Raw genomic sequence first — 144179 nt, 5'->3', positions numbered from 1 at the left:
ATACCCAAGAAAAGTGCAAGACGGTTCCCATTTCTCCACATCCTCTCCAACATTTGTTGTTTCCTGCTTTGTTAATTTCCCCCATTCTCACTGGTGTGAGGTAGTATCTCATTGTGTTTTCAATTTATATTTCCCTGATGGCCAGTGATACGGAGCATTTTCTCATGTGCGTATTGGCCATGTCTATGTCTTCCTCTGTGAGATTTCTGTTCGTGTCTTTTGCCCATTTCATGATTGGATTGTTTGTTTTTGTTCTTGAGTTTAATAAGTTCTTTATAGATCTTGGAAACTAGCCCTTTATCTGATACATCATTTGCAAATACCTTCTCCCATTCTGTAGGTTGTCTTTCAGTTTTGTTGACTGTATCCTTTGCTGTATAAGAGCTTCTTATCTTGATGAAGTCCCAATAGTTTGCTTTTGTTTCTTTTGACTTCGTCAATGTATCTTGCAAGAAGTTACTGTGGCCCAGTTCAGAAAGGGTGTTACCTGTGTTTTCCTCTAGGACTTTGATGGAGTCTTCTCTCACATTAAAATCTTTCATCCGTTTTGAGTTTATCTTTGTGTATGTTGTAAGAGAATGGTTTAGTTTCATTCTTCGGCATGTGGATGTCTAATTTTCCCAGTACCATTTATTGAGGAGACTTTTTTCTACTGGATATTCTTTCCTCCTTTGTCGAATATTAGTTCACCATAAAATTAAGGGTCCAATTATGGATTCTGTATTCTGTTCCATTGATCTATGGGTCTTTTTTTGTGCCACTACCACACTCTCTTGATGTCCACAGCTTTGTAGTACAACCTGAAAAATGGCATTGTAATATCCCCAGATATGGTTTTCTTTTTTAAAATTCCCCTGGCTCTTCGGGGTCTTTTTTGATTACACACAAATCTTAAAATAATTTGTTCCATCTCTCTGAGGAAAGTCCATAGTATTTTGATAACGATTGCATTAAACGTGTAAATTGCCCTGGGTAACATTGACATTTTCAAAATATTAATTCTTCCAATCCATGAGAATGGAATATTTTTCCATTCTCTGTGTCTTCCTCAATTTCTTTCAGAACTATTCTGTAGTTTTTAGGGCATTGATATTTTACCAGTGTGGATAGGTTTCTTCCTTGGTATCTTATGCTTTTGGGTGTAATTGTAAATGAGATTGATTCCTTAATTTCCCTTTCTTCACTCTCATTGTTAGTGTATAGAAAAGCCACTGATATCTGGACATTTATTTTGTACCCTGACACAAGCTGCATTGCTGTATGAGTTCTAATACTTTTGGGGTGGAGTCTTTTGGGTTTTCTATGTAGTGTCATGTCATCTGCAAAGACGGAGAGTTTCACTTCTTCTTTTCCATTTGAATGCCTTTTATGTCTTTTTTCTTGTCTAATTCCTAAGGCTAGGACTCCTAGTATTATGTTGAATAACAGTGGTGAAAGTGGACATTCCTGTCTTGTTCCTGATCTTAGGGGAAAATATCCCAGTGTTTTCCCATTGAGAATGGTATTTGTTGTGGGCTTTTCGTAGATGGCTTTTAAGATGCTAAGGAATGTTCACTCTATCCCGACACTCTGAATAGGTTTAATCATGAATGGATGCTGTATTTTGTCAAAATATTTCTATGCATCTTTTGAGAGGATCATATGTTTCTTCTTTTTCTCTTGCTTTTATGATAAATCACATTGACTGTTTTACGAGTGTTGAGCCAGTCTTTCACCCAGAGGATAAATCCCACTCTGTCATGGTGAATAATCTTCTTAATGCATTGATTGATGCTATAGGCTAGTATCTTGTTGAGAATTTTTGGATCCATGTTCATCAGAGATATTGGTCTATAATTCTCCTTTTTGGTGGCATCTTTGTATGGTTTTGGAATTAAGGTGTTGCTGACATCAGAGAATCAGTTTGGAAGTATCCATCGCTTTGTACCTTTCCAAACAACTTTAGTAAAATAGGTATGGTTTCTTCTTTAAACGTTTGATAGAATTCTCCAGGGAATACACCTGGCCCTGGACTTTTGTGTCTTGGGAGGTTTTTGATGACTGCTTCAATTTCCTCCCTGGTTATTGGCCTGTTCACGTTTTCTATTTCTCCCTTGTCCAGTTTTGGTAGTTTGTGGTTTTCCAGAATTGTGTCCATTTCTTGTCGATTACCTAATTGATTGGCGTATAGCTGCTCATAATATGCTTTTAAAATCATTTGTATTTCCTTGATTGTGATCTCTCCTTTTCCATGCATGATTTAATAATTAGAGTCTTTTTTTCTTTTGGTTTTAATAAGGATGGCTAATGATTTATCAATGTCATTAATTCTTTCAAAGAACCAACTCCTGTTGTTGATAATATGTTTGACAGTTCTGGTCTCTGTTTCATTGATTTCTTCTCGAAACTTTGTTATCTCCTTCTGCTGGGTGTATGTTTTTTTGGGGGGTGTATGTTTTATTTGTTGTTCTTTCTGCAGTTCCTTTAGGTGCAAATTTAGCTTCTGTATTTCAGTTTCTTCAAACTTTTTGTGGGATACTTGTATTGCAGTGTATTTCCCGCTCAGGACAGCTTCTGCTGTATTCCATAGATTTTGAACGATTGTATTTTCATTCTCATTGAAATTCTGATTCATTTTCATACTCATTTTCCATCTCATTTCATTCTAAATTGTTTACATGAATATCTTAATTCTTCTTGAATTTCCTGGTTGACCCTTTCATCTTTTAGCAGGATGGTCTTTAACCTCCAAATTCTTGAATTTCTTCCAAATTTCTTCCTGTTATTGAGTTCAGGTATCAAGACATTATGGTCTGAAAATAACAGGGGACTATCCCAATCTTTTGATATCGGTTCAGACCTGATTTGTGACCCAGCATGTGGTCTATTCTGTGGAAATTTCCATGTGCAATTGAGAATAATGTGTATTTAGTTGCGTTTGGATGTAAACTTCTGTAAATATCTGTGAAATATATGTGTTCCAGTGTATTCTTTAAAGCTCTTGTTTCAAGAAATATTACTCAGCCATTAGAAGCGATAGATACCCACCATTGGCTTCGATATGGATGGAACTTGAAGGTATTATGCTGAGTGAAATAAGTCAATCAGAAAAGAACAAACATTATATGGTCTCATTTTTAGGGGGAATATAAAAATTAGTGAAAGGGAATAAAGGAGAAGGAGAAAAAAATAAGTGAAAATATCAGTGAGGATGACATAAAATGAGTGATCTAACTCTAGGCAATAAAAAATGGGTAGTGGATGGGGAGGATGGGGGGTTTTGGGGTGAATGGGTGATGGGCACTGAGGAGGCACTTGGTAGGATGAGCACTGGGTGCTATGCTATGCGTTTGCAAATTGAACTCCAACAAAAAAATAAAGCTCTTGTTGCTTGGAGATGGTGAGATCTGTCATTACCATAAACATTGTGTTAAAGTCTGCCAGTGTTAGTATATGATTATGTAAGTATGTTTTTATTTGTTTGCTAATTTATTGATATACTTGGCAGTTCCCACATCAGGGGCATGATTCTTAGGTCCTATGTTGGATAGACACTTTCAGTATGATGTAGTGTCCCTCTTCATCTCTTACTACAGTCTTTAGAATAAAATTTACTTTATCTGATGTGAGGATTGCTACCCTTGCTTTGTTATTAGGACCATTTTAATGGTGAATGGTTCTGCAACATTTTATTTTCAGGCTGTAGGTATCCTTGGGCCTCAAATGAGTCTCTTGTAGACAGCAAATACATGGGTTTTGCTTTTTTTCCAGTCTGAAATCCTGAGCCTTTTGATGGGGTCATTAAGCCCATTCATATTAAGAGTTACTTTTGAAAGATATGAATTTAGTGTCATCATAATACCTATTCAATCCCTGTTTTTGTAAATTGTTTCCTTGGACATTCTATTTCTTTTATAGAGTCCCCCTTAATATTTTTTGCAGAGCTGGTTTGGTGGTCATATATCTTACAGTTCCTGCCTATCTTGGAAGCTCTTGATCTCTTCTATTCTGAATGAGAGCCTTACTATATAAAGTGTTCTTGGCTGCATGGTCTTCTCATTTAGGACCCTGAATATATCCTGCCATCCCTTTCTGGCCTGCCTGGTCTCTGTGGAGAGTCTGCTGTTAATCTGATATTTCTTCACATAAAAGTTAGAGAGTTCTTGTCACTTTACACTTTAAGGATCTTCTCTTTACCTTTGGAATTTGCAAGTTTCACTATTAAGTATCAAGGTGTTGAGAAGTTTACATTGATTTTAGGGGGGATCTCAATGCCCTGGATCTGAATGTCTGTGTCTTTTCCCAAATTAGGGAAGTTCTCAGCTATGATTTGTTCAAATACATATTCTGGACCTTTGTCCTTTTTGGCATGGTGCCCTCAGGAAACCCAATTAAACATAGGTTTTTCTCCCTCAGGCTGTCATTTATTTCCCTTAATCTCTACTCATGGTCTTTTAATTGTTTGTCTCTTTTTTCCTCAGTTTCCCCAAATACACTTTCTGAACCTCTGTCCCTTTTGGCGCCCTCTAGAGCCCAATTAAACATAGATTTTTCCTTCTGAGTCTGTCATTTCTTTCCCTTAATGTATCCTCATGATCTTTTAATTGTTTTTCTGTTTTTTTCCTCAGTTTCCTTCCTTGTCATCAATGTGTGTTCTATGTCAGTCACTTGTTCTTCTCCCTCATTAACCCTCATCATTAGGACCTCCAGTTTGGATTACATCTCACTCAATTGATTTTTAATTCCATCCTGATTGTATCTAAATTCTGCAGTCATGAAATATCAAAATATTTATGCTTTTTTTTCTAGAGCCACCAGTATCTTTATAATTGTGCTTCTGAATTGACTTTCTGACATTGAATTGTAATAAAATTTTTGTAACTCTATGGGAGAGAATACTGTTCTTGATTCTTTCTTTTGTGGTGAGTTTTTCCTTCTAGTCATTTTGCTTAATGCAGAGTGGCCAAAAACAAGTTGTCCTGGAAAGGGGAGAAAAAGAGAGAGTAAAAAAATGGGGGAAGAGCAGAAAACAAAAAACAAGGAGGAGTATCCTCTAATTCTATATACTGTACATCCCTTGAATACCCCTGGAACTTTCCAGTGCTGCTTGTTCAATATCCTGCTTTTCCCTTGTCCTTCTAAGTGGTGGTCTGCTGGAGGTGCCTGTTGTGCTGATTTCCATGTGTGTGTAACTGACAGGGGACTTCCCAGCACCCTGCCAGGTGCGTGTCTCATAGGGAGCTTTTTATCCTGTGAGGCTCCTGTTCAATCCCTGGTACAAGGTGACACCAGGAAGAACAAGAGTCAGAGTAGCCAGCACTCCAACTCTGGATTCAGATCTCGCACCAATTACCCAAGCACCCAGTCTGCAGGGGCCTGGATACTCTGGGGGTGGGGTGTGCCTATCTGCACAGCTCGGGTTCACCCAGTGGAAGAGCATCCTTGCTGTCCTGTGTCTTCTCATCCTCTGCCTGTCCCTGGGGGGGAGCGCCGGATCTTGGGCTTTGTCCCCTGGGGCCCTGCACTCTGGGGACTGCACTGCTGGAATCGCGCTCCCAGGGCCATCGCATGAGCCACCATCCAAACAGTTCCCAGGGCCCTGAAGCCCTGTTCATGTAACCACCACCCAAGCTGCCACCTGAGCTGCTCCCTGGGCCACACATCCCCCTCCACATTGAGCCTCTATGGATCCTCTCCCTCTGCTGCTCGGGAGGCCCCACTGGGTGCATAAAGGGCTGATGCTTGGCCCTAGGTATGTGGTGTGCTCTGCCCCCACCCCAAGGTGCATTCCTCTGTCAGTGCCCTTGGGAGTCTGAGGGAATCTCAGCACCTCCTGGGATCCTGCTTGAGCTCCCTGTGAGTGCTGTTCCATCTGAGAAGATTGATAAAGCTCCTGCTTCTCTGGGGCTCTGGGGCTTGGTCTCCCTGTCCTGGGGGACTCACTACATGGTCTTAGCCTGGTTCCTCACAGTGGCCTGGTTCCTCCTACTTTGATGCTTTTTTTATTTCTTTATTTTTCCCCATCTTCCTACCTTGATAGAAGTGCAAACTCTTCTCACGGTAGCATTCTGGCTCTTCTCTGTTTAAATCTCAGAGAGAATTCATAGGTTTCCAGATGATTTGAAAATTATCTTTCAAAGGGGACAGGTGACTTGGGGACACTAAACTTCCACAATCTTGCCCCTCCTAATTCTGTGACTTTAATGAGTAATGAGGAGCCTGTCCCTGTCACACTATTTCACTGCTATCACTATTGGTAAATGGTATACTTCCAGTATTTAATTCTCTCCCTGATGGAATATTTCCATCAAATCCAAATAGCAATATACCTGGTGGTTCAGTGGTTGAGCCTCTTTCTTTTGCTCAGATCATGGTCTCATGGGCCTGAGATTGAGTCCCACATCAGGCTCCCCACACGGAGACTGCTTTACCCTCTGCCTATGTCTTGGCTTCTCTCTGTCTTTCATTAATAAATAAATAAAATCTTAAAAAGGGATCCCTGTGTGGCGCAGCAGTTTGGCGCCTGCCTTTGGCCCAGGGCACGATCCTGGAGAACCGGGATTGAATCCCACATCGGGCTTCCAGTGCAAGGAGCCTGCTTCTCCCTCTGCCTATGTCTCTGCCTCTCTCTCTTTCTCTCTCTGTGACTATCATAAATAAATAAATAAAATTTAAAAAAAACTTTAAAAAACATGATTAGTGAATAAATACAATGGACTACTAGACTAAATAGAAAAAAAGAATATTTGCTAGCACTGAATCAAACCTATGAAGATTATGGGTAAAATCAAGGGGAAAAAGTTACAGAAGACAGGAGAGTACCTGGTTATATATAGAGAGAAATTATTTTGCCAGTTGTCCAGGAGGTAGGAGCTTTTAGCTGGGTTTCACAACAAGCTATGTGAGCGATGGAATCTCATTGTTGGACTAGATGTGTAGATCAGTTCTATTCGTGCATTGAGTATGTCAGGCTTTTCGAGGTTGTCAATGACACTTTTGAAGATTTTATTTATTTATTTGAGAGAGCATAAGAAAAGAGAAGGGCAGAGTGTTAAGGAGAAGGACATTTTGAGCTGAGCAATGCCCCAACTACTGTATGGATTCCGACACTGGGACCTTGACCTGAGCTGAAGTCTTTCCCTCATGCACCAAGAAGGATAGCCCCCAGACCCTCATATGATGCTTATTTATCAATGACTACAATACAGTCTTGCCCTGTACTGATCTCTCAGTAATTCCTGAGCACCACACTCAATGCATTGACAGTTACTCTGTATCCTTCTAAATATCGCTAAATATGTGGTGCAGGAATTTTTCCACAAGAAGTCAATGAAGGAATCTCCAGTTTCTTCTATGGAATGCTTGCCCGTTTTCCTGAATTAGAAATGGGACCTTTTTGCTCTTTGGAGTGAATTCAGATATGACAAAGAACAGTGTATTTTTTTTAGTTAGAAGGACCATTTTCATGGGGTGCTGGAAGGGGAGGTTGTAAACAGTGTAGACAGGTAACTGTTTCTCATGTACATTTTTTCCATCTTGAATTAAGAATTTCAGGTTGCTCCTTAAGTGAACTGGAGAGACCAATCTCCCCAGTAGTAGCTCATTCCTTTTCAAAGGTGCAAACTGTGCTTCCCTTGGAGGTCTTTTGCTTTACTACTGTTGCTCATATGCTGTTGAATACTCATCAGGAGAACCAATGACAAAATACAAATATGACCTGTTACTCATGGTATCCTCTTTTTGTGTAAGTGCAGGTCATCTCAGAAACTAGCCAAAGTGGTTTGTATTCTGGAATCCATCTCTTGCTGATGAAAACCTCTAAATAATAAGGCAGATGGGGGCAACTTTGCTTTTCTCAGGACAGCCAACTTGTTCCATGTTCCCGGGGCTTGTCAGTGTATGAGATAGGCATATTTTTTAGGTCAGAATATATGTCCATGATTCTACAATACTAGGAAGTTATTATACTCACTCTGTGGTTTGGCTGTGAGTGCATGAAGCTTAGGGTTCAGAGACTCGTTTAACACTGCAGTGCAACAAAGTTATATATCCGTGGATGTGTGTGACATAGAGACAGTGAGTTGAGAGAATGAGATACAGATATAGACACAGAAATCCAGAGAACGGGAGGAGAGAGAAAGAATAAGAGACTTCTTCAGGACGTATGTCCCACTGACACTGCACAACGACCTCTCTCATCATTCTTAAAAACAAAAAATCCAGGCAGCCCCAGTGGCCCAGTGGTTTAGTGCTGCCTTCATCCGAGGTTGTGATCCTGGAGACCCGGGATGAAGTCCCATGTCAGGTTCCCTGCACGGGCCTGCGAATCTCTCTGCGCCCCCTCCATTCCTCTGTCTGTCATAAGTAAATAAATAATAAAATAAAAATAAAAATAAATAAAAATAAAAATAAAAAATACCATAGCACAGCATATTTCACAATCCTAACACCGTTAGTGGCCCAACAGTGGCAGTTCATCGCAAGCTTCATAAACAAAGCCATCATGTTCAGTAGCCCTCTATTCATAGTGATCCACCATCCGAGAATTATTTTTTTAGTTTATTAAAATTCTTCTTTATGTATCTGAGAGAAAGAGTGAGCAGGAGAAGTGAGAGGGGTAGTAGGATAGAGAAAGACAAACATGTTACTGATAAAGGAGACCCACGCTAGGCTAATTTCAGGTCCCAGACAGCCTGATCTGAATCAAAGGAAGACCCTTAACTGACTGACTCAGGCACCCCTGAGTTATTCCTGAGCAGGATGACCAGTGTGCTGATGGGTATACGTGTCGTGTTAGAAGCACCCTATGATCCCTTCTGAATTAGAGTGTTCATCTAGACCATCATAGAAAAAGATCAAATAAATATTGCCAAAATGAGCTTGAGTATCTTTGACAAAGGATCGAATGTTGCATACTTGTTTGCTTTCCACAAAAATTCTGATGAAAATCAGACACTTTCCATATGAGATGAAATACATAATCCTCCCTTGGAAAGAGGGCTGAGTCATTGTCTATCACCAAGCGTTACCTTATTTGAGAGTATGCTTACCATTGGAGACACTGAAGCTGGTGATAAAGTGTGTGATGGGGTATTTTCCCTCAACAACAGTTTGTCCTGCTTGTTTGAGAAATGTTTTAGTCCCCATCCTGCGTGTACTGAAGAGACACATCCTTCAGGAGAAACAACTTCCTCCAGGTATCCTTTCACTTACTTCAGTGCCATTATCTCAAACACTATGTTCCATTTGGCTTCTTAAATTCATTCAGAGTAATAAAGATCAGTTTTATTCTATGTAATACCATCTATTGATTAAAAACAATAAAAGACTTACATTTGCTAATATTTTACACTAGATTAATGTCCCAATATTAGATTCAAAATAAGTACCATTAATGATTATCACATTTGAGTTGTAGGGTGCTAATGGAAACCGTCACTTAACTGTCCACCCTGGGGATAGTGCATGATCCCTTGTTCAGGATTCAGCTTCATGTTGTTCTACCCTGTAATGGGTAATTAAGTTCTTTGTCTAAGTGTGTCCTGACTCATATTCTCTATTTCCACCCTTTTAACTTTCTCTCCAATAAATCATTTAAGTAATAAATCCTAAGTAAAAATGAATGAATCTAACTTTAAAGTGCATTTTGACTATTCTGATTGTAGAGTAATGTCTCACCAGGACATCTCAATTATTCACAGGCAAAACAAAAACAATGTGACTTAGTACTTTTCTCTTAAGAATGGGACAATGAGCAAACTAGAGTAATGATTTTTTTTTGAGCAACAAAGTGATATAGTGTGAGCACTGGAGGGGAGTGGAAAAGACGAAGAGATTCTTAGCAGATTCTATATGCAGCACAGAGCTACCCCCAAAGCTATGTGTCATGAGCATGAGAATATGATCTAGGGCAAAATCAAGAGTTGGACACTTACATGACTGAGTCAACCAGGTGTCCCTAGCATAGTTAAATTTAAATCCATGATTGAATTTCCATGGTAACTACAAATGAGCCATTTATTTCATGTCCTTTGTTTTTTCATGAGTTGGAATGTTCTGTCTCTCTTGAGGAGGCACACAGGTTTTCAATCCTTGCTATGTATTATTTTTGTAGGCTCTTGAAATTAGACCCTTCAGAATGTGCTTTCAGAAGACCATAAGGAGTGACTGATAACCTTTTCAGAGTTCAAAACTTTAATCCCATTCTTCATTGTTTGCCTAGAAGAGCCACCTGATTCAGAGGTTCTAATTCACTGGGGCTTTAAATAGGACATGTAATTGCTCTATACTTAAAAGACCCAAAAGAAAATGTAAAATGATGCAGTCACTATGACAAACAATACGGAGATCCCTCAAAAAAATTTAAAACTACAATATACAGGAGCATAATGACTTTCAGAAACACATCTCAAAAACTGAAAGCTGATCTTCAGAGAGATATCTGTGCATGTTCTGCACTAAACCCAACAGATAAGATTATAGAAACAATTTTATGTCTACTGATAAGCAAATGGATAAAGAAAATGGAGTCCATCCATTAAATGGGATATTACTCTACTTCGTGGAAGGAAATCTTAACATTGTTGACAACATGGATGTCCCTGGAAGCCATTATGTTAAGTGAAATGAGTCAGGATTTGTAAGACAAATACTGCATGATGTCACGTATACTTGGAATCTCAAAGACTCAAAGACAAAGAAGAATAAAGTAAAATAGTGGCTGGAAGAAAGGACAAAGGAGAAAAAGGAGGTGATAGGAAATAAATATATTCAGGAATGGCTATTTACAACACAGAACCATTGATTAAGCAAGTTGTATAACATTTGTGAAAGTTACTGCAATGATATTTCCAAAGGCAGGGCCTAAACTAACAAAAAAGATGAGCTCTAGCAGATACTGTGTGGGCAAATTTTTCTATACACACAAAGAGAATGAAGGAACAACACATTCTTTGGGAGCATGATGTTCGTGACTTGCCAAGAGCTATCAACCTGATAGGTGGTGGGTCCAGAAGAAAAATGGAGTTGCTTCGGTTTAGAGAAGTTTCTCTTAACATCTGAAATGTCCCTCAGGTACTTGGGTTCATGGAAAATACCCCTGAACCTAGATCTCTGTTAGTCTCCTCCTCAATTTTTCCTACATTGGGGGTGATACTACATACCCTGAGGGAGGTCCCTGAGCAAAGACTAAAGTGCAAATACAAATCAGCCTCCCAAAAAAAAAAAATAAAATAAAAAAATAAAAAAAATAAATAAAAATAAAAAAAAAACAACAAATCAGCCTCCCACCCTGACCTCAAACACAATGCACTTCCCTGGGATAGCCTCTTAGAATGGCTAGAGAAACCCAAATGTGGCCATCCTCTCCCACATTGACACCACCAGCTGTGTCACTTAGAGGTCTCCCAGATACCAGCTGACCACCCTCAGTGACCAGTGAGTGGTCTGCCTATCTCCCAAACTGACTCAGAATCCATGACATTCTAAACCACTGTCAAATGGCAACTCTGACTGAAGTTGGATTTCTGTCAGTTGAACAAACCTTGATGAGCACCTATTATGAATTCACAAGGAAAGTGGTTACTTAGGCATAGACAGTGGCTTAATGGATGACATCTAAGCCACACAAGGTTCCACTGACTGTTGGTCTCAGTAACATTATAATCAGCTAGGGATAAGGAATGACAGGCAGTGGCCTTGGCTGCACTAGCTCTATGTGGGCCCCTTTCCTTCTCCTTCCTTGTTCCCTCATATCCACTCTCTACAGACTACTCATCCTTCTGTAGCCCCTACTCTATCTACAAGGGTACTAAGTCCCATTCCTTTGTGCAGGACCCTTTCTGGAGGCTTGGGTGTCTCAGATAATTAAACATCTGACTCTGTCTCAGTACATCAACTCAGGGTCTGGGATCCAGTCCTGTATTGGACCCACACACAATTAGGAATATATGAGCCCCCTCATATTGGGACATGTTTAAGCAGAGGGAAAACCCAAGCAAAATATTCACTCTTGGCATCATCAAAAGACTAAATTAACCATGGCACTTAGAAAATGTACTCATTTGTCGGTCGGTATTTTAGGTGACCACAATACTTTCCTAAAACAAAAATAGGATCTTATATAAAGGAAGAAGAAGACATAGAGGATGGGGTAGAATTCATTATTACTCCCCATGATATTATAAAACCACCCTTTTTTTTTCTACCGATTGGGGTATCCTGAAAATGCCCTACCATTCAAGAAATAAATACAAAGCAAACTAATTAAATAATGCGGCAGTTAAAAGTTCCAGGAAGAGTAGGCAATGACTTTCCATTTCATTCATGGGTTGAAAGAAGTGCTGTTGGAATAGTAACTCTTTCATCTCCTGCTGTCAACCGAGTTAAACTCAAAACTGGAGACCTCCCTCACAAACATACATGAAAAGGGACATGAAGCCCTTATGTGTAACACAACACACCAGCAGGTCTTTTGCAAATGGCTTTACTACAAAAAGGAGATAAAAGAAGCAGATGGAGGGTCTGTAGGTGACACACCTTGGTGTAAAACACCCTAATCGAAGCACCCAGGACATCTGGAAACAGTGTGAACAAATCAACACGGTGGAAAAGATAGGTCTTCCTGGAAGAAAAAAAAGACTAAGACTTAGAAAAATGCTCCAGTTCAAAGACTGAAGGTATTTCAAGGAAAGAGGAAGCACTCAGATTCCTCTGTAGGATTTTGGATTCAATATGAATTATCTAGGTATATACAGACATTCTCATCAATTCCTGGTACACCCTGGTGCTCCTAGTGGTTTCTTAAATGCTACCGGTGTTGCTCCTGCTCATACTTGGAGATATAACCTGTATGCTGTATCAAATAGCACACATATTTTCCTTCACTCCCCACTTAATGGTCACCACCTGTGTCCCATTAACTGAAAACACTAGTTTTTGCTTCTGTGTGATTCCAGCTCTGCAGATTTACTTGGGAGAGAATTTGCAAATTTAATTGTACTATTGAATGTATACCGCAAGGACAATGACTTGAGGTGGACAAAATCTGGCACCACAGTCGTGGGAACATCTAGGAGGACAAAAAATATCAGTGCATTTTTAGCTGTGCTCCAGTATTTGTGAGATCAGTGTTTATATAGATACAGGGGAAGACTGGAAGCTAATGCCTGGGTAATAAGCATAAAAGGAGCTACTGCGAGGCCATCCTCTTTGGTGGATGAGGAAAAACCTTCAGCTCAGGCCAAGGGTCAAGAGCCTGGGTTCCATCTCCTCTTTGGGCAGTTTGCTCAGTGAGGTTAGGTTTCTCCACATTCCCTTTCCCTTTCCTTGCACACGTTCTCTCTTGCTGTCTTTCTCCCTCTCTCAAATAAATAAAAACTTTTAAAAAGGCATAAGCAACTTTATTTAACAGGAAATAATTAACATAAAATTGAACTGATGTACCCATCGAATCCAAAGATAGTTTCCTTTCTCTCATAGTGTTGTTGTAAAGCTGAGCTAAATGTTCCAACCTTCTCAACGTCTTCCAAAGCCATTTCTACCTTTGTAGATCAACATATGCTGTCAGCTGTTTTGTACAATTTTGCACTTGATTTCAACCATTTTTGAGGGCTTTTTCAATGTTAAGCAATCGTTATCATCTGTTTTATGTATTTATTTATTTGTTTATTTTAATTTTTATTTATTTATGATTGTCAGAGAGAGAGAGAAAGAGAGAGAGAGAGAGGCAAAGACATAGGCAGAGGGAAAAGCAGGCTCCATGCACCAGGAGCTCAACGTGGGATTCAATCCCGGGTCTTCAGGATTGTGCCCTGGGCCAAAGGCAGGTGTTAAACTGCTGCATCACCCAGGGATCCCTCATCATTTTATTTAGCCTATTAGTCGATTGTATTTATTCACAAAGCTGTTTTTATAAAAATCATCCATTATGGGAAGACATAAACACTGCGTATATACCATTTAAAAATAGCCATAATTGGGATCCCTGGGTGGCACAGCGGTTTGGCGCCTGCCTTTGGCCCAGGGCGCGATCCTGGAGACCCGGGATCGAATCCCACGTCGGGCTCCCGGTGCATGGAGCCTGATTCTCCCTCTGCCTGTGTCTCTGCCTCTCTCTCTCTCACTGTGTGCCTATCATAAATAAATAAAAAAACTTAAAAAAAATCCATCTCCTTAAAAATAAATAAATAAAAAATAAAAATAAAAATAGCCATAATTATGAGAGCAGAGTGGACAGGCTTCCACAGATTCATTTAAAAAGACAGGGTGTGAGGGGGGAGGAGCAAGATGGCGGGAAAGTAGGGTCTCCAAATCACCTGTCTCCACCAAACTACCTAGAAAACCTTCAAATTATCCTGAAAATCTATGAATTCGGCCTGAGATTTAAAGAGAGACCAGCTGGAATGCAACAGTGAGAAGAGTTCGCGCTTCTATCAAGGTAGGAAGACGGGGGAAAAAGAAATAAAGAAACAAAGGCCTCCAAGGGGGAGGGGCCCCGCGAGGAGCCGGGCTGAGGCCGGGGCGAGTGTCCCCAGGACAGGAGAGCCCCGTCCCGGAGACGCAGGAGCTGCACCGACCTTCGCGGGCGCAAAGGGGCTCGCAGGGAGTTGGAGCAGGACCCAGGAGGGAGGGGATGCCCTCGGGCTCCCCGGGACAGTAACAGCAACTCCGCGTCCAGGAGAGTGCGCCGAGCTCCCTAAGGGCTGCAGCGCGCACGGCGGGACCCGGCGGGACCCGGAGCAGCTCAGGGGGCTCGGGCGGTGGCTCCTCGGAGGGGGCTGCACGGCCCCGGGAGCAGCTCGGCCGGGCTCGGGCACAGGAAGAGGCTCCGTGCGGAGGGGCCTGCGCGGTTCCAGGAGCAGCTCGGAAGGGCTCGGGCGGCGGCTCCGCGGAGGGGGTTGCACAGCCCGGGAGCGCGAATCCACCAGCGCAGGCACCGGAGCACAGGGCGCGGGGACACAGCCCAGGATCCCGCCTCCCCCGGGACAGGCAGAGACCGGGAGGGTCCAGGACAGCAAGGACGCTCCTGCCCCGAGCTGAACAGATCAGCGGCCCCGCCCGGAGCCTCCAGGCCCTGCAGACGGAGTTCCTGCCGGAGCTGAATCCAGGTTTCCAGAGCTGCCCCGCCACTGGGGCTGTTCCTCCTGCGGCCTCACGGGGCAAACAACCCCCACTGAGCCCTGCACCAGGCAGGGGCACAGCAGCTCCCCCAACTGCTAACACCTGAAAATCAGCACAACAGGCCCCTCCCCCAGAACACCAGCTAGACGGACAACTTCCAGGAGAAGCCAAGGGACTTAAAGAACACAGAATCAGAAGATACTCCCCTGTGGTTCTTTTTTTGTTTGTTTGTTTTGTTTGTTTTGTTTTTTTGTTTTTTTGTTTTGGTTTGCTTTTCGATTTGTTTCCTCCCCCACCCCCCCCTTTTTTTCTCCTTTCTTTTTCTTTCCCTTTTTCTTCTTTTTTTTTCTTTCGTTTTTTTTCCTCTTCCCTTTTTTTTCTCTTTCTCTTTTCTTTCCTTCTTTCTTTCCTCTCTTTTTCTCTTTTTCCCAATACAACTGGCTTTTGGCCACTCTGCACTGAGCAAAATGACTAGAAGGAAAACCTCACCTCAAAAGAAAGAATCAGAAACATTCCTCTCTCCCACACAGTTACAAAATCTGGATTACAATTCAATGTCAGAAAGCCAATTCAGAAGCACTATTATACAGATCCTGGTGGCTCTAGAAAAAAGTATAAAGGACTCAAGAGACTTCATGACTGCAGAATTTAGAGCTAATCAGGCAGAAATTAAAAATCAATTGAATGAGATGCAATCCAAACTAGAAGTCCTAACGACGAGGGTTAACGAGGTGGAAGAACGAGTGAGTGACATAGAAGACAAATTGATAGCAAAGAGGGAAACTGAGGAAAAAAGAGACAAACAATTAAAAGACCATGAAGATAGATTAAGGGAAATAAACGACAGCCTGAGGAAGAAAAACCAACGTTTAATTGGGGTTCCCGAGGGCGCCGAAAGGGACAGAGGGCCAGAATATGTATTTGAACAAATTCTAGCTGAAAACTTTCCTAATCTGGGAAGGGAAACAGGCATTCAGATCCAGGAAATAGAGAGATCCCCCCCTAAAATCAATAAAAACCGTTCAACACCTCGACATTTAATTGTGAAGCTTGCAAATTCCAAAGATAAAGAGAAGATCCTTAAAGCAGCAAGAGACAAGAAATCCCTGACTTTTATGGGGAGGAGTATTAGGGTAACAGCAAACTTCTCCACAGAGACCTGGCAGGTCAGAAAGGGATGGCAGGATATATTCAGGGTCCTAAATGAGAAGAACATGCAACCAAGAATACTTTATCCAGCAAGGCTCTCATTCAAAATGGAAGGAGAGATAAAGAGCTTCCAAGACAGGCAGCAACTAAAAGAATATGTGACCTCCAAACCAGCTCTGCAAGAAATTTTAAGGGGGACTCTTAAAATTCCCCTTTAAGAAGAAGTTCAGTGGAACAGTCCACAAAAACAAAGACTGAATAGATATCATGATGACACTAAACTCATATCTCTCAATAGTAACTCTGAATGTGAACGGGCTTAATGACCCCATCAAAAGGCGCAGGGTTTCAGACTGGATAAAAAAGCAGGACCCATCTATTTGCTGTCTACAAGAGACTCATTTTAGACAGAAGGACACCTACAGCCTGAAAATAAAAGGTTGGAGAAACATTTACCATTCGAATGGTCCTCAAAGGAAGCAGGGGTAGCCATCCTTATATCAGATAAACTAAAATTTACCCCGCAGACTGTAGTGAGAGATGAAGAGGGACACTATATCATACTTAAAGGATCTATTCAACAAGAGGACTTAATCCTCAATATATATGCTCCGAATGTGGGAGCTGACAAATATATAAATCAATTATTAACCAAAGTGAAGAAATACTTAGATAATAATACACTTATACTTGGTGACTTCAATCTAGCTCTTTCTATACTCGATAGGTCTTCTAAGCACAACATCTCCAAATAAACGAGAGCTTTAAATGATACACTGGACCAGATGGATTTCACAGATATCTACAGAACTTTACATCCAAACTCAACTGAATACACATTCTTCTCAAGCGCACATGGAACTTTCTCCAGAATAGACCACATATTGGGACACAAATCGGGTCTGAACTGATACCAAAAGATTGGGATTGTCCCCTGCATATTCTCGGACCATAATGCCTTGAAATTAGAACTAAATCACAACAAGAAGTTTGGAAGGACCTCAAACACGTGGAGGTTAAGGACCATCCTGCTAAAAGATAAAAGGGTCAACCAGGAAATTAAGGAAGAATTAAAAAGATTCATGGAAACTAATGAGAATGAAGATACAACCGTTCAAAATCTTTGGGATGCAGCAAAAGCAGTCTTAAGGGGGAAATACATCGCAATACAAGCATCCATTCAAAAACTGGAAAGAACTCAAATACAAAAGCTAACCTTACACCTAAAGGAGCTAGAGAAAAAACAGCAAATAGATCCTACACCCAAGAGAAGAAGGGAGTTAATAAAGATTCGAGCAGAACTCAACGAAATCGAGACCAGAAAAACTGTGGAACAGATCAACAGAACCAGGAGTTGGTTCTTTGAAAGAATTAATAAGATACATAAACCATTAGCCAGCCTTATTAAAAAGAAGAGAGAGAAGACTCAAATTAATAAAATCATGAATGAGAAAGGAGAGATCACTACCAACACCAAGGAAATACAAACGATTTTAAAAACATATTATGAACGGCTATACGCCAATAAATTAGGCAATCTAGAAGAAATGGACGCATTCCTGGAAAGCCACAAACTACCAAAACTGGAACAGGAAGAAATAGAAAACCTGAACAGGCCAATAACCAGAGAGGAAATTGAAGCAGTCATCAAAAACCTCCCAAGACACAAGAGTCCAGGGCCAGATGGCTTCCCAGGGGAATTTTATCAAACGTTTAAAAAAGAAATCATACCTATTCTCCTAAAGCTGTTTGGAAAGATAGAAAGAGATGGAGTACTTCCAAATTCGTTCTATGAAGCCAGCATCACCTTAATTCCAAAGCCAGACAAAGACCCCACCAAAAAGGAGAATTACAGACGAATATCCCTGATGAACATGGATGCAAAAATTCTCAACAAGATACTGGCCAATAGGATCCAACAGTACATTAAGAAAATTATTCACCGTGACCAAGTAGGATTTATCTCTGAGACACAAGGCTGGTTCAACACCCGTAAAACAATCAATGTGATTCATCATATCAGCAAGAGAAAAACCAAGAACCATATGATCCTCTCATTGGATGCAGAGAAAGCATTTGACAAAATACAGCATCCATTCCTGATCAAAACTCTTCAGAGTGTAGGGATAGAGGGAACATTCCTCGACATCTTAAAAGCCATCTATGAAAAGCCCACAGCAAATATCATTCTCAATGGGGAAGCACTAGGAGCCTTTCCCCTAAGATCAGGAAGAAGACAGGGATGTCCACTCTCACCACTGCTGTTCAACATAGTACTGGAAGTCCTAGCCTCAGCAATCAGACAACAAAAAGACATTAAAGGCATTCAAATTGGCAAAGAAGAAGTCAAACTTTCCCTCTTTACCGATGACATAATACTCTACATAGAAAACCCAAAAGTCTCCACCCCAAGATTGCTAGAACTCATACAGCAATTCGGTAGCGTGGCAGGATACAAAATCAATGCCCAGAAGTCAGTGGCATTTCTATACACTAACAATGAGACTGAAGAAAGAGAAATTAAGGAGTCAGTCCCATTTACAATTGCACCCAAAAGCATAAGATACCTAGGAATAAACCTAACCAAAGATGTAAAGGATCTATACCCTCAAAACTATAGAACACTTCTGAAAGAAATTGAGGAAGACACAAAGAGATGGAAAAATATTCCATGCTCATGGATTGGCAGAATTAATATTGTGAAAATGTCAATGTTACCCAGGGCAATATACACGTTTAATGCAATCCCTATCAAAATATCATGGACTTTCTTCAGAGAGTTAGAACAAATTATTTTAAGATTTGTGTGGAATCAGAAAAGACCCCGAATAGCCAGGGGAATTTTAAAAAAGAAAACCATATCTGGGGGCATCACAATGCCAGATTTCAGGTTGTACTACAAAGCTGTGGTCATCAAGACAGCGTGGTACTGGCACAAAAACAGACACATAGATCAGTGGAACAGAATAGAGAATCCAGAAGTGGACCCTGAACTTTATGGGCAACTAATATTCGATAAAGGAGGAAAGACTATCCATTGGAAGAAAGACAGTCTCTTCAATAAATGGTGCTGGGAAAATTGGACATCCACATGCAGAAGAATGAAACTAGACCACTCTCTTTCACCATACACCAAGATAAACTCAAAATGGATGAAAGATCTAAATGTGAGACAAGATTCCATCAAAATCCTAGAGAAGAACACAGGCAACACCCTTTTTGAACTCGGCCATAGTAACTTCTTGCAAGATACATCCACGAAGGCAAAAGAAACAAAAGCAAAAATGAACTATTGGGACTTCATCAAGATAAGAAGCTTTTGCACAGCAAAGGATACAGTCAACAAAACTCAAAGACAACCTACAGAATGGGAGAAGATATTTGCCAATGACATATCAGATAAAGGGCTAGTTTCCAAGATCTATAAAGAACTTATTAAACTCAACACCAAAGAAACAAACAATCCAATCATGAAATGGGCAAAAGACATGAACAGAAATCTCACAGAGGAAGACATAGACATGGCCAACATGCATATGAGAAAATGTTCTGCATCACTTGCCATCAGGGAAATACAAATCAAAACTACAATGAGATACCACCTCACACCAGTGAGAATGGGGCAAATTAACAAGGCAGGAAACAACAAATGTTGGAGAGGATGCGGAGAAAAGGGAACACTCTTACACTGTTGGTGGGAATGTGAACTGGTGCAGCCACTCTGGAAAACTGTGTGGAGGTTCCTCAAACAGTTAAAAATATACCTGCCCTACGACCCAGCAATTGCACTGTTGGGGATTTACCCCAAAGATACAAATGCAATGAAACGCTGGGACACCTGCACCCCGATGTTTATAGCAGCAATGGCCACGATAGCCAAGCTGTGGAAGGAGCCTCGGTGTCCAAAGAAAGATGAATGGATAAAGAAGATGTGGTTTATGTATACAATGGAATATTACTCAGCCATTAGAAATGACAAATACCCACCATTTGCTTCAACGTGGATGGAACTGGAGGGTATTATGCTGAGTGAAGTAAGTCAGTCGGAGAAGGACAAGCATTATATGTTCTCATTCATTTGGGGAATATAAATAATAGTGAAGGGGAATATAAGGGAAGGGAGAAGAAATGTGTGGGAAATATCAGAAAGGGACAGAACGTAAAGACTGGTAACTCTGGGAAACGAACTAGGGGTGGTAGAAGGGGAGGAGGGCGGGGGGTGGGAGTGAATGGGTGACGGGCACTGGGTGTTATTCTGTATGTTAGTAAATTTAACACCAATAAAAAATAAATTAAAAAAATAATAAAAAATAAAAAATAAAAAGACAGGGTGAAAGGTACAGCATAGGGAATATGAACAATGGAATGGTAACAATTCTCTATGGGGTCACATGGTATCGACGCTCGGGGTAAGCGCAGTTTCAATAAACATAAGTGCCAATCATAGGTGATACACTTCAAACTAATGTATCATTGTGGGTCTTCTTCACCAAATTTAAATGCAGGAATAACTTGGTAACTAGAGTGGTTCCTTTGTTTAAGTATCTACCTTGACTCAGGCCCTGAACCCAGGTTCCTGTTTGATTATGCCAAACACACACTATTAAATAACACAGAGCATTCTTTAATATAAGTGCTCGATGTTAACAATAATAATATGTCTACATTGCTTCATAATTTGTGATGTGTTCCACACTGATATAGGTGTGAATGAATAATTGTGGAAATTATATGTCAAAAGATAGAGTGATAAGGAAATTTTTATATTATATGCTACATTGTGAAGTCAGCCTAATTCTCATGTCAGTAATAAGATCAAATTTATTAAAAAATAATAAGAATTTTATTTGCTGCAGATCAGTGGCCCCACCCCAGAGCATCCAGGCCCCTGCAGACTGAGAGCTCTCTAGATAGTGTGGAAGCTGAATCCAAGGATCCAGAGCTTGCCACCACGACTGTGGTTGTTCCTCCTGGGGCCTCACAGGGTAAAAAACACCAACTGAGCCTAGTGACCTCAGCGGATAAGCAGCTTAAACATCAGTCCCTGAGATCTGCACCAGTGAGGGGCTGAGCAGCTCCCAGAAGTGCTAACACCTGAAAATCAGCACAACAAGCCCTTCCCAGAAGACCAGCTAGACGGACAGGGGAAAAACAAATTATTGACCAAGCAGCACTAGAAAGTTCCAGGGGAAGTCAAGGGACTTGCAGTATGCAGAATCAGAGGATACTCCCTCTTGTTTTGGATTTTTTTATTTTTTTCTTTTTGATTTCTGTTTCCTTTCTCCCCTTTTTTCTTTCTTTTTTTCTCTTTTTCTCCCCTTCTTTTTTCATTTTTTCTCTTTTTTCTTCTTTTTTATTTTTTCTTTTTTTCTTTCCTTTTTCTTCTTTCTTTTCTCTCTTTTTCTCATTTCCCCAATACAACTGGTTTTTGGCCACTCTGCACTAAGCAAAAGGACTAGAAAGAAAACCTCACCTCAAAAGAAAGAATCAGAAAAGTCTTCTCTCCCAAAGAGTCACAAAATTTGGATTACAATTCAATGTCAGAAAGCCAATACAGAAGCACTATTATAAAGTTACTGTTGTATAAAGAGTTTATGCTCTTGAAAAAAGCATAAAGAACTCAAGAGACTTCATGACTGAGGAATTTAAATCTAATTAGCAGAATTTAAAAATCAATTGAATGTGATACAATCCAACCAAGAAGTCCTAACGACGAGGTGGAAGAACGGTGAGTGACATAGAAAACAAGTTGATGGCAAAGAGGGAAACAGGTAAAAATAGACAAACAATCAAAAGATCATGAGAATAGATTAAGGGGATTAAGTGACAGCCTGAGAAAGAAAAATCTACGTTTTTTGGGGGGGTTCCTGTGGGCGCCAAAGGGAACAGAGGTCCAGAATATGTATTTGAACAGATCATAGATGAAAAATGTCCTAATCTGAGAAGGAAAACAGGCTTTCAGATCCAGGAAATACAGAGATGCCCCACTAAAGTCAATAAAAACCTTTCAACACCTCGACATTTAATAGTTAAGCTTGCAAATTCCAAACATAAAGAGAAGGTCCTTAAAGTAGCAAGAGACAAGAAATCCATAACTTATATGGGGAGGAGTATTAGGTTAACAGAAGACCTCTCCACAGAGACCTGACAGGCCAGACTTGCAGGATATATTCAGGGTGTTTAATGAGAAGAACATGCAGCAAAGAATACTTTATCCAGCAAGGCTCTCATTAAGAATTTAATGAGAAATAAAGAGCTTCCAAGACAGGCAAGAACTGAAAGAATATGTGACCTCCAAGCCAGCTCTGCAAGAAATTTTAAGGGGGACTCTTAAAATTCCCCTTTAAGAAGAAGTACAATGGAACAATCCACAAAAACAGGGACTGAATAGATATCATGATGACAGTAAACTCATTTTTCAATAGTAATTCTGAACATGAATGGGCATAAAGACCCTATCAAAAGGTGCAGGGTGTCAGACTGGATAAAAAAGCAGGACCCATCTATTTTCTGTCTACAAGAGACTCATTTTAGACATAAGGACACCTACAGCCTGAAAATAAAAGGTTGGAGAAACATTTACCATTCAAATGGTCCCCAAAAGAAAGCTGGAGTAGCCATCCTTATATCAGATGAACTAAAATTTACCCCGAAGACTGTACTGAGAGAAAAAGATGGACACTATATCACACTTAAAGGATCTATTAAAAAGAGGACATAACAAACATCAATATATATGCACCAAATGTGGGAGCTGCCAAATATATCAATCAATTAAGAACCAAAATTAAGACATACTTAGATAATAATACACTTATACTTGGTGACTTCAATCTAGCACTTTCTACACTCGATATGTCTTCTAAGCACAAACTCTCCAGAGAAATGAGAGCTTTCAATGATACACCAGACCAGATGGATTTCACAGATACCTACAGAACTTTACATCCAGACTCAACTGAATACACATTCTTCTCAAGTGTGCATGGAAATTTCTCCAGAATAGACCACATACTGGATAATAAATCAGGTCTGAACCGATACCCACAGATTGGGATTGTTCCTTGCATATTCTAAAACCATAATGCCTTGAAATTACAACTAAATTACAACAAGAAGTTTGGAAGGACCTCAAACACGTGGAGGTTAAGGACCATCCTGCTAAAAGAAGAAAGCATCAACTATGTAATTAAGTAAGAATTTAAAAGATTCATGGAATCTAATGACAATAAAGATGCAGCTGTTCAAAATCTTGAGATACAGAAAAAACAGTCCTGAGGGGGAAATACATAGCAATGCAAGCATCCATCCAAAAGCTGGAAAGAACTCAAATACAAACGCTAGCCTTACACCTAAAGGAGCTAGAGAAAAACAGCAAATAGATGCTACACCCAGCAGAAGAGAGTTAATAAAGATTTGAGCAGAACTCAACGAAATGGAGAGCAGAAAACTGTGGAAGATCCACAAAACCAGGAGTTGGTTCTTTGAAAGAATTAATAAGATAGATAAACCATTAGCCAGCCTTATTAAAAGGAAGAGTGAAAAGACACAAATTAGTAAAATCATGAATGAGAAAGGAGAGATCACTACCAACACCAAGGAAATAAAAATGATTTTAAAAACATATTATGATCAGCTACATGCCAATAAATCTGGCCATCTAGAAGAAATGGATGCATTTCTGGAAAGCCACAAAGTACCAAAACTGGAACAGGAAGAAATAGAAAACCTGAACTGACCAATAACCAGGGAGGAAATTGAAGCAGTCATCAAAAACCTCCCAATACACAAAAGGCCACATGGCTTCCCTGGGGAATTCTATCAAAAAATTAAGGAAGACACCATACCTATTCTCCTAAAGCTGTTTGGAAAGATAGAAAGAGATGGTGTCCTTCCAAATTAATTCTATGAAGCCAGCATAACCTTAAATATAAAAGCAAAGTCCACACCAAAAAGGAGAATTATAAACCAATATCCCTGATGAACATGGATACAAAAATTCTCAACAAGATACTAGCCAGTAGGATCCAACAGTACATTAAGAAAATTATTCACTATGAGCAAGTAAGATTTATTCCCAGGACACAAGGTGGTTCAACACTCATAAAACAATCAATGTGATTCCTCATATCAGAAAGAGAAAAAAAAAGGACAGTATGATATTCTCAATAGATTCAGAGAAAGCATTTGACAAAATACACATCCATTCCTGATCAAAACTCTTCAGAGTGTAGGGATAGAGGGAATATTTCTCAACATCTTAAAGGCTATCTACGAAAAGCCCACAGCAAATGTCATTCTCTATGGGGAAGCACTGGAAGCATTTCCCCTAAGATAAGGAACAAGAAAGGGATGTCCACTCTCACCACTGCTATTCAACATAGTACTAGAAGTCCTAGTCTCAGCAATCAGACAACAAAAAGATATTAAAGGCATTCAAAATGGCAGAGAAGAAGTCAAACTCTCGCTCTTTGCTGACGACATGATACTCTACATAGAAATCCCAAAAGACTCCACCCCAAGATTGCTGGAACACATACAGCAAGTTTGTGGAAAGATATAAAATCAATGCCCAGAAGTCAGTGACATTTCTACACACTAACAATGAGACTGAAGAAAGAGAAATTAAGGAGTCAATTTCATTTATAATTGCACCCAAAAACATAAGATACCTAGGAATAATCTTAACCAAATAGGTAAACCAAAGAACACTTTTGAAAGAAATTGAGGAAGACACAAAGAGATGGTAAATATACCATGCTCATAAATTGGCAGAATTAATATTTTGAAAATGTCAATGTTACCCAGGGCAGTTTACACGTTTAATGCAATACCTATCAAAATACCATGGACTTTCTTTAGAGAGTTAGAATAAATAATTTTAAGATTTGTGTGGAATCAGAAAAGACCCTGAATAGCCAGGGGAATTTTTGAAAAGAAAACAGAGCTGGGGGCATCACAATGCCAGATTTCAGGTTGAACTACAAAGCTCTGTCATCAAGACAGTGTGGTACTGGCACAAAAAAACAGATACATAGATCAATGGAACAAAATAGAGAATGCAGAAGTGGACCCTCATCAACTTTATGGTCAACTAATATTCAATAAAAGAGGAAAGACTATCTACTGGAAAAAAGACAGTCTCTTTAATCAATGGTGCTGGGAAACTTGGAAATCCACATGCAGACGAAGGAAACTAGACCACTCTCTTGCACCATACACAAAGATAAACTCAAAATGGATGAAAGATCTAAATGTGAGACAGGATTCCATCAAAATCCAGAGGAGAACACAGGCAACACCCTTTTTGAACTTGGCCACAGTAACTTCTTGCAAGTTACATCCATGAAGGCAAAAGAAACAAAAGCAAAAATGAACTCTTGGGACTTCATCAAGATAAAAAGCTTTTGCACAGCAAAGGATACAGTCAACAAAATTAGAATACAACCTACAGAATGGGAGAAGAAATTTGCAAATGATGTATCAAATAAAGGGCTAGTTTCCAAGATCTATAACGAACTTATTCACCTCATCAGCAAAGAAACAAAGAATCCAATCATGAAATGGGCAAAGGACATGAAGAAACATCTCACAGAGGAAGACATCAACATGTCCATCAAGCACATGAGAAGGTTCTCCGCATCACTTACCATCAGGGAAATACAAATCAAAACCACAATGAGATACCACCTCACACCAGTGAGAATGGGGAAAATTTTTTTTAATTTTTATTTATTTATCATAGTTACAGAGAGAGAGAGAGAGAGGCAGAGACACAGCAGAGAGGGAGAAGCAGGCTCCATACCCGGGAGCCCGACGTGGGACTCAATCCCGGGTCTCTGGGATCACGCCCTGGGCCAAAGGCAGGCGGCAAACCGGTGCGCCACCCAGGGATCCCGAGAATGGGGAAAATTAACAAGGCAGTATCAAACAGTTGGAGAGGATGCAGAGAAAAGGGTACCCTCTTTCACTGTTGGTGGGTATGTGAAATGGTCCATCCACTCTGGAAAATTGTGTGGAGGTTCCTCAAATCGTTCAAAATACATCTGCTCTACGACCTGATAATTGCACTGCTGGGGATTTACCCCAAAGATACAGATGCAATGAAAAGCTGGGACACCTGCAACTCGATGTTTATAGCAGCAATGTCCAAAATAGCCAAACTATGGAAGCAGCCTCGGTGTCCATCAAAAGATGAATGGATAAAGAAGATGTTGTTTATGTATAGAATGTAATATTACTCAGCCATTATAAATGACAAGTACCCACCCTTTTTTTTGATGTGGATGGAACTGGAGGTAATTAGTCAATTACAGGACAAACATTATATGATCTCATTCATTTGGGAATATAAATATAGTGAAAAAGTATAGAGGGGAACGGAGGAGAAATGGGTAGGAAACATCAGAAAAGTAGACAGAACATGGAAGAGCCTTAACTCTTGGAAACAAACTAGGGGATTTTGAACGGGAGGAGGGCGGGGGTGGGTGTGACTGGGTGGTGGGCACTGAGTTGGTCACTTGATGGGATGAGCACAGGGTGTTATTCTGTATGTTGGCAAATGAACACCAATAAAAAATAAATTTATTCTTGCAAAAAAGAATTTTATTTGCTAATAGTAAACATGGACTAATATTTCCAAAAGTTAGCGTTTCAACCGCTACCATTTAATCAGACCAATTAAAAGTTCTCAATGCGTTTTACTATTTTGGGTATGAACTAATGACTGACCACTTAAATTCACATTTTTCACACATGAAACAGAATATGCGTTAGTGTGTTTAGTGTGTTTGTTTTTAGTATGGCACACTGAGCAAAATTTAATATTTTTTTGGAGAGAGAGAGAGAAAGAGCAAAAGAGAATGTGTAAGATGGAGATGGGCAGAAGGAAAGAAGAGACAATACCAAGCAGATTCCATGCTAAATATGGGTGAATCTGAGGACCTTGTGTTCATGACCAGAGTTGGAACAAGGAGCCAGAAACTTACCTGACAGAAATATTCAGTTACCCCCAGATCAATATTTCTTTTTTTTTAGATCAATATTTCTTGAGTGAATTTAATGAATGAATTTTCGTGTCACTTTCCATTGACTCCTTTGATGGGTGAATTCACACTTTCTGCAAATGTGAAATATTGTCACCCACTTTTCAGTCCAGGTGTTCCCAGTTGTTTTCATAAATAGTTTTTATTTTGGGTTTTTAACTGTAGATCCTGAGAAATGGATGACCATAGAAAGAGCTGTTGACATCTTGCTGTTAGAAGACCATCAAAAATAAGTGTTAACATTATCATGTCAAGTTCAAACTTTTTTTTTTATGATAGGCACACAGTGAGAGAGAGAGAGGCAGAGACACAGGCAGAGGGAGAAGCAGGCTCCATGCACCGGGAGCCTGACGTGGGATTCGATCCCGGATCTCCAGGATCGCGCCCTGGGCCAAAGGCAGGCGCTAAACCACTGCGCCACCCAGGGATCCCCAAACTTTTGATTCCATTACACATCACTTTGAGGCAGAGTGCGCTCAAGAAAGGTGATATTCTTAAAGTAGCAGTTGTGTATTCTTAATCTAGGCAGCAGAGAAAATAAACTGAAAAAGTCACAATGAAAAACAACTTGGAGTCCCCCATCCAATATTTAAAGACACCTTTCATATAGTCCAGCAATATGTTTTGGCAAAAAAAAAAATGTTGAAATCTGAATTTCACAGATATCTGTGCATGATCTACATCCACATTCAGAACACCCAAACAATAAGAAAGGACTTCACGTCATTGAAAAGGATAAAAAAAGTAGTCTATCTGTACAATGAAATATTATCCCACGTTAAGAGGAAGGATATCTCAATAATTATGATGACATTCATGCCTATGGAGGAGTTTATGTTAAGAGAAATTAGCAGGCAGTATAACAAATAATGCATGATGGCACTTTTATGGGGAACCTCAAATAGTCAATACACAACATCAGAGAATAAAGTAGGTGCTAGAAGGAGGAACAAAAGGGAAATGTTGCAAGTAGTGTTCCAGCTTCAATGATATGAATTCAGTATGTTCTGGAATTCTATCTGCAATCAAGGGTCTGTGATAAACAACACTGTATTATATGCTTGAAAATCATGAAGAGGGATCCCTGGGTAGTGCAGCGGTTTAGCGCCTGCGTTTGGCCCAGAGCGCGATCCTGGAGACCCAGGATCAAATCCCACGTTGGCATCCTGTAGCTAGTATAGCAAAGTCACACAGGAGTAGAGAACCTGGTCCTTTGGCCCAGAGCCCTCAGTCCTCAATGTTGTATTTAGGAAACCAGCTCTGTGGGAACATGAAATGGAGAGCCTGTGGCTACATAGCAGGGTCACACAGACCTCTAGAATTCCCAGGCCAGGGAGGATCTTGAGAGGCTAGATGTAGGTCTGTCTAGAAAGCAGAATATAAAGCTACTTCATACTTACCAGGATACAGTGTAGTGCAAATGTAAATCTATGCATTGGAAACAAAACAAAAACTCATTTGACCCACTGTATGGAGACATTTGATGTATTATGTTAGTCTTAACAGAACCTACCCACTCTCAGACATGTGTCTGTATCATAATACAGATGACCATGGATGGTCTTGATTCAAGATGTTATACTCTTGGCCTGACCTTAAAACCTTGGAATTGTTCCCCCTCTACCCTCATGTTGCCTGTTTTCTCTCTTTGGCATCCTTTTGCCTCTCTGTTTCTCCTGTCTTAATGTACAGCCCATGGCCTGAATTCCTTGGTCACCCATGGAATCCATGGGGGAACTGTCTCTGGACCCTAGGCCCTCACACTTGGTATCACTCATCAAAAACATTCACCCCTGGGCATGACATGTAGCTGCATCTGGGGCTGCACCTGCCACAACCCTCTGGCTAAGGGAGAGGATTCTTTCTCAGGCACTTTTAGTCAAAATGGTTTTGAAACAAGAGTAGGGGCAGGAGGGGAGCATCAGTGGAGAAATACCCCTTTCAATCTCAAGGAAATGATGTAGAAAGGATTCTGGGATCAATGTGGTCTCCAGTCTGCAGAGAGTCTCACATGTGGAGGATCAGAAACAAGAATTAGATGTGTTACTGATACTGGAATCCCACTGAGATTTAAAGAGAGATCAGCTGGAATGATACAGATAAGATTTTTTTTTGCTTCTAACAACTTAGGAAGGCAGAAAAAAGAGGAATCAAGCAGGGGAGGGACACTACCAAGAGCAGAGCTACAGCCTGATGGGAAATCCTCAGGGACATGAAGCCCAGCCCCAGAAAAACAGATATTTTATAAATCCTCCCTGGATTCTTCCCAGACACAATGGCACTGAGCAGTGAACTTGGGCAATATGGCAGGAGGGGCAGTGGAGCCTCCAGGGTCCCAGAGTCACTAACAGAGGAGGTGTGCCCAGGGGACAGTGCTATGCACACTGTGGGCTGACCTCGGCAAAGCACTGGAGTGTGCACCTGGCTGGGTCTCGGGGAGAAGCTGGTCAGTCAGGCATGGGGTCAAGACAAATGGGTCTGCACCCTGCTGCCTTTGGGAGCTGTGGCCCTAGAAGCATGATTTGAACAGCTCAGGCCCTGAATCCCACGGAACTGGGGACACAACCCAGGATCACCCACTTGCCCTGGGATAAGCAGAGGTGACGGGAAACAGGACTGCAAAGACACTCATGCCACCGGGTGCCCCCAGGCTGTACTGATCATGGCCATGGCCCACTGCCCTCCAGAGCAGGCTGTACTGATCATGGCCATGGCCCACTGCCCTCCAGAGCATCCAGGTCAATGTAGACTGGGAGACTGTCGCAGTTACTGCAGGGAGCTGACTGCAGACCTGGAGAGCTGCCTGCAGCCAGTCTTCTTGTCCCTCCTAGTGTCACCTTGTACCTGGGAGAGGCAGGGCCACCATGGACAGAGGCCTCACAGGACAAACAGATCCCACTGAGCCCTGCACCTGGTGGTGGTGGGCCATTTCCTCCAGGTACACACATCTGCGAATCAGCACAGCAGGCCCTCTTTCAGAATACCAGCTGATAGGACAGGGGAAGAGCAAGTTATGGACCAAGCAGTGCTGGAAAGCTCCAGGGGATTTCGAGGGATTTACAGTATATAGAACTAGAAGGTACCTCTTTTTTACCTTTTGCCATACAACTCTTTTTTATATCAGATTAAAATTTACTATTTTTTTCTCTTTCCCACCTTAACTACAATATTTTACTGCCTCTTCATTTTTAAATTTCTTTCTCATATTTCTAAAATCACATGTACTAGATAGATTATCCACTTCTAGATTCCCTTCAACATACTCAATTTAATTTTGGGAGATAAAGGAGATTTTTTTGGGGGGGTGTAATTTTTGCTTCCTCTGCTTCATTCTGTTATACAATAGAGGAAGTTAATACTTTCTAAAACATGACTAGCATGCACCCACAATCAAGTGGTGTACCATGCTGGTTCATTCTGTAAGATTATATTCTCTCTTCATTCTCATTCTGCTGCCCTCACTTATCTCGTTTAAGTTTTGGTGGTCAATGTTGTGGTTTCTTCAAGTATTGCTGGTGTATATAAATTTTGGAATGCGTGTCTTCTAACATACAGAACTAAATGCACTCAGAACCAAAAGGATCTAAGACTGTCTAGGACAACTTAGGTGGACCAGATTTCCCTCCACTACAATTTCTTCACCATCACCTTTCCCTGTCACCCTCCTGTTTTCCTTTCTTCTCCTTTTTTCTTTTTTTCTTTTTTACTTGTAACTTTAGCTTTTTCTCTTCATTTTTCTTCTTTCTTTCTTTTCATCTTCTTTGGGATCCTTAGCCTTGTATTATTTTACTACTTTGTATTAAATTAGTTTTTCACTTTAGTGGTCTCTTCGTTTTATTTTGTTCTGATCACTGCTTTCATTTTCTGGTCTCTGACCATGTCAGAGTCGCCTAGAGGTGAAATTTACTTAAGTCGTGGTTGATATTCTTGACTCACTGTTCTCAAACAGCAACTGCACACTGAGCAAAATGACTATAAAGAACACCTCACTAAAAAAGAATGAGTTAGAAACAGTAATCTTGAGCACAGTATTACAGAATTTGGATTACAATTGGATGTCAGAAAGCCAATTCAGAAGCCCAATTACATAGTTACTGGTAGCTCTGGAAAAATGCATAAAGGATTCAAGAGACTTCATGACTGCAGGATTTAGATCTAATGAGGCCAAAATTAAAAATCAATTAAATGACATGCAATCCTATCAAGGAGGTTTAAAGACATAGAAAATAATGAGTGACCTAGAAGACAATTTGATGCCAAGGAAGGAAGCTGAAGCAAAATGGAAAAATAATTTAAAGAACATGATGAAAGGTTAAGAGAAATAAGTAACAGCCTCAGGAGGAGTAATTTATGTTTAATTAGGGTTCTAGGGGGCACCAAGAGGGACAGAGGACCAGAAGCATACTTGAAAAAATCATAGCTCAGAACTTCCCTAATTTGGGGAGGGAAACAGGTTTTCAGATTCAGGAGATAGAGAAGTTCCTCAAAAAAAATGATCAAAAAAAAATGATCAACACCTCGACATTTCATAGTGAAACTTGCAAATTCCAAGAAAATCCTTAAAACAGAAATAGCCAAAAGATGCCTAACTTATATGGGGGGAAATATTATAATAACAGCAGACTTCTCTACAGAGCCCTGGCAGGCCAGAAAGGAATGGTTAGATATATTCAGGGTGCTTAATGAGAAGAACATAGAGCCAAGAATACTTTATTCAACAAGGCTCTCATTCAGAATAGAAGGAGATATCAAGAGCTTCCAAGATAGGCAGAAACTGAAAGAATATGTGACCACCAAACCAGCTCTGCAAGAAATATTAAGGAGGACTCTGTAAAAGAGAGAAAGTCCAAGGAAACAAACCAAAAAACAGGGACTGAATAGGTATTATGATGACACAAAATTCATATCTTTCAATAATAACTCTGAACATGAATGGGCTTAATGACCCCATTAAAAGGCACAGGGTTTAAGACTGGATAAAAAAGTAAGACCCATCTATTTGCTGTCTTCATGAGACTCATTCGAGACCTAAGGACACCAACAACCCAATGATAAAAGGTTGCAGAAAAATTTACCATTTAAATGGTCCTAATAGGGATCCCTGGGTGGCGCAGTGGTTTGGTGCCCGCCTTTGGCCTAGGGCACAATCCTGGAGACCCGGGATCAAATCCCATGTTGGGATCCCAGTGGATGGAGCCTGCTTCTCCTTCTGCCTGTGTCTCTGTCTCTCTCACTCTTTCTCTCTCTGTGAATATCATAAATAAATAAAAATTTAAAAATAAATAAATAAATAAATAAATAAATAGTCCTAATAATAAAGCAAGGGTAGCAATCCTCACATCAGATATATTAAAGTTTATCCCAAAGACTGTAGTAAGAGATGAAGAGGGACACTATATCATACTGAAAGTGTCTATCCAACAAGAATACCTAACAATCATGACTGTTTATGCCCCTAATGTGAGAGCTGTCAAGAATATCAACCAATTAGCAAACAAATAAACACACATTTAGATAATCATACACTAATACTGGGAGACTTCAACACGATGCTTACTGCAAGTGACAGATCTTCTAAGTACACCACCTCCAAGAAACAAGAGCTTTATCATTTTTATTTTTTTATTGGAGATCAATTTTCCAACACATTGCATAGCACCAGCGCTCTTCATACTAAGTACCCCCTCAGTGCCCATCATCCAGTCACCCCAACACCCGCCAACCTCACCTTCCCCTACCCCTTCTTCATTTCCCAGAGTTAGGTATCACTCATGTTTTGTCACCATCAAAAACCTCCCAAGACACAAAAGTCCAGGGCCAGATGGATTCCCATGGGAATTCTATGAAATGTTTAAAGAAGAAACCATACCTATTCTACTAAAACTGTTTGGAAAGATAGAAAGAGATCGAGTACTTCCAGATTCATTCTATGAGGTCAACATCACCTTAATTCCTAAACCAGACAAAGATCCCACCAAAAAGAATTATAGACCAATATTCCTGATGAACATGGATGCAAAAATTCTCAACAAGATACTAGCCAATAGGATCCAACAATACATTAAAAACATTATTCACCATGACGAAGTAGGATTTATCCTCGGAACACAAGGCTGGTTCAACACTCGTAAAACAATCAATGTGATTCATCATATCAGCAAGAAAAAAAAAACCAAGAACCATATGATCCTCTCATTAGATGCAGAGAAAAACATTTGACAAAATACACATCCATTTCTGAACAAAACTCTTCAGAGTGTAGGGATAGATGGAACATTCCTCAACATCTTAAAAGCCATCTATGAAAAGCCCACAGTAAATATCATTCTCAATGGGGAAGCACTGGGAGCCTTTCCCTTAAGATTACAAAAAGACAGAGATGTCCTCTTTCACCACTGCTATTCAACATAGTACTGGAAGTCCTAGCTTCAGCAATCAGACAAAAAAGATATTAAAAGCATTCAAATTGACAAAGAAGAAATTAAACTCTCCCTCTTCACAGATGACATGATACTCTACATAGAAAACCCAAAAGACACCACCCAAATATTGGTAGAACTCATACAGCAATTTGGCAGTGTGGTAGGATACAAAATTAATGCCCAGACGTCAGTGTCATTCCTATACACTAAAAATGAGAGCGAAGAAAGAGAAATTAAGGAGTCAGGCCCATTTACAATTGCACCCAAAAGTATAAGATACCTAGGAATAAACCTAACAAAAGATGTAAAGTATATATACCCTAAAGCTACAGAAAACTTCTGAAAGAAATTAAGGAATACACAAAGAGATGGAAAAATATTCCATGCTCATGGATTGGCAGAATAAATATTAAATAAATAAATAAAATGTCAATGTTACCCAGGGCAATTTACACGTTTAATGCAATCCCTATCAAAAAATCATGGACTTTCTTTGGAGAGATAGCAAATTATTTTAAGATTTGTGTGGAATCAGGAAAGACCCTGAATATCCAGGGGAATTTTAAGAAAATAAAACCGTGCTGGGGGCATCACAATGTCAGATTTCAGGTTGTACTACAAAGCTGTGGTCATCAAGACAGTGCGGTACTGTCACAAAAACAGACACATAGATCAATGGAACGGAATAGAGAATCCAGAAGTGGACCTTCAAGTTTCTGATCAACTAATATTTGATAAAGGAGGAAACAATATCCACAGGTTAAAAGACAGTCTCTTCAGCAAATGGTGCTGGGAAAATTGGACATCCACATGCAGAAGAATGAAACTAGACCACTCTCTTGCACCATACACAAAGATAAACTCAAAATGGATGGAAGATCTAAATGTGAGACAAGATTCCATCAAAATCCTAGAGGAGAACACAGGCAACACAGTTTTTTAACTCGGCCATAGGAACTTCTGATAAGATCCATCCACGAAGGCAAAAGAAACAAAAGCAAAAATGAACTATTGGGACTTCAAGAAGATAAGAAGCTTTTGCACGCAAAGGATACAGTCAACAAAACTAAAAGACAACCTACAGAATGGGAGAAAATATTTGCAAATGACGTATAGATAAAGGGCTAGTTACCAAGATCTATAATGAGCTTATTAAACTCAACACCAAAGAAACAAACAGTCCAGTCAGGAAATGGGCAAAAGACATGACCAGAAATCTCACAGAGGAAGACAGAAACATGGCCAACATGCACATGAGAAAATGCTCTGCATCACTTGCCATCAGGGAAATACAAATCAAAACCACAATGAGATACCACCACACACCAGTGAGAATGGGGAAAATTAACATGTCAGGAAACCACAAATGTTGGAGAGGATGCGGAGAAAAGGGAAACCTCTTGTATTGTTGGTGGGAATGTGAACTGGTGCAGCCACTCTGGAAAACTGTGTGGAGGTTCCTCAAAGAGTTAAAAATAGACCTGCACTATGACCCAGCAATTGCACTGCTGGGGATTTATCCCAAAGATGTAGATGCAATGAATCCCTGGGACACCTGCACCCCGATGTTTATAGCAGCAATGTCCACAATAGCCAAACTGTGGAAGGAGCCTCAGTGTCCATCGAAAGATGAATGGATAAAGATGATGTGGTTTATGTATACAATGGAATATTACTCAGTCATAAGTAATGACAAATACCATTTGCTTCAATATAGATGGAACTTGAGGGTATTATGCTGAGTGAAATAAGTCAATCGGAGAAGAACAAAAATTATATGGTCTCCTTCATTTAGGGAATAGAAATAATAGTGAAAGGGAATAGAAGGGAAGGAAGAAGAACTGGGTAGGAAATATCAGAAAGGGAGACAGAACATAAAGACACCTAACTCTGGCAGATGAACTAGGGGTGGTGGAAGGGGAGGTTGGTGGGGGGTGAATGTGTGATGGACATTGAGGCAGTCATTTGATGGGATGAGCACTGGGTGTTATTCTATTTTTTTGGGGTGTTATTCTATACGTTGGCAAATTGAACATCAATAAAAAATAAATTTATTATTTAAAAAAATCTCCCCATGTGTTGGCATCGACTTCACGGACTCAGATCGAGTGACTTTTCTCTCCCTAGAGACTTGATTATTACCTTCTGTAGCTTCCCGTTAGAAGTTTCACCACTTCTTCAGTCAATGAAGAATCCTACCCACTCACATGGGTATATACCAGGAATCCTACACAGTATGCCAGTAGATGCCCATCCTTACATGTGCACCAGAAGACATATCAGTGGAATTACCATGGCTCCCCTTTTGCAGATGTGAACCCAAGGCATGGATTTAGGCAAGGAAGTCCTTTCAGAGGGCCATGACTACAGAACAGAAATGAGGAGCACATCAGGAAGGACACCTGGGCTCACACGGATCCCCTAGAAGAAATGTTTTTCTCACTCATCCTCCACTTAAGCACACACCTGGAGCTCTGGACTCATGCCTTGAGACTTCCCTCCATCATTACTGGGAACAGCAATGGTCACAGAAGCACGTAACTTCTGCTCTCTGGCTGCAGGTCTTTGGAGCAGATGTGGTCATGTGACCCAGGGTAGCCTAAACTCATTGGCTGTGCTAGAGCATTTGAAATTGTGAGTTCTGCAACCTAGAGGCTCTAATTTTTGGAACATTTTCTAAGTTTTGGGAATGACGCCAAGTAACTAATTGTCCATCTCCTCCTTACAGCACCTTATATTGATCATTCTTGTCCCCATCTTATAGGTGACCAACAAGGCCAGGAAGGTTAAAGGTCGAGATGTATACAGCGAGGAAGTAGCAGGGATGAGGTTCAGTTATTTGTATGTTATACAAATAAAGGTCTTAACCTCCACATGGTGCTGCCTTTCTTAGTGGACCCCACATCTCCATAGGCCACCCCAGTACTCACATGTCAAAATTCAAGTTTTTTCTCAACAACAAGCAGTTCCGCAAATGCATCATGCTGGTGGTCGCCTCTGAGCTCCTCGTGTGTTCTTCCTCCTGCTTTTGTGTCCTCCCTGGCTTTGCGACCCCAGAGTGGTCTGTCCTTACTCCATATCATGGACCTCAGTTTCCTTCTTTGCAGAATGGGAAATATGCTGATTGTCATGCTTACCTCACAAGGTCCATGTTAGGCACAAGTGATTACTGTGAGAGCAGTTTGTAGACTTTCAAGTCTTGTAGCACATCAGAAAGTACAATATGAAAGTGGACAACTGAGTACCCATACAGGAAAGATAGAGAGGGATATTGTGTGGGGCAGTACTAATCTATAGTGTAGCTTCAGAACAAAGCTATACAGAGCAAGAGATGCCTGGGTTGCTCACAGTTTGAGTGTCTGACTCAGGGTGTGATCCTGGAGTCCAGGTATTGCCCACATCAGGCAATTGTTATCTTCTGTTCCATTTACTCTATTACTCTATTGTATTTAGTCTCTAATCTGTTGTTACAAAATCATCCAGTATGGGAGATATTTAAAAATGGAATATATACAATTTACAAATAGCCATGGTTGTAAGAAGAGCAGAGGGGATAGGCTTCTACATATCCATTATAAATGTCAGAGGGTTAAAGGTAAAGTGTAGAGAATATGATCAATAAAATGGTAATAGTGCTCTATGGGGACACATGATATCTAGGTTTTGGGTGAGTGCAGTTTTAATAAGCATAAGTGACAATCATAGGTGGTACACCTGAAACTAATGCAACCTTGTGGTTCATCTTGACCTGAATTAAAATCAGTAAAATGTGGTCACCAGTGTGGATCATTTGGATCAGCAACTCCCTTTGACTCAGGTTATGTTCCCAGATCCTGGGTTACATACTATTATGCATATGTCAAAACAATCCCTAAAGGAGATCAGTCCTTACTATGGTCAACGTCAATATTGATAAAATCTTTACGCCATTTTTTCTTTGTGATAAATGTTCCACACTGATGTAGGTGTGAATAATTGTGGAGATTGTATGTCAAGGTATACGGGGAAAGGAGAATTTTTATATTATGTCCTGCATTATGACATCAACCTAACTCCAATGTCAGTAACATGATCTATTTTTAAAAACATAGTAGGAGTTTTTTTTTCATAGTAGGAGTTTTATTTGCTAATATTAACATGGACTAATATGTCCAAATGTTAGCTTCACAATGCCTACCATTAAGTTTGACCAACATAGAGGTCTGAATGCTATTTTACTCTTTTGGGTATAAACTAATGCCTGACTATGTAAATTAAGATTTTCAAACATCAAATATAAAGGATATGGCTTAGTATATTTGACTTTGGAATGGAACCCTGAGCAAAATTGAATGGTTCTTTTTTTGTAGAGAGATCAAAAGAGAAAGTGTAAGGAGAAGAGGGGCAGAGGGAAAGGAAGAGAGAATACTAAGCTGGCTCCACGCTGAATACAAGTGAATCTGATGACCTTGAGATCATGACCAGAGCTGAAATCCAGATAGTAGAAACAGCTGACAGAAACACGCAGGTGCCCCTACAACATTATTTCTTGAGTCAATTTAAAGAATGAATTTTCATGTTACAGTCCATTGACTCCTTTGATAGGTGACTTTTTATGTTTCTGAAAAGTTAAAATATTTTCGCTCAATTTTCAGTCCAGGTGTACTCAGCTGGTTTCATAATTAGTTTTTGTTTTGAGATTTTGATTGAATATTCTGGGAAATGGATGACCATAGAAAGATATGTTGACATCTTTATGTTAGAAGACCATCCAAAATGAGTGATAAGATTATTAGAGTTCAAAATTTGATCCCATTAATGGTCATTTGCCTTGTAGAGAAACCTGAGCCAGAGTGTGGTGCAGAAAGGCCTTGGAGAAGCCATATTCATAAAGTACTCAACTGAAAATCTAAACTGATAAACATGGAATGGAAAACAACCTGCAGAGCCCCACCCTTAATATTTAAAAAGGTCTGTCATAAAATCTAGCAATCAGATTTTGGGCAAATAGGGCACAAGGAGTTGAAATCTGAATTTCACAGAGATATCTGCATGATCTGCAGCACCATTCTCAACACTCAAGAATAAAAGAAAGGACTTCACATCCATTGATGAACAAAAGGATAAAAACCTAGTCTATTTTACAATGAAATATTCCATGTAGAGGAAGGAAATCACAATAACAGTGATGACATGCATGGGCCTAGAGGCCCTTATGTTAAGAGAAATAGGCAGGCAGTGTACAAATACTGCATGATGATGCTTATGTGTGGAACGGAGAAAAATCAATACACAGCATCAGAGTATAGAATAGGAGAAGGGGGGACAAAGCAGGAAATGTTGCAGGTAGGGTACACAGTTTCTATGATACAATTCAATCTGTTCTGGAATTCTTTGTGCAGCCAAGGGCCTGTGATAAGCAACACTGTATTATATGTTTGAAAATCATGAAGAGATTATATAATATCAAATTTATTTACTGTCAGAGAACAAGAGAATAGCTAGCAGACACTTTGTGGGGACATACCTTTATTTAGGTGAGACAATATAGAAAGACAGAACAGGACATTGTGTTGATGACTTGCCAAGAGTTACAAAACTTATGAGGAAGGGAGGAAGAGGACTGAGACACAATCTGAGTTGGATCCCAGTGGCGAGAGGTCTGTGAACACCTGTGAAATGCATAAGGATCCAGAGATCATGCTCTGCACCCCTGAATCAAGGGATACCTCATGTCTTTCTTAAATTCTCCTGCCCTGTGTTCCCTGTGCATGACATTTCATAACCTGGAGACTGCCTGTACACATTTTATGTAAATCATCCAATCCTGGTTTCAATCCCTGACACAAAGCACAAAGCAGTTGCCCCCAAGTAAAGCGATGGTACGGCAATGGGAACCCCAACTGTGGTCAACATTCCCCAGGGTTCACACTGCCATCTGTCTCAAGTGGAGCCTTCCTGGGCACTGGACCAGCCTCAAATACAAGTGGACTGCTCCCAAGGTGATTCAGAACCCAGGATCTTCCAAGCATACAGTCCCATGAATGCCCTGCCAAGAAGTTGCTTCCCTTAAACTGACCAACCATGATGTACAGTTAATGTGAATTCATAACATTTAAGCATGTTTTAGGCCTCAGTATGAATGTGTATTCAGACATATCACCACATATGTCCAATACTATTTTTTTTTCTTAAGAAGTCTCTATGCCCAACATAGACTAGGGCACATGACTCTAGATCAAGAGTCGCATTCTCCATCAATAAGCTATCTGGGTACCAGCTGCTCTGCTTCCAATTAGTACTTTTGTGCCATGTCCTGAAGTCAGACCATGTTATGACACTGATTGGTCAGGCATTTATCACCTCTGTATCTCAGCTGTACAAGTGAATAGCAGTGGGGCATAGATACCAAGCTAATCATAAACTGGCCACGGTTTCTGATCTTTCATTGTCCCAGGGGTAGGTCACAGGATTTCAGCATTACTATCACTCACTGTAAAGACAAAGCCATCATGAAAGAAATGTCTAAAGTATGAAAAGATTGAGGTCACGTGCTGAGGAACAACTGAACACTGACAGACTTCAATCAGATTAGCCAATGGTGCCACTAAACCCTTAAAATCTACAAACCGACCACAACCATGGCTTGAACTGACCACTATCATAACTTTAAGCTGACCATACTTTGAATTAACCAGATCTAAGACTTAGGACTCCTCAGGCTTTTTGTCTGTTTCTATTAGTGACTATGACAAGATCCCTCCCACTAAGGCTCAAGAGCATCCCTGGTAATGTAACCACTTAGGTGACTTCATAGTGGTAGACAATGTTGGGACTTCCCTAGGCACAGGTCATTCCTGACACACAGAGAAGCTAAAGCTCCTTTATACAATAACCAATGATCCAATGCCTGAGTAATTACTGCAGCATAATTCAATATTAAGAGTATGAGATTTCAGACTCCAAGCTTGGATTCATATCATAACTCCTGAATTCAGAGTTCATGAGCCTCTTCGCTGTGCCTCTATTTCTCCACCTGAGGAGGATGGAGAGCCAATGAGCATTAAATGAATAAATGTATGAATAATGATCAGGGAGTTTAAGTAGAAGCAAAATATTGCATCTAAGATCTCACATTTCACAAGTTCTAGAGCTTGATTGAAACCTAGGAATATAGGGGACTGCATGGTCCCAGGAGCATCTCAGAAGTGGCTATGGTAGGGGCCCAACCCAGAGGGGGCTGTGCCCCCAGCAACGTGATTCCAACAGCACAGGCCTGGAGCACAGGGCACTGGGGACACAGCCCAAGATCTGGTGCTCACCCTGGGACAGGCATAGGCTGGGAGGGCACAGGACAGCAAAGACACTCCTGAGGATGGGTGGCCCCAAGCTGAGCATACCAGCAGCCAAGCACCTGGCGTATCCCGGCCCCTGAAGACAGAGAATTCCATAATTACTGTGGGAGCTGAATCCAGGGCTCCAGAGGTGGCCACCACCACTGTTGTTGTTCCTCCTGGGGCCTCACAGGATAAACAACCCCCAAAGAGAATCACAGTGGCCTCACAGGATAAACAGCTTAAACATCTTTCACTGAGCCCTGCACCAGGCAGGGGGCTGAGAAGCTCCTCCAAGTCCTAACACCAGAAATTCAGCACAACAGACCCCTCATACAGAAGATGTGCTAGACAGACAGGGAAAAACAAATTATTAACCAAGCAGCACTGGAAAGTTCCAGAGGAAGTCAAGGGATTTACAGTATACAGAATCACAGGATACTTCACCTTGTTCTTTGATTTCTGTTTGCTCCCCGCATTTCTTTTTTCTTTTCCTCTCTTTCTTTCCTATTTTTTCCTTTTTTCCTTTATTCTTTTTCTTTTCTTCTTTCTCTTCTCTCTTTTTCCTCTTTTCCCAATACAACTTGTTTTTGGCCACTCTGCATTGAGCAAAATGAGTAAAAGAAAAACTCACAGAGGGAGGGGCAAGATGGTGGAGGAGTAAGGTCCCCAAATCACCTGTCCCCACTAAATTACCTAGATAACCTTCAAATCATCCTGAAAATCTATGAATTTGGCCTGAGATTTAAAGAGAGAACAGCTGGAATGCTACAGTGAGAAGAGTTCACGCTTCTATCAAGGTAGGAAGATGGGGGAAAAAGAAATAAAGAAACAAAAGGCATACAAGGGGGAGGGGTCCCACGAGGAACTGGGCTAAAGCCAGGGCCAGTGTCCCCAGGACAGGAAAGCTCCGTCATGGAGAAGCAGGAGCTTCACCAATCTTCCTGGGCAGAAAGGCCTTGCAGGAAGTTAGAGCAGGATCCCAGGAGGGTGAGGATGCCCTCAGGCTCCCTGGGACACTAACAGACACCTGCATGCCCAGGAGAGCACGCCAAGCTCCCTAAACAGCTGCAGAGTGGAAGGCTGGACCAGGAACAGCTGGGAGGGGCTCAGGCAGCGGCTCTGCGTGGAGGGGGCTGCGAGGCCCCAGAAGCAGCTCGGAGGTGGCTCCTGCAGAGGAAGAGGCTCAGTACGGAGGGGGCTATGCAGCTCTAGGAGCAGCTCGGAGGGGCTCCGGCAGTAGCTCCGCGGAGGTGGCTGCCAGCCGGAGCACGAATCCAACAGCACAGGCCTGGGAGCCCAGGGTGCAGGGGACACAGCCCAGGATCCAGCCTCCCCCTGAGGCAGAGGGCCGGGAGGGCACAGGACAGCAAGGACGCTCTTGCCCTGAGCTAAGCAGAGCAGTGGCCCCACCCTCAGAATATCCAGGCCCCTCGGATGGAGATCTCTGTAGTTACTGCGGGAGCTGAAGCCAGGGCTCTAAAGCTGGCCCCGCCACTGCGGTTGTTCCTCCTGGGGCCTCAAGGGGTAAACCCCCACTGAGCCCTGCACCAGGCAGGGGGCAAAGCATCTCCCCCAAATGATAACACCTGAAAATCAGCACAACAGGCCCCTACCCAGAAGACCAGCAAGACGGACAAGTTGCAAGGGAAGACAAGGGACTTAAAGTATACAGAATCAGAAGATACATCCGGGTGTTTTTTTTTTTCTTTTAGATTTCTGTTTGCTTCCCCCACCGTTTTGACCTTTCTTTCTTTTTCTCTCTCTTTTTCTTCTCTTTTTTCTTCCTTTTTTCTTTTTTCTTTTTCTCTTTCTTTCCTTCTTTCTCTCATTTCTTTTTCTCCTTTTCCCAATACAACTTGTTTTTGACAACTCTGCACTGAGAGAATGACTAGAAGGAAAACCTCACCTCAAAAGAAAGAATCAGAAACAGTCCCCTCTCTCACAGAGTTACAAAATCTGGATTACAATTCAATGTCAGAAAGCCAATTCAGAAGCACTACTATAAAGCTACTGGTAGCTGTAGAAAAAAGCATAAAGGACTCAAGAGACTTCATAACTGCAGAATTTAGATCTAATCAGGCAGAAATTAAAAATCAATTGAATGAGAATCAATCCAAACTAGAAGTCCTAACGATGAGGGTTAACAAGGTGGAAGAATGAGTGAGTGACATAGAAGACAAGTAGATGGCAAAGAAAGAAACTGAGGAAAAAAGAGACAAACAATTAAAAGACCATGAGGATGGATTAAGGGAAATAAACGACAGCCTGAGACAGAAATACCTACGTTTAATAGGGGATCCTGAAGGCGCTGAAAGGGACAAAGGGCCAGAATAATTATTTGAACAAATCATAGCTGAAAACTATCCTAATCTGGGAAGGGAAACAGGCATTCAGATCCAGGAAATAGAGAGATCCCCCCTAAAATCAATAAAAGCCATTCAACACCTTGACATTTAACAGTGAAGCTTGTAAATTCCAAAGATAAAGAGAAGATCCTTAAAGCAGCAAGAGACAAGTAATCCCTGACTTTTATAGGGAGGAGTATGAGGGTAACAGCAGACCTCTCCACAGAGACCTGGCAGGTCAGAAAGGGATGGCAGGATATACTCAGGGTCCTAAATGAGAAAAAAAAATGCAACCCAGAATACTTTATCCAGCAAGGTTCTCATTCAAAATGGAAGGAGAGATAAAGAGCTTCCAAGACAGGCAGGAACTGAAAGAATATGTGACATCCAAACCAGCTCTGCAAGAAATTTTAAGGGGGACTCTTAATATTCCCCTTTAAGAAGTTCGGTGGAACAATCCACAAAAACAAGGACTGAAGAGATATCATGATGACACTAAAGTCATATCTTTCAATAGTAACTCTGAACATGAACGGGCTTAATGACCCCATCAAAAGGCGCAGGGTTTCAGACTGGACAAAAAAGCAGGACCCATCTATTTGCTGTCTACAAGAGACTGATTTGAGACAGAAGGACACCTACAGCCTGAAAATAAAAGGTTGGAGAAAAATTTACCACTCAAAGGGTCCTCAAAAGAAAGAGGGGTAGCCATCCTTATATCACATAAACTAAAATTTATCCCGCAGACTGTAGTGAGAGATGAAGAGGGACACTATATCACACTTAAAGGATCTATCCAAAAAGAGGACTTCACAATCCTCAATATATATGCCCCAAATATGGGAGCTCCCAAATATTTAAATAAATTAATAACCAAAGTGAAGAAGTACTTAGATAATAATAAACTTATTCTTGGTGACTTCAATATAGCTCTTTCTATACTAGAGAGGTCTTCTAAGCATAACATATCCAAAGAAACGAGAGCTTTAAATGATACACTGGACCAGATGGATTTCACAAATATCTACAGAACTTTACCTCCAAACTCAACTGAATACACATTCTTCTCAAGTGTACATGGAACTTTTTCCAGAATAGACAACATACTGGGCCACAATTCAGGTCTGAACTGATACCAAAAGATTGGAAACATCCCCTGCATATTCTCAGACCATAATGCCTTCAAATTAGAACTGAATCACAACAAGAAGTTTGGAAGGACCTCAAACAGGTGGAGGTTAAGGACCATCCTGCTAAAAGATGAAAGCATCAACCAGGAAATTAAGGAAGAATTAAAAAGATTCATGGAAACTAATGAGAATGAAGATACAACCGTTCAAAATCTTTGGGATGCAGCAAAAGCAGTCCTAAGGAGGAAATACATTGCAATACAAGCATCCATTCAGAAACTGGAAAGACCTCAAATACAAAAGCATACCTTACACATAAAGGAGCTAGAGACAAAAGAACAAAAAGATCCTCCACCCAGCAGAAGAGAGTTAATAAAGATGCGAGCAGAACTCAATGAGCAGAACTCAATGAAATCAAGACCAGAAGAACTGTGGAACAGAACACCAAAACCAGGAGTTGGTTCTTTGAAAGAATGAATAAGATAGATAAACCATTAGCCAGCCTTATTAAAAAGAAGAGAGAGAAGACTCAAATTAATAAAATCATGAATGAGAAAGGAGAGATCACTACCAACACCAAGGAAATACAAACGATTTTAAAAACATATTATTAACAGCTATATGCCAATAAATTAGGCAATCTAGAAGAAATGGATGCATTCATTGAAAGCCACAAACTACCAAAACTGGAACAAGAAGAAATAGAAAACCTGAACAGGCCAATAACCAGGGAGGATATTGAAGGAGTCATCAAAAAGCTCCCAAGACACAAAAGTCCAGGGCCAGATGGAATTCCCATGGGAATTCTATGAAATGTTTAAAGAAGATCCATACCTATTCTACTAAAGCTGTTTGGAGTGATAGAAAGAGATGGAGTACTTCCAAATTCGTTCTATGAGGCCAGCATCACCTTAATTCTGAAACCAGACAAAGACCCCACCATAAAGCAGTATTAGAGACCAATATCCCTGATGAACATGGATGCAGAGATTCTCAACAAGATACTAGCCAATAGGATCCAACAATACATTAAAAAAATTATTCACCATGACCAAGTAAGTTTTATCCCTAGGACACAAGGCTGGTTCAGCACTTGTAAAATAATCAATGTGATTCATCATATCAGCAAAAGAAAATCCAAGAACCATATGATCCTCTCGTTAGATGCAGAGAAAGTATTTGACAAAATACAGCATCCATTCCTGATCAAAACTCTTCAGAGTGTACGGATAGAGGGAACTTTCCTAGACATCTTAAAAGCCATCTACCAAAAGCCCACAGCAAATATCATTCTCAATGGGGAAGCACTGGGAGCCTTTCCCCTAAGATCAGGAACAAGACAGGGATGTTCACTCTCACCACTGCTATTCAACATAGTATTGGAAGTCCTAGCCTCAGCAATCAGACAAAAAAAATACATTAAAGGCATTCAACTTGGCAAAGAAGTCAAACTTTCCCTCTTTGCTGATGACATGATGCTCTACATAGAAAACCCAAAAGCCTTCAGCCCAAAATTGCTAGAACTCATACAGCAATTTGGTCATTTGGCAGGATACAAAAATCAATGCCCAGAAATCAATGCATTTCTATACACTAACAATGAGTCTGAAATAACAGCATTAAGGAGTCAATCCCATTTACAATTGCACCCAAAAGCATAAGGTACCTAGGAATCAACCTAATCAAAGAGATAAAAGATCTATACCCTAAAAACTATAGAACACTTCTGAACAAAATTGAAGAGGATAAAAAGAGATGGAAAAATATTCGATGCTCATGGAGTGGCAGAATTAATATTGTGAAAATGACAATGTTGCCCAGGGCAATTTACATGTTTAATGCAATCCCTATCAAAATTCCATGGACTTTTTTAGAGAGTTAGAACAAATTATTTTAACATTTGTGTGGCATCAGAAAAGACCCCGAATAGCCAGGGGAATTTGAAAAATGAAAACCTTAGCTGGGGGCATCACAATGCCAGATTTCAGGTTGTACTACAAAGCTGTGGTCATCAAGACAGTGTGGTACTAGCACAAAAACAGACACATAGATCAATGTAACAGAATAAAGAACCCAGAAATGGGCCCTGAACTTTATGGTCAACTAATATTCGATAGAGGAAAGACTATCCATGGAAGAAAGACAGTCCGTTCAATAACGGGTGCTGGTAAAATTGGACATCCACATGCTGAAGAATGAAGCTAGACACTCTCTTTCACCATGTACAAAGATAAACTCAAAATGGATGAAAGATCTAAATGTGAGAACAGATTCCATCAAAATCCTAGAGGAGAACACAGGCAACTCCCTTTTTGAACTCAGCCACAGTAACTTCTTGCAAGATATGAAGGCAAAAGAAACAAAAGAAAAATGAACTATTGGGACTTCAAGAAGATAAGAAGCTTTTGCACAGCAAAGGATACAGTCAACAAAACTAAAAGACAACCTACAGAATGGGAGATGATATTTACAAATGATGTATCAGATAAAGGGCTAGTTTCTAATATCTATAAAGAACTTATTAAACTCAACAGCAAAGAAACAAACAATCCAATCATGAAATGGGCAAGAGACATGAACAGAAATCTCATAGATGAACACATAGACATGGCCAACGTGCACATGAGAAAATGCTCTGCATCACTTGCCATCATGGAAATACAAATCAAAACCACAATGAGATACCACCTCACACCCGTGAGAATGGGGAAAATTAACAAGTCAGGAAACCACAAATGTTGGAGAGGATGCGGAGAAAAGGGAACCCTCTTACACTATTGGTGGAATGTGAACTGGTGCAGCCACTCTGGAAAACTGTGTAGAGGTTCCTCAAAGAGTTAAAAATAGACCTGCCCTATGACCCAGCAATTGCACCATTGGGGATTTACCTCAAAGATTCAGATGCAATGGAACGCCGGGACACCTGCCCCCTGATTTTTATAGCAGCAATGTCCACAATAGCCAAACTGTGGAAGGAGCCTCGGTGTCCATCAAAAGATGAATGGATACAGAAGATGTGGTTTATGTATACAATGGAATATTACTCAGCCATTAGAAATGACAAATAGGATCCCTGGGTGGCGCAGCGGTTTGGCGCCTGCCTTTGGCCCAGGACACGATCCTGGAGACCCGGGATCGAATCCCACATCAGGCTCCCGGTGCATGGAGCCTGCTTCTCCCTCTGCCTGTGTCTCTGCCTCTCTCTCTCTCTCTGTGACTATCATAAATAAATAAAAATTAAAAAAAAAAGATTAAAAAAAAAGAAATGACAAATACCCACTATTTGCTTCAACATGGATGGAACTGGAAGGTATTTTGCTGAGTGAAGTAAGTCAATCGGAGAAGGACAAACATTGTATGTTCTCCTTTTTTGGGGGAATATAAATAATAGTGAAAGGGAATATAAGGGAAGGGAGAAGAAATGTGTGGGAAATATCAGAAAGGTAGACAGAACATAAAGACTCCTAACTCTGGGAATGAACTAGGGGTGATGGAATGTTAGGAGGGCGGGGGTGGTGGTGAATGGGTGCAGGCACTGACTGGGGCACTTGATGGGATGAGCACTGGGTATTACTTTGTATGTTGGTAAATTGAACACCAATAAAAAATAAATTTATTATTAAAAAACTCACAAAAGGAAAGTATCAGAAACAGTCCTCTCTCCCTCAGAGTTACAAAATTTGTATTACAATTCAATGTCAAAGAGCCAAATCAGAAGGATGATTATAAAGCTACCGGCGATGCTACAAAAAAGCATAAAGGACTCAAAAGACCAGGACTGCAGAATTTACGTCTAATCAGGCAGAAATTAAAAATCAATTGAATGAGATGCAATCCAAACTAGAAGTCCTAATAATGAGGGTTAATGAGGTGGAAGAACAAGTGAGTGACAAAGAAGACTAGTTGATTGCAAAGAAATAAACAGAGGGGAAAAAAGACAAACAAATAAAAGATCATGAGGCTAGATTAAGAGAAATAAATGACAGCGAGGAAGAAAAAAATCTAATTTAATTGCGGGTCCTCAGGGTGCTGAAAGGGACGGATTTCCAGAATATGTATTTGAACAAATCTGTGCCAGGGAGTAGGAATATAGGGAAACTGTTTATACTACATGTTCAATTATTCTGAGGTATTCTAAATAATAAATTGTGTTCACAAGAAAGTAATGAGCTTCATTTTTGCTAAGATTTAAAAACAAACAAATACCCAAGTAGTGGCTGCAAATTATCTATTATGGAATTAGATCAAATTTGACCTAGAAATTAAATTTTACTATTGTGGTTCAAACTAATGTCTCATCAGAAAATTAAAATCTACACACATGAAACAAAAATAATATGCCTTTATTATGTTGTCCTTAGGTATGTCATACTGAGTAAACTATAATAATGATTCATTATATTATGTTTATGATAGGAAAAGAAAGCAGAAAGAGAGGAAGGGCAGAGGGAAAAAGAGTACACCTTGAGCATCCATAGCCAATGTGGAGCTCAACATGGTACTAGATTTCAGGACCCAGAAATCATGACCTAAGTAAAAATCAAGAGTTAGACACTGGGATCCCTGGGTGGCGCAGCGGTTTGGCGCCTGCCTTTGGCCCAGGGTGTGATCCTGGAGACCCAGGATCGAATCCCACATCGGGCTCCCAGTGCATGGAGCCTGCTTCTCTCTCTGCCTCTCTCTCTCTCTCTCTCTCTCTCTCTCTCTCTCTATATATATATATATATATATATATATATATATATATATATATATCTGTGACTATCATAAATAAATTAAAATTTAAGAAAAAAAAAGAGTTAGACACTTAACTGACAAAGCCACCCAAGTGTCGCTAGAATAATTATCTTCAGTCAACTCAGTGAATGAATCTCTATGGTATCTTCAATTGAATCATGTGTATTGTTTGTCCTTTGTTATCTTCAAGATACAGGGTTTGATGGCCCACATCCCAAAGGAGATAACAGATCTATTTGAACTTCAGGAATGTTTTTGTCCCCAAAAGTGGAGTTTCACTTATAATCTGTCCAATATCCTGGAGGGTCTTAAGTAGCTAATCTGTGAACAGAGCATGGTGCATGCCAAGTGCTTATTTTTTACCTTTTGGACTTTGTCACCATATTTCAAACATCTCTGGTAAATATTCGATTCTACATAAGTGGTCTGGAAAATTTGGGACTGAACAGATCACTTCTCTGTCTCATCCACACTAGTAGTCTAAATAGCAAAAGTGGTGGTTGACCTTCTTATCCTTCATCTCTTGCTCTCCCTCCCTTTTCTTCCACCATGCTCTCCAATTCCAACTCATCTATCTTATTAATGCCTTATCTTTTCAGGCCCTCTCCCCTGTATCATGGGAGGAAGGTGTCATCTCTCAGTTCCCTAGTGTAAAAATTCTTGTCCACCCTTCCTTCAGGACATCTTCTGTCATAGTTTGAGCTCTTTTAACTGGGAGAAGTTTGTTGCCAAGGTAGAACAATCAAGGAATGTTGCAGTGACAAATCATGCCCTGACTAGGACAATTATGAGAGGAGTAATTGGTTGCCTCTCTGGGATGCTTGCTCAAGATACTCTTCTGAATTTCTATAAATAGGAAACTCTAGAGTATCTATTGGTATGCTTGGTGGGTTACTTCACACTAGAGTCCAAGTTTATCTGTCATCAGTCCACTGCCAATTTGTATCTTCCATTCACACTCCCCGAATTTGGTCATTTTCTCACTTGTGAGGGAGTGACGCATTCAGAGAAAACTGGAGATCTCACGCTTTGCTGCTGCACATGTTCTAGTCATCTTCATATTCACCTGAAGTATAAGATCTTCTTGACCATTCACATCTTGAGAGAACATCTCTGTAGAAGCTGCTCTAGATAGAAGGCAAAGTACCAGGACTATGTCCACAATGAAAGCAAGCAAACAAACAATGAACAAGTTATGATTCAAGAAATTGTACCTCAAACTGAAGGAACCGCATTTAGCAAGCCCAGACCAAAACATCAATTCCTGGAAGTCATGAGATTCAACCTAAAAGCCAGACAAGTTCTTCCAAACAGCACCTCACATCCTGTTCTGCCCTTTGATTTTATTGGTCCCAGCACAGAAGGTGTTAACAATGATAGACGTGATACTACACCCACCCATTGAGAAATCTAGGGCAATGTGACAGTCGCTCACTGTTCATGACAATACGATTTGATGGATCCATATTCCATGTTGGACATACATTGTATCATCAGGAACATGTGACCAATTACCAAAATTGGAGGTCACTGTTATACCGGCTTCCTGATGTGCAATCTCCACTGAAGGGAATATTTTTCTAATCTTTGGCATAAAGTGTAATTCCTCCAAGTACTGTGCCTGAACAAACTAAAGCGGTCCTATTTGGGAACTCACATATAAGTTAGAAAGTCCAGCCTTGGTGATTCATTTCATTGGATGAAATCCACTTTTCCCTGAGGGTTTCCTATGAGCTTCATTAATGAATGGCATATCCAAAAATCAGAAAGACAGAGAGCCATGGCACCTGTTTGGCTATATTATGACCTAACAATGACTATAATTACTATAAAAAGCATAATAAGAAGAAAGGGGGTGAAAGGGGTCATTCTGGGTGAAGGGCAACAAGGGTTCTGTGGAAAGTAAAAATAATTATTTTTACTGACAGAAAATGGAGAAAGATTTCAATGAGAATCTTGGTCCATTATCTTGGGTGGAAGCTGCCCACTATCTATTATCATTTAACTATTTTATAACTTTTGTATCACCTACGTTTTCCTAAGACTGACTGCTTCCCAAAGACCTCTGAGGAGCCTGTCTGAGAGCCTTCTTATTTGTCAAATTCTGAATTTTTTAGAAAATGTAATTAAATGTTGTATTTCCTAGAATTTAATTGCGTTTTTTAAATAGGCATAAGTTCCCTTTCAGTGATGTGTCAGGGTAGTTTTTCATATTTGTCTCTTCCTTCGGAAACATCTCCTGTTGAAAGGCAGGAATAGGCTACTAGGACTATTTGCAGAACATTTGCCTTAACTTAGTGGTGAAAAACATGGGTAATATCCTAAGAGTTCTTTAAGATTATAACATATCTACATGTAGTAAGGTAGTGCCGTCTAGTCTGGGTGCTGAAATTACTAAACTTATGTATCTTCACCTCCTAATTTACAGTGAAAGAACCAGTATGTGGCAGCCCAGGTGGCTCAGCAGTTGAGCGCCGCCTTCATCCCAGGGCATAATCCTGGAGACCCGGGATCGACTCTCGCATTGGGCTCCATGAATGGAGCCTGCGTCTTTTACTGCCTGTGCCTCTGCCTCTCTCTCTTTCACTCTTCAACTCTCATAATTAAAAAAAAATAAATCTTAAAAAAAAACAATACGTACCGAAGGGAATTTAAGGAATAGCTATTCTTGCTAGTGTCTATTTGCACCAAGATAACTCTCAGTTATCTGAAAGTTTTGCCTATTTTAATGGGCCAATGAAAATAATTTCCCCTCCTAAATAATATCATGAATAATGAATTATTTAGCAAAATTGTAATTTCTTTTGAATGCCTATATTTCTTTCTGTGATGTTTGGGAGCAAATATGTGGATTCTTTTTACTTTTTTTTTCTTATTCTCTGTACAAATCTGTTGATCGTCCACTTATTACATATGAGAATTACAGGAACATCTGGGTGGTTCAATAGCTCAGTGGTTGATCATCTCCCCTTGGCTCAGTTCATGATCACAGATCCCACATCAGGCTCCCTACAGAGACCCAGCCTCTCCTTTTGCCTATGTTTATGTCTCTGTCTCTCTCATGGATAAATAAACAAAGCTTTTAGAAAATGAAAAGAACTGAATTACAAGGGAGCCTTAGATTATTTAAGCTTTGATTAGGCGGGGAAAGTCAAAGGGGAATTTGGTGAACTCCTATGGATGATTGTCCAGGAATACCAATGTACTCTTCTGGAGAGAGGGAAATGTATTAACCCTCTGATCTAGGGGCACACTGAGAAAGGAGACCAAATACTCAGTACAGCACAGGAAGTACCTTTGAAGAATTGACAACTTTTCAGCATCTGGGCGAGGTCCTACCTATCAGGAGGAAGAAAAATTTTTTTTTTGTTTTTTTGAGGTCTTGAACAAATCAGTATCTTTATTCATTTGGAGCTTTTCCTGGCAGTACAAGGATGGTACTACCACAAGTGGAAGGTATATGAAGACTTATTTAAAGGCTTTTAATACAGGTTTGATCCTTACTTTCCACCTCATGTTATTGGGAAGTTTAGGTAATGGTTTTGTTGGCTCCTCTTATCATTTCTAGGTTGTGCTTTGAGCTCTGATTCTTTTACCTATGTCCAGGTGATTTGTATCCTGGGAATGTCATGTACACAACCAAATCCTTGTAAAGGTATGTGTTCCATACAACAGAGGAGCCAAAATCCTATCCAGAGCAGATGTATATGTTATGAATAGAACCATGGGACCTCAAGTCATGTCCTTGTGGTGTACATTCAATACTACAATTAAATTTGCAAAGTCTCTCCCAAGTAATTCTGCAGGGCTGGAATCACACAGAAGCATAGAATAGTGGTTTCATTTAAGGGGTCACGGGTTGTGGTGATCTTTCGGTGGGGATTCAAGGAAAATCTGTGTGTCAATCTACTCCAAAGAAAAGCAGGAGCAACACAGGTAGCATTAAGAAACAACTAGGAGCACCAGGGTTCACCAATAATTGATGAGATTGACTTTGTATATTTTTAGATAATTCATCTTAAATCCATAAGCCAACAGAGAGATCTGAGTGCTTCCTCTTTTGTTGCAACACCTTCATTCCTTTGAACTGGAGGAATTTTCTACATCTTGTTCTTTTGCCAGGAAAACATATCTTTCCTTCAGTGTTGATTTTGTTTACAATGTTTACATATGTCCTGGGTGTTTCTATTAAGTTGTGGTACACCAAGGTATGTCAACTGTTTGCCCTCCCACTGCTCCTCTTGTCTCCTCTTTATATGAAAGCCCCTTGCAAATGTTCTACAAGTGTGTTTTTGTCCACGTAAGGGCTTCATTTCTGTTTTCATGTATATTTATGAGTAAGGTCTGCAGTTTTCAGTTTAGCTCAGTTGACTACAGGAGATGAAAGAATTACTATTTCAAAAGCAACTCCCTTTCCTCAGGAATGAAAGGGAAAGTCATTTCTTCGTATACCTAGAACTCTTATGCCTGGTGATTTAGTTAGTTTGCTTTGTAATTATTTCATATTGCATGACTGTATTATGATACTGCCTTTCTGTAGGGAGTGCATTTTCAGGATATCTCCACGTGTAAGTAAAAAGGTGGTTTTATAATTTAATGGTGGAGTTTATAACCAATTATTACCCCTTCTTCTATATCTTTTTCTTCCTTTATATGAGATCCTAATTTTGTTTTAGGAAAGCAATGTGGTTACCTAAAATACCGACCAACACATGAGTACATTTACTAATTGCCATGTTAGTTTAGTCTTTAGATGATGTAAATAGTGAATACTTTGTTTGGGTTTGCCCTCTGCTTAAACATGTCCCAATATGAGTGGGCAGTTCTATTCCTTTTTTTAAAGATTTTATTTATTTTTTCATGAGAGACACAGAGGGGGGAGAGAGAGAGAAAAAGAGAGAGAGAGAGAGAGAGGAAGAGACACAGGCAGAGGGAGTAGCAGGCTCCATGCAGGGTGCCCAACATGGGATTTGATCCCAGGTCTTTAGAATCAGGTCCTGGGCTGAAGGCGGCGCTAAATCGCTGTGCCACCGGGACTGCCCAGTACTTCTATTCCTAATTTTGTGTGGCTCCGATACAGGCCTGGATCACAGAACCTGAGTTGACGTATGAGACAGTGTTGGATGTTTAATTTACTGATACAACCAGGCCTCCAGAATAGGTCCTGTGCAAAAGAATGGGACTTAGTACCCTGCCACAGTAGGGTATACAGAAGGAGGGGAAGTCTGTAGATACTGGAATTGGGGAAACAAGGAAGGAGCAGGAAAGCGTCCCACTTAGAGCAAGGGCAGCCAATGCCCACTGCCTAGCAGACCTTATTCTCAGCTGCTCACACAGATACTGAGACCCGCAGTCTCAGTGTGCAGAACCTGTTTTGCTTAGATTTCATCCAATATGCTACCCGATATACAGCCCAAATAATCACTTTCCTAGTTAATTTATAATCAGTGCTCATCAAAGTTTGTCATTTGAAAGGAAGCCAACTGCAGGCAGAGCTGTCATGTGACAGACGGTTTGAAATGTCATGGATTCTGAGTCAGGCTGGGAGATGGGCAGACAACTCATGAGTCACTGAGAATGGTCAGCTGGTCCCTGTGACAGCTGTAAGGGAGACAGCTGGTAGTGAGAAACCTGGGGAGGCTGACCACATTTGGGCTTCTCTGGCCATTCTAACAGGCTTTACTTGGGGAAGTGCATTGTGGTTGGGTTCAGCATGGGACGTGGGAGCCTGAGTTAGATTTGCCCTTCGTTTTTGCTCAGGGACCTCCACCAGGGTATTGAATTTGTCCCGCAGTGAACCTAGTGCAGGAAGATTTGAGGGAGAGACTGACAGAGCTCAAGACTCAGGGGTAGTTAGTGTGAATTCAGGTGACTTAGAAACATCTGAGGTGTTAAGAATAACTTTAAAACCGATACACCTCCATTCTTCCTCTGGACCCACCACTCATCAGTTTGTTAACTCTTGGTAAGTCACCAACATCATGTTCTTAATGAATGTGTTGTTCCAGCATTCTCTATTGTGTCACCTAATAGAAGGATTTTCCCACACAGTCTCTGCTATAGCTCCACTTCTTCTTCAATTTAGGCACCACACCTTTGGAAATATTATCCCAATGACTTTCAGAAATAGTGTGAGCCCTTGTTTAATCAAGGGCAGAACATATTTAATATCCTATCATCAAATTGTTCTTTCCCTAAGGGATTATTTGACTTTCTCCTTCTTTGTCTTTGGCTATTTGAGATTCCAGGTATATGTGACATCATGCATTATTTGTCATAAAACTCCTGGTTTATTACACTTTACATAAAGGCTTCCAGGGCTACCCATTTTGTCAACGTTAAGATTTTCTTCTGGGACAGAATAATATCCCATGGATAGACTCCATTTTCTTTTTTTTCTTTTTTATTAGAATGTAAGTAAAAAATTTTAATCGAAGATACCTTTCTGCAAGATAAAATAGGAAAAATTCAACGTAGAGTTAATGTAGAGCTTTAAAGTGTTGTTAGATTATTACTAAAGAAATGTTAATTTTCCTTTAATCAATAATTGTATGGCACTTTAACATTTAACAATTGAGCATTTTAGCTTTTGCTTGGCAATTATTATTATTTATTTTATAAATGGGGATCCCTGGGTGGCTCAGCGGTTTGGCACCTGCCTTTGGCCCAGGGCGTGATCCTGGAGAGCCGGGATCAAATCCTACCTCGGGCTCCCTGCATGGAGTCTGCTTCTCCTCTGCCTGTGTCTCTGCCTCTCTCTCTCTCTCTCTCTCTCTCTCTCTCTCTCACTCCCTGTGTGTGTGTGACTATCATGAATAAATAAAATCTTAAAAAATATTTTGTATTGGTGTTCAATTTGCCAACCTATACAATAACTCCCAGTGCTCATCCCATCAAGTGATTCCCTCAGGGCCTGCAAAAAATTCATGCCACCACCCGCCAACCTCCCTTTCCAACACCCCTAATTCAATTCCCAGAGTTAGGAGTCTCTCATGTTCTGACTCCTTTTCTGATATTTCCCACTCATTTTTCTCCTTTCCCTTTTAATTCCTTTCACATTTTTATATTTCCTAAAGGAGTGAGACCATTTAATATTTGTCCTTCTCTGATTGACTTATTTCACTCAGCATAATAGCCAACAGTTTCATCCAAGTGGAAGGAAATGGTGGGTATTTGTCATTTCTAATGGCTAAGTAATAGTCCATTGTACACATCTACCACAGCTTCTTAATCCATTTATGTTTCAATAGACAACAAGGCTCCTTCCACAGTTTGGCTATTTTGGATATTGCTACTATAAACTTTGGGGTCCAGGTGTCCCAGTGTTTCACTGTATCTGTAAGTTTGGGATAAATTCCCAGCAGTGTAATTGCTGGGTCTTAGGGCAGATCGATTTTTAAATCTTTGAGGAACCTCCACAGTTTTCCAGAGTGGCTGCACTAGTTCACATTATGACCAACAGAGCAAGAAGGTTTCACTTTCTCCACATCCTCTCCAACATTTGTTGTTTCCTGCCTTGATAATTTTCCTCATTCTCCCTGGTGTGAAGTGATATCTCATTGTGGTTTTGATTTGTATTTCCCTGATGGCAAGGGATGTGGGGCATTTTCTCATGTGCTTTTTGGCCATGTCTGTGTCCTCCTCTGTGAGATTTCTGTTCATGTCCTTTGCACATTTCATACCTGGATTGTTTGTTTCCTTGCTGTTGAGTTTAATAGTACTTTATAGATCTTGGATACTACACCTTTATGTGATACATCATTTGCAAATATCTTCTCCCATTCTATAGGTTGTCTTTAGTTTGTTTACTGTTTCTTTTGCTGTGGAAAAGCTTCTTATCTTGACGATGTCCAATAGTTCATTTTTGCTTTTGTTTTCTTGCCTTCATGGCTGTATCTTGCAAGAAGTTACTGTGGCCAAGTTCAAAAAGTGTGTTGCCTGTGTTTTCCTCTAGGATTTTGATGGAATCTTGTCACACATTTAGATCTTTCATCCATTTTGAGTTTATCTTCGTGTATGGTGCAAGAGAGTGGTCTAGTTTCATTCTACTGCATGTGGATGTCCAATTTTCCTAGCACCATTTTTTCAAGAGATCGTCTTTTTTTTTCCAGTGGATTGTCTTTCCTGGTTGTCAAATATTAGTTGACCATAAAGTTGAGAGTTCACTTCTGGATTCTCTATTCTGTTCCATTGATCTATGTGTCTGTTTTTGTGCCAGTACCACACTGTCTTGATGACCACAGCTTTGTAGTACAACCTGAAATCTGGCATTGTGATGCCCCCAGATATGGTTTTCTTTTCTAAAATTCCCCTGGCTATTCGGGGTCTTTTCTGATTCCACACAAATCTTAAAATAATTAGGTCCAGCTATCTGAAGAAAGTCCCTGGTATTTTGATAGGGATTGCATTAAACGTGTAAATTGCCCTGGGTAACATTGACATTTTCACAATAACCACAATAATCATTCTTCCAATCCATGAGCATGGAATATTTTTCCATCTCTTTCTGTCTTCCTCAATTTCTTTCAGAAGTGCTTTCTGTAGTTTTTAGGATATAGATCCTTTACCTCTTTGCTGAGGTTTATTCCTAGGTATCTTAGGCTTTGGGATGCAGTTGTAAATGGGACTGACTCTAATTTCTCTTTCTTCAGACTCCTTGTTAGTGTATAGAAATACTAATGACTTCTGGGCATTGAATTTGTATCCTGCCACACCGATGAATTACTGTGTGAGTTCTAGCAATCTTGGGTTGGAGGCTTTTGGGTTTTCTATGTAGAGTATCATGTCATCTGTGAAAAGGGAGATTTTGACTTCTTTGCCAATTTGAATGCCTTTTATTTCTTTTTGTTACCTGATTGTTGAGGCTAGGATTTCTAATACTATGTTGTATACCAGTGGTGAAAGTGAACATTCCTGTCTTGTTCCTGATCTTAGGAGAAAGGCTCCCAGTTCTTCCCCATTGAGAATGATATTGGTTGTGGGCTTTTCATAGATGGCTTTTAAAATGTTGAGGAATGTTCCCTCTATCCCTACACTCTGAAGTGTTTTGATCAGGAATGGATGCTGTATTTTTTTCAAATGCTTTCTCTGCATCTATTGAGAGGATCATATAGTTCATGTTTTTTCTATTACTGATATGATGAATCACATTGATTTTTTTATGAGTGTTGAACAATTCTTCAATCCTGGACAAAATCTCACTTGGTCATGGTGAATAATCTTTTTTAAAGATTTTATTTATTTATGATAGACATAGAGAGAGGCAAAGACACAGGCAGAGGGAGAGGGAGAAGCAGGCTCCATGCCGGGAGTCCAACGTGAGACTCAATCCTGGGACTCCAGGATCGTGCCCTGGGCCAAAGGCAGGCGCCAAACCACTGAGCCACCCAGGGATCCCTGTTAATAATCTTTTTAATGTGTTGTTGTATCCTATTGGCTAGTAGTCTGTGGAGAATTTTTACATCCATGTTCATCAGGGATATTGTTGTATATTCCTTTGTGGTGGGGTCTTTGTCTGGTTTTGGAATTAAGGTGATGCTGGCTTCATTGAACAAGTTTGGAAGTACTCCATCTCTTTCTATCTTCTGAAAAGATTTCATAGAATAGGTATGGTTTCTTCTTTGAACGTTTGATAGAATTCCCCAGGGAAGCCATCTGGCCCTGGACTTTTGTGTCTTGGGAGTTTTTTGATGACTGCTTCAATTGCCTCCCTGGTTATTGGCCTTGTTCTGGTTTTTGATTTATTCCAAGGGCAGGTTTGGTAGTTTGTTGTTCTCCAGAAATATGTCGATTTCTTCTAGATTGCCTAAATTATTGGCGTGCAATTGCTCATAATATGTTTTTAAAATTGTTTGTATTTCCTTGGTGTTGGTAGTGATATCTCCTTTCTCATAAATGATTTTATTAATTTCAGTTTTTCTCTCTTCATTTCTTTTTTAAAAAATTTTTTTATTTATTTATGATAGTCACACACACACAGAGAGAGAGAGAGGCAGAGACATAGGCAGAGGGAGAAGCAGGCTCCATGCACCGGGAGCCCCATGTGGGATTCAATCCCGGGTCTCCAGGATCACGCCCTGGGCCAAAGGCAGGCGCCAAACCGCTGTGCCACCCAGGGATCCCTCTCTCTTCATTTCAATCAGGCTGGCTATTGGTTTATCTATCTTATTAATTCTTTCAAAGAACCAACTCCTGGTTTTGTTGATCTGTTTCACAGTTCTTCTGTTCTCTATTTCATTGAGTTCTACTCGAATTTTTATTAACTCTCTTCTTCTGCTGAGTGTAGGATGTATTTGATGTTTATTTCTCCACCTCTTTTAGGTTCAAAGTTACCTTTTGTATTTGAGTTCTTTCCAGTTTTTGAATGGATGCTTGTATTGTGATGTATTTCCCCCTCAGGACTGCTTTTGCTGTATCCCACAGAATTTGAATGGTTGTATCTTCATTCTCCTTAGTTTCCATAAATCTTTTTAATACTTCCTTAATTTCCTGATTGACCGTTTCATCTTTTAGCAGGATGGTCCTTAACCTCCACGTGTTTGAAATCCTTCCAAACTTCTTGTTGTGATTTAGTTCTAATTTGAAAGCATTATGGTCTGAGAATATGCAGGAGACCATCCCAATCTTTTGCTATCAGTTCAGACCTAATTTTTGACTCAGCATGTGGTCTATTCCTGAAGTAGTTCAATGTGCACTTGAGAAGAATGTCTATTCAGTTGCATTTGGATGTAAAGTTCTGTTGATATCTGTGAAATCTATCTGGTCCTTTGTATCATTTAAAGCTTTTGTTTCTTTGGAGATGTTGTAATTAAAAGACCTATCAGTTGTAGAAACACTACATCAAAATCACCAAGGACTAGTGTATTATTATCTAAGTAAATATTAAATTTGGTTATTAATTATTTGTTATACTTAGGAGCTCCCACATTCGTGGTATATATATTAATGACTGTTAAGTCCTCTTGCTGGATAGATTTTTAAGTATGTTTTAGGATCCCTCTTCATCTCTCACTACAGGCTTTGAGTTTAACATTAGTTTATCTAATCTGCCTCTGTGTGTGTGTGTGTGACTATCATATATAAATAAAATAAAAATTAAAAAAAATAAAGCTCTCGTTTCTTTGGAGATGTTGTGCTTAGAAGACCTATCTAGTGTAGAAATGCTAGATTGAAGTCACCAAGTATAAGTGTATTATTATCTAAGTATTTCTTCACTTTGGTTATTAATTGATTTAAATATTTGGGAGCTCCCACATTCAGGGCATATATATTGAGGACTGTTAAGTCCTCTTGTTGGATAGATCCTTTAAGTATGAGATAGTGTCCCTCTTCATCTCTCACTACAGCCTTCGGGGTAAATTTTAGTTGATCTGATATAAGGATGGCTACCCCTGCTTTCATTTGCGGACCATTTGAAGGGTACATGGTTCTCCAACATTTTATTTTCAGGCTGTAAGTGTCCTTGTGTTGAAAATGATTCTTGTATATAGCAAATAGATGGGTCCTGCTTTTTTATCCAATCTGAAACTCTGTGCCTTTCAATGGGTCCTTAAGCCCACTCACATTCAGAGTTACTATTGAAATATATGAGTTTAGTGTCATCATGATATCTATTAAGTCCCTGTTTTTGTGGATTGTTTCCTTGGACTTCCTCTTTCTTGTACAGGGTCCCCTTTAATATTTCTTGCAGAGCCATTTTGGTGGTCGTATATTCTTTCAGTTTCTGCCTATATTGGAAGATCTTTATCTCTCCTCTGTTCTGAATGAGAGCCTTGCTAGATAAAGTATTCGTGGTTGCATGTTCTTCTCATTTAGGACCCTGAATATATCCTGCCAGCCCTTTCTGGCCTGTCAGGTCTCTGTGGAGAGGTATGGTGCTAATCTAATATTTCTCCCCATAAATTTAGAGACTTCTTGTCTCTTGCTGCTTTAAGGATCCTCTTTACCTTTGGAATTTGCAAGCTTCACTATTAAATGTCAGGTTGTTGAGTGGGTTTTATTGATTTTAAGGTGGGAGGAATCTATTTCCTGGATCTGAATGCCTGTATCCTTTTCCAGATGAGGAAAGCTTTTAGCTATGATTTGTTGAAATACATATTCTGGACCTCTGTCCCTTTCGGTGTCCTCAGGAACCCCAATTAAATGTAGACTTTTCTTCCTCACGCTGTCATTTATTTCCCTTAATCTATCCTCATGATCTTTTAATTGTTCTTCTCTTTTTCCTTCAGTTTCCCTCTTTGCCATCAACTTGCCTTCTATGTCACTCACTCCTTCTTTTACCACATTAACCCTCTTCATTAGGATCTCCAGCTTGGATTGCATCTCATTTAATTGATTTTTAAAATCTTCCTGATTCAATCTAAATTCTGCAGTCATGAGGTCTCTTGAGTCCTTTATGTTTTTTTTCTAGATCCACCAGTAGCTTTATAATAGTGTTTCTGCATTGGCTTTCTGACATTGAATTGTAATCCAAATTTTGTGACTCTGTGGGAAAGAGGACAATTTCTGATTCTTTCTTTTGAGGTGAGTTTTTCCTTCTAGTCATTTTGCTCAGTGCAGAGTGGCCAAAAACAAATTGTTTTGGGAAAATAGGAAAAGATAGAAGAGAAAGAAGAAAAGGAAAAGGAAAAAGGAAAAAAGACAAGTAAAGAAAAAAGGGGGAAGCAAACAGAAAAAAAAAAAACTAGGGGGAGTATCCTCTAATTCTGTATACTGTAAATCCCTCACCTTCCCCTGGAACTTTCCAGTGCTGCTTGGTCAATAATTTGTTTTTCCTCTATCCCTCTAGCTGGTCTTCTGGGGGAGGGCCCTGCTCTGCTGATTCTCAGATGTCAACACTTGGGGGAGCTGCTCATTCCCCTGTCTGGTGCTCAGCCAGTGAAAGTTGTTAAACCTGAGGCCACTGTGAAGCTCAGTGGGGGTTGTTTATCTTGTGAGGCCCCAGGAGGAACAACAACAGTGGTAGCGACCAGCTCTCCAGCCCTGGAGTCAGCTACTGCAGTAACTACTGGAGCTCTCAATCTGCAGGGACCTGGATGCTCTGGGGGTGGGGGCTTTTTATCTGTACAACATGGGGCTGCCCCCCCCCCAGCAGGAGTGTCCTTTCTGTCCTCTGCCCTCTTGGCTTCTGCCTGTCCCAAGGGGAGAACCGCATCTTGGATTGTGACCCCAGCATTCTGTGCTCCCAGGCTTGTACTGTTGGCATCACGCTTCCCACCATGCAGCTCCCCAGCATGGAGCCTCTGCCAGAGCTGGCTCCAAGCTGCTCCTGGGTCCAGCCAGACACATGCTGCGGCCCTATAAGGAGCTCAGCCGTGGGGTGTGGTACACTCTACCTGGGACACAGGTGCTCTGCTAGTGTCCCAGGTAGCATGAGGGCATCCCCTCCTCTCCTGGGATCCTGCTCCAACTCCCTGTGAGTGCCTTTCCATCCGGGAAGATGGGTGATGGTCCTGCTTCTCCTGGATGGGGCTTTCCTGTCCTGGGGGCACTCGTCCCAGTCTTATCCTGGCTCCTCACAGGGCCCTCCCCCTTGGATGCGTTTTGTTTCTTTATTTCTTTTTCCTCCATTTTCCTACCTTGATAGAAGCATGAGCTCTTCTCACTGTACCATTCCAGCTATTCTCTCTTTAAATCCCAAGGTGAATCTGTAGGTTTTCAGGATGATTTGAAAGTTATCTATGTGATTTGGTGGGGACAGGTGACCTGCGAACCCTATTTTTCCACCATCTTGTCCCACCCTCCATGTCTAGGCTCCATTTTCTTTATCCATTTTATTTGGATAGACCTTAGTTTGTTTCTATAATCTTGACTTTTGTGATTAGTGCAGAAGAACATGCACAGATATCTGTCTGAAGTTCAGATTTCAAACTTTGAAATGTGTTTACCCAAAGTTATTATATTGATGTATATTGAAGTTCATTTTTTTTATTTTTTGAGGGAATCCCATATTGTTTGTCTTAGTGACTGTATCATTTTAAATTCTCTCCTGGGTCTTTTAAGTATAGAGCAATTCCATAATCTATGTAAAGCCCTAGTGAATCAAATTCCCTGAATCAGGTGGCTCTGCTAGGCAAACAATTAGGAATTGGATCAAAATTTTGAGCTCTGGAAAGTTACCAGTCATTCTTTTTGGGTTCTGTCAGTAAGATATCAACATATCATTGTATTTCAGTGCATTTCAAAATCTCTATATTCAAGAGCCTCCAAAAGAAACACATAGCATGGGCTATAAATCTGTGTACTTGCTCGAATGACCTAGACCATTTTATCTGGGGAAAGTACAAAGACATCATATAAATGGCCCAATTGAAGTTAGTATGGAAAATCATTCATGGATATAAATATCACTATTCTATTCTAGGGACACCTGGTTGACTGTGTCATGTAAGTGTCCAACTCTTTATTTTGCCCTAGGTCATATTCTAATGTTCATGAGAGTAGCTTTGGGTGTAGCTCTGTGTTATGTATGGAATCTCTTAAGATCTCTTCCTCTTCTCTCCTCCAGTTCTCACTCACTCTCTCTCTCTGTCACTCAGAAAAAAAGAAGCATTATTTTATTATAGGCAGTGTCTCTTTCTTAGGAGAAAAGTAGTACATCATACTCTTTTTGTTTTACATGTAAATAATTCAAATTACCTGGTGAGAGATTTTTCTATAACCAGAATAGTCAACTTGTTATCAAAGCTTAAATAAGGGGCAGCCTGGGAGGCTCAGCAGTTTAGCACCTCCTTCAACCAGGGCCTGATCCTGGGGACCCTGGATCGAATCCCACATAAGGCTCTCTGCATGGAGCCTGATTCTTCTCTGTCTGTATCTCTGCTTCTCTCTGTGTGTGTCTCCATGAATAAATAAATAAAATGTTTAAGAAAAGTTTTAGTCACTTTCTTTTTTTTAATAATAAATTTAGGGATCCCTGGGTGGTGCAGCAGTTTAGTGCCTGCCTTTGGCCCAGGGCACGATCCTGGAGACCTGGGATCGATCCCACGTCAGACTCCCAGTATATGGAGCCTGCTTCTCCCTCTGCTTGTGTCTCTGCCTTTCTCTCTCTCTCTGTGACTATCATAAATAAATAAATAATAATAATAATAATTAATAATAATGATTGATTGATTGATTTTGGTGTTCAATTTGTCCACATAGAGAATAACACCCAGTGTTCATCCCATCAAGTGTCCCACTCAGTGCCTGCCACCCAGTCACCCCCACCCCAGGCCTCCCTCCTCTTCCACCATCCCTAGTTCATTTCCCAGAGTTAGGAGTCTTCTATGTTCTGTCTCCCTTTCTGATATTTCCTACCCATTTTTCTCCTTTCCCCTCTATTCCCTTTCATTATTATTTCTATTCCCCAAATGAATGAGAACATACAATGTTTGTCCTTCTCTGTTTGACTTATTTCACTCAGCATAATACCCTCCAGTTCCATCCACGTTGAAGCAAATGGTGGGTATTTGTCATTTCTAATAGCTGAGTAATATTACATTGTATACATAAACCACATCTTTTTTTTAATTTTTATTTATTCATGATAGGCACACAGTGAGAGAGAGAGGCAGAGACACAGGCAGAGGGAGAAGCAGGCTCCATGCACCGGGAGCTTGACGTGGGATTCGATCCCAGATCTCCAGGATCGCGCCTGGGCCAAAGGCAGGCAACAAACCGCTGCGCCACCCAGGGATCCCAAACCACATCTTCTTTATCCATTCATCTTTCAATGGACACCGAGGCTCCTACCACAGTTTGGCTATAGTGGACATTGCTGTTATAAACATCAGGGTGCAGGTGTCCCGGCGTTTCACTGTATTTGTATCTTATGGGTAAATCACCAGCAGTGAAATTGCTGGGTCATAGGGCAGATCTATTTTGAACTCTTTGAGGAACCTCCACAGTTTTCCAGAGTGGCTGCACCATTTCACATTCCCACCAACTGTACGAAAGGGTTCCCCTTTCTCCACATCCCCTCCAAAATTTGTAGTTTCCTGCCTTGTATTTTCCCCATTCTCACTGGTGTGAGATGGTATCTCATTGTGGTTTTGATTTGTATTTCCCTGATGACAAGTGATGCAGAGCATTTTCTCATGTGCATGTTGGCCATGTCTATATCTTCCTCTGTGAGATTTCTGTTCATGTCTTTTGCCCATTTCATGATTGGATTGTTTGTTTCTTTGCTGTAGAGTTTAATAAGTTCTTTATAGATCTTGGAAACTAACCCTTTATCTAATTAGTCATTTGCAAATATCTTCTCCTATGCTATAGGTTTTCTTTTAGTTTTGTTGACTGTATCCTTTGCTGTGCAAAAACTTCTTATCTTGATGATGTCCCAATACTTCATTTTTGCTTTTGTTTCTCTTGCCTTCATGGATGTATTTTGCAAGTAGTGTGGCCAAGTTCAAAAAGGGTGTTACCTTTGATGTCCTCTAGGATTTTGATGGAATCTTGTCTCACATTAAGATCTTTCATCCATTTAGAGTTTATCTTTGTGTATGGTGTAAGAGAATGGTTCAGTTTCATTCTTCTGCATGTGAATGTCTAATTTTCCCTAAACCACTTATTGAACTGTCTTTTTTCCAGTGGATAGTCTTTCCTGGTTTATTATTAGTTGCCCATAAAGTTGAGGGTCCACTTCTGGATCCTCTATTCTGTTCCATTGATCTATGTGTTTGTTTTTGTGCCAGTACCACACTGTCCTGATGAGCTCAGCTTTGTAGTATAACCTGAAATCTGGCATGGTGATGCCTCCAGCTGTGGTTTTCTTTTTTTAATATTCCCCCAGGTCTTCAGGGTCTTTTTTGATTCCACACAAATTTAAGATGATTTGCTCTAACTCTCTGAAGAAAGTTCATGGAATTTTGATAGGGATTTTATTACATGTGTAAATTTCCCTGAGTAGAATTGACATTTTCACAATACTAATTCTTCAATCCAGGAGCATGGAATATTTTCTATCTCTTTGTGTCTTCCTCAATTTCTTTTCGAAGTTTTCCATAGTTTCTATTTTTTATTTTTAAAAAAATTTAAAAATTATTTATTTATTTATTTATTTATTTATTTATTTATTTATTTATTTATGACAGAGAGAGAGAGAGAGGCAGAGACACAGGAGGAGAAAGAAGCAGGCTCCATGTCAGGATCCCGATGTGGGACTCGATCCTGGGTCTCCAGTATTGTGCCCTGGGCCAAAGTCAGGCATTAAACCACTGAGCCACCCAGGGATCCCCCATTTCATAGTTTTTTTTTTAATTTTTATTTATTTACTTATGATAGTCACAGAGAGAGAGAGAGAGAGGCAGAGACACAGGCAGAGGGAGAAGCAGGCTCCATGCACCGGGAGCCCGACGTGGGATTCGATCCCGGGTCTCCAGGATCGCGCCCTGGGCCAAAGGCAGGCGCCAAACCGCTGCGCCACCCAGGGATCCCCATTTCATAGTTTTTAGAGTACATGTCCTTTACATCTTTGGTTTGATTTATTTCTAGGTGTCTTATGTTTTTGGGTGCAATTGAAAATGGGATTGACTCCTTTATTTCTCTTTCTTCAGTCTCATTGTTAGTGTATAGATATGTCACTGATTTCTGGGCATTTATTTTGTATCCTTCCACACTGCTGAAATGCGGTATGAGTTCTAGCAATCTTATGGTGGAGTCTTGGTTTTTGATGTACTGTATCATGTCATCTGCGAAGGGAGAGAGTCTGAATTCTTCTTTGTCAATTTGAATACTTTTTATTACTTATTGTTGTCTGATTGCTGAGGCTAGGATGTCTATTTCTATGTTGAATACCAGTGGTAGTAGTGGACATCCTTGTCTTGTTCCTGATCTTAGGGGGAAGGCTCCTAGTGTTTCTCCATTGAGAATGATATTGGCTGTGGGCTTTTGGAATATGGCTTTTAAGATGCTGAGGAATGTTCCCTCTATCCCTACACTCTGAAGAGTTTTGATCAGGAATGGATGCTGTATTTTGTCAAATGCTTTCTCTGCATCTATTGAGGATCATATGATTCTTGTTTTTTCTCTTGCCGATATGATCAATCATATATTCCTGATATATGATGGTATTCTATTCCTTGGATTTCTGGGGTGGACTTGGTAGACAGTATAGTACACTTAATTGTTTCACAACTTGATGAAATTTGACATATATGCCTGTAGTATAATGGGGATTCTTTTTTGTCTCTCCCTTTGGTTACTTACATACTGATTCAAAGCCTATTGGTCTCCTAAGTGATCAATCTGCTCATTTCATGCCAGCGAGTTGTCTGTTCCTGGGCCCCTACTAAGGCAAAAACCAAGTGTAGGAAGATATGCTTGTAACATGAGCCCAAATGACCTGTAGAGAGAAGAGGAGCTAGAAACCCTCTCAAGGCACACCTGCGTGTGTCTTTGTAATACAATTGACAGTGTAAATAGAGCACTTTCCTTATTTCTGGGCAATACTGAAATGGAGGACCTCGTGATTATATAGCCAACATGTCAGAGACTGGGGTGGCATCCCCACAACACATCTGGTGCTGGTTATAAGGACCATCTTTGGGGGCATTTGCCCTTCTCTTCTGGGGTCTCATTCTAACACAGTGTTCAGCATCAGAATATACTGGAGTATGCCAAGATGGGGAGAAACAACAGAATACTTCATGTCAGAAATTGGGGATGCTCGAGGACTGGCTCACTGACACATGTGGATTAGGAGAAGTAGGGATGAGACTATCAGTAGGAGATACCTTTGATTTCTGTGTGGTCTGAATGTCTTAAATGGTACTGTCAAGAGGTGGTGTCTCAGTCATTTGCATACATCCAAAGTTAAAATGAAAACTAGAGTAAAAGAATTTGTAAATGATGAGTCTAACTCATAGATAGGTGGGATAGGGGAAAGATGTAAGAAAGATTGAATAATAAGGAAATAATAAGTATGCAATCTGTTGCTCCTGATTATCACTAGTAGCTAAAATGACCCAGAGTGCTTAGTCAGATCTCAAGCTCAGACTTCCCTCATTCTCAAACCTTCCCCTCAAGGAAATAATGAACTTGGACAACAGGGATCAACTCTCAGACCCCTGGGCTGCGAAAGGAATTCCAGTTTGGGGGATGACCAAATTAAGAAATCACTGAAAGGAGGAGGTAGGGTGTGATGAAGATGTTGCATTTTAAACATGAGAATCATCAGGTCCCTGGAAACATTTATTAAAATGGATGTGAGAGTAAGTCATTTGGGGGCTGTGTCCTTAGCTTGGAAGGCTACAGAGTGGAAGGGAATGTTTGAGTCCATATATTACACACATCTCATTGCAGAACAATCATAGGTGGCTGTACAAGATCCATACACAGGTTACTCCTAAGTAAGCCATCCAGATTGGAGACTGGACAAAAGGCACTGTTGGTTTTGTGAACTCTGAGGAGATGGGTGCTGCTCTCAGGGCACCAGAGCAGAAAAATTGATCTATTTTCCCTTCCCTCTAAGAAATGTGGAAGCTGGAAGGGCTCAAAGCAGTGAAAGTTCTCCTGCTGCTAGGCACCCTTCAGTTTGAAAAATCATAGCCTCCACACTGGACACCAGAATATCTAAACCAGTATGCACTTGGAGCCTACAGTTCAGTACACATGCAGTGCACCTGGCTTGAGGGTTGGAAATGTGGCCACAGCTATTTTTTGCTTTTCTTTTTTTTTTTTTTTTTAAATTTTATTTATTTATGATAGTCACACACAGAGAGAGAGAGAGAGGCAGAGACTTAGGCAGAGGGAGAAGCAGGCTCCATGCACCGGGAGCCCGACGTGGGATTCGATCCCGGGTCTCCAGGATCGTGCCCTAGGCCAAAGGCAGGCACCAAACCGCTGCGCCACCCAGGGATCCCTATTTTTTGCTTTTCTACTCACATCTGGGAGAGTTGCAGCCTCTAGGAACAAAGGTGTCACAAAACAAACACCTCTATGTGGAACCTGCCACCTGGGAAAAGACTGGACATCTCCCCCCAGGCATGGACACATGAGAATCACTGCAACAGACCCCACCCCAAATAGACAGCTGGAAGAACAGGGGAACAGCAAGATTAGTGAGGAGCACTGGAAAACTCCAGGGCTGAGAGAAAATAGTATAGAGACCTCAAAAATTTCTACTTACAATTCAATTACCTGTCAGATTAAATCTTTCTAATATTGTTTATCTTTTACAACCTTAACTATAATATAATAACAAATATTTGTTTTAATATTTTCCTTTTTGTGTTTCATATTTCTACAAGTACCTCTCTTAGTTTTATTCTTCAGTTTCGAATTCCTTTCAATGTACCTAATTGATTTTTGTAGATATATGAGTAATGGGTTTGGGTGGGTTACCTTGTTTCATTTCATAATTGTGGAAGTTAGTAACTTCTACCATACATATTAAAATACACTCAGAGCCATGTGCAGCCCCGTGTTTGTTATTCTTCTGGTTTATCTTCTCTCTTCCTTTCGATTCCACCCTTCTTTTTTATCTTGGTTCTGCCTTTGTAGTTGCTGTTGTGTCTCTATGTATGTTTTGCTGATTAACATGTTTGCATTTAGCACCTACTGTAATACAGAACGACATACACTAAAAATGGAAAATATGGGAATACCAGCAGTCCTCTTTGCTTTTCTGAAGAGCCACCATTAGGTTTAACATTGTATACCTGAATTTTACCTCTAACATGTTACTGAAATAGATATTCATTAGGTTGTGGCAGAGAATTTTACTTCTGGTTCTTTCTGGTTTGGTCTATTATTTTTCTCTTCCTTTAGTGTAGTGCAGAATGGCTATATGAGTGATAAGGTCAAAAATATCAACCAGGACCTAAATAAAATACACCCAGATAATTCCAAAGTGTCTAGGACTGGAAAATAATGGAAAAAGAGAAACAAAACCAAATAAAACAGAAAGACCACAAAAGGGAAAAACAAATTTCAAGGATAGTATAAATAAAAAAAAAAAAAAAGGTGGGGAGGCTGTTCTATATTATAGCAGGTGCTAAATCCAAATTTAACACCTACTATAATACAGAAGAACATACACTGAAAATGGAAAATATCAACCTCTAGGTCCACTCTGTGAGATTATTTTCTCTCCCATGCACCACAGCCTCCCCACCCTTCCTTTTTTAATTTATACTATTCTTGAAATTTGTTTTTCCCTTTTGTGGTTTTTCCATTTTCTTTGGTTTTGTTTCTCTTTTTCCATTATTTTCCAGTCCTAAATATCCTTGGAATTATCTGTGTATATTTTACTTAGGTCCTGGTTGATATTTTTGACTCTGCTCACTCCTATAGCCATTCTGCACTACACAAAAGGAGGAGAAGAATTGACAAAAACAGAAAGAACCAGAAGTAAAACTCTGTGCCACAAACCTAAGGAATATGTATTTCAGTAATATGCCACTGGTAAAATTCAGAGATACTATGTTAAATCTAATGGTGGCTCTAGTAAAAAGCAGAGGACTCATGGTATTCCCATACTGCAGAATTGGGAAAATCAGGCTGAAATTAAAAGTACATCTGTGACTTACAGTTTAAACTGGATGCTACCACTTAGGCATAAAGAGGTAGCAGGGCCACTGAGTGATGTGGAAGACAACTTCATGGAAACAAAGGAAGCTGGAAGAAAGAGAAAGAAAATTCAGAATTAACAATGGCATATGGGATCCCTGGGTGGCGCAGCGGTTTGGCGCCTGCCTTTGGCCCAGGGCGCGATCCTGGAGACCCGGGATCGAATCCCACATCGGGCTCCCGGTGCATGGAGCCTGCTTCTCCCTCTGCCTATGTCTCTGCCTCTCTCTCTCTCTCTGTGTCTCTCATGAATAAATAAATGAAATCTTAAAAAAAAAAAAAAACAATGGCATATATCAGGATCTAAGTCATATTTGGAGAAGGAATAATATTCATCTTAGTAAGATTCCAGTAGTTTTAGAGCGAGAGATAGAGAAGAACATAAACCATATTGGAACGAACCATAGCTGAAAACTTTTCTGAACAGGTATTCATATCTAAGAGACAAAGAAGAATCCCCCCAAGTTACACAAATGTGATCAACACCTGACATAAAACATTGGAGCTTGAAATTTCAAAGATCAATAGAAAGCTCTAAAAAAAAGGTGGAGGGATCCCTGGGTGGCACAGCGGTTTGGCGCCTACCTTTGGCCCAGGGTGTGATCCTGGAGACCCGGGATAGAATCCCACATTGGGATCCCAGTGCATGGAGCCTGCTTCTCCCTCTGCCTATGTCTCTGCCTCTCTCTCTCTCTCTCTGACTATCATTAAAAAATAATAAAAAATAATAAATAAATAAATAAATAAAAAATAAATAAATAAATATGGAGACAAGTGATTATAAACTTCTATAGATAGAAATGTCGATTAAAAGCACATCTAATCAAAGGGACCTGGCTTCCCAGAAAAGGCCAGTGAGTTATATTTGGGTAGTAAATGAGAAAAACACGCAACCAGGAATCCTTTATCTCACAAGTCTGGAATTGGGCAGAAGACATGAACAGACGTTTCAGTGAACAAGACTTACTGTTAGCTGACAAACAAATGACAAAATTCTCCACAACCATTGCCATTAAATAGATACAAATATAAACCACAAGGACATACCAGCTCTCACCCCTGAGAATGGTATCATTCACAAGACAGGAAACCATGCTGGCGAGGATGCGGAGAAGGTGCAATATCATATATATATCTTCTATCCTATTTCAGTAACATGTTAGAGGTAAAATTCAGAGACGCAATGTTAAATCTAATGGTGGCTCTTCAAAAAAGGAAAGAGGACTGCTGGTATTCCCATCTTTTCCACTTTCAGTGTATGTCATTCTGTATTATAATAGGTGCTAAATGCAAAGCTATCTTAATCAGCAAAATGTACATAGAGACACAATAGCAACCACAAAGGCAGAACCAATATATATGCCACACACACATGGGGTTGAGATTGTGCATCGCTGAATGTAGGAGCTTCACTCCTAAAATGGAGAAAGCAGTGCCTTGTCCTTTCACCCAACACACCCTGTATGATCCAGCCTTCATTGTTTCTCAATAGATAGATAGATAGATAGATAGATAGATAGATAGATAGAGATATAGATATAGATTATATATAGATATAGATGATATAGATATAGATGATATATAGATATATAGATAGATAGATATATAAATAGATAGATAGATAGATAGATGATAGATAGATAGATGATAGATAGATATAGATATAGATATAGGTATAGATATAGATATAGATATAGATATAGATGATATAGGTATAGATATAGAAATAGAAATAGATATAGATAGATATATATCTATCTAGATATAGATAGATATAGATATAGATAGATGATGATAGATATAGATGATAGATATATATAGATGATATAGATATAGATATAGATGATATAGATATAGATATAGATGATATAGATATAGATAGATATAGATATGCCACACACACACTAACATCTTATTATTACTCAGGCCTCAGAAACTATGTATACCTGTCATATGCTTGACATTAAAGATGAGGAGAGTATTCTGCTGAGTGAAATAAGTCAATCAGAAAAAAGACAATCATTGTGGGGAGCCTGGCCTAGGACTCAATCCCCAGACATACAATCATGCCCTGTGGTGAGAAAATTCCTCAACTGCTGAGGCACCCAGATGTCCCAAAAAAGACAGAACATAAGTACTCTTTTATTCAGTTATGTCAGATTAGGGATTGGTGAAAATGACAGATAGAAATGGAAGGTACATCTGATATATTTATCCAGCTCAGACAGACAAAGAAATGGAATATGTAAATAAAGTAGTTAAACAACATGAAGCCTGAATTAGAAGGTTGAAAGATCTAACTTTGCTCCAAGAAGAAAACATGGAGAATGAAACAATTAAAGCATATCAAGACAGAAGAGTGGAATATTTCTTTTTTTTCACAACCATGTATGTTTTCTCAGGATTATGGGACATTTTTTGGATGAACATTTTGAAAACTTATACTAGGAAAAGCCTAGTGAATAAGAAACATGATCAAGGCATTTAAATATGTAGTAAGCCAGATATACATGGAGTCATAGGCCGTCTTCTGTCTTTAGAATTTCAATACCCTATAATAGTTTGTCTGCATAAAGGGAAGAATTCTAATTCTCACGTCCAAGAACAACTAGTTGCCTGGACTCAGACAAATCACTTGCCTTCTCTGGACGTTATTTTCTACATCTCTCACCGGGAATAATAACACCACCTATCACTTGGTATGGTGAAGCCCAAAGAGATTCAATATATGAAGTCCCCTAGCAATTCCACCATAATGATGGGATTGACATGAGATCTTCCCCTGATACTGGTCACCAGCACTTTACTCTGTGCCAGGAGGAAGTAGGTCCTCAGATTGCTGAAGGCAACAAATCCATTCCTATTGGGCTCTGGGTCCAGGGAGCTGAAGCATCTACCAGAAATCCAGCCCTATCTGGGCCAGCTATGGGGTGTTTATCCATTCCACTTCCTGAATAGGTGAAAATGGTGCCATGACCCTGTCATAGCCTCTGTACTGAGCCTCAAGGAGGTGGGCTAGTTACTGTTCTTCCTCCTCTCCAGAGAGACTAAAAAGGAAGTAGGGAAATTTGAGTAGGAGTGGAAGTACCTCAAGTGTGAAGACTGTTATTCAATGGAAGGAATCTACAGAGGGGAGATTGAGCTCAGGATAGCATCAGTATACCTTGGTTTGTGTTTGTGGACATGTCACTCCAACTCTCTGAGCAGTGGTTCCAGGACCAGGGGCTCTCTATTGTACTGGTGCCCATGAAATGGTTGAGAAGCAATGAAGGCTGGATCATACAGTGTGTTGGAGGAATAGACAAGGCACTGCTTTCTCCATTTTAGGAGTGAAGCTCCTACATTCAGCGATGCACAATCTCAGCCTCAAAGAGGTCATTGACATGTCCAAATTCTCACAGGATGTATCTTGCTGGATCCATGTGTGGCCTTAGCTATTCATGCTGCTCTGCACTGAAACAACCAGCAGGGCTGGGCTTCTGGGAAGACCAGGCAGGAGTCTCCTAGGCCTGAGGTGCAGCTTGGGAGGGGTGAGGATGAGCAATAGTTATAGGCCTTTACCCTGCCTTGTTTTCTTATTAAATCCTAAGAACACCAAGTGAGTGCTATTATCTCCCATTTAACAGCAAAGGGACCCTGGGCTCAGAAAGGTGACTCTCACTTACCAAGAATACAGTGGAGAAGGGAAATTCATATCCTCACCTCCAGCGGGCACTTTCCCACAGCCCCACATAAGTTTTTGGAAGCATGTAATGAGGGTACAATACAGAGACATACAGTGAGTTTTTGGCCTCAAGAGATCAGCGGGCCTTCCTCCATCTGGAGATGATAAGAGGTTAAAATGCCCACATCTCTTGGCCTGGGGAGTCCTTACAAGACTCAAAGCTCCAGAGGGGAAAGCCTCATGCCACCCACCCAACCAAGAACACTCTGGTTGACAGAAGCCTTCCGTGCCTTCATTCAGGTGGAGCACATTGGCTTCAGGATACCACAGGAGTTCCAGAGGCAGGTTTGTTTGCACAGCCTTTCTTACATCTGCTCTACAAGGCAGCACATACAACACCTGTCTTTCTCCAGGGCCCTACCAGGTGGGCTCCTACAATCCAAAGAGGGACCTAGAGCTTTAGAAGTCCATGTGGTCTTAGAGGGTCCTCTCCTCCCTTCCTGGAGGAGAGTTTGTCTCTCACTGGTGTCTCACAGTGGTGAGAGTGGACATCTATGTCTTGCTCCTGATCTTAGGGAAAGGCTCTCAGTGTTTCCCCATTGAGAATGATATTTACTTTTTGGGCTTTTTGTAGATGGCATTTAAGATGCTGAGGAATGTTCCCTCTATCCCTACACTCTGAAGAGTTTTGATCAGGGATTGTGATACTGTATTTTGTCAAATGCTTTCTCTGCATCTATTGAGATGATCATACGGTTCTTTTTTTTCTCTCTTGTTATGATCTATCACATTGTTTGCTTTACAGTGTTGAACCAGCCTTGCAACCTGGGGATAAATCCCACTTGGTCATTGTGAATAATCTTCTTAATGTTCTGTTGGATCATATTGGCTAGTATCTTGTTGAGAATATTTGCATCTGTGTTCAGCAGATAGATTGGTATATAATTTTTTTTGTTGGGGTCTTTGGTTTTGGAATTAAGGTGACACTGGCCTCATAAAACGAGTTTGTAAGTACTCCATTTCTTTCTATATTCTGAAAAGATTTAGTAGAATAGGTATTTTTTCTTTAAACGTTTGATAGAATTCCCCTGGAAAGCCATCTGACCTGGACTTTTGTATCTTGGAAGGTTTTTGATGATTCCTTCAATATCCACCTTGCTTATTGTTGTGTTCAGATTTTCTATTTCTTCCTGTTCCTGTTTTGGTGTTTTTGGTTTTCCAGAAATGGGCCCATTCCTTCTAGATTTCCTACTTTTTTTGGTGTATATGCTTATAATATGTTTTTAAAATCATTTGTTTTTCCTTGATTTTTATCTCTCATTTGCCATTTGTGATTTAATAATTAGAATCTTTTGTTTTTAATAAGGGTGGCTAATGGTGTATCAATCTTATTAATTCTTTCAAAGAACCAACTCCTGGTTTTGTTGATATGTTCGACAGTACTTCTGGTCTTTATTTCATAGAGTTATGCTTGAAAATTTATTAACTCTCTCTTTCTGCTGGGAGTAGGTTTTATTTGCTTTTCTTTCTCCAGCTCCCTTAGTTGCAATTTTAGCTTTGTGTATCTGAGTTTCTTCCAATTTTTTGAGGGATACTTGTATTGCAGGGTATTTCCATCTCAGGACTGCTTTTGCTGTACTCCAAAGATTTTGAATGATTGAATGATTGTATTTTCATTCTCACCATAATTCTCATTCATTTTCATTCTCAGTTCATTCTAATTTGTTTTTATGAATATTTTAATTCTTCTTGAATTCCCTGGTTGACCCTTTCATCTTTTTTCAGGATAGTCTTTAACCTCCAGATTTCTGAATTTCTTCCAAATTTTTTTGTGTGTGATTTTTCAGACATTGTCTGAAAATAGACAGGGACCATCCTAAACTTTTGATATTGTTTAAGACCTGATTTGTGACCCAGTATGTGTTTTATTCTGGGGAAATTCCATGTGCAATTGACAATATATGTATTCAGTTGCATTTGGATGTAAACTTCTGCAAATATCTGAGAAATCCATGTGGTCTAGTGTATCATTTAAAACTGTTGTTTCGTGGAGTTTTACTCAGCCATTGGAAACGGCAAATACCCAACATTGGCTTTGACAGGGATAGATTTGGAGGGTATTATGCTGAGTGAAATAAATTAATCGAAGAAGGACAAACATTATATGAACATTATATGGTCTCATTAATTTGGAGACTATAAGAAATAGTGAAAGGGAATAAAGGAGAAGGAGATAAAATAAGTTAAAATATCAGTGAGGGTGACATAACATGAGTGATACCTAACTCTGAGAAATGAAAAGGGGTTAATGGAAGGGGAGGTGGGCGGGGGGTTTGGGTGACTGGATGATGGGCACTGAGGGGGCACTTGGCGTGATGGGCACTGGGTGCTATACTATGTGTTGGCAAATTGAACTCAAAGAAAAAATTAAAGAAATAAAAATCTTGATTCTTGGAAACTGTGTACTTAGAATATCTGTCATTTGCAGTAAGCATCATGTTGATGTCTCCCAGTATTAGTGTACTATTATCAAAGTATGTCTTTCTTTGGTTGCTAATTGATTTATATACTTTGCAGCTCCCACATTAGGAGCATAAATATTCATGATTAAGTCCTCTTGTTGGATAGACCCTTTCAGTATGATATAGTGTCCCTCTTTATCACTTACTATAGTCTTTAAGATAAAATTTAATTTATCTGATGTGAGGATTGCTACCCTTCTTTGTTATTAGGATCATTTTAGGGCAACCCTGGTGGCACAGCTGTTTCATGCCACCTGCAGCTCAGGGTGAGATCCTGGAGACCTGGAATCGATTCCCACATCAGACTCCCTGCATGGGTCCTGCTTCTCCCTCAGCCTGTGTCTCTGCCTCTCTCTCTCGCTCTGTATTTCTCATGAATAACTAAAAAAAATTAAAAAAATCTAAAACAAACAAAAAAAACAGGACCATTTTAATGGCAAGTTGTTCTGCAACATTTTATTTTCAGGCTGTAGATGTCCCTGGGTCTCAAATGAGTCACTTTTAGACAGCAAATAGATGGGTCTTGCTTTTTTATCCAGTCTGAAGCCCTGAGCCTTTTGATGGGGTCATTAAGCCCATTCATGTTAAGAGTTACTTTTGAAAGACATGAATTTAGTGCCATCATAATATGTATTCAATCGCTGTTTTTGTAAATAGTTTCCTTGGCCTTCCTATTTCTTTTACAGAATCCCCCTTAATATTTCTTACAGAGCTGGTTTGGTGTCGCATATTCTTTCAGTTTCTACCTATCTTGGAAGCTCTTGTTCTCTCCTTCTATTCTGAATGAGAGCCTTGCTGTATAAGGTATTCTTGGCTGCATGTTATTCTCATTAAGCACCCTGAATATATCCTGCCAGCACTTTCTGGCCTGCCAGGGCTCTATAGAGAGGACTGCTGTTACTATAATATTTCCCCCCATATAAGTTAGGGATCAATTGTCTACCCCTGCATTAAGAATTTTCTCTTTATTTTTGGAATTTGCAAATTTCACTATGAAATGTTGAGGTGTTGAATAGTTATTTTTTATTTTTTTTATTTAGGGGAACCTATCTTCTGGATCTGAATGCCTGTTGTCCTCCCCAAATTAGGGAAATTCTCAGCTATGATTTGTTTAAGTATGCTTCCGGTTCTCTGTCCCCCTTGGTGCCCTCTAGAACCCTAAATAAACATAGATTTTTCCTTCTAAGGTTATTTACTTCCCTCAACCTTTTGTCATGGTCTTTAAATTTTTCCTCTTTTGCCTCAGTTTCTTTTTTGCCATCAACTTGTCTTCTATGTCACGCATTCTTTCTTCTACATTTTTAACCCTCATTGATAGGATTGCATCTCATTCAATTGATTTTTAAGTTTGGTCTGATTAGATCTAAATCCTGCAGTCATGAAGTCTCTTGACTCCTTTATGCTTTTTTCCAGAGCCACCACTAATTTTATAATTGTGCTTTTGAATTGGCTTTCTGACATCAAATTGTGATCCAAATTCTGTAATTCTGTGCTAGAGATTACTGTTTCCAACTCACTTTTTGTGGTTAGTTGTTCTTTCTACTCATTTTTCTCAGTGTAAAGTGGCTGTTTGAGCAGAGTGAATCGAGAAGGTCAACCACGACTTAAGTAAATTACACCTCTAGGCGACTCTGACATTGTCAGAGCCCAGAAAATGAAAACAGCGATCAGAACAAAATAAAACAAAAAGAACAGTAAAGTGGAAAACTAATTTTAATACAAAGCACTGAAAGAATACAAGGCCAAGGATCCCAAAGCATATGAAAGGAAAGTAAGAAGAAAAAGGAAGAGGAAAAAAAGCAAAAGTGAAGAGGAAAATAGAGAAAAGAAAAAAAAGGGAGAAAAAGGTAAAAGGGGGAGGGTGACAGGGAAAAGGTGGTGGTGAAGAATTTGTAGTGGAGGTAGAATCTAGTCCACTTAAGTTGTCCTAGATGGTGATCCTTTTTGTTCTGAGTGCTTTAAATTCTGTATGTAGGAAGATGCTCAGTCCCAAATTTATATAAACCAGAAACCCCAAACATTGACCATCATTTATCTCAAACATAAATGAGATAAGTGATGGGGGGCAGAATGAGAATGAAGAGAGAATATAATCCTACAGAATTATTCAGCATGGTATACCACTTGCTTGTGGGTGCATGGTGGTCATGTTTTAAAAAGTATTAACTTCCACCATTGTATAACAAAATGGAGAGGAAAGAAAAATCACAATGGTCCTCCCCATAAAATCTCATTTATCTCCCCAAATTAAATTGAGTGTGTTGAAGGAAATCTAGATTTGGATAATATATCTAGGACATGTGATTGTACAAATATGAGAGTCAAAAAGGAAGAAACTTAAAAATGAAAAGGTGGCAAAATATTGTGGTTAAGGTGAGAAAGAGAAAAAATTGGAAAATTTGAGTCTGATATAAAAAAGAGTTGCATGGCAAAAAAGGGAAGAAAAAGAGGATACCCTCTAGTTCTATATACTGTAAATACCTCAACTTGCCCTGGAGTTTTCCAGCACTGCTTGATCCATAACTTGATCTTCCCCTGTCCTTCCAGCTGGTCTTCTGGAGGAGAGGCTGCTGCGCTGATTTGCAAGTGTGTGTACCTGGGGAAGATGGCTCACTGCCACCAGGTGCAGGGCGCAGTGGGATCTGTTTGTCCTGTGAGGCTTATGTCCGTTGGTGGCTCTGCCTCTTCCAGGAACAGGGTGACACTAGGAAGGACAACAACACTGGTGGTGGCCAGCTCTCCATGTCTGAAGTTAGCTTCCTGCAGTAACTACCATAGTCTCCCAGTCCACACTGGCCTGGATGCTCTGGGGGCCATGGGCCCTGATTGGCACAGCCTGGGGGCATCCAGCAGCGGAAATGTCCTCACTGACCTGTTTCCCCTCGCCTCTGCCTATCCTGGGGCAAGTGGGTGATCTTGGGCTGTGTCACACCATGTCATGGGATCCAGGGCCAGAGCTGTTCAAATTGTGCTCTTGGGGCTGTGACTTCAAAGGCAGTATGGCGCAGACCCATCTATCCTGACCCCATGCCTGACTGACCAGCTTCTCCCTGTGGCCCCCAGGGTGCACACTCCAGCCCTTTACCAAGATCAGCCCGCAGTGTGCGTTGCACTCTCCCCTGGGCACACCTCCTCTGTTAGTGATTCTAGGGCCCTGGAGGCTCCACTGCCCCTCCTGCCATACTGATCAAGTTCACTGCTCAGTGCCATTGTGTCTGGGAAGAATCCAGAGTGGATTTATAAATTTCCATCTTCTCTGGGCTGAGCTTCATCTCCCTGAGGATTTACCACCAGGCTTTAGCACTGCTCTGGCTGTGTCTCTCCCCCTTACTTGATTCCTTTTCTTCCTGCCTTCCTACCTTGTTAGAAGCAAAAAATCTTCTCTATAGCATTCCAGCTGATCTCCCTTTAAATCTCAGGTGAAATTCCAGTATCAGTAATACTTTTAATTCTTGTTCCTGATCCTCCACATGTGAGACCTGCAGATGGGTGACCACATTGATCTCAGAATCCTTTCTACATCATTTTCATCATATTGAAAGGGATATTTCTCCATTGATGCTCCCCTCCTGCATCTCCTCTGTTCACAAACCCTTTTGATTATAGGTGCTTGAGAACGAATCTTCTCCCTTAGCCAGAGGGCTGTGGCAGGTACATCCCAGATGCAGCTATATGCCATGCCCAAGGGTGCTTTATGGGGACCCAGGCTGCATGTGATTGTTAAAATAAGTGATACCAAAGGTGAGGGCTCTAGGGTCCCGAGACAGGTCCCCGTGGATTCCATGGGTGACCAAGGAGTTCAGGGTCATGGGTTGAACCTTAAGAAATAGAGAGGCAAAAGGATGCCAAAGAGAGCAAGCAGGCCACATGAGGGTAGAGGATGAACAATTCAAGGGTTTTAAGGTCACCAAGTGTATAATATCTTCAATCAAGACCATCCATGGTCATCTGTATTATGATACAGGCACGTGTCTGAGAGTGTGTAGGTTCTGTTGAGACTAACATAATAAACCAAATGTCCCCATACAGTGGGTCAAATGAGTTTTGGGGTTTTTCCAGTGCATATAAGATTTACATTTGTACAACACTGTATCCTGTTGAGTATGAAATAGGTTAATATCCTGATTTCTAGACATACCTATGTATAGCCTCTCAAGATCCTCCCTGGGCTGGGAACTCTAGAGGCCCGTGTGACCCTGCTCAGGTAGTCAGTAGCTCTCCATATCATGTTACCACAGAGCTGGTTTCCTAAATCCCACATTGAGGACTGAAACTCTGGGATGAAGGGCCAGGTTCTCTACTCCTGTGTGATTTTTCCATACTAGCTACTGAGTGATAGGTCTGTTCTAAACATCAGGGTCATAGACTCATGCTGGGGTCTTTCTTCCACCTGTGAGGGTTATCTCCAATTCTTTCGATGCTGGGATCAAAGGCTGGAAGCCCTTAAGGGTAGGAAAAAGCCTCTGCATTTCTCTCATTTCATCTATAGACTGGGGACTTTGAACAAGATAGATTATTTCTAATGTCATAATCAACTCTTTACATGGCTAGAGTTGTCATAAGAAGGAAGTGGTGGGTTAAGCTCCTAGTCTCCCAGGACACTCAGGTGAGAGAATGGACAAGCTAGTTACAGATTGTGAAGAGATGTTTTCATTCTCCAAGGAATCTTGCAAACCATGAATTTGCCTCTGCATTGGGAAGAATTCCTTCATTAATTGATTGGTAAGAGACTGTGGTAACATACCCGGGACATGATATTGGAGAAAAACACTAATGTATAGGCCAACTCGAGGGATTTACAGTACACAGAATCAGAGGATAGTCCCCCTTGTTCTTTTTTATTTCTGGTTGCTCCCCCCCTTTTTTTCTTCTCTCTCTTTTTTCCTTTTTTTCTTTTTATTCTTTTTTCTTTTTTTAAAATCTTTCTCTTATCTCTTTTTCTCCTTTTCCCAATACAACCTGTTTTTGACCACTCTGCACTGGCAAAATGACTAAAACTAAAACCTCACCTCAAAAGAAAGAATCAGAAACGGTCCTCACAGAGTTACAAAATTGGGATTACAGTTCAATGTCACAAAATCAATTCAGAAGCTACTGGTGGCTCTAGAAAAAAACATAAAAAGACTCAAGAGACTTCATGATGGCAGAATTTAGATCTAATCTGGCAGAAATTAAAAATCAATTAAATGAGATGTAATCCAAACTAGAAGTCCTAACGACAATGTTTAATGAGGTAGAAGAATGAGTGTGTGGAATAGAAGACAAGTTGATGGCAAAGAGGGAAATTGAGGAAAAAAGAGACAAACAATTAAAAGATCATGAGGATAGATTAAGGGAAATAAATGACAGCATGAGGAAGAAAAGTCTATGCTTAATTGGGGTTCCAAAGGGCACTGAAATGGACAGAGGCCAGAATACAAATTTGAAAAAATCATAGCTGAAAACTTTCCTAATCTGAGTAGGGAAACAGGCATTGAGATCCAAGAAGTAGAGAGAACCCCCCTAAAATCAATAAAAACCTCTCAACACCTCGATATTTAATAGTGAAGCTTGGCAATTCCAAAGATAAAGAGAAGATCTTTAAAGCAGCAAGAAACAGGAAATCTCTAACTTTTATGGGGAGAAACATTAGATTAACAGCAGACCGCTCCACATAGACCTGTCAGGCCAGAAAGGGATGGCAGGATATATCCAGGGTCCTAAATGAGAAGAACATGCAGCCAAAAATACTTTATCCGGGAAGGCTCTCATTCAGAATAGGAGAGATAAAGAGCTTCCAAGATAGGCAGAAACTCAAAGAATATGAGACCACCAAAATGACTCTGCAAGAAATATTAAAAGGGATACTGTAAGAGAAAGAAGAAGTCCAAGAAAACAATGTACAAAAACAGGGACTAAATAGGTATCATGATGACACTAAATTCATATCTTCCAATTGCAGGTCTGAAAGTGAATGGGCTTAATCACCCTATCAAGAGGTGTAGGGTTTCAGACTGGATAAAAAAGCAGGACCTATCCATTTGCTGTCTACAAGAGACTCATTTTAGACATAAGGATACCTACAGCCTGAAAATAAAAAGTTGCAGAACTATGGACCATGCAAATAGTCCTTAAAAAGAAAGCAGGGATTGCCACCCTAAATATCAACTTAACTAAAGTTTATCCCAAAGTCTGTAGTGAGAGATGAAGAGGGACACTATATCATATTTAAGGGATCTATCCAACAAGAGGACTTAACAATCCCCAATATATATGCCCCGAATGTGGGAGCTGCCAAATATATCAATCAATGAATAACCAAAGTTAAGAGATACTTAGATAATAAAAAACTTATACTAGGTGACTTAAGTAGCTCTTTCTACACTCGATAGGTCTTCTAAGCACAACATCTCCAAAGAAAGAAGAGCTTTAAATGATACACTGGACCAGATGGATTTCATAGATATTTACAGAACTATACATCCAACCTTAATGGAAAACACATTCTTCTCAAGCGTACCTGGAATTTGCTCCAGAATAGACCACATACTTGTCACAAATCAGGTCTTAACCAATACCAAAAGATTGGGATGATCCCTTACAGATTTTTAGACCATAATGTCTTGAAATTAGAACTAAATCATAATAAGTTTGGAATGATTTCGAACACATTTAGAAAGGGTCAACCAGAAAATTAAGGAAGAATTAAAAAGATTTGTGGAAACTACTAAGAATGAAGGTACAACTATTCAAAATCTTTGGGATACAACGAAGGCAGTCATGATGGGGAAAAACTGCAAAACAAGCATCCATCCAAAAACTGGAAAGAATTCAAATACAAAAGCTCAACTTGCACCTAAGGAGCTGGAGAAAAAACAGCAAAAATAACAAACACCCAGCAGAAGAAGAAAGTTAATAAAGATTCAAGCAGAACTCCATGAAATAGAGACAAGAAGAACTGTAGAACAGATCAACCAAAACAGGGTTTATTTCTTTGATACAATTAATAAGATAGATAAACCATTAGCCAGCCTTATTAAAAAGAAGAGTGAAAAGACACAAATTAATAAAATCATGAATGAGAAAGGAGAGATCGCTACCAACACGAAGGAAATAAAAACGATTTTAACAACATTTTATTATTATTATTTTTTTTTAAGATTTTATTTATTCGTGAGAGATACAGAGCGAGCGCACGAGAGAGGCAGAGAGAGAAGCAGGCTCCATGCGGGGAGCCCGACATGGGACTCGATCCCAGGACGCCAGGATCACACCCCGGGCTGAAGGCGGCACTAAACCGCCAAGCCACCCGGGGTTGCCCTTTAACAACATTTTATGAGCAGCTATATGCCAATGAATTAGGACATCTAGAATAAATGGATGCATTTCTGGAAAACCAAAAAATACCAAACCTGGAACAGGATGAAATAGAAAACCTGAACAGGGCAATAACCAGGGAGGAAATTGAAGTAGTCATCAAAAATTCCCAAGATACAAAAGTCCAGGGACAGATGGCTTCCCTGGGGAATTCTATCAAATATTTAAAGAAGAAAACAAACGTTTTCTACTAAAGCTGTTTGGAAAGATAGAAAGATATGGATACTTCCAAACTCATCCTACGAGGCCAGCATCACCTTAATTCCAAAACCAGACAAAGACCCCACCAAAAAGAGGAATTATAGACCAATATCCCTGGTGAACATCGATGCAAAAATTCTCAACATGATACTAGCCAATAGGATGCTACACTACATTAAAAAGATTATTCCATGACCAACAGGGATTTATCCTCGGGATGCAAGGCTGGTTTAACACTCATAAAACAGTCAATGTGATTGATCATATAAACAAGAGTAAAAGAAGAACCATATGATCCTCTCAAAAGATGCATAGAAAACATTTGACAAAATACAGCATCCATTCATGATTAAAACTCTTCAGAATATAGGGAGAGAGGGAACATTCCTCAGCATCTTAAAAGCCACCTATGAGAAGCATACAGCAAATATCATTCTTAATGGGAAAACACTTGGAGCCTTTCCTTGAAGATCAGGAACAAGACAGGGATGTCCACTCTCACCACTGCTATTCAACATAGTACCAGGATTCCTAGCCTCAGGAATCACACAACAAAAAGAAATAAAAAGCATTCAAGTGGCAAATAAGATGACACTATATATAGAAAACCAAAAACACTCCACCCCAGTATTGCTAGAAGTCACACAGCAATTCGGCAGTGTAGCAGGATACAAAATAAATGTCCAGATATCAGTGGAATTTCTATACACTAATAATAAGACTGAATAAAGGGAAATTAAGGAGTCAATCCAATTTACAATTGCACCCAAAAGCATAAGATACCAAGGAAGAAATGTAACCAAAGAGGTAAAGGATCTATACCCTAAAAACTACAGAAAATTCTTGAAAGAAATTGAAGAAGACACAGAGATGGAAAAATGTCCCATGCTCATAGATTGGAAGAAATAATATTGAGAAAATGTCAATGTTACCCAGGGCAATTTACACGTTTAATGCAATCTCTATCAAAATACCATGGACCTTCTTCAGAAAGTTAGAACAAATAATTTTAAGATTTGTGTGGAATCAGAAAAGACCCCGAATAGCCAGGGGAATTTTAAAAAAGAAAGCCATAGCTGGGGGCATCACAATGCCAGATTTCAGGTTGGACTATAAAGCTGTGGTCATCAAGACTGTGTGGTACTGGCATAAAAAAAGAGACACATAGATAAATGGAACAGAATAGAGAATCCATAATTGGACCCTCAATTTTATGGTCAACTAATATTCAACAATGGAGAAAAGACTATCCATTGGAAAAAAGACAGTCTCTTCAATAAATGGTACTGGGAAAATTAGACATCCACATGCCGAAGAATGAAACTAAACCATTCTCTTACACACACACAAAGAAACTCAAAATGGATGAAAGATATTAATGTGAGACAAGATTCCATCAAAACCAGGCAGCCCTGGTGGTGCAGCGGTTTAGTGCCGCCCGCAGCCCAGGGTGTGATCCTGAAGACCCTGAATCGAGTCCTCATCAGGCTCTCTGTATGATGCCTGCTTCTCCCTCTGCCTGTGTCTCTATCTCTGTCTCTCTCTCTCCCTCTGTCTCTCCTTCTCTCTGAATAAATAAATAAAATCTTAAAAAAATAGATTCCCTCAATACCTAAAGGGAAACACAGGCAACACCTTTTTAGAATTGGCCATAGTAACTTCTTGCAAGATATATCCATGAAGGCAAGAGAAACAAATGCAAAAAAGAATTATTGGGACTTTCTCAAGATAAAAAGCCTTTGCACAGCAAAGAAACAGTCAACAAAACTAAAAGACAACATACAGAATGGTAGAAAATATTTGCAAATGACGTATCAGATAAAGGACAAGTATCCAAGATCTATAAAAACGTATTAAGCTCAGCAGCAAAGAGACAAACAATCCAATCATGAATGGTCAAAAACATGAACAGAAATATCACAGAAGACATAGTCATGGCCAACAAGCATGTGAGAAAATGCTCCTCATCACTGGCCTTCAGGAAAATATAAATCAAAACCACAATGAGATACCACCTCACACCAGTGAGAATGAGGAAAATTAAAAAGGCAGGAAACCACAAATGTTGGACAGGATGTGTAGAAATGGGAACCCTTTTGCACTTTTGGTGGAATGTGAACTAGTGCAGCCACTCTGGAAAACTGTGTGGAGCTTCTTCAAAGAGTTAAAAATACATCTGCCCTATGACCAGCAATTGGCAGGAGTTAGAAGGGGGGGTCGGTGGGGTGTTGGGGTGACTGGGTGATGGGCACTGAGGGGTGCACTTGACGCAATGAGCAGTGAGTGTTATTCTATATGTTGGCAAATTGAATACCTGTAAAAATAAATTAAAAAAATAAAGATGAATGGATAAAGAAGATGTGGTATATGTATACAATGGAATATTACTCAGCCATTAGAAACGATGATTATCGACACTTTGTTTCAACATGGATGGAACTGGAAGTTATTATGCTAAGTGAAGTAAGTCAATTGGAGAAAGACATACATTATATGGTTGAATTAATTTGGGGATTATAAAAATATTGAAAGGCAATAAAATGGAAAGAAGAGAAAATGAGTGGAAAATATAAGTGAGGTTGACAAAACAAGAGATACCTAACTCTGGGAATTGAAGAAGGGTTAGTGGTAAGGGGAGGTGGGCTAGGGCTTGGGGTCACTGGGTGATGGGCAGTAAGGAAGGCACTTGGTGGTATGAGCACTGGGTGTGATGCGATATGTTGGCAAATCGAACTTCAATTAAATATGTACAAAAAATAAACAAAAAAAATAAACAATTTTAAAAAAAAATCTAATACATGGTTTATTCTATGGAATGCCAATTTCTCAAACACTGCTTTTGTGGTACGTATATGTGCATGAGGAATAAATAATGCACAATGACATTGATTCACACATTTTAACACAAGATTTGATTCTAGTGATTCTACTTTCCTGCACATTACTATTCATCTCATTTGGTGTGCTGATCATGACTCAGGAATTAGAAGGTTGTACAGGACAGTCATGTATGTTTTTGATAAAAGGTCCCAAGAAAGATTTCAGGAAGTAAGCAATAGCTTTCTTTCTTTTTTTTTCTCTCTCTCTCTCTAGGCTCTTAAATCTGTCAATACTAAATTGTCTTACATAAAATACTTGTATTTAAGCAAACCTCTTTCATGTTAGAGTAAGGATCTGGGATTTCAGACTGCAACATTTCAATCCAGCTCTGGAACTTGTGAAATTGTGAGATCTCAGAAAAGATATTAGCTTTTTCTTAAGCTTCCTGATCACTATCCATACATTTATTCATTCAATGTCCATCAAACACATATGTGATGTTTTGTTGACTCTACCTCTTCCTCAGGTGAAGAAACAGAAGCAGGTAAATGAGGTTCAAGAATTCTGAATTAAGGATCTAAGATTGAAGCTTGTAGTTCCAAAGCTCATACTCTATTTAATTAAGTAAACTGCAGTGATTACTCAGGCATGGGATCATTGGTTACTGTGAAAAGGAGGTTTAGCGTCTGATTCTATATCAGAAACCACCTGTGCTAAGGGAAATCCCAACATTATCTACCATTATGAGATCATCTCACTGGTTACATAGCACACGGAAGCTCATAGTGGTACAGATCCTGCCATAGTCACTAAAAGGAAAAGGACATAGAAACATGGTCAATCCAGAGTCATACTTCTGGCCAGTTCAAACCATGATTATGTTCAGCTTAAAGCTGTAACAGTGGCCAATTCAAAGTCATGGTTGTGGTATATTTGCAGATTCTGAGGTTTTGGTGTCACCATTAGATAACCTGATCAAAGTCTGTCAGTGCTGAGCTGTTCCTCAGCACATTACCTCAATCTGCTCAGAATCAAGGAGTTTCTTTCATGGTATTTGATAGCTTTTTATGTATGATGAGTGCTAGTAATGCTGAAATCCTGTGATCCTACCCCTGGGACAAGGAAAGATCAGACTCAAGGGCCAGTTTATGGTTAGCTTGGTATCCACTACCCACATTGATTTCTCTTGTACAGTTGATATGCACAGCTGATCAAAGCCTGGTCTATCAGCGTCATGGTGTCGTCTGACTTCAGGACATAGCACAGATATAATAAGAATTGGAAGCAGAGTTGAATGTCCGGCTGGCTCATTAGTGGAGAATGCGACTCTTGATCTAGTCATGTGTATAGTGTCCACGTATGACATGGAGCCTTCATAAGGAAAAAAAAATTATGAAACACATGTGGTAGTATGTCTGATAACAGCATCACCCTGAGGCCTAAAATATGCTTGAATGTCATGAATTCACAATATATGTTCATCATTGTCAGGCAGTTAAAAGGAAGCTACTTATTGAAAGAACTGTCATGAGACAGTATTCTCGGAAGGTCCTGGGTTCTGAGTCAGCTTGGGAGCAGTACACTTGTAATTGAAGGTGGTCCACTGTTGCCAGGAAGACTCCATCTGAGGCACCTGGCTGTGTGAACCTTGGGGGAGGATAATCACCATTGGGTGACAGTCGCTATACTTGGGGGCAACTGCTTTGTGTTTTGGGTCAGGGATTGAAACCAGGAGGTGGATGATTGAACTAGCATGTAAACTTTACTCTTTGCTCAGGCTGTCCTCCAAGTTGTGAAATGTCTTGCACAGGGATCAGGGCAACATGATTTGAGAAAGAGTATGAGGCAGCCCAAGGTTCTGGAGTGCAGAGCATGAACTCTGGGAATCTAGACAGGTCTCAGATATTCAGGGATTTATCTCCACAGGGAACTAACTCCCAGCCTCTCCTGAAACCCTTCCTCATGATTTTGTAACTCTTGGCAATTCATCAACATCATGCTTTCAGCTTGTAAAGACATTGTTCTGTATTTCTATATTGCCTCACCTAAAGAAAGGTATGTCTCCACACAGTGTCAGCTAGCGATTTTCTTGTTGTTCTTTGACAGTAGGTGCATTTGACATCATGTAACCTATTCCTGATTTTCCAACGTATAATAAAGGGTTGTTTATCATAGGTCCTGGATACAGATAGAATTTCAGAAAACACTGAGTTTGTGTCATTGAAGTTTGTACCATACCTGAACTCTGATAATGTTATCACTCATTTGGATTATCTCCTAACATAAAGATGTCAACATTTCTTTCTATAATCATCCATTTCCCAGTATGTACAATGAAAAACCCAAAACAAATCTATTTAGTAAACCAACTTTGTACTCCTGGCTAGAAATTTGTGTGAAAATATTTCAGGTTACCAAAACAGAAAAATTCACCCATCAAAGGAGTCAATGGTAGGTACAATAAAAATTCATTAATTAAATTGACTCCAGAAATATTGTTCTCATGGCTACTGGATGTTTCTGTCAGCTAAGATTCTGCCTCCTGGTTTCAGGTCTGTTAGTGACCTCAAGGCCCTCAGATTCATCAATTTTCAGCATGGAGCCTGCTTAGTATTCTCACATCCTTTCCATCTGTCACTCTCCTCCTTTCACTTTGTCTTTTCCTCTCTCTGAAAAAAATCATTATTCAGTGAAAATATCAGGAAGGTGACAAAACTTGAGAGACACCTAACACTGGGAAATGAACAAGGGGTAGTGGAAAAGGAGGTGGGCAGGGGTTGGAGTGACTGGGTAACAAGCACTGAGGGGGGCACTTGACAGGATGAGCACTGTGTATTGTGCTACATGTTGGCAAATTGAACTCCAGTAAAAAAATTTTAAATATTTTAAAAATCATTATTCAATTTTGTTCAGGGTACCATTCTAAAGACAAATATATTAAGCCATATATACAAAGCCATATTACGTTCCATGTGTGAAAATCTTAATTTAAATGGCCAGGCATTAGTTTATATCCAAAATAGTAAAATGCACTGAGAAATCTAATATGGTCAAATTTGACCATATAAATATAAAAGGTCATATAAAAGGTCACTGTTGAGAAGCTAACATCTGGATATATTAGTTCATCTTAAATATTAGCAAATAAAACTCCAATTATGATTTAATAAATAGACCTTATTACTGATATTAGAGTTAGGCTGATGTCACAATGCAACATATAATATAAAATTTTCCTTATCACCCTATCCTTTGGCACACAATTTCCACAAATATTCACACCCACATCAGTTTGGAATATTCATCACAAAGAACCACCCAGTGTAGACATATTATTATCATTGTCATCAAACACTGCTATTAAGGACTGTTCTGTATTATGCATTAGTGTGTGTTTTGATGTATGCATAATATTATGTATCCCAGGATCCTGGGACCATGACTTGAGCCAAACGGAGATGCTCAACCAAATGAACCACTAAGGTGCCCATGTTATTACTGCTTTTACATTTGGGTCAAGATGATCCCAGTTTACATTAATTTAAGTGTACCACACATGTTTGACACTTAAATTTATTGAAACTGCTCTTACCCCAAGCATATATATCATGTGTCCCCATAGAGCACTATTACCATTCCATTTATCATATTCCTTATTCTGTACCTTTCACCCTGTGACTCAATGAATATGTGGAAGCCTCTCCCCTCCACTCCTTTTCACAACTATGGCTATTTGTAAATGATATGCATTCAGTATTAAATCTTTCCCATACTGGATGATTTTTATAACAACAGATTCACGAATAAATACAATAGAGTAAAAGACTCAAAGGAAGGAACAGAAGATAAAAATTGACTAACATTGTAAAGGCCCACCAAAGCTGTTTGAAATCAAGTGCAAAACTGACCAAAAGAGATGACAGCATATGTGGATCTACAGAAGTAGAAATGGTTTTGGAAGACATTAGAAACATTCAACTAGGATTCACAAAAATCTCTATGAGCAAAGGAAACCTATCTTTGGATTTGATGTGCACAACAGTTCTATTTTACATTGATTATTTCATGTTACTTAAGTTGCCATTACCTTTTATAAAGTTTTTGTTTATTTGAGATGAGAGAGACAGAGTGAAAGCAAGAGAGAGTATATGCTAGGTGAGGTAGAGAAAAGGTAGAAGCACAAACCCGCTGAGCTGAGTTCCCAAAGAGGAGAGGGATCACAGGTCCATGGACCTTGGCCTGAGCTGAAGGTTTTTCCTCATCCACCAATGATGATGGCCTAGCAGTGCTTCCATTATGCTTATTACCCAGTCATTACCATTCAGTCTTCTCCTGGATCCATATAAAGAGTGATCTCACAAATACCTGAGCAGCACCAACAATGAACTGATAGTTATTCTGTGCCCTCCTAGATGCTGCCAATGCTGTGGTGCTGGATATTTTCATCAAATCTAAGTGAATGATTCTCCATCCACTTGTATTATAAGCCTTCCCCATTTACCAGAATAAGAAAGGCTCCTCTCTTAGTTCTTCTCTTTATGAAGTGAATAAACCTATGATAAGGAACAATGTAGTTTTCAGAGTTAGGACCATTTTGGTGGGTTGTTGGAAGGGGAGCATGTTAACTATGCAGTAAGGGACATTTGCTCAGAAGCACTTTCTCCCCCCCCCTTGAATTCTGTATTTGGAATTGCTGCTTCAGTTACCTTGAGACATCTATCCCCCAGGAAACGCTCATGCTTTCTCCATGGGTGCAATCTGTCTTCCTTTGGGGGCCTTTGGCACTACTACTGTTACTCATTTCATGTCAATACTTCCCAGAGGAAACAATGACAAAGTACTCACATGAACTGACACCCATTTATCCGACTTTTGTAACTGCAGGTCATGTCCAAAATCATCCAAACTGATATGTATTCTGGAATCAGTCTGTTGCTTGGGAAAATAGTTAGGCAGATGATGCACCCTTGCTATACTGAGTCTGGACAGACACCCAGATTCCATCTTGCTGAAGCCTCAGAGTGTGTGAGATAGGGAGCATTCCCTCTTGAGAAAATATTCCATGGTTCTACACTCTTAGGAAACCAATGTATTCTCTTTCAGTGGAGTGGGTACGAGTGCAAAGGTTTGGGGAAGGTGACTTGTTGACTCTATGCTGTGTGTAAGAGTGTGATTGTGAGTGTGTATGTGTGTGTGAGAAAGAGAGAGAGAGAGAGACAAGGAGATTGAGGCATAGAGAGAAAATAAAGGCAGATAGAGACACAGAGAAATACAGGAAACGGAGAATGAAAAAGAAAGACAGAGGTACTGACACCACACGATAGCCTCAGTACACATTCTCAAAAACAAAACAAAACAAAACAAAAAACCTCATTACAGCACATTTCAGAGTCCTGAGACCATGGGTGGCCCAACAGTGCAGATCCGTATTCTTTGGCCCTCCATGAAAATGAGCAAAAGTCCCAAAATTTGTCCCTAATTTTCTTCAAGATCTAATTTATTATATGAGAGAAAGATAACAGAAGAGGTTGAGAAGGGCAGAAGGAGAGAGAAAAACACACCCTTTGCTGAGCAGGGAATCCAACACTAGGCTTGATTCAGGTCACAGAAAGCCTGACCTTTGCTGACAGCAGACTCTTAAATGCCTGAGCAACTCAGGCACTGGTACCTGACTTATTTTTGAGTGGCATGAAAATGTACTGATAGGTACTCTGTGTCCTTCTAGATGCACCCTATGAACCTTTGGTCATTACACTGTTCCAGATGATCAGAGTGGAAGTGAAAATTAATGTTTTCAAGGAGACCTTGAGTATCTTTTTTAAAATGATTTTTTAACTTTATTTATTCGTGTGTGTGTGAGAGAGAGAGAGAGAGATACAGAGAGAGAGAGGCAGAGAGAGAACCAGGCTCCACACTGGGATCCCGATACAGGACTCGATCCCAGGAATCCACAATCATGCCCTGGACCACAGGCAGAAGGCAAACCGCTGAGCCACCCAGGGATCCCTAACCTTGAGTATCTTTAACTGATGAATGAATGTTGCTTTCTTGGTTGCTTTCCACACCACTTCCGATGGAAATCACATAGTTTTCATTTGAGGTAAAATACAAAATCTTCCTTTTGGGAAGTGTGCTGAGTGGTTGCCTCTAGCCAAGCATTACATTTTTTTAGAGGATTTTTACGGTTGGTGATACCAAAGCTGGAAATGAACTGCATGATGGGGCACTTTCCCTCAAAAACAGTTTCTCCTGCTTGCTTCAGATTTGTTGTAGTCACGATTTTGAATGGGCTGGAGAGACACATCCTTCAGGAAGCAACTTCCTCCAGTCGTCCTGTGATTTTTTTGGGGCACCAGAATCTCAAAAATGATGTTCCATCTGGCTTCCTCAAGTCATTGAGAGCTTTTTTTTTTCATTGAGAGCTTTAAAATGAATGCAGACTGACAGTATAATGGGAGCTGAGCCAAATGTCCTCTTCTCTGTACCTGCAAGTGTCATAAGAAACTAGTGATAGTGGTACATATTCTGGAACCAGGCTCTTCCTATCTATAGTCAGGAGCAGCAACCTGAATCTGGGTTCTCACTGGAATTAGAATCAGAGCTGTAGAGGAAAATTTGAGTATGAAAAGTCACAGAGAATGACAAAATAAGAGACTCCTGTCATGGGAAACAAACAGAGGGTACTGAAGGGGAGTTTGGTGGTAGGATACGGTGTCTATGTGAAAGGCACTGAGGTTAGCACTTGATGGGATATGCACTTAGTGTTATACTATATGTTGGCAAATCAAACACCAATGAAAAATATACAAAAATTAACCACCAGAAAACAGGTCTTCGAGGTGAAGAGCCATGGTCATGCTTTCACAAGCAAACACATAGAATTCAGGTAAGGAGTTTGTGTCCATGGAGATAGGAGGAAGTGGACAGACATAGACTCTAGTGCTCAGTGAGTTCAGCTAAGGGATGGAGGCTGATTCCAGAGGTAACGTGCTCTGCGCAGCTCCATTTTATGGTCCACAGGATATCAATTTGAGGTTTTCCCTGATGATCTTAGGTTCCTCAGTCCCAAACTGTATCTGTGTATTCATAATAAAGGTCACAGGAGGACTGACCCCTGGTGGTCACTGCGAAGTGTTCAGCATAACCTCTCTCATTCCTTTTCCCCAAAGTATTTAGCCCTGAGAAGTCCCTGTTCTAAAACCCCTGGGTAGGGATCAAGCTCCAGGTTGGAAAGGATCCTGATCATCTTGTCTGAGGTCTTGGTCCCCAAACTCATATACATACACACCCATGCTCTAGCTTGCATCAGAAAGGAAAAAATGAGCTCCTGGAATGTGAGGTGTCCCCCCTCTGCCTCATTCAACTGACTATGAAACAACACATGTGTCTGTGGTCCTAGTCTCCTCTTCTGCCTACAAGAGGCCTCTGCTGGGATTCCTGTAAGACCTGAATGTGGACCTTCCTGTCTGAGCATTGCCAGGACCTCATGTAGTGCCTGCCTCATGGATAGGAGCACAGAGACCAACAGAAGTGTCAGGCCAACAGTCATGTCAGACCAGCAAATTCCACTGCAAGAATACCCAGGGCATGGAGGTCACAGCTTCCTCCTTTTTGGATCCTAGATCTGAGCTATCCAAGAAGGAAGCTGATACCCAGACATGCCTGCATATGTAGAAGTTACATAAAGTCAGTGAAGTTCCATTCTTCATCATATAACCACATTTCTGGTGGCCAGTAGAGTATTTTTAGAAAACAGATTTTTCCATTTTCACGAATGGCTCTCCTGGGCAGCTGCTCTCTGTCTGACACAGTGGCTCTCATGGACCCCCTCTAACCCGGTATGTGGGCATCATTCATCACAGGTGGATCTCAGGTGGATCCATGTCAAAATGAGAGCTATGGTGATCTTGTGGAAGTGGGGAAATGTCAGGTGAAGGGTGCCCTTTCTCTCAAGAAAAGTTTGCATCTGTGGCCAATGTCTTATTGAAGAGCTCTAACTCCCATAGCCCACAGAAGGTCTGAGGATCTCGAGGAAGAACAAATGTTCAGATGGCTTCCTGAAGAAGCCTTAGCTGGAGTAGCAGGAATATGGGGCTCCACTCTCTAATCACATCATCCTCATGCTTGTGTCTCTAAAGATTGGGCAGTGGAGAATACTGAGGGTGCAATTACTGAAGATGAAGAATCCTTAGGTATGGTACCAGAGTGAGGTGTGAATCAAAGGATAGGGTCCCTGGGAACAGTGGGATTATATCTGTTATTTGTAGAATGAGGGTGGGCAGGGTGATATCAAGAAGATGAAGTGTAGGAATACAATTGTTTCTCCCTTTGTTCTTTTATTACAATTAATTATGAGAGAGAGACAAAGAGAGTGAGAGAGACAGAAAGTGCTGAGGGATAGGGAGAGGGATATTCACAACCCACACTGAACAGGGAGCCTGATACAGGCCTACACTTAGGATCTTGTGATAATGATTCAAGCTGCAGTCAGATAGTCAGAAGATGTTCTCCTTTGGTCTATTCTATCATAAATATTTGGGGTACTTGGATTAATAGTAATAAACATTCAGACCTGGGATTGTGTTATGCAGTTGGTCATTTTTCTTTTTCATTATTATATATCATTCCTGAAGACCAGTTCCTGCTCCCTTTGCCACTGGGAAACACTAACATCCTTCCTTATATTTGGATAGAATCTCTTGATAAGAGAGCAGGAGAGGTTTTGTTTCAGGTTATTGCCTTTACTCATGGATGGAGCCAGTCTCATGAAATATAGGTCTGCCATGCACATCTGAACTTGCACAAAGAGTGCATATGTTGAAGTCAGGTGCTGGCACAGCCAGCGACCCACTTTCTCTGCACCTATATATCACACAGTACTAGTACTGGGCTACCCTTGTTCTCTCCGGGCGTGTAAGGGTGCTCTAGGATGGGCATCACAGAAATGGACCTTTGCAACATGTGCTTCTTGTTCCAGCAGAAGTGAGGCTGGAGGGATGGCCAGAAGCACAGTTCCCTCCTCCTCTTCTTTCATAATCTTCAGGTCTGGGAAAAGAATAAAACCTGTACTTCCCTGCCTGTGAGAGAGGCTCAAGTGCAGCCACCCTAGGCCTTGGCTGAATGCAGGGAGTCTAGAGGAACAGTGTGAAAGCTGCAGGGCTGGTGGCACACACTTGTGTTAAAGGTCCTGTAGAGCTAATCTCATGGTCTGACCAGGCCCAGGACACAGACCCTAAACAGGGTGGCCAGCGTGTTCCTGTCTTATGTCACTACTATAACTACAGAGTACAGGGCCTGCTCCCCATACCAGGGTCTGGGCCCAGCCTCAGACTTTCCCGCATGCTTACCTGGAGCCAATGGCCTAACCCTTCTTGGGACCAGACAAATTCTGGTTTGAGGTGATAATGATGATGCCTCACTGGCTTTATCAAACCTTTCACTCCAGATTTAGACTAAAAGAAATTGGGCAAGATTCCTTACCTCTAGCATCACATTCATCTCCTCTATGAGCTATGATATATATGGGATGTTCTAAAGATTCATTGTGTCCCAGATTTAGGAGTCTCTCATGGTTTGTGTCACTCTCTAATTTTTCCCACTCAATTCCACTCCTTTCCCTCACAATCCCATTCACTATTTCTCATATTACAGGAGAAGGGCATTTGATGGGAGGAACACTGGTTAGTACACTATATGTTGGCAAATTGAAATTACGTAACACTGAATAAATAAACATTTAAAAAATAAATAAAGGTTAAGTTTGTGTCAAAAACCTAAGAGAGGGATCCCTAGGTGGCGCAGCAGTTTGGCACCTGCCTTCGGCCTAGGGCGCGATCCTGGAGACCCGGGATCGAATCCCACATCGGGCTCCCGGTGCATGGAGCCTGCTTCTCCCTCTGCCTGTGTCTCTGCCTCTCTCTCTCTCTCTGTGACTATCATAAATAAATAAAAAATTAAAAAAAAAAACAAACCTAAGAGAACCCCAAGCACAAAGCACTCATGATAACTCAGGGGGATGTCACCTTCATAGGCACATGCAGCCCATCCCCTAAGCCTGCAGGCCCCTTGCAACTAATCCAGTGCTGCCTGGATTGGCTCCTTGATCAACTGATTAAGAAGGGTCACATAATAAGCTGATCATTCCCCGAGCATTCCCACACCATAGAATATAATGGTTGAGCAATTTTGAGCAAGTAATGTTTGGGAAATAGAAGAGAGAGTGAAGCAGGAGTGAGCAGAAAGAGGGAGCAAACCATGGGAAGAGAAAGGCATAGGCAATTTTGCAGCTTCTTTATTCAAAACATTTTATTTTTATATTAATGAGAGATACAAACACACACACACAGAGAGAGAGAGAGATAGAGAGAGGCAGAGACACATGCAGAGGGGAAGCAGGCTCCATGCAGAGAGCCTGATGTGAGACTAGACCTGTGTCTTCCATATCAGACCCCAGGCTGAAGGCGGCACTAAACCGCTGAGCCATCCTGGATGCCCATGGTCACTTCTTTGAAGGATGGAATGACAAGCCTTCTTTCCTGGTTGAAGATATGGAATCTGAGACTCTGGAGGCCATCCCTCACATAAAGTTGAAAGGATCGTCGAATCCAGGGTTGTATACGTGAGGAGACTAGAACAGAAGGCATTTAGTTCGGGGGGAGGGATATCAATCCTAGGAACTGTGACTAATATCCTCTTCCCTTAACTGTCCCCTCTTTTTTCCCCAGGCCACCCCAACCCCATTCCTATGCTGCTGCACAAGGAAGATGGTGACTGTGAAGACTCAGATCCTTAAATCAACATCATATGTAATTTATTTTCTCTCATGCGTTTTACACTATTTTGTTATTTATGTAGTTATTTATTATATTTTGAGAGAGAGAGAGACTCTGTTTGTGGGTGGAGGGGCAGAAGGTGAGAGAGAATCCCATGAAGATTGTCTGCATATCCTGCTATTGAGCTCAAACCAGCACCCTGAGTTCAGGACCTGTGCCAAAATCTTGAATAAGACACCCAACTTACTGAGTCACCAGGCAGCACTATACTCTCCCTTAATGATATGCTCCTTGGTAGTATCTTCATCGTGAAGCATTTGTTCTCATCCAACACTTGAAAACGTTGGATCTTCAACTGTATAATCTCTTTTCAGCTATGCTCAGCTTCCCTAGCCTTCTCCAGGTAGGTGGTCCCAAGTATACTAGGAAAATTGAAAGTATAAATCATAGTCACTTCATTCAGAGAGATTTATGACCCAAAGCCAATCAAGGAACCAGCCCATTATCTTACAATCAGTCAAGGGAGAAGGAATTGTCTATAAAAGTTAGAGGGTAGGAGTTTTGGTGGCTGTGCCCTGCACCTGTGCATGGTTTACACCAGAACCTTCAGTCCAACTGGTTCAAGCTTCTACCGAATAACACTTAGACCACTGTTGCCACAGGCTCAGGATTCTACATCATAACCATTGTCCCACTAGGACCTATGTATAACTGAGAGCTTTCCTAACACTTGTCCCAATTTCTTACCTAGGGCCCATCTATCAGAAAGAATCACCATTCACAATCGTATAGGGTACCTCACTTCTGGACAGCTCACTCTAGCCTCTCCATACAATAGCTTCTCATCAAGGCATAAATTAAACCTTCCTTTTACCCCCTTGCGTGATTTTGCAACCTTCTTTCTGATGCTGGGGCTCTGCTCAACACAAATAATACTGAATTACTCCCTGCTCTAACAAGAGCTGAGTAAATATTCTTTGCTTATTTTCATTTGATTAGCCATTGTTCATTGTACAGGCAATCACAAGGGATCCACAGGATTTCTTCAGAGCCTCCTGTTGCTTTGAGCAAGGGTAGTGCTCAGAGAGGCTCCCTGTGTCTTTCTCCTCGCAGCTATGGAGTCCCTGATGACATGAAGAGGGAGTACTGGATCTGAAATGTGTTCACTGAGGCAGTTCCTAGTCAGATTGTAATGAGTCTGGCACCTGGGACTTATTTTTGTTCCCATTTCATTGGACTTTTTAGTGGAATAGACTATTCCTATAGGTCTCTTTCTGTTGTGTTGCTTTGTTACCACTTTGTCCTGTGCTGTGTAAAACTGGTTTCTGTCATAAGAAGTATAATCTGAGCATAGAAGCAAGAATCCTGCCCTGTGAGTTTTCTCTGAGCCAGCCTCACAGAACAATTGCTCAACTCATTGCTCTGAGTGTGAGGATCTCACAGGACTGGCACCCACCCTGAAGAAGAACTTTGCCGAGGGTCTGTAATCCTATCAGTTGAGGTTGTCTGACTATCTGAATTTTGTGTCCTGAGAGTATTCACTGTGAGGTTGTGACTGCCGGGGTGGACAACAGCATTGGCTATTTGTTCTGTGGTGTCCAGTTGGCATTTTGGGTAATGGCCTGAGGTACACAAATGTGATATTTCCATCAAATGTCACCAGCTATATTGAGATAATCTAAACCTGAACCCTCCCCTCTACCTGAAAAAGTGTATGTTCCTCCAATTTCTGCTTCTCACGTCTTAATTCTTGATCCTCACCACGTCACCAATGATGCTTTGTGTTTTCAAGACCAACTATAGATCACCGGAATGGAATGGAATCTCTCTAGAGAAATCTCTTAGAAAAGAAGATGAATGGGCAGCATGGTTGGTTAATACACTGAGGCCTCACAAATGATATCAGCATCAAAAGTTTTCATTAACCATTTATTGCTCGAAGCTAAAGAACAATTTGACAAGGTGAGGCAACAATAAACTAAACCCACCTCTTTAATAAATGCTCCGTCTCCCCTTCCTCCTGCTGTTATTCTATCTCCACTTCTGTTCTTGATGTACTGGTCACTCTCCCCCCTGCATCTCCAAAATGGGGGACTGCAAAATGAAAACACAAACAGGCAGTTGCATGACCAAAGATAATATTGAACTCTGGCTTGAATTCATCAGCAAGCCGCCAAGAAAACCAACTGATTCTCTAGGCCTTCCTACTTAGAGGAAGTCAGAACAGTACTTGGATTAGTAGCCCAGGGAGCTAACAAATAACCCTTGTCATAATTGGTTTCACAATATATAAATAATGGCATACAAGATCCCTTATGCCAAAAAAATCCATTTTCAAATCACCCAGAAAGCACGACTGGCTTACTGGCTTGGTGATAGCAGGCAGCCTTTCCTCAAGGGAAGCCATTTCTGACTTTTGGCAGCATTTTCTGAGGAAAAAAATTAGACTGTAGGAGGTGAAATGTGGACAAAATTACTCCAAATCTGTCTAGATAGCCCTCCTCCTCTTCAGATCCCTCTAGGGATGGGCTTGGAACGAAGCTGCAACTGTGCCTGCACCCAACAGCCATCTGAGTAAGGGAGAGGATTCTTTCTCAGAATCCTTTAATCAAATGAGTTTGGGAACAACAGGAAGCAGGAGGGAACTATCAGTGGAGAAATATCACTTTCATTCTGAAGGAATTGATGAAGCAAGGGTCCTAGGATCAGAGTAGTTTCCAGTTCAGAGTCCCACATGTGGAAGATCAGGAACAAGGTTTAAATGTATTACTACTGTTACTAAACATAAGGAATAAATTTAGAGTTTTCCCACACACATAGAGATGTGGATAAGGTGCATTGGATTGTGTTTAAATGGCCTTGTCCCAGAGACTGAATCCCCATTTGCTGAAACATAGTTGTTAAATTTTCAGCAATTTTGCCCCATACCTTCTTTTACACCAACTGTTTCTTCCTGTAAGAACTCCAAGCTGTGGAACTTAGAACTTTTAAGGTACCCTATGTATGCATGTTCAAGTTGCTATCAATTACTGTTCATCTTTTGTTTTCCTATTCCTCTTGTGATAGTACAATATCTCCTGATCTGTTTTCATGTCCACTGTCTACTTTGTTTCTTCATCATATTTCTGTGCCTAATCCGGTGAATTTTCAACCTGGATAGTGCGTGTCAAGTTTTAAAATTTGCATTTGGTCTTCTGACAGGAAGATGACCAGAGCTCTTTCTACGGTAATGAGTTTCCCATGTTTACAACCAATATGCTAAGGCAACAAATGATTGGGTCTCTGTGGATACAAACCTGGACCATGATATTTCATGCTTGGGGAAAAAAGCAAAATTCAACCCGTAAATGAGACAATTGAGAGTAACTAGGATATTCATTCCTTAAGTTGATTCAAGAAAAGGTATTCCAGGGGCATCAAGTTAGTTTATTCAGGTATATGTCTGCCATCTGGATTAATCTCAGGTCATGACCTCAGGTCATCAGATTATCCTAGTTTGGGCTATATGCTGCGGGTGAAGCCTCCTTAATATTCTATTTCCTTTTTCCTCTACTTCTCTCCTCCTTACACTTTCTCTTTTGCTCTCTTTAAAAGAATAGGAATAAGTAAGAATAAGAATAAGTAAGAAGAAAAAGAGGAAGAAGAAGAAAAGGAAGAAGAAGAAGGAGAAAGAGGAGAAGGAGAAGGAGGAGAAGGAGAAGGAGAAGGAGGAAAAGGAGAAGGAGAAAGAAGAAGAAGAAGAAGAAGAAGAAGAAGAAGAAGAAGAAGAAGAAGAAGAAGAAGAAGAAGAAGAAAAAGAAGAAGAAGAAAAAGAAGAAGAAGAAAAAGAAGAAGAAGAAGAAGGAGAAGAAGAAGAAGAAGAAGAAGAAGAAGAAGAAGAAGAAGAAGAAGAAGAAGAAGAAGAAGAAGAAGAAGAAGAAGAAGAAGAAGAAGAAGAAGAAGAAGAAGAAGAAGAAGAAGAAGAAGAAGAAGAAGAAGAAGAAGAAGAAGAAGAAATCATTCATTTTTCTTCTGGGCTGAAAATAACATAATGAAGACAAAAAATCAAAGCCATGTTATTTATGTTTCATATGTGAAACTTGATAGCCAGTGATTAGTTTATAGCCTAAAGGGGAAAACTGCTTTTACCACTCAAAATCAGATTAAAAGGCAGGTGTTTTGAAGCTAATATTTGTACACTAGTCTGTGTAGAATATTAACAACAGAATATCTCTGATTATGTTTCAAAAACAGACGTTGATACTGAGATTAGGGTTAAAGTGATGTCATAATGCAGCATATAATTTATAAATTTCCATATCACCCTATCCCTTGGTACACAATCCCTATGATCATACATGCCTCCTCTAGTGTGGAAAGTTTATCACAAAGAACAAACCAGTGTGGAGACATTATTATCAATGAAGTTGCCCACACATATTAAGGCTGCTTTGTGTTATGAATTCGTGTGTTTTGACAAATGCAAAATATTATGTATCCAAGGACCCTGGGATCATGATATTAGCCCAAAGTAGACACCCAACCAAAGGAACCAGCCTGATTCCCACATTATTACTGTTTTTTAATTTAAGTTGAGATGGCACACAAGGATACATCAGTTTCAGGTGTATCAAATAGAGATTCAGTACTTATATAGGTTAATATTGTGCTCACCACGGGTGTAGATATATGTGTCTCTACAATACCATTGATCATATTCCAATGCTGTATTTTTTATCTCTGTAACTTCTTTAGTGGATAACGGGGAGCCTGTCCTTCCCACTCTATTTCACTACTATTTCTATTGGTAAATAGTATACTTCCAGTATTTAAATCTCTCCAGGATGGAATATTTTCATCTATCTGAATAGCGGTACACTTGGGTGGCTCAGGGGTTGATCATCTGCTTTTAGCTCACTCAGGTCATGGTCTCATGGACCTGTGATCAAGTCCCACATCAGGCTTCCCACAGTTTGCCTGCTTCACCTCTGCCTACATCTCAACCTCTCCCTGTGTGTCTCTCGTGAATAAATAAATAAAATCTATTTTTAAAAAACTGATTAGGGGGACCCCTGGGTGGCTCAATGGTTTAGTGCCTGCCTTTGATCCAAGGTGCAATTCTGGAGTCCCAGGATCGAGTCCTGCATAGGGCTCCCAGCATGGAGCCTGCTTATCCTTCTGTCTGTGTCTCTTCTTCTCTCTCTCTCTCTCTTTCTCTCTCTCTCATAAAAAAATGAAAAAATCTTTTTAAAAGGCTGATTAACGAATAAATGCAAGAGACTAATAAAGTAGTTAGAAAAAATAGAATAATTGATAGCACTGAATCAAACGTACAAAGATTATGGGTAAAATCAGGTGAAAAAACTTACAAAAGTCAAGAGAGTATGTGGATCTACAGAGACAGAAATGGTTTTTTCAGATGTCCAGAAGGTAGGAGCTTTTAGTTGCGTTTCACAACAAGCTACATGAACCATGGGAGCTCATTATTGGAATCAATGTGCATATCAGTTCTATTCATGCATTGACTATGTCAGGCTATTTGATGTTGCCACTGACTTTTTTGAAGATTTTAATTATTTATCTGAGAGAGCATAAGAAAAGAGAAGGGCAGAGGGAAAGGGAGAAGCTCACTTAAAGCTGAGCAAGGCCCCAAATACGGTATGGATCCCAGGACACTGGGACCTTGGCCTGAGCTGAAGGCTTTTCCTCATCCACCAAGAAGAATGGCCCCATAGACCCTTATGATGCTTATTAATCATTGACTACAATACAGACGTGCCCTGTATTCATATAAATAGTGATTTCTCAGTAATTCTTAAACACCACAGCCAATGCATTGACAGTTATTCTATGTCCTTCTAAATATCGCTAAGTGTGTGGTGAAGGAATTTTTCCACAAGAAGTCAAAGAAGGAATCTCCAGTTTCTTCCATGGAAGGCTTGCCTGTTCTCCTGAACTAGAAATGGGGATTTTTTGCTCTTTGGAGTGAATTCATATATGACAAAGAACAGTGTATTTTTTTTAGTAAGAAGGACCATTTTCATGGGGTGATGGAAGGGGAGGTTATAAACCATGTAGACGGGAACCTGTTTCTCATGTATATTTTTTCCATCTTCAGTTAAGAATTTCAGGTTGCTCCTTAAGTAAACTGGAGAGGTCAATCCCCAAGGAATAGCTCATTCTTTTTCAAGGGTACAAACTGTGCTTCCTTTTAGGTCTTTTGCCTTACTACTATTGCTCATGTGCTGTTGAAGACTCACCAGGAGAACCAACGATAAAGTACACACGTGACCTGTTCTTCATGGTATCCCCTTTTGTATAAGTGCACGTCATCTCAGAAAGCAGTTAAAGTAGTTTGTATTCTGGAATCAGTCTCTTGACAAAACCTCTAAATAATAAGGCAGGTGGGGCAACAATTGCTGTTCTCAGGACAGCCACCATGTTCCATATTCTCGGAACTTGGGAATGTATGAGATAGGCAGCTTTCCCAGGTCAGTAAATATGTCTATGATTCTACAATTCTTGGAAGCTACTATATTCACTATTTGGTGTGATTGTGAGTGCATGAAGCTTAGAGCTGAATGACTTGTTTAACACTGTGCAGTGCAATAGAGTTGTGTTTGATGGTGCATGTGTGACACAGAGACATGTAATTGAGAGACTGGGACACAGATATAGACACTGAAATCAGAGAAACAGAGAAGGAGAGAGAAAGAATAAGAGATTTCTCCAGGACCTATGTCCCACTGACACTGCACGACGGCCTCTCTCATCATTCTCAAAAAATAAAAAATCCCAAAATAGCATATTTTACAGCCCTAACATCATTAGTGGCCCAACAGTGGCAGTTCATTGCAAGCTTCATAACCAAAGCCATCTTGTTCAGTAGCCTTCTATCCATAGTGAACCACTATCTGAGAATTATTATTTTAGTTTAGTAAAATTCTCCTTCATTTGTGTGAGAGATATGGGTAGTTGGACAGATAAAGACAAAAATGTTACTGATAAAGGAGACCCACGCTAGGTTGAGTTCAGATCCCAGACTGCCTGACCTGAATCAAAGGAAGACTCTTAACTGACTGACTCAGGCACCCCTACCAGAATTATTCTTGTGCACGATGAACAACATGCTGTTGGGTACCATGTGTCCTGCTAGAAGCACTCTATGATCCCTTCTGAATGAGAGTGTTCATCTAGAATTTCATAGAAGAAGATCAAATAAATATTGTCAAAGTGAGCTTGAGTATCTTTGACCAAGGATCAAATGTCGCATTCTTGGTTGCTTTTCACAGAAATTCCGATGAAAATCAGACACTTTCCATATGAGATGAAATACATATCTTCCTGGAGGGAAAAGTGTTGAGTTGTCTCTTGACAAGTATTACCCTATTTGATAGGATGTTTACCATTGGCAACACCGAATCTGATTATAAAGTGTGTGATGGGGTATTTTCCCTCAACAAGTGTTTCTCTTGCTTGGTTGAGAAATGTTGTAGTCACCATCTTGAGTTGACTGCAGAGACACATTCTTCAGGACAAACAACTTCATCCAGGTATCCTTTCACTTACTTTGGAGCATTATCTCAAACACTATGTTCGATCTGGCTTTCTAAAGTCATTCATAGTAGTAAAGATAACTTTTATTTTATATAATACCATCTATTGATTAAAAACAATGAGACTTACATTTGCCAATGTTTTACACTAGACGAATGTCCAAATATTGGATTCAAAATAAGTGCCATTAATGATGATCACATTTGAGTTGTAGGGTGCTAGTGGAAACAATCTCTTAATTCCCCTCCCTGGGGACAGTACATGATCTCATGAATGTTGTGTTCCTCCCTTATGGGTAGACAAATTCTCCTTCTAAATGTGTCCCAACTCATATTCTCTATTTCCATCCTTTTGTCTTTCTCTCCAGTAAATTAATTAATTAATAAATCCTAAGTAAAGATAACTGAACGTGTTTTGAAAATGCCTATTGACTACTCTGGTTATAGAATAACATCTCACCAGAATATTGGATTTATTGTCATGTAAAAGAAAAAGAATGTGGCTTAGTACTTTTAAGAATTGGACAATGAGCAAACTAGAATAATGATTCTATTTTTATTTTTGCACAACACAGTGATAGAGATAGTGTGAGCACTGGAGAGGAGAGGAAAAGACTAAGGATCCTTTACAGATGCCATACACAGCACAGAGCTACTCCCAAAGCTACGTCTCATGAGCATGAGAATATGATTTAGGGCAAAATCAAGAGTTGGACACTTACATGACTGAGTCAATCAGGTATCCCTAGTAGAGTTATATTTAAATCCATAATTGAATTTCCATGGTAACTTCAAATAAGCCATTTATATGATGTCCCTTGTTTTCTCAGCAGACGAATGTTCTGACTCAATTGAGGAGACACACAGATTTACAACCCCTGCTATGTATTATTTTTGGAAGCTGTTGAACTTAGACCCTTCAAAATGTAATGAAATAGAATGAAATGTTAATATCTTACTTTCAGAAGACCATAAGGAGTGACTGATAACCTTTACAGAGTTCAAAAATTTGATCCCATTCGTCATTGTTTGCCTAGAAGGATCAGAGGATCTGATTCACTTTGGCTTTAAATAGGACATGTAATTACTGTATACTTAAAAGACCCAAGAGAGAATGTAAAATGATGCAGTCGTTATGACCAACAATATGGAAATCCCTCAAAAATGTTTTTAAAACCTGTGATATGCAGCAGCATAATGACTTTCAGAAACAAATCTCAAAGATTGAAAGCTGAAATTCAGAGAGATATGTGTGCATATTCTGCACTAATAACAACAGATGAAATTATAGGAACAAGATAGAGGAGGGGCAAGATGGCAAAAGAGTAGGGTCCCCAAATCACTTGTCCCCACCAAATTACATAGATAACCTTCAAATCATCCTGAAAATCTACAAATTCAGCCTGAGATTTAAAGAGAGACCAGTTGGAATGCTACAGGGAGAAGAGTTCGCGCTTCTATCAAGGTAGGAAGATGGGGAAAAAAGAATTAAAGAAACAAAAGGAATCCAAGGCAGAGGGGCCCTGGGAGTAGCTAGACTAAGGCTGGGGTGAGTGCCCCCAGGACAGGAAAGCTCCATCCCGGAGAAGCAGGAGCTTCACCAATCTTCCCGGGTGGAAAGTTGTTTGCAGGGAATTATAGCAGGACCCCAGGAGGGGCGGGGATGCCCTTAGGCTCCCTGAGACACCAACACATCAACTGCACATCAGGGAGAGTGTGCTGAGCTCCCTAAAGGGCTGAAGCATGTGCACGCATTGACCCTGGAGCAGCTCCGAGGAGCTCAGGCGGTGGCTCTGTGCAGGGGGGGTTGGCTGTCCCGGGAGCAGTTTGGAGGCAGCTCTAGCACAGGAAGAGGCTCCTTGCAGAGGGGGCTGTGGGGTTGCGGAAGCAGCTAGGAGGGAATTGGGTGGCAGTTCCGCAGAGGGAACTGCTTGGGAGCACAAATGCAACAGCACAGGCCCAGGAGCACTGGGCACCGGGACACAGCCCAGGATCTGGCCTCCCGCTGGGACAGGCAGAGGCCAGGAGGGCCCAGGACAGCAAGGACACTCCTGCCTTGAGCCAAGCAGATCAGCGGCCCCATCCCCAGAGCCTCCAGGCCCCTGCAGACTGAGAGCTCCATTGTTGCTGTAGTGAGAGATGAAGAGGGACACTATATCATACTTAAAGGATCTATCCAACAAGAGGACTTAACAATCCTCAATATATATGCACCGAATGTGGGAGCTGCCAAATATATAAACCAAATAATAACCAAAGTGAAGAAATACTTAGATAATAATACACTTATACTTGGTGACTTCAATCTAGCGCTTTCTACACTCAATAGGTCTTGTAAACACAACATCTCCAAAGAAACAAGAGCTTTAAATAAAACACTGGACCAGATAGATTTCACAGATAACGACAGAACTTTACATGCAAACTCAACTGAATACAAATTCTTCTCAAGTGCGCATGGGACTTTCTCCAGAATAGACCACATAGTGGGTCACAAATCAGTTTTAAACCAATACCAAAAGATTGGGATCATGCCCTATATAATCTCAGACCACAATGCCTTGAAATTAGAAATAAATCACAACAAGACATTTAGAAGGACCTCAAACACATGGAGGTTAAGGACCATCCTGAAAAAAAGATGGTAGGGACAACCAGGAAATTAAGGAAGAATTAAAAAGATTCATGGAAACTAATGAAAATGAAGATACAACTGTTCAAAATCTTTGGTATGCAGCAAAAGCAGTCCGAAGGGGGAAATACATCGCAATACCAGAAACCATTCAAAAACTGGAAAGAACTCAAATACAAAAACTAACCTTACATATAAAGGAGCTAGAGAAAAAACATCAAATAGATCCTACACCCAGCAGAAGAAGAGAGTTATGAAAAATTCGAGCAGAACTCAATGAAATCGAGACCAGAAGAACTGTGGAACAGATCAACAAAACCAGGAGTTGGTTCTTTGAAACAATTAATAAGAGAGATAAATCATTTGCCAGCCTTATTAAAAAGAGGAGAGAGAAGACTCAAAATAATAAAATCATGAATGAGAAAGGAAAGATCACTACCAACACCAAGGAAATACAAAGGATTTTAAAAACATATTATGAACAGCTATTCACCAATAAATTAGGCAATCTAAAAGAAATGGATGAATTGCTGGAAAGCCACAAACTACCAAAACTGGAACAGGAAGAAATAGAAAATCTGAACAGGCCAATAGCCAGAGGGGAAATTGAAGCAGTCATCAAAAACCTCACAAAACACAAAAGTCCAGGGCCAGATGGCTTCCAAGGGGATTCTATCAAACGTTTAAAGAAGAAACAATACCTATCCTACTAAAGCTGTTTGGAATGATAAAAAGAGATGGAATACTTCCAGATTCGTTCTATGAGGCCAGCATCACCTTATTTCCAAAACCAGACAAAGAGCCCATCAAAAAGGAGAATTACAGACCAAAATCCCTGATGAACATGGATGCAAATATTCTCAACAAGATAATAGCCAATAGGATCCAAGAGTACATTAAGAAGATCATTCACCATGACCAAATAGGATTTATCCTGGGGACACAAGGCTGGTTCAACATTCATAAAACAATCAAAGTGATTCATCATATCAGCAAGAGACATGATGAGAAAAAACAAGAATCATATGATCCTCTCATTAGATACAGAGAAAAACATTTGACAAAATACAGCATCCATTCCTGATCCAAACTCTTCAGATTGTAGGGATAGAGGGATCATTCCTTATCATCTTAAAACCCATCTATGTAAATCCTACAGCAAATATCATTCTCAATGGGGAAGCACTGGGATCCTTTCCCCTAGGATCAGGAACAAGACAGGGATGTCCATTCTCAGCACTGCTATTCAACATAGTACTGGAAATCCTCACCTCAGCAATCAGACAACAAAAAGACATTAAAGGAATTCAAATTGGCAAAGAAGAAGTCAAACTCTCCCTCTTCACTGATGACATGATACTTTACACAGAAAACCTAAAAGCCTCCACCCCAAGATTGCTAGAACTCATACAGCAATTTGCTAGTGTTGCAGGATACAAAATCAATGCCCAGAAATCAATGGCATTTATAGAAACTAACAATCAGACTGAAGAAAGAGTAATTAAGGAGTCAATCCCATTTACAATTGCACCCAAAAGCATAAGATACCTAGGAATAAACTGAACCAAAGAGGTATAGGATCTATACCATAAAAACTATAGAATACTTCTGAAAGAAATTGACGAAGACACAAAGAGATGGAAAAATACCCCATGCTCATGGATTGGCAGAATTAATATTGTGGAAACGTCAATGTTACCTAGGGCAATTTACATGTTTAATGCAATATCTATCAAAAGACCATGGACTTTCTTCAGAGAGTTAGAACAAATTATTTTAAGATTTGTGTGGCATCAGAAAAGACCCCGAATAGCCAGGGGAATTTATTTTTATTTTATTTTATTTTATTTTATTTTATTTTATTTTTATTTTATTTATTTTATTTATTTTATTTATTATTTTATTATTTTATTTTATTTATTTTATTTATTTTATTTTATTTATTTATTTATTTTATTTTATTTTATTATTTTATTTTATTTTATTTTTATTTTATTTATTTTATTTTATTTTTTATTTATTTCATTTCATTTTATTTATTATTTATTTTATTTTATTTTATTTATTTATTTTATATTTTTATTTTATTTATTTTATTTATTTTATATTTATTTATGATAGTAACACAGAGAGAGAGAGAGGCAGAGACAGAGGCAGAGGGAGAAGCAGGCTCCCATGCACCAGGGGCCCAACGTGGGATTGATCCGGGTCTCCAGGATCGCGCCCTGGCCAAAGGCAGGCACCAAACCGCTATGCCACTCAGGGTCCCCCTTGGGGAATTTTAAAAAAGAAAACCATATCTGGGGGCATCACATGCCAGATTTCAGGTTGTACTACAACCTGTGCTGTGGTCATCAAGACAGTGTGGTACTGGCACAAAAACAGACACAGAGATCAATGGAACAGAATAGAGAACCCAGAAGTGGACCCTGAACTTTATGGTCAACTAATATTTGATAAAGGAGGAAACAATATCCACAGGAAAAAAGACAGTCTCTTCAGCAAATGGTTCTCGGAAAATTAGACAGCCACATGCAGAAGAATGAAACTAGACCACTCTCTTTCACCATACACAAAGATAAACTCAAAATGGATGAAAGATCTAAATGTGAGACAAGATTCCATCAAAATCCTAGAGGATAACACAGGTAACACCTTTTTTAAACTTAGCCTCAGTAACTTCTTGCAAGATACATCCACAAAGGCAAAAGAAACAAAAGCAAAAATGAACTATTGGGACTTCATCAAGATAAGAAGCTTTTGCACAGCAAAGGATACCATCAACAAAACTAAAAGACAACCTACAGAATGGGAGAAGATATTTACAAATGATGTATCAGATAAAGGTCTAGTTTCCAAGATCTATAAGGAACTTATTAAACTCAACACCAAAGAAACAAACAACCCAATCATGAAATGGGAAAAAGACAAGAAGAGAAATCTCACAGAGGAAGACATAGACATGACCACTAGGCACATGAGAAAACGCTCTGCATCACTTGCCATCAGGGAAATACAAATCAAAACCACAATGAGATAGCAACTCACACCAGTGAGAATGGGGAAAATTAACATCACAGGAAACCACAAATGTTGGAGAGGATGCGGAGAAAAGGGAACCCTCTTACACTGTTGGTGGGGATGTGAAATGGTCCAGCCATTCTGGAAAACTGTGTGGAGGTTCCTCAAAGAGTTAAAAATAGGCCTTCCCTATGACCCAGTAATTGCACTGTTGGGGATTTACCCCAAAGATACAGATGCAATGAAACGCTGGTACACCTGCACCCTGATGTTTATAGCAGCAATGTCCACAATTGCCAAACTGTGGAAAGAGCCTCAGTGTCCAAGGAAAGATGAATGAATACAGAAGATGTGGTCTGTGTATACAATGGAATATTACTCAGCCATTAGAAATGACAAATACCCAGCATTTGCTTCAACGTGGATGGAACTGGAGGGTATTATGCTGAGTGAAGTGCATCAATCGGAGAAGGACAAACATTATATGCTCTCATTCATTTGGGGAATATAAATAATAGTGAAAGGGAATATAAGGGAAGGGAAAAGAAATATGTGGGAAATATAAGAAAGGGAGACAAACATAAACACTCCTAACTCTAGGAAATGAACTAGGGGTGGTGGAAGGGGAAAAGGCCGGGAGGGGGGTGAATGGGTGACGGGTTCTGAGGGGGGCATGTGACGGGATGAGCACTGGGTGTTATTCTGTATGTTGGTAAATTGAACACCAATAAATAGTAAATTTATTAGTAAAAAAACATAATAGGAATAAATTCATGTCAACATGGCTTTAAAATATAGTAAAAAGATGTAGATTTTAAAAAGAAGAGGTGATAAAACAAGAAACTAGTTTAGATAAGAATAAACAAAAAGAAGAAAATTTTATCTTGAAAAAAAAAAATCCTAAAAGGGAAACCTTGAGTTGCTTTGCTATGCTCCCCCAGTGCTGGAAGTTCCAGTTCTGTTTGGCCAGGAAATGTGCTGGTCACCTCTTTTTCCAGGTGATCCTCTAGGAAATGCCTGCTGTACAGATTCTCAGATGTCTGTGCCTGTGTGCTGTTCCACCGACCTTGTCATGGAGTCAGGCTCACTATAAGCTGCTCTGTGAGCATTTTGTTCCCTGAAACCTTTCATACCCCTTCTTGGGGTGAGAGGAAAAAAGACAACGCTTCGATCTCCAGCCCGGGAGATGAATGAAGTGGTGATTGACAAATCTATAGATTTCAGTCGTGCCTGCCTCCTCCAAGACTCCCCTAGCAGACATGGGGAGACACTGAAATGTACAATGTTTAGGTTTCCTCAGGAAGCATCTTTGCTTCTCTTGCTCTCACCCTCTTTTCCTGGATGAAAGGTAAGATTTTTTTCTGCGGCGCTGGACCCTACATGGAGAACCTTTAACCCCACATGTGAACGTTATGTTCACATAATCTGCCTTCCAGAGGAAAAAAGAGGATGTGTTCAAGTCCTTTGTATGGACCCAACATGGACCATGGTCTCCTGGCCAAGCCTGATGGCGCCTCAAGCTGAACATTCTCCCAGGCTCAATAATCTAGCCCATTTCCCTGAACCAATACATGGGGACTCTGCTGGCTCAAGTGCTCGGGTACTTTCTGGACTCCAGGAATATTGAGACCCCACTCACTTCCTGTGATTCTGCGCCCTTTCACCTATGGCAGGACAGGGAAGTCTCTGGAAGAGCACATCTAAAGATCCAGATTTTGAACTTCAGGGCTCTTTCACTTTCAAGCAACTGGCTCACACATGCTACCTCCCACCCCTCCCATTATCCTCTGATAAATCCCTTCCATTTTGCTTTTCCATATCCACCCTGCTTAATTTTTCACTTTTCTATTTGTAGAGTCACCCATTCTTGCTTAGATTTCAGCTTGAATTCACTGGTGTTCAGAATGGCTTGATAGTTATATAGCTAAGTTTAGGGGACTACCTGACATGAGGACCTCTGCTCCACCAAACATCATTCTTTTGAAAATAATTTTTAAGGGCTTAATCCAAACTAATTCAGATGGTTATTCCATGAAACCTGTCTCTTTACAAGAAATTCAAGTTTCCTTTGCAAATAAATTCAGCTTTATTTAGCTTCATCCAAACTAGAAACTACAAAGCTGTCACTCTTTAAGTGAATGAAAACGAATCTTCAAATCAATCCCTACAAGGAATTGTTATTCTGTAATAAAAAGTGATTAAGCCTTGTGGAGCCTCTATGTCTCAGTTGGTTAATGTCGGTGACTCTTGATTTTTGCCACAGATCATGACCTAAGATTCTTGAGATGAACCCATGTGACAGACACTTGCTGTGCCTGGAGCTTAAGATTTTCTCTCCCTCCTGACAAAACATGAGAGATATCTATCTCTGGGAAGTGAACAAGAGGTAGGGGGAAGTAGTTGGACGAGGGATTGGAGTGACTGGATGATGGGCACTGAGGGGAGCACTTGGCAGGAAGACCACTGGGTATTATGCTGTATGTTGGCAAATTGAACTCCAACAAAAAAAAATAATAATAAATGCTACTTTACAACATACTCAACTTGGATGTTAAAGGAAAAAAATATATGCTTTCCTGGAAAAAATGTCTGTTTGAGTAGCTTTCTTATTATGTCCAATTCTGAATTTTTTTTTTGTTAGTTATGTTTGAACCTCCTAAATTTTCATTGCTCTTTTTACATAGACCTAATAAAGACCCTTTTAGAGATGTGTCAGGGTAGGTTTACACATTTATCTATTCCTTTAGAAACATCTCCAGTTGATGAGCAGGACAGGAATATTTGAGGAACATGCTAGGAATATTTGAGGAACATTGGCTTACCTTGGTGGTGAAAAATTTGGGTAATACCCTAAGTGTTTTAAGATGTGACCATCTCTGAAGGTAGTAGAGTAGTCCCTTCTAGTCTGGGTGCTGAAATTCCTAGATTTATGGGTATTCCAGCCCATAATTTACAGTGAAAGATCCAGTATTGCCAAAGGGAATGGACTGGATTAACATCCTTGCTACTCTGTACTTGCACCAAGGGAACTCACAGGATTGAAAGTGTTTCCTACTTAAATGAATAGCTAAAAATATTTTCCGTTCTTTAAATAGGTTATATGTTAAATAATGAACTGTGTTCCAGCAAAATTTTACTTTCTTTTGAACTCTATATTACTTCTTGTGAAGATTGCAAGCAAATACATGGATACATTTCACATTCTACATTTTTCTTTTTTTGAAAGTCATTACTTTGAATCATGAACCATTTTGTTTTCTCAGACTCACCTCTTTCATTTTGATGAATATACATAGCATTCATTGAGGTCTTTTGGATGGCTTGAAAGGTCCATTATTTTTTATTTCATTCTTGTTTTATTATTTTCCTCTTGAAAGAGGGAAAGAGTGTATGTCTTGATGGGGATATGGGTAGATGTGGATGAAGGGAATGTCCCAGTATCCTTGGTGAGCATGGAGACTGAGGAATGGTTTGATCTCAGGAGCCTGAGATTATGACCCAAGGAAAAATCAAAGGCCTGGCACTACCCCCATTATCTGTATATGTTGTTGATCATTAATTTACTGTAGAAAAGGGGATCTTGTAGGTAACTTTCTAGATCAGTCCAATGAGCTTTGCTATTCAAAATGCATCATCTGAATGTCCAAATCATGAATTTGTATAAGCAGGTAGCACCGGGTCATACCTGTAACTAAAAGAATTCTAAATTACATAGGAATATGCCTTGCCTTTTTGGGAGTGTTAGAAAAAATTTCAAATGCATCTCTTCATTAAGCTCAGGTTCTTTTCAACTGTATACTGTTTCCTCACACCTGGCTATGGGAGGGGTTGATTTTTATTTTTATTTTTTTTATTTTTTTATTTATTTTTTAAATTTTTTAAAAATTTTTTTGGGGGGTTGATTTTTAGAGGCAAGTGGCACTTCGGTGCTTCTGGTGAATTGTCATAGAAAATATGATATCTGGAGAAGGGAAGGAGTGGGAAGGAAGGGAAGGAGAAAGAGAACAATATGAATAGAAGTGGAGACAAAGAGCTAGAGGAAGGCGTGTGGGAGCATTTACTAAAGAGGTGCTTCTAGTTTATTCTTGCCTAGCATTGTCAAACTGTTCTTTAGCTTTCGCCAAATGGTTAATGAAAAAAATTTGATGCTGAATTCCTTTGTGAGGCCTCAAAGTATCAATCAAAGGTGCTGCCCATTCATCTTCCTTCTTTTCTAAGATATTTCTCTAGAGAATGAATTTGTTCAGTTCCATTGATCCAAAGGTGGCCTTGAAGACCCAAAACATCATTGTTGAGGTGGTGTGGATCAAGAATTAAAATCGTGAGAACCAGACATAGGAAAAACAGACATGATTTCAGGTAGAGAAGAAGGTTCAGGCTTATACTATCCCAATACAGCGGGTGACATTTGATGGAAATATCACATTTGTATATCTCATGCCATGAGTACCCCAAAATGACAAATGGACACCATGGAAAAAAACAGCCTATGATCTGTCCTCACCAGAAGTCACAACCTCTGAGTGAATACTCTCAGGATACAAAACTGAGACAGTCAGAGAAACTCAACTGATGGGATTTCTGATCCTCAGCAAAGTTCTTCTTCAGGGTGGACTCCAGTCCTGTGAGATCTTCACACTTACTGCTCTGTGAAGATGGATCAGTGAAGACTCACAGGGCACTATTCCTGCTTCTATGCTCAGATACTTCTACTTATGACACACAACAGTTTCACACAGCACAGCAAAGCACAAAATGGTAACCAAAAAAGACAGCATAAGGGTACCTAAAGGAATAGTCTGATTCCATAAGAATGCAAAAAAGTGAGAACCAAAACAAGATCCAGGTGCCATACTGAGTACAAACTGCCTTGGAACTACCTCAGAGAACACACTTCAGATCAAGGGCTCTCTCTTCATGGGAGGGCCCCTCCCATGGACTCAATAGCTGCCAGGAGCAAGGCACAGTGGGCTTCTCTGAACGCTACCTTTTCTCAAAGCAACAGGAGGCTCTGAAGATGTCTTGTGGACTCCTTGTGATTGCCTGTACAATGAACAATGGCCAACCAAATGAAAATAATACCACTAAACCTAACTCTAACCCTAACACAACCCTAACTCAAACTCTAACTGTTATGGGAACACAAACCCTAACCCAATCCTACCCTTACCCGATCCTGAACCTGAAATGGAAACCGAACCCTAACCCTAAGTCTGAACCCTAAGCCCTAACCCTAACACTCACCCTAAATGCTAACTCTAACCCTAACTGTAAAGCTAACAATAAATCACAATCCTAACTCTAACCCTAAACCTAAACCTAAGCATAGTAGCAATTGGAACTTAGATGTGACATGCCATTGTTTTGGCTGTATGTTTATATTTCATTATGTTATATTTCATTAAAATATAATTTCAGGGGATCCCTGGGTGGCGCAGCAGTTTGGCGCCTGCCTTTGGCCCAGGGCGCGATCCTGGAGACCCGGGATCGAATCCCACATCAGGCTCCCAGTGCATGGAGCCTGCTTCTCCCTCTGCCTGTGTCTCTGCCTCTCTCTCTCTCTCTCTCTCTCTCTCTCTCTCACTCTGTGCTTATCATAAATAAAATAAAATAAAATTAAATTAAAAAATATAAAATTTCATTATATTTCAACAGTTGAAGTGTCCTTATCTTGACAATAGCCAAATCTTCAAGTTCCTATAAGACCCTGCTTTCAACATGAATAAATTCCTTAGAAACCTACATAATGTCTACCACCGTGTCCTCAACAACACTTAAAATATGATATCAGCCACCTGTCACACTTGCAGGTGCAGCTCTTTCTTCCTCAAGGATCTTGTCACTGTTGTATAATAAAATCATCTTTTGCACACTCAAAAAATTCTCAGGAATTATTTATTAGTCATTTGCTCCTTGACCCAAAACTTCAAATCATATCACTTATATCCCTCATCCCCAGGGAACAAAAGTAAAAGATTAAAAAAGAAAAGATTGCATGTAATTATTTGAGAGCAAAATTAAAGCATAAAGAGGGGGAGAGGCAGAGTGAGAGGGAGAAGCAGACTGCCTACTGAGGAAGGAGCCTCAAATAGGGCTCAAGATTCCAGGACCTGGGGATCATGACCTGAGCGAAGGGTCAGGCAGACCCTTAACTGACTGAACCAGCCAGGGGCCCCAAAGTAAAAGGGTTTTACAGACAAAGGAAAAAAAGGAATTCTCACATACTTTATTTACTAAGAATTCAGATACAAAGATTGGTGTTGGTAGCAGAGAACTAATCTTGGCTGCACATACCTGGTTTCAAAGTCTATCACTAACCAAACTGTCTTACTATAGCAAGTTAGCAAGTTCCAGGTGTTTGGGCTGAGTCCCTGGAATATTTGCAGTTTGGCCCAGTTCAGACAATCATGGTTCTCCTACCAGTAAGGATGTATATGAGGCCGGTCTCCTAACTGGCCTCCTGTTCCATTTTAAAACAACTTGACATAAGTAATCATTTCACCAATGATAGTGTAATAAGTTGGAAAAGATAATATTAATAAGAAGACAAAAATAAAGCTTGGCCTCATGTCCATGTTATGTTACAGCAACCAAGGTCCCAGTAAAACTTCAAAGAGGAAAGTAAAAAGGATGGATATGCACTGATGCTATCACCTGTACCTTATAGTGTAAATATACATGATTTATAAGTGAAGCACTTGTTCCCACCAGCTCATGGCTGTATGATGGCAAGACCATCTAGTGTCCAGCTGAATTACCCATCATTATCAGGAGCACTTGAGATTGTCTGAACCCACCTGTGTAATAAATATTAAATAGTTTTGTATCCCAAGAGATCGGGGGAAAACCTCAGGTCCAATTCAAAAGCTATGGGTGTGTTGGCAACTAAAACACACTCAGACTGGAGTTTCTGAGACAATTCAGTGCAGCTCCCTAAGATGACAGCTGAATTTTTGGATTAGAATACTTCCTGATTCCAGGGCTGGATGTGACCTCTTAGGCATACATGTTATTGGCATAAAGGACCTCAGGTTATAGAGAAGCATCAAGGAACAATTAGGCCTTGAGTGGCATTGAAAAGTCATTCTAGAAAGATATATGTGACAAAATTACCCTATCAAACGACATATTGCTAAGAGTGGTGGTATTTCTGGAAGAATGCAAGCAGATCAAGTCTCTTCCTCAAGGACTGGTAGTAGAACAACCAACCCAATGGACCTACCTCTATTGTAGAGCCTAATGTTCTAGACCTTGTATCTTTCCCATACTGAAGCAAAGCAACACACTTAGCTCTGAGGGAGTTGTCATATGGTAGGATGTCATCTCAAGTTTCGCTATTTGCTATGTGAATGGTAGGACTAGTTGATGTACATAAGATACATCTGTGCAATGGGCAAGGTAAAGAGCAGTATATATGGTAGTAAAGGAAGAACACAGTTCTCCCAAAAAGGGTAACATTTTGGTAATCAAAGATTCCTCAGTCCAGTAAGGACCATACCACATGGTCAAACAACCTATAGATAAATGTAGCTAAAAAATTTCTCTGGGGCAGCCTGGGTGGCTCAGCAGTTTAGTGCCACCTTTGGCTCAGGGTGTGATTCTAGAGACCTGGGATCGAGTCCCATGTTGGTTTCTCTGCGTAGACCCTGCTTCTCCCTCTGCCTGAGACTCTGCCTCTCTCTCTCTGTCCCTCTCTCTGTCGCTGTCTCCCGACTCTCATGAATGAATAAATAAAACCTTAAAAAATACTCTTGTGTAGGGACACTTGCGTGGGTCAGCAGTTGAGTGTCTGACTTCTGTGCAGGATGTGACCCCCTAGTCCTGGGATCAAGTTCAACATTATGTTTCCTGCATAGAGCTTGCTTCTCCCTCTACCTATGTCTCTGTCTCTCTGTGTGTCTGTGTGTCTCTCAGAAATAAATAAAATATTTTAAAAATACTCTTTTGTGGTGTGGGGAAATCAATTTGAAACCCCATAAAGCTTCTGAAAAGATGAATGTGGGCCACATAATTGTCCACCATAATAATAGGCCTCCCTGAGGCTAGGATGTCAAAGTGGGTGCCTTTGTTCAGCCCCTGAAGGTGATTGCTTGCATAAGTGAGATGAATAGGCATAGTGGTACCCAAGACCTCTAAGGACAAAGGGATCTACTCCTTAGAACCGGACAGTACATATTGACTGAAAATGTGGAGAAATCCCTGAAATCCCTGAAATTGACTGAAAATGTGGAAAACCCCTGATTTATCTGGGGAAAGAGCATTCTGGATGAGGATGTGAAATGGTGCAGCAGCTGTGGAATACAGGATAGATATTGCTCAATAATTTGAAACTAGAGTTACCATAGGATACTGCAATCCTGCTTCTAGGAATACATCTCAAAGAACTGAAACTAGGATCTCAGAGAAGTAGTGTCTGCACACACATGTTCCTTGGAACATTATTATTCACAATTATCCACAACGTGGGAGGAAACTACAGGTGTCTCAACCGATGAATGGAGAAAACAATGTGGTATATGCACACAATGTGCCCATCCTGATGGTTATGAGTTTATATTTCATTGTGGTTTTGATTCACCATTTCCACTAATGACTAGAGGTGTTAGGCTTCTTTTCATATGCTGTTGGCTGTTTGTATATCTTCTTTGGTTCTCCCTGCAGGGCTGTGGGTGCACCTCAGTCAGAGGTTTTGACTACCAATGAGCCAACCTGAAAGCATCTCATGGTGATTCTTATAACTCAGGGCCCAGATCCTTGGACTTTTGTTCTTCGAAGCAAAAACCTGAGGACAGGAGAACTTACCCCAATGGGAAGGACCCAGTCAGGCACCTGCCTCAGGCCAATCATATAATTTTGATCCCAAGGTGTTTATGACATCCTTTGAAAAATGACATTATGAGTTGCCTGTGATTGGGACTCCATTGTTTGGGGATTCCTTGTTCTAGGCACCCAGTAACATCTCTTATTTTTTTATTAAATATTTTATTTACTTATTCATGAGAGACGCACAGAGAGAAGCAGAGACACACAGGGAGAGGCAGAGACACAGACAAAGAGAGAGAAGCAGGCTCTGGGCAGGGAAAATGATGTGGGATTCAATCCCAGGACCCCAGGATCACACCTTGGGCTGAAGGCAGATGATCAAACCCTGAACCCCCAGGTGTCCCAACATCTGTTAATTGAATGATATGCATGTGACACATAATTACCTTCTCTTCTTCCAGTTCTAGGGCCCTTTGTTAGCATTCTATTCTTCCACTTGAATTCTGGCTTTCATGATGTGACTACAGAATTTGCACCATGGCTGGTGGAAGTGAATCAAATTGCAAAGTCTGGGCCATCCCTCCTCCTGGCATTGACGTCCTACAGTCTCAGAATCTGATTCTGAGGAGGAGGCTCACCTGAGGGGTGTCCTTCATCTCCAATCAACTGCACTCTGTGCAAACACTGTAAAAATTAGCCTAAGAGCCTCCTCCTCATGAGGTCATGTGACCACAGACCTTGGCTCTTTAGGCATCTTGAGCAGTAATGTCCCAAGACAAAACACACAGGGAACATTGTCTAATGTATGGAAGTGTTGAATCACTATGCTGTATACCCAGAACCACTACAACATTGTATGTTGACTATACTTCAGTTTAAAATAATAATTAGGACAGTGGGGAAGATGGCAGAAGTGTAGGGTCCCCAAGTCACCTGTCCCCAACAAATAACCGAGAAAAATTTCAAATCATTCTCAAAATCTACAAATTCGGCTTGAGATTTAAAGAGAGAAGAGCTGGAATGCTAAAGTGAGAAGAGTTCACGCTTCTATCCACATAGGAGGATGGAAAAAAAGATAGAAACAAAAGGCATCCAAGAAGGAGGGGCTCCAGGAGGAGCTGAGCTAAGGTCAGATGGCGAGTGCCCCCAGGACAGGAAAGCCCCCTCTTGGAGAAGCAGGAGCTTCACCAATCTTCCTGGATGGTAATGTGCTGACAGGGAGCTTGAGCAGGATCCAAAGAGGGGTGGGGATGACCTCAGGCTCTCAAGGACAATAACAAAGGAGGGGCGCCCCAGGTGACCAGGCCACACCCCGCAGCTGAGCTCCCTCAGGGGTGCAGCATGTGCCTGTCTGGACCCAGGAGGAGGTCAGAGGTGTCTCCAGCAGAGGAGCCACGGGGAGGGAGCTGGTGGCTGGGAACGCGATTTTAGTAGCACAGGCCCAGGAACACTGAGAGCCAGGGACACAGCCCAATATCCCGCGCCTCCCCCAGGACAGGCAGAAGCCAGGAGGGCACAGGACAACAAGGACACTCCTGCCTCCCAGTGGCTCTGAGCTGTGCAGATCAGTGGCCCCTGCCCCCAGAGCATCCAGGACCCTGCAGACTGAGAGTTCCAGTACTTACTATAGGAGCTTAATCCAGGGCTGGAGAGCAGGCTGCTGCCACTGTTGTTGTTCCTCCTGGGACCTCACACAATAAAAAACCCCAGTGGGCTTCACAGAGGCCTTACAGGATAAACAGGTTAAACAACTTTCATGAGCCATGCACCAAGCAGGGGCTAAGCAGTTCCCTCAAGTGCTCACACCTGAGAATCAGCACAGAAGGACCCTCCACAGAATACTAAAGCAGGTTATTGACCAAGCAGCACGGGAAAGTTCCAAGAGGAGTCGAGGGATTTGCAGTATACAGAATCAGAGAATATCATCCTTGTTTTTCTGTTTTATAGTTTTCTGTTTGCTTCCCCCCTCTTTTTTCTCCCTTTTTATTATTTTTTTATTTATGATAGGCACACAGTGAGAGAGAGAGAGAGAGAGAGAGAGAGAGAGGCAGAGACATAGGCAGAGGGAGAAGCAGGCTCCATGCACCGGGAGCCCGATGTGGGACTAGATCCCGGGTCTCCAGGATCACGCCCTGGGCCAAAGGCAGGCGCTAAACCGCTGCGCCACCCAGGGATCCCCTCTCCCTTCTTATCTTATTATTTTTCCTTCTTTTTTCTTTTTCTTTTCTTCTTTCTCTTCTCTCTTTTTCTCCTTTTCCCAATACAATTTGTTTTTGTCAAATGCACTGAGCAAAATGACTAGAAGTAAAACATCGCCTCAAAAGAAAGAATCAGGGAAGTCCTGGTGGCACAGCGGTTTAGCGCCACCTGCAGCCCAGGCATGATCCTGGAGACCCTGGATAGAGTCCGACATTGGGCTCTCTCCATAGAGCCTGCTTCTCCCTCTGCCTGTGTCGCTGCCTCACTCTCTCTCTCTCTGTGTCTCTATGAATAAATAAATAAAATCTATAAAAAAGGAGAGAATCAGAAACAATCCTCTCACCCACAGAGTTACAAAATTGGGATTATAATTCAATGTCAGAAATTCAATTTAGACGCACAATTATAAAGCTACTGGTGGCTCTAGAAAAAAAGCATAAAGGACTCAAGAGACTTCATGACTGCAGAATATAGATCTAATCATGCAGAAATTAAAAATCAATTAAATGAGATGCAATCCAAACTAGAGGTTCCAATGGTGAGGGTTAACGAGGTAGAAGAACAAGTGAGTTACATAAGGATAAATTGATGGCAAAGAGGGAAACAAGAAAAAGGAGACAAACAATTAAAAGATCATGAGCATAGATTAAGGGAATTAAATGACAGCTTCTGAAAGGAAAATCTACATTTAATTGGTGGTCCCAAGGGCGCTGAAAGGTCCAGAGGTCCAGAATATGTATTTGAACAAATAATAGCTGAAAACTGTCATAATTAGGGATGGAAAACAGGAATTCAGATCCCGGAAAGAGAGGGATCCCCCCTAAAATCAAAACCCCTAAACACCTTGACTTTTAATAGTGAAGCTTGCAAATTCCAAAGATAAAGAGAAGATTCTTAAAGCAGCAAGAGACAAGAAATCTCTAAATTCTATGGGGAGAAATATTAGAGTAATAGCAGACTTTCCCAGATACCAGACCAGCCAGAAAGTTCTGGCATGATATATCAGGGACTTAAATGAGAAGAACATCCAACAAAGCTCTCCTTCAGAATAGAAGGAGAGATAAAGAGCTTCCAAGATAGGCAGAAACTGAAAAAATATGTGACCACCAAACAAGCTCTGCAAGGAATTTTAAGGGGGACTCTGTAAGAGAAAGAAGAAGACCAATAGAACAATGAACAAAACAGGGACTGAAGAGGTATCATGATGACAATAAACTCATATCTTTCAATAGTAACTCTGAACATGAATGGGCTAAATGACCCCTCAAAAGGCAGAGAGTTTCAGATTGTATAAAAAACCAGGACCCATCTATTTCCTGTCTCCAAGAGACTCATTTTAGACAGAAGGACACCTACAGTATGAAAATAAAAGTTTGGAGAAACACGTAGCATTCAAATGGTCCTCAAAATAAAGCAGGGTAGCCATCCTTAGATCAGATAAACTAAAGTTTATCCCGAAGACTGTACTGAGAGATTAAGAGGGACACTATATCACACTTAAAGGATTCATCCAAGAAGAGAACTTACCAATCATCAATATATATGCCCCGAATCTGAGAACTGCCAAGTATATCAATCAATTGATAACCAAAGTTAAGACATACTTAGATAATAAACACTTGTACTTCGGGACTCAATGAAGTGCTTTCTACAATTGATAGGTCTTCTAAGCACAACATCTTCAAAGAAACAAGACCTTTAAATGACACACTGGACCAGATGGATTTCACAGATATTTACAGAACTTTACATCCAAACACAACTGAATACACATTCTTCTCAAGTGCACATAGATCTCCAGAATGGACCAAATACTGTGTCACAAATCAGGTCTTAACTGATACCAAAAGATTGGGATTGTCCCCTGCGTATTTTCATATGATAATGCTTTGAAATTAGAATTAAATCACAACAAGAATATTGGAAGTATTTCAAACACGTGGAAGTTAAGAACTATCCTGATAAAACATGAAAGGGTCAACAGGAAATTAGAGAAGAATTAATAAGACTCATGGAAACTAATGAGAATGAAAATGCAACCATTCAAATCTTTGGGATAGAGCAAAAGCAGTCCTGAGGGGAAATACATGGCAATACAAGCATCCATCCAATAACTGGAAAGAACTCAAATACAAAAGCTAACCTTGCACCTAAAGGAGCTGGAGAAAAAAAAAAGCAACTAGATCCTACACCCAGCAGAAGAAGAGAGTCAATAAAGATTCGAGCAAAACTCCATGAAATAGAGACCAGAAGAACTGTGGAACAGATCAACAAAACGAAGAGTTGGTTCTTTGAAAGAATTAATGAGAGATAAACAATTAACCACCCTTATTGAAAAAAAGAGAGAAAAGACTAATAAAATCATGAATGAGAAAGGAGAGAGCACTACCAATACCCAGGAAATACAAACAATTTTAAAAACATATTATGAGCAGCTTTATGTGCATAAATTAGGCAATCTAGAAGAAATGGATGCATTTCTGGAAAACCGAAAACTACCAAAACTGGACCTGCAGGAAATAGAATGCCTGAACAGGCCAATAACGAAGTAAGAATTTGAGGCACTCATCAAAAACCTCCCAAGACACAAAAGTCCAGGGTCAGATGGCTTCCCTCAGGATTCTATCAAACAATTAAAGAAGAAACGTATTACTTGGCCATTAGAAATGACAAATACCTACCACTTGCATCGACATGGATGGAACTGGAAGGTATAATGCTGAGTGAAATAAGTCAATTGGAGAAGGACAAACATTATATGGAGTCACTCATTGGGGAATATAAACAATAGTGAAAGGGAATAGAGGGGAAGGGAGAAGAAATGGGTAGGAAATGTCAGAAAGGGAGACAGAACATGGAAGACTCCTAACTCTGGGAAATTAACTAGGGGTGGTGGAAGGGGAGGAGGGTGGGGGCTGGGGGTGACTGGGTGATGGGAACTAAGGGGGGCACTTGACAGGATGAGCACTGGGTGTTATTCTGTATGTTGGCAAATTGAAAACCAATAAAAAGTAAATTTATTATTAAGAAGAAGAAGAAGAAGAAGAAACCATACCTATTCTACTAAAGCTCTTTGGAAATATAGAAAGAAATAGGATACTTCCAAACTCATTCTATGAGGCCAGTATCATCTTAATTCCAAAAGCAGACAAAGACCCCACCAAAAAGGAGAATTATAGACCAATATCCTTGATGAACATGGATGCAGAGATTCTCAACAAGATACTAGCCAATAGGATCCAACAATACATTAGGAAGAGTATTCACCATAGCCAAGTGTGACTTCTCCCTGAGATGCAAGGCTGATGCAGCACTCGTAAAAAAAAATCAATGTGATTCATCACATCAGCAAGAGAAAAAACAAGAACCATAGGATCCTCTCATGGAGGATGCAGAGGAAGCCTGTGACAAAATACAACAAGATTCCTGATCAAATCTCTTCAGAGTGTAGGAAACATTCCTCAACATCTTAAAAGTCCAGAGCAAAATTCATTCTCAATGGGAAACACTAGCAGCCTTTCTCCTAAGATCAGGAACAAGACAGGGATTTTCACCACTTTCACCACTGCTATTCAACATAGTACTAGAAGTTTAGCCTTAACAATTAGACAACAAAAAGAAATAAAAGGCATTCAAATTGGCAAATTGGCAATTGGCAAAGTCAAACTCTCCTTCTTCATCAATGACATGATACTGTACATAGAAAACGCAACTGACTCCACCCCAAGATTGCTAGAACTCATACAGCAATTTGGCAGTGTGGCAGGATACAAATTCAATGCCCAGAAGTGAGGGACATTTCTATACACTAACAGTGAGACTGAAGAAAGACAAATTAAGGAGTCAATCCCATTTACAATTGCACCCAAAAGAATAAGATACCTAGGAATAAACCTCACCAAAGAGGTAAAGGATCTAAAAACTACAGAACACTTCTGAAAGAAATTGAGGAAAACAAAAACAGATGGAGAAATATTCCATGCTCATGGATTTGAAGAATTAATATTGTGAAGATGTCAGTCCTACCCAGGGCAATTTACAAGTTTACAGCAATCCCTATAAAAATACTATGAACTTTCTTCAGAGAGTTTAAACAAAATACTTTAAGGTATGTGTAGAATCAGAAAAGACCCGAGTAGCCAGGGGAATTTTATTTATTTATTTTTAACAATAAATTTATTTTTATTGGTGTTCAATTTGCCAACATACAGCATGAAACACAGTGCTCAAGCGGTCAAGTGCCCCCCTCAGTGCCCATCACCCATTCACCCCCATCCCCCCCTTCCACCACCCCTAGTTCACTTCCCAGAGTTAGGAGTTTTTATGTTCTGTCTCCCTTTCGATATATTTTTTTCCCTTTCGATATTTCTTACCAGTTTCTTCACCCTTCCCTTCTATTCCCTTTCACTATTATTTATATTCCCCAATGAATGAGAACATATAATGTTTGTCCTTCGATTGATTCATTTCACTCAGCATAATACCCTCCAATTCCATCCACGTTGAGGCAAATGGGGGGTATTTGTCATTTCTAATGCCTTAGTAATATTCCATTGTATACAGAAACCACATCTTTATCCATTCATCTTTCGATGGACATTGAGGCTCCTTCCACAGTTTGGCTATTGTGGATATTGTTGCTATAAACATTGGGGTGCAGGTGTCCCAGTGTTTCATGCATCTGTATCTTTGGGGTAAATCCCTAAGAGTGCAATTGCTGGGTCATTGGGCAGGTCTATTTTTAACACTTGAGGAACCTCCTCACAGTTCTCCAGACTGGCTACACCAGTTCACATTCCCACCAACAGTGTAAGAGTGTTCTCTTTTCTCCCCATCCTCTCCAACATTTTTTGTTTCATGCCTTGTTAATTTTCCCCATTCTCACTGGTGTGAGATGGTATCTCATTGTGGTTTTGATTGTATTTCCCTGATAGCAAGTGATGCAGAGAATTTTTCCATGTGCGTGTTGGCCATGTCTATGTCTTCCTCTGTGAGATTTCTGTTCATGTCTTTTGCCCATTTCATGATTGGATTGTTTGTTTCTATGGTGTTGAGTTTATTCTTTATAGATCTTGGAAACTAGCCCCTTATCTGATATGTCATTTGCAAATATCTTCTCCCATTCTGTAGGTTTTCTTTTAGTTTTGTTGACTGTATCCTTTGCGGACCCTACAACCCTGAATGCACCCAATCTCGTCAGATCTTGGGAGCTAACCAAGGTAGGGTCTGGTTAGTATTTGAATGGCAGCCAGCATAATTTTACAAAGAAAACCATAGCTGGGAGCATCACAATGCCAGATTTCAGGTTGTACTACAAAGCTGTGGTCATTAAGACAGTGTGATACTGGCACACAAACAGACATATAGATCAATGGAACAGAATAGAGAATCCAGATATGGACCCTCAAATTTATGGTCAACTAATATTCACCAAAGGAGTAAAGACTATCCACTGGGAAAAAAAACAATACCTTCAAACAATGATGCTGGGAAAAATAGACATCCACATGCAGAAGAATGAAACTACACTACTCTCTTGCACCATACACAAAGATAAACTCAAAATGGATGAAAGATTTAAATGTGAGACAAGATTCCATCAAAATCCTAGAGAAGAACACAGGCAACACCCTTTTGGAACTTGGTCAGTAACTTTTTGCAAGATACATCCATGAAGTCAAGAGAAACAAAAACAAAAATGAACTATTGTGACTTCATCAAGGTAAGAAACTTTTGCACAGCAAGCTATACAGTCGAAAACACTAAAAGACAACCTACAGAATGGGAGAAGATATTTGCAGATGACTTGTCAGATAAAGGGCTATATCCAAGATCTATAAAGAACTTATTAAACTCAAGAATAAAGAAACAAACATGAACATAAATCTCACAGAGGAAGACATAGACATGGCCAGTAAGCACATGAGCAAATGCTCCACATCACTGGCCATCAGGGAAATACAAATCAATACAAAACAATGAGGTACTATCTCACACCAGTGAGAATGGGGAAAATTAGCAAAGCAGGAAACCATATATTATTTTGGAGAAGATGTGGAGAAAGGGGAACACTCTTGAACTCTTGGCGGGAATGTGAACTTGTGCAGCCACTCTGGAAATCTGTGCTTAGGTTCCTCAAAGAGTTAAAAATAAATCTGCCATATGACCCAGCAATTGCACTGCTGTGGATTTACGCCAAAGACACAGATGCAATGAAATGCCCAGACACCTGCACCCCGATGTTTATCGAAGCAATGTCCACAATAGCCAAACTGCGGAAAGAGCCTCAGTGTCCATCAAAAGATGAGCGGGTCAAGACGATGTGGTATATGTATACAGTGGAATATTACTCAGCCATTAGAAAGGACAAATACCCGGGATCCCTGGGTGGCGCAGCGGTTTAGCGCCTGCCTTTGGCCCAGGGCGCGATCCTGGAGATCTGGGATCGAATCCCACGTCAGGCTCCCGGTGCATGGAGCCTGCTTCTCCCTCTGCCTTGTGTCTCTGCCTCTCTCTCTCTCTCTCTCACTGTGTGCCTATCATAAATAAAAAAAATTAAAAAAAAAAGAAAGGACAAATACCCACCTTTTGCTTTAACGTGGATGGATCTGAAGGGTATTATGCTGAGTTAAATAAGTCAATCGGAGAAGGACAAACATTATATGGTCTCATTCATTGGCGGAATATAAAAATAATGAAAGGGAGTAAAGGGAAATGCAGAAAAATTAGTGGGAAATATCAGAATGAGAGACAGAACATGAAAGACTCCTAACTCTGGGAAATGAACTAAGTGTTGTGGAAGAGGAGGTGGATAGGGGTTGGGGTGATTGGGTGATGTGCACTGAGTTAGGCATTTGATGGGATGATCCCTGGGTGTTATATTATATGTTGGCAAACTGAACACCAAAAACATATATTCATATTAAAAAAAGAAACAGGGGAATCCCTGGGTGGTGCAGCAGTTTGGCGCCTGCCTTTGGCCCAGGGCGCGATCCTGGAGACCAGGGATCGAGTCCCACATCAGGCTTCCGGTGCATGGAGCCTGCTTCTCCCTCTGCCTGTGTCTCTGCCTCTCTCTCTCTCTCTGTATGACTATCATAAATAAATAATTTAAAAAATTTTTTAAAAAGAAACAAACAATCCAGTCATGAATTTGGCAAAAGACATGAAGTGAAATCTCACAGAGGAAGACATAGACATGGCCAGAAAGCACATGAGAAAATGCCATCATTAGCCATCAGGCTAATACAAATCAAAACCACAATGAGATACCAACTCACATCAGGGAGAATGGGGAAAATTAACAAGGCAGGAAACCACAAATATTAGAGAGTATGTGGAGAAAGGGGAACTCTCTTGCACTCATGGTGGGAATGTCAACTGGTGCAGCCATTCTGGAAAAATGTGTGGGGGTTCCTCGAAGAGTTAAAGATAGATCTGCCCTATGAACCAGCAACTGTTTTGTTTCTCAAGTAGTTGTTTAATATATTTTGGAGATAGAGAGAGATTCTGTGGAGGGAGGAGCAGGAGGTGAGAGAGAATCCCACGAAGATTTCCTGCAAATCCTGCTATTGAGCTCAAACCAGTTCCCTGAGTTCAGGAGCTGAGCCAAAATCTTGAATAAGACACTTAACATACCGAGCAACCAGGGACCACTATCCTCACCCTTAATGATATGCTCCTTTGAAGGATTCTCACCTTGCAGCATTTGCTCTCATTCAGGCACTTGACAACTTGGGATTTTTAAGTGTATAATCTCTTTCTTCAGCCCTGCCCAATATTTCTTCATCCTTCTCTTGATAGGTAGTCCCGTCTACATGGTAAATTGAAAGTATAGATCATAGCCATGTAGTTCATTCAGGGAGATTTCTGACCCACAGCCAATCCTTGAACCAGCCCATTGTCTTGCAGTCAGTCCAGGGAGAAGGCCTGGTCTGTATAAGATAGAGGGTAGGATATTTGGCGACTGTATGTAGCACCTAGTGCTTGGTTTACACCAGAACCATCGGTCCAACTGGTTCAAGCTTCTACTGAATGACCCTTATAAACTCTAGCTACAGGCTCAGGATTCTACCTCATAATTACTGTCCCACCTACACCTCTCTATAACTGAGAGCTTTCCTAACACTTGTCTCACTTTCCGAATTCGGACCCACCAATCAGAAAGGATCACCATTCAGAATCACATAAGTTGCCTCACTTCCGGACAGCTCACTATAGCCTCTCCATACAATAGCTTCTCCTCAAGGCATAATTAAAGCTTTCCATTTACCCCTTAGCATGAGTTTGTACCCTTCTGTCTGATGCTGGGGCTCTGCACAACAAAAATAATAGTGGCTGACTCCCTTTCCCTAAGAAGAACTGATGAATATTCTTTGCTATTTTTATTTGGTTGGCCGCTGTTCATTTTACATGCAATCACAAGGGGTCCACAGGACATCTTCAGAGCTTCCTGTTGCATTGAACAAGGGTAGTGGTCAGAGAGGTCCCTGTGCCTTGTTCCTGGCAGCTATGGAGTCCATAGGAGGGAGCCCTCCCATGAAGAGGGAGCCCTGGATCTGAAATGTGTTCTCTGAGGCAGTTTCTAGACACTTTGTACTGAGTCGGGCACCTAGGTCTTGTTTTTCTTCCCATTTCTTTGGACGGTTATGGAATCAGACCATTCCCTTAGGTTCCCTTATGCTGTCTTTTTTGGTTCCCATTTTGTGCTGTGCTGTGCTGTGCTGTGTAAAACTGGTGTGTGTCATAAGAATAAGTATCTGAGCATAGAAACAGGAATAGTGCCCTGTGACTCTTCTCTTAGCCAGTCTCACAGAGCAGTGAGTGTGAGGATCTCACAGGACTGACATCCACCCTGAAGAACTGAGCTGACCTCACCAATCCCATTAGTTGAGTTTCTCCGACTATCTCAGTTTTTTGTCCTGAGAGTATTCACTCTGAGTTTTTGCCTGCTGTGGTGGACACATCATTGGCTGTTTGTTCAATGGTGTCCAGTTGTCATTTTTGGGACTCACAGTATGAGGTACACAAATGTGATATTTCCATCAAATGTCACCAGCTATATTGGGATAATCGAAACTTGAACCCTATCCTCTACCTGAAAAAGTGTAGGTTTCACCTATGTCTGCTTATCACGATTTTATTCCTGAACCCACCACTTCATCAATGATGTTTTGGTTCTTCAAGGCCAACTGTGGGTTAATGGAACTGAACAAATTCATTCCTAGAGGAATCTCTTAGAAAAGAAGGAAGATGAATGGCCAGCACTGTTGGTTGATACACTGAGGTATCAAAAAGGAATTCAACTTTGAAAGTTGTTTCATTAACCATTTGCTTGGCCAAAACTAAAAAACAATTTGACAATGCTAAGCAAGAATAAACTAGAGGCACCTCTTTAGAAAATTCTCCCCTCACCTTTCTCCAGCTGTTTGTCTGTCTCTACTTCTATTATTATTTTTCTGTGTCTCTTCCTACTGAACATCCTTCCCACTCCTCCCCAACTCGCGATACCTCATTTTCCCCGAAAATTCACCTGAAGCACCAAAGTGCCATTTGACTCTAAAATTGACCCCACACATAGCCAGGTGTGAGGAAACAGTAAACAGCTGAAATTTGAATCTGAGCCTAATGAAGAGATGTACTTAAATTTTTTCCTAACCCCTCCAAAAAGCCAAGAGATATCCCTATGCCATTTAGAATTCTTTAAGATGAAGGTATGATCTGGTGTTAAGTGACCAATATCAGCTTATACACACTCGTGGTTTGGATATTCAGGTGATCCATTTTGAATGGCAAAGCTTATTGGACTGTTCTGGAAAGTTACCTACAAGATCCCTTATTCTACAGTAAACTAGTGGTCATAGATGTATACAGATAATGAGGGGGAGTGGCCAGATTTTTGTCATGTGTCATGATCTCAGACTTGTGTCTTGATCTCAGACTCCTGAGTTCAAGCCCCTCCTCAGGCTCCATGCTGAGCAAGGATCTGGCTAACGATTCCCTTCCTCCTCCTCTATCCGCACCCCTATCCAGACTTACACTCCTTCCCTCTATCAAGAAGAAAATAATAAAACAAGAATGAAATAAAAAATAATTGAGGTAAAAAAAATAATTGAGCTTTCAAGGCATTAAAAAGACCTCAATAGATGCTATATGTATTCATCAAAATAAAAGAAGTGAGTCTGAAAAAGCAATATGGTTCATGATTCAAAGTATATAACATATTCAAAAAAGAAAGCTATAGAATGTGAAATATATCCGTGTATTTGCTCTGAATCTTCACAAGAAGTAATATAGAGTTCAAAAGAAATTATAATTTTGCTAGAACACAGTTAATAGTTCACTTTATAAATAAGATATAACCTATTTAAGGATGGGAAAATGTGTTCAGTTTTCCATTAAATAGAAGAAACTTTCAGAATCCTGTGAATTCCCTTGTTGCAAGTAGACACTAGTAAGGATGGTTATCCAGTCCATTTCCTTTGGTAATACTTGTTCTTTCAGGGATCCCTGGGTGGCGCAGTGGTTTTGCGCCTGCCTTTGGCCTAGGGCGCGATCCTGGAGACCTGGGATTGAATCCCATATCGGGCTCCCGGTGCATGGAGCCTGCTTCTCCCTCTGCCTGTGTCTCTGCCTCTCTCTCTCTCTCACTGTGTGCCTATCATAAAAACAAACAAACAAACTTTTTCTTTCACTGTAAATTCAGAGCTGGACTATTCATAAATGTAGGAAATTCAGCACCCAGACTAGAGGGCACTACTTTACTACATGCAGAGATGGTAACATCTTAAAGAACCCAGGATATTACCCAAGTTTTTCACCACCAAGGTAAGGTAAATGCTCCTCAAATTTTCATAGCAGCCTTGTCCTGCTCTTCAAATGTATCTGAAGGAAGAGACAAATGTGAAAAACTTCCCTGACAAATCACTGAAAGTGGTCTTATGAGGTCTATGTAAGAAGAGCAATGAAACTCTAGGAGGTTCAAACTTTTAATTAACTTTTAAAAAATTCAGAAGTGGACAAAATAAGAAAGCTACTGAAACAGGCACCTCAGACATCTTCTGGAAGTAGTCAATCATTGGAAAAAGACATTGACCCAAGACTTTCAGCACAGTCAAATGATGATAGATATTGGGCAGCTTCCACCCAAGATAATGGGACAAGATTGTCATCTAATTCATTTCAATTTTCTCTTAGCTCAGTTAAAATAATTCTTCTCTCTTTCCTCAGACCTTTTGTGGCCCTTCATCCAGAATGACCCATTGCCCCCATTTTCTTCTTATTATACTTGCTATACTAATAATAATCATTGCCAGATGAGAACATAGCCAAACAGGGTCCATGACTCCCTGTTTTTCTGACCGCTGGATATGGCATTCATCACTGAACCTAATGGTAAATCCCTCTGGGAAATGTGTATTTCATCCAATGAAATGAATCACCAAGGCTGGAATTTCCAACTTATGTGTGTATTTCCAAATAAGGCCACTTTTGTTTGTTCAGGCACAAAACTTGGAGGAATTACTATTTATGCAAATATTAGAAAACTGTTCCCATAGGAGGAAATTGAACCAATCAGGAAGCCAGAAAAGGAGCGATCTCTAATTATGGCAAATGCTACTGGTAATACAATGTATATCCCAGATGGAATATGGATCAGCTGAATCCATATTGGGATTCAATAGAGATGAGATTAATAGAGAATGACGATCACATTGCCCTAGATATCCTGTTGGCTGGGTTTGGAGGAATCGGTGTTATTGTTAACAACTTCTGTATTTGGACCAATAAAGTCATGTAGGCCGAACAAGCTGTGAGGTACATTAAGTAAGGATCTGTCTAGCTTTCAGGTTGATTCTTATGGCTTCCAGGATTTTTTCTCTTGATCTGGTTTGGGCAAATGTCATTCCTCATTTTGAAGCACTTTTTTATGTACTCTTAACTTGTTTATTGTTCATTAGTTTGCTTTCATCGTAGACATAGCCATGGTCTATTGCATTCTATCTGGAGCCTTAACGGCTTCTATCCAGATGATCTAGCATGACATGAGTGGTCAAGAAGATCTTCCAATTCAGCTGAATATGAAGATGACTAGACCATATGCAGCAGCACATGTGGGTCTCTGTTTTCTCTGAGTGAGTCAGCCTCTCCCAAGTGAGACAAGGACTAAATGGGAACTGCAAATAGAAAATACACACAGGCATTGCTGAACAAAGGTAAATTTGAACATTGGCATGAACTCATCAGTAACACGCCAAGGAAACCAACCAATTCACTAGGCTTTCCTACTTACAGGAAGTCAGAACAGTATCTTGTGTAAGCAGCCCAGGGAGATAACCAATAGCCCTTGTCATAATTGATCACATTATTTGTCTGTGAGATAGTCCCTGATTATTCTCCCTTGGCAACCTTCCACCAGCAGAAGATCCCAAACCATGACAATGGAAGCCCTGCCATCAGATTCCCAACCCTGTTCCCTGCATACCATGCATGACTGATCAGTTGCATTCAGTGGTCCAAACCCAGCTCAGAATTCAGAGGGACACCAGTAGGTTAGGTGAGGTGATCAGCACCAGGTATACTATAGAAACAGAGATGCCAGGTGCAAAGCATCAGGTTGGGACCGTGTCCTCCAGAGTGATAATCATCCATGAGAGACACACAGAGAGAAGCAGACATACAGACAGATGGAGAAGCATGCTCCATGCAAGGTGCTCAATGTGGGACTCCATCATGGCTCCTAAGATTGTGCCCTGAGATGAAGGAAAATGCTCTACTGCTGAGCCACTCAGGTGTCCCTAGAATGGTAATCATCCAAATGTAGAATGGAATAGAGGCACAGAGGTAAATTAGGGTTAAGTAAGAAATAGAAAAAAGGAATGCTCAATGACAGATGTAAGTGTCATACATATGGCTGGGGTCTGTGTCCTAATCCTCAGGATTTGTAAGACAGACTTTTGTGTACATTGGGCCAGTAACAGACACAGGTTGCCCTTGGGAAAGAGATAATGGAGTCAGAGCTGATGAGCGAACTTGGATCACTGCTCCTAGGATTGTGTCTCTGAACCTGGAGTACTACTCTGTCCTCGCCACTGCATTCCTCCAGGTACCAGGATCTGTTTCCCAGGAGGAGAGGAGAAGGTCTATACCTCAGGATGATTTTCTGTCTCTGATTTCATAAGTGAGGCCAACAAGCAGCCTCTGAACCACCCTGTCCCTCCAAGAAACAGTCACTGTCCCCAAGACATTATGTTGGGCATATTGACTGCCTCCATGCTCAACCCTCGCTCCACAAACTCATTCCTGTCACATTATTCCTGCCCTTTTCTCTTCTCTGAGTTGGCCTTCACCTTGGTGTTTCTTTATAATATCAAAAAAGCAGAGAGGAGTGGTCACGGGTATGTTGACACACTCCCTTAGCAAACAATCAATCAGATAATAAATCTTGCCAAATCCAGGGACACCTTCATGGTTTGAATGCTGCTTGGGAATGAATACAACCCTGCACAACCTGTCACTAGCCTGTGCCTTCTCTTTCCTCCATGTCTTGGAAGACAAGGATCTTCACCCAACCCTTCCTGCCCATGGCACCTTTGGCCACAGAGAGAGATGGATATATTAGCAGTAATATATCTCATTCAAAATCCCCCAGTCTGCAGGTGAAGGGAGGGAAAAGTCAAACATTGTCTCCTGCCCCTGGGAAGGGTACCAGCCCTTGATGTCCTTTTGATCCTCTGTTTCTTTTTCCTCTTAATGTGTAGTTCACAGCCCTGCACTCCTTGGTCAGCCATGGAATCCATGGGGCATCTGTCTCTAGATCCCTAGAACCCTCAATCTTTGTATCACTCATTTTAAAAATCACATGCTGCCTAGCTTTCCAGAAATCACCACTGGGGGAAAACACGATGTAGATATTAAGGATCTCCAGTAACAATAAATATGATTCTGAGGAAAATAATTGGTGTTTTCAATGAGGCAGAATATATCTCTCTCTCCAGGGGGGAAATATCAACATCTGTAGTGCAATCCAGTTCAATTTAAAGAGTATGTGTTGCATACAGGAGTCATATTGCAAAAGGATCCTCAAATCATGATTGAGAAAATTAATTGATATTATTGTTAATTCAACTAAAACAACTACCCTGAATTGTTTCCTTGTAATGGTCTCCACAATAAGCCAAGAATCCAATTCAAATTGTAGGCCTTCCAGTATGTGAATGGCTATCCTTCTATCCCGTACTGAGTGTCTGAGTCTTACACCATGCCACCTTCCATCTGCCCTCCCAGGTGGGAACCCAAATACCTACCGTAACAGTAATACCATGGACAAGACCTTGTGCTTCTCTTCATCTGTTTCTTGTCCCATCAGAGACCACAACTGCCTTGGTGATAGCAAGCTGCCTTTCCTTAAGGGAAGCCTTTTTCTGACTTTTGGCTGCACTTTCTGAAGGAAAATATTAGATCATGGTGGGTGAAATCTGGACGGAGATTGCTCCAACTCTGTCTAAATAGCCTTTCTCCTCTTCGGTTCATGCCAGAGATGGGCATGGAATGTAGCCGCAACTGGAGCTGCATGCAAAAGCCCTATGAAAAAGGGAGAGGATTCTTTCTTAAGATCCTTTAGTCAAAAGGTTTGGGAACAAGAGGAGGGAAAGGACTGAAGTATCAGTGGGGAAATATCCCTTTCATCCTGAAGGAACTGATGAAGCAATTATCCTGGGATCAGTGTAGTTTCCAGTGTGCAGAGTCCCACATGTGGAGGATCAGGAACAAGGCTTAAAGTATTACTGATACCAAATATAAGGTGGAAGTTTAGAGTATCCCCTACAGAACATAGAGATGTGGACAAGATGCATTGGATAGTGTGTAAATGGTTTCGTGCCAAAGACTGACTCCCCATCTGCTGGCACATAGAAGTGAAATTGTCAACATCCTTGTGGATTTGGGCTAGCAAAACCCATATTTTGGAGATAACCAAGTATAAACTATACAAATGATTCAATGGAAGATACCATGGAGATTCATTCACTGAGTTGATTGAGGATTAAATATTCTAGCGGCACCTGGGTGGCTTTGTCACTTAACTGTCAATGGCCTGGGTTCCAGCAACATAATATCACAATGGTCACTTTCCCTCTGGTCTCATTTTAATGGGGGCACCACGATGAGGTGGAAATGCTCAAAGATGCAAACATGCTCATCTTCTGTAGTAAAACTGGCCGATTGTTTCCTGTTATATTTAGAAGAGGATATAGTTGCCTCATTCTGGCCTCTGAGGGCCACTGCCTTCACAATGGATCCCAGCAATCCTGACCTGTGGCATAAGTATCCCTGTGTAACCCTGAGGTGCTTAGTGACTGGCTCCTGACCAATGCGATATGGCCAACACAATGGCATGTCACGTCTAAGTTCCAACTGGAATTATGCTTATGGTTAGGTTTAGGGTTAGGGTTCGGGTTAGGATTACGATTTAGGGTTAGGATTAGGATTAGGCTTTGGGATAGGGTTAGGGTTTAGGATGAGGGTTATTGTTAGTGTATAGGGTTTAGGGTTATGATAAGGGTTAAGGTTTAGGGTTAAATTTAGGGTTGGGATTAGGTTTCAGGTTCAGTTTCCGGCTCTGGTTTGGGATGGTTTAGGGTCAGGTTAGGGTTCGTGTTTGTTTTAGGGTTAGGGTTGTGGTCAGGTTTCTGTTTCGGGTTCCAGTTAGGTCTTACGGTTTGGGTAATGACTCATGTTCAGTTTAGGGTTAGTGTTCGGTTTCGTGTTAGGGTTAGGTTTTGGGTTCTGTTTAGTGTTAGCATTCATCTTATGTTTGGGGTTAAGTTTCGGTTTCGGGTTCAGGATTGGGTTTGCGTTAGGACTCAGGTTAGGGTTAGCATTAGGTTTAGGGATGTTAGGGTTTGGGCTTGGGTTAAGGTCAGGATTAAGTTTCAGGTTATGGAATAGGGTCTGTTTAAGAATAGGGTTCGAGTTAAGATTAAGGACCCCATCTGCTGCTGTATATGACTCATTTGTCTCTTCACAGGAAGCCCCTAAAATGATGTCGTCCCAATGGAAATCAAGAGACCTATGAGATCCAGGGCTCTGAGAGTCGCTCCCCAGTAACAACCACAGGAGTCTCCCAATGTGCTCTGTGGAGGCATCAAGGTTCTCCTTCTGGATCCAAAGACTTATCTGAGTTTTACTTGATATTTTACAATCATTTTTAAGGGAATTTATGAAATTCTAAGAGAGAGAGACAGGATAAACAGGTTGAGCTGCAGAGTGAGCAGGAGAAGCAGGCTCCCAACTGAGCAGGGCTCAAAGCCACGAGCCTGGGATCATGACCTCCTGAAGGTATAGGCCTTACTGACTTACTGACTGATCCACCCAGTGCCCTTAATATCATCGTCCACCCTAACGGTCCAAATGTGGGTGGATCCAGTATTCCCATGAGGTGGACATGAAGATGTCACACCTAAATAACTATGGACATGCATGCCTATGATGGGTAGAGTGATTGACTCCCTGACACTCTGATTAGACTTGAGACTGAGTCATGTTATCTATTTAGTGACTTCAATAATCTTAGTGACTGGAAATCTGTCTAATCATAGGTGCTTAAACTATATTCTTGGATGAAGGATTCCCAACCTTCATCCCAACCCCAGCATTTTCGCTATATTGAATGCACCTTGAGCTGTTCTGCCTTCCCCCAGTCCTCTCCTCTGGGCAGATAAAGGACAAGAAACAGGACAAGTTAGATGGAGTCCCAGAAGTCCTTTGCAAACAGGAAAACTGCCTGCTTTCCACAGGCTCCTGAGGGTTGATGTGGGAGCTTTCATGCTGGGCAGAGACAACTGCTACACATTAATATGCCCAGCATCCCTTTTTACAGGGCCAGACACCACATAAGTATACACCATGTTTTCTCCTAGGATTTCCCACAGTACCCCCATGAGGTTCATCCTCTTAGCACAGCACTTTTCAGAGGAGGAAAAGGAAGCTCAGAGAGATGGAGTGACAGTCCCAAAATATACTGGTAGTAGAGACGACCCTCAGCCCCTGTGCTGTGTATGGTGTGGTGACTCACCAATGGATCTGCTGGCCTAGGACACATTGGGCTGTGGTGAATACCTGGTAGATACAGGAAATTTTTCTGTTGATTGTGAGGTTTCCATACTGGAAGGATGGCACCAGGGACTGTAAAAAAGTATTCATTCTGCTTTCCTTGAGCATCAGTGTGGTCCAGGCCTCAACCAGTTAAGATCTAATAATTTCTTTTCACTTCTTACAACGAGGGGCATTGTAGTTAACTTCCAAATCATGAAAAAGTGGGAAGATCAGGGTCTGTCACTCAGGAAGGGTATGTTACTCTTTATGCATTCTACACAAGCACACACACATGCATACACACACAAACACACACACAATCAGGAGTAAAGAAGTGTGAGTTGCCTCAGCTGAGATCACAGTGTGTTCTGCTCTGGAGTGGGCTGCCCCAAGTTGCCTTTTGCTACCTGTTGAGGTCTCCAGACACAACCAGCAGCATTGGAGATAAAGGATGAGCTGACGTCAACAGTAAGATGAACATTTCTCTGTCAGGACTCTCCTGAGCCCAGAGATCCTGAATGTAGGACAACAGCAACAAAACATTATGTTCTCTTGACCATCTCCAGTTATGTGAGCTGGGAAGCGGGAATTTCTAGAATGCAGTGTCCTGGTTACCAGAGTTCCAAAACAGTTGTCGGCCTATCACCAAGGAAGTGAAGTCACTTCTTCAAGATTCCAACCTCTGGGCCCCTTCCTTCAGTCAGCCCTATCCATGACCCCTTCTGGCCAGATGACTGCTTACCATTGTCATCGCCTTCACTGACATCATGAGCCAAAAATGCCATAGCCACAACTCTCTCTCCTAGTTTTTGGAGATGGAGCTGAATTTGGAACTTTATTTTTCTACTTGTTTTCCTGGTTCTGTGTCCTGTCTAACCCACGGTGTCTCTCACATATTCCTCAGTTTCCCAACCTGCATGGTGGGAGAATCAGGCTATAGTCTACTTTTTAGAGAAATCATCAGGGGTCTATTGATATTTATTTCGCATATGAGCTGGCATCCTGTGTATCTGAGGTGCAGATTTAAGGATAGAAAATTGAAAAGAAGCACTGGGATGTGGCCTGGAGTTCCACTAGAATGTGCCCTGGGTTCCAACAATGTAATATCACAATGGTCACTTTCCCTCTGGCCTCATTTCAATGGGGTTACCACGATGGGATCGTATAGCTGCCCATAATACGTTTTTAAAATTGTTTTTATTTCCTTGGTGTTGGTGGCGATCTCTCCTTTCTCATTCATGATTTTATTAATTTGAGTCTTCTCTCACTTTTTTTAATAAGGCTGACTAATGGTTTATCTATCTTATTAATTCTTTGAAAGGACCAACTCCTAGTTTTGTTGACTTGTTCCACAGTTCTTCTGTTCTCTATTTCATTGAGATATGCTCGAATATTTATTACCTTTCTTCTGCTGCTGGGTGTAAGATATACTTGCTGTTTTTTCTCCAGCTCCTTTAGGTGTAAGTTTTGCTTTTGTATTTGATTTCTTTCCAGTTTTTGGATGGATGCTTTTATTGCGATGTATTTCCCCCTCAGGACTGATTTTGCTGAATCCCAAAGAATTTGAGTGGTTGTATCTTCATTCTCGTTAGCTTTATGAATCTCTTAAATTCATCTCTAATTTCCTGGTTGACCCTTTTATCTTTTAGCAGGATGGTCCTTAACCTCCAAGTGAGTGAAAACTGTACAACTTCTTGTGATTTAGTTCTAATTTCAAAGCATATGGTATGAAAATATGTAGGGGACCATCCCAATCTTTTGGTACCAGTTAAGACCTGATTTGTGGCCCAGTATGTGGTCTTTGCTGTAGAAAGTTCCATGTACGCTTGAGTAGAATGTGTATTCAGTTGCATTTGGATGTAAAGTTCTGTAAATATCTGTGAAATCCATCTGGTCCAGTGTATCATTTAAAGCTCCGGTTTCATTGGAGAAGTTGTACTTAGAACATCTGTCAATTGTAGAAAGCGCCACATTCAAGTCACCAAGTATAAGTGTATTATTATAATAGTATTTCTTTTTTTAAAGATTTTATTTATTTATTCATGATAGTCACACAGAGAGAGAGAGAGGCAGAGACACAGGCAGAGGGAGAAGCAGGCTCCATGCACTGGGAGCCCAACGTGGGATTCAATCCTGGGTCTCCAGGATCGTGCCCTGGGCCAAAGGCAGGCGCCAAACCGCTGCACCACCCAGGGATCCCTATAATAGTATATCTTATCTTTGGCTAATAATTGATGACATACTTGGCAGCTCCCACATTCAGGGCATAAATATTGATGGTTGCTAAGTCCTCTTGTTGGATCGGTCCTTTATATATGATATAGTGTCCCTCTTCATCTTTCACTATAGTCTTCGGGATAAACTTTAGATTAACTGGTATAAAGATGGCTATCTCTGCTTTCTTCTGAGGACAATTTGAATGGTACATGTTTCTCCAACATTTATTTTCAGGATGTAGGTGTCCTTATGTCAGAAATGAGTCTCTTGTAGACAGAAAATAGATGTGTCTTGCTTTTTTATCTAGACTGAAACTCTGTGCCTTTTGATGGGGTCATTAAGCCCATTCACGTTCAGAGTTACTACTGAAAGATATGAATTTATTGTCATCATAGACCAATCCAATCCCTGTTTCTGTGGATTTTTTCCTTGCACTTCTTCTATTACAGAATCCCCCTTAGTATTTCTTGCAGAACTGGTTTGGTGGTCACATATTATTTCAGTTTCTGCCTCTCTTGGAAGCTTTTTATCTCTCCTTCTATTTAGTTTTTTTTATTTGTTTGTTTGTTTTTGTTTTCTTTTTTTAATAACAAATTTCTCTTTTATTGGTGTTCAATTTGCAACATACAGAATAACACTCAGTGTTCATTCTGTCAAGTGCCCCCCGTCAGTGCCCATCACCCATTCACGCCCACCCCCACTCTCCTCCCCTTCCATCACCCCTATTTCATTTCCTAGAGTTAGGAGTCTTCATCTTCTGCCTCCCTTTCTGATATTTCCTACCCATTTCTTCTCCTTTCCTTTCTATTCCCTTTCACTATTATTTATAATTCCCAAATGAATGAGACCATATAATGTTTGTCCTTCTCCGATTGACTTATTTCACTCAGCATAATACCCTCCAGTTCCATCCACAGTGAAGCAAATAGTGGGTATTTGTCATTTCTAATGGCTGGGTAATGTTCCATTGTATACACAAACCACATCTTTATGCATTCATATTTCGATGGACACCGAGGCTCCTTCCACAGTTTGGCTATTGTGGACATTGCTGCTATAAACATCGGGGTGCAGGTGTTCCAGCATTTCATTGCATCTGCATCTTTGGGGTAAATCCCAGCAGTGCAACTGCTGCATCATAGGGCAGGTCTATTTTTAACTGATCCTCTCAATAGACCAATCCAGTCCATGTTTCTGTGGATTTTGTCCCTGCACTTCTTCTATTACAGAGTCCCCCTTAGTATTTCTTGCAGAACTGGCTTGGTGGTCACAAATTATTTCAGTTCCTGTCTTTCTTGGAAGCTTTTTATCTCTCCTTCTATTTTTAATGAGAGCCTTGCTGGATAAAGTATTTTTGGCTGCATATTCTTTTCATGAGGATCCTGAATATATCCTGCCACCCCCTCTGGCCTGCCAGGTCTCTGGGGAGATGTCTGCTGTTAATCTAATAATTCTCCCCAGTAAATTTTGGGATTTCTTGTCTCTTGCTGCTTCAAGGATATTCTCTTTATCTTTGGAACTTGCCAGCTTCACTATGAAATGTCAAGATTTTGAGTGGTTTTTATTGATTTTAGGGTGGGGTCTCTATTTTCTGGATCTGAATGCCTGTTTCCCTTCCCAGATTAGGAAAGTTTTCAGTTATGGTTTGTTCAAATACATATTCTCATTCTCTGACCATTTTGGCGTCCTTGGGAACCCCAATTAAACGGAGATTTTTCTTTCTGAGGCTGTCATTTTTTCCTTTAATGGATCCTCATGATCTTTCAATTGATTTCTCTTTGCCATCAACTTGTCTTTTATGTCACTCACTTGTTCTTCTACTTCATTAACTTTTGTTGTTAGGACCTCTAGTTTGGATTGTATTTCATTTAATTGATTTTTAATTTGTGCCTTATTAGATCCAAATTTGCAGTCATGAAGTCTCCTGATTCTTTCATGCTTTTGTCTAGAGCCACCGTAACTTTATAATAGTGCTTCTGAATTGCCTTTCTGACATTGAAGTATAATCCAAGTTTTGTAACTATGTAAGTGAGAGGACTGTTTCTGATTCTTTCCTTTGAGGTGAGTTTTTCCATCTAGTCATTTTGCACCATGCAGAGTGGCCAAAAACAAGTTGTATTGGGAAAAAGAGAAAAAAGAGAGAAGAACAAAATAAAGACAATAAAAAGATTTAAAAAAGGAGAGGAAAAAAGATAATAGAAGAAAAGAAGAAAAAAGGAGGGGAAGCAAAAAAACAAAAAACAAGGCGTGGTATCCCATGATTCTATATACTGTAAAACTTCAAAATCTCCTAGAACTTTCCAGTGCTGCTTGGTCAATAACTTTCTTTTCCCCTACCCATGTAGCTGGTCTTCTGGGGGATGGTCCTGCTGTGATGATTCTCAGGTGTGAATACTGGAGGGAGCTGTGCCCCCTGCCTGGTGTACTTCTCAGTAAAAGTTTTTTATCCTGTTTATCCTGTGAGGCCACTGTGAGGCTAAGTGAGAGTCATTTATCCGTGAGGCCCCAGGAGGAACAACAACAGTGCAGCAGCCAGTTCTCCAACCCTTGAGTCAGTTCCTGCAGTAAATACTACAGATCTTATTCGTAGG

Source organism: Canis lupus, chromosome Y (assembly GCF_048164855.1).
Source record: "Canis lupus baileyi chromosome Y, mCanLup2.hap1, whole genome shotgun sequence".
NCBI lineage: Eukaryota > Metazoa > Chordata > Mammalia > Carnivora > Canidae > Canis > Canis lupus.
This window is presented reverse-complemented; position numbering follows the sequence as displayed.